The sequence below is a fragment of the Salmo salar genome, chromosome ssa12 (genome assembly GCF_905237065.1).
Source record: "Salmo salar chromosome ssa12, Ssal_v3.1, whole genome shotgun sequence".
Lineage (NCBI taxonomy): Eukaryota > Metazoa > Chordata > Actinopteri > Salmoniformes > Salmonidae > Salmo > Salmo salar.
In genome coordinates this window covers 54,874,477-55,018,655 of record NC_059453.1, presented here as the reverse complement: position 1 = coordinate 55,018,655, position 144,179 = coordinate 54,874,477, and the positions used below count along the sequence as shown (strand labels likewise).

Here is a 144,179-nt window from a genome sequence, read left to right as displayed (position 1 = left end):
TCATTCTGCTCTTGCACTATATATACAAAGTATGTGGACACCCCTTCAAATTGGTGGATTTGGCTATTTCAGCCACACCAGCTGCTGACAGATGTATAAAATCGAGCACACCTCCATGCAATCTCCATAGACAAACATTGGCAGTAGAATGGCCTTACTGAAGAGCTCAGTGACTTTCAACGGGACACCGTCCTAGAGGAGGCTGGAGAGCGTAGATTTAGGAGGACAGGCTTATCATAATGGCTGGACTGGAATGGATGGAAAGATACTCAAGACAATCATTACACCATTTAATTTATTCCATCCCAGTCATTACAATGACCCTGTTCTCCTTTATCTCCGACCCACCAGCCACCACTGACATAAACACATGTAAACCCCTAATCACCCGGTCATGTACAGACATGAAGATACTTACAAGCATACCTATACACACTCACATGTCACGGATACACACACAGACAAAACAAACTGTATCTGTTTGTGATGCAACCGTAGCCACGATCGAGGAGACCACGTGGACTCAATGAGAGAGAGGTGTGTGGGTATGCATCTATGATAAACCAGGTCAGCAGTAGTGAGTGGTAGAGCATGTTAATAGTTGACCAGGTGATTGTGAACTTGCCTCCTATCTAGCAAGGTTCAAGGTTTCCTTTGCCTTTGCTATACCTGCTCTGGCCTTCATATCAGCAGATATCATGGTAGAGAGTCTGTGTCCCCAGTGTAACGTTATATAGGGTACTACTTTTGATCACCACCCATAGGGAATAGGGGGGGAAGTTTGAATGGCCGTTCAAAGGGCTGATCACATTTTTATTTTGTAGACACTCTTATCCAGAGCAACTTACAGTAGAGTGCATACATTTTCATACCGGTCCCTCTTGGAAATTGAACCCATAACCCAGGCATTGCCATTGCGATGCACTACCAACTGTTTTTTGGTCGGGACACGGTTCTGGTTCTGGATCCAGACCCCCAGTCTGCCTGCTGTGTACGGCTGGACTAGGTCATCTGTATGGAGATCTTACAGTAATAAAGTGACCAATCAATGGCTAGTGGCCAGTCAATGGCATTTACTGAGTACCAATGGGCTTCAGTAACAAGAATCATTGATCCATTGGTCTTTCCTGGAGATCCATTGTGACCATCCCCTGTGAGACTGACTAGTGATGTTACTGAGGGTGATAAGATAGTTATTCTCCCTGACCTCTTGTTTTTGTGGCTGGGTTCAAAGGTCAAGGGAAGGACTCCTGCCTGACTGAACCTGCTGTGAACCTACGCACAACACGGAGGCACAGACGTGCCCAGACACACTCACACCAGTCGCGGTCTGTGCCGTTTAAGATGAGGGAGGATGGTTATTTTTGTTTCTATTACAGCATGTTGGATGACTGCCATTCATATTCCATTCACCCAGTTCAATGTAACATCAATAGGTTTAGGCTACTACATGATACTAGAATTTTCCCTGTACCCATCATGAGGTTGCTGCAACCTAGCCAATGAATTAAGTTTACAACGTAGGTGCACAGGTCGAGAACATTTTGAGTAATCAAAGTGACAGACTGTGACGTGTTCAATACCACCTTGCGCACTCTTGCCTGCATATAGCTGATCTAGGGTGTAATCATTAGTCCAACAGTTGTAAACAAGCATTTCTATTGGACAAATTCAGGTACGTTTATTCCATTTAAGAAATGTTTTTCAACAGAATCGGCGCAATGAATACACCCCTGATCACACGCAAACACAGTTCACTTTCATAGCAGCCACATGTAAACAGCTCATTGTATATATAATTCCTTCTTACATCTATTTACGCGCTCTCCTCCTCTCACCCTTTCCCTTCGCTTGTGGACTTCAGTGCACAACACATCAGTTGTCTGTGACCAGGAAAAAAAAATGTATTCAAGCCAAACCTTCATATCATGAACGCTAACCGCTACACACAGCCTACATTGTTGGCACGTCATAGTAAACCCACTACATACATATAGTAGTATAGTATGCTTACTTACTTACTTTATTGTGTACTTCATATTTCCTATTCTATTTCTAGTGTTTTTTATAGTAATACATTGTTATTGATTATTACATTGTTTGGTTTTGAGTTTGCAAGAAAAGCATTTCACTGTACTTGTGCATAGTCAGTGTATAGTCAGTGTATAGTCAGCAGCAAGCAGTTTAACAGTTACACTGGCCGGCCCCAGTGGCAATAAATTACTAAAACCAAAAGCCTACCTTGACTTGGAGGAGTTACAGTGTTGGATAGCCATAGCCAGCTAGATAACATAGTATACCTCTTTGTTTGAGCCAGGTGTTTGAGTAGGCTAGTAAGTGAAGAAATATATACTACGAAATATAGCTCTCTCTCTCTCTCTCTCTCTCTCTCTCTCTCTCTCTCTCTCTCTCTCTCTCTTCCATTTTAGAAGAAATTAATTTGTTCAAAAGTGTTCACCTATTTTCTAAGTACTAGATTCATTCTCTGATCCTTTGATTGGGTGGACAACATGTCAGTTCATGCTGCAAGAGCTCAGATAGGTTGGAGGACATCCTTCGGAAGTTGCCATAATTACTGTGTAAGTCTATGGAAGGGGGTGAGAACCATGAGCCTTCTAGGTTTTGTATTGAAGTCAATGTAACCAGAGGAGGACAGAAGCTAGCTGTCCTCCGGCTACACCATGGTGCTACTCCACAGAGTGCTCCTGAGGCTACTATAGACCTTCATTTCAAAACAGTGAATATGCACTATGGAGGGTGAGAGTGTTTTAGAAGAGTTGGTGAGAGGAGAGGATAAGGGCTCTAGGGGAGGGTTGAGATGGGAAGCTGGGTTGTCAGAGATGAGGGAGGGAGTCTCTCTTCCACCAGGACGTTTTCTTGGCAAACAGAGAGAGGAGACTGGCCTGTTTTTCCTGGAGGAATTCCTCTAGTTCAAACAGAGAGAGAGAAAGAGCAGGAGAGAGGGAGGGAGGGAGAGGGAGAGAAGTAAGGGAAGCGTGTGATAAAGATAAAGCTTAGACTCAGTTCACCCACAATAAAGTTCAAGAAGAGGAAAGGGTGACAGACTTTTGACTTCCCCAAGTGAAACCAGGAATTCATTTTAATTCAGCTCTATTTGCACTATGCCTCAAGTCATGTATCACTCTATGCCTAACAAAGGGCCCATGCCTGTTCCCTTGAGGCTAAACACAACAATGGTATAGTACAAAACATATAGGCTGAGAACTGTGAGAAACATAGAAAAGGACCAGATTCTATAGGTGGAACCCATCCTTCTCTCAACCAGTCCAGGACAAGTATGGTGTTTGATTCTCTACCTTCCTTCTCCTCTATGGGTCAGTGCTCTGCCTGGGACTGTTTGAATGATTTGTTGACAGGTGAACAGGTGAGCAGGAAGCTGTCACATGATCAGGTGTCACTTCCTGTTCAAATCTCACCTGAGGGTTCAGAGAGGACATTCACCTGAGCAAGTGGAAGACCACACACACACACACACACACACACACACACACACACACACACACACACACACACACACACACACACACACACACACACACACACACACACACACACACACACACACACACACACACACACACACACACACCTCTGTCTCTCTACAGTAGTATGTAGTCTGTGTATGTGCCGTGTGGGGCCTCTCCCTGGCGTTGTACCTCAGTATTCTCGTCTGTGGAGTTAACGAGAGCCTGAGTGTGCCGGTGGAGAAAGAGAGTGGAGGCAGAGTCAGGGATAGAGAGACGGATGGGGGATTTTATGGCCTGGAATGTTCCGGCATGGTCCCTCTGCAGCTGGAATGTGCCGGCAACGCCCCTTCATAGCTGGAATGTGTACTTAACGGGAATCTTCCCTCTGCAAAACCGGGAATGGGATCAAAATAATCCAGCTCTTTGAGCGTTTTGGGACTATAAGGTTCTATCTGCAAAATGAGGATTCTGAAATAATTGGTTTTAAAGTTCCAAACCCTCATTGGTTTGAATGGCACCAGCAATTGTTATATTGTATTCTTTTGAACTTAACAACATGAATCGGGGTATCTAGAGTAATATGTCAATAACTCAATCATTTTGATATAAATGCAGCATAACCTTATAGTGCCAGGCTCTCTCTTCTTCTGGCAGGATTTATTAGCTTCCAAGAGTGCATGCTAGAACTTGATTTTGATCGTAGTAAGAACTTCAGTGAGACTGTATGTTATTCTGATGTCGTAGATAGCATTGGCCTCAGTCAATGCTGGTATGCTGTTGTGAAACGGTATGCTGTTGAGTCCCTCCTGGAGGTCTGGGACTGGGGTTGGGAGAGGACGTGTTATGCACTGAGCTCACTGTGGGACTGCGGGAGGTCAAACAAGGAGCCAGAAAACTTGACGGCTGAAGAGTAGGCTTTCGCTTTGAGTGTATTGCTGATATCCCAATATGTACATTACTATATGATTAGAAAGGTAATCTCTCCATGTGCATTGAAGTCCCTGTGTAGCATTAGAAGCTTGCTATGAGCATTTATTTACTTAAGCCACTGGGGTTCCCCTTGAATGAGGTTTCCACTGTGAGTTGCCACTCATTCAGACTCCAGTGCCAGAGGAAAGTCACAAATGCTCACACGCGCGTACGCACGAGCGCACACACCATCACGCACCCACACACAATCGTGCATACACACACACACACACACACACACACACACACACACACACACACACACACACACACACACACGTGGGTCACGTTTGTTTAAGAGCCTCGCCACCGTGACCAAGCTGATTAGCTAGTGTGGTTGTGTCGGCGCTAGTAGCTAAGCTGGGCTGGATAAGCTTCTAATTGTAAAATGAACAGCAGGGGAATTCCTAAGAGACCCGCAAAATCACTCCTTTGTTTTAGTGCTCACTGAAACGCATTGGGTCAGGAGGTTTACAAATTTAGATGATGGAGGGGCCAATTTCCTCCAGTTCTATGTGAATGTAATCAGGGAAAGATGCTTCGCGCTAGTTAGCCAGGCATTCAGCTCTGGAACATTGGCCAAAAAAAGGAACCTCTGACTGAGGTTATTCACAACAACCTGAGTTCAACTCTGACTCAAAGCAGCTCTATTATAGACTCCCATGCAACATCCAAATATCAAAGCCATTAATGGCTCCGGGAATAGTCTTTGTACCAGAGTGGTTTGTGTAACGAGCACAGTGGAGACATCCTGATGTGAATGTTACCGTTGACCGGTTTCTCTGTATTCATGCTATTTTTTTAATCCCTCATCCTCATTCTCATTCCTGGGTTGTTAGCAATGAGTTGAGTGTTCCACATGTTATCAGTGTGTTTGTTCTCTGTGTATCAGTGGCAGTGCAGCAGGTGGATGTTTTATGTTAGCGGTTAGCTTCTAGTGCTAACAGGGACGTTGTGCACTAATTAGCCTGACTGAATGCATATCTGCCTGTCTTTAACTAAAGGCCAGGGCCAGGGGCCAGCCTCTCCTCCGGGTCCCCCTATCCTCTCCTCCGCTTCTCCTCCGTTTCCCCCTCTTTTATCCGAGATGGAAGATGCCTGACTCCTCACTCTAGCTGCTGTTTAATCAGATCTGTTTCTTTCTCTCTTTCTCGCTCTCATCTCCATGTTGACACAGGGCTATAATTGGAAATGGGAGAGATTGAAGGGAGTCGGATATCCTCGTCACCGAGAGGAAGAGGGAGGGGAGCTAAAGAGGAGGCAGATTATATGCAATGTTCCTTTGCAGCCTTCTGATTTAATGTCATGTGGTGCTTAGAGGATGGAGGGATCAAATGGTTTAGGTTTGACGGACAACGAACAGAACCGATGACTTGTTGTTGTACGTTCTATTCAGATCCAGTGTCACAGAGCCAGATACATTTTATAGATTAAAAGCATGTTTAAAACCTCTTAAACGTTAAGTCCCTTATTTTGGGGGCTTTGAGCGGTTCTGGACCAATTCCGACCGACATTTTGGTGTACGGAGATCTCTGTGAATGGCGCGACATCATTTGCTGTGCACTCCATGAACGCGCTGGTTGTCCCGCTTCGCTCGTTGTTCTCTGCTCTCATCTGAGATGCAGAATGTGAAACCTGACACCTCATTTGCATAGGGAACACCACATCACATTTTCTGGCCTATCCAGACAAAGGATCGAATTCCACTGCCTGTGAACCTCGCAGCTACCGTTACAATACGGCATATGAAACGGGAGACCCTAGAGATTGCAGCAAAAGCAGTCTCGCTGTGATGTTCTCAGAACCTGAAAAAATACGAAATAATTTAGTGGAATTTAAACAGGACCACGTTCTGCTTAAAGCTGAAGTTGTAACGAGCCAGCAGACATTTGAATGCCATCTTTGCGTCGCCCAGAGGACAGTGGGCAGAAAATACTTTGTCGTCAGTTATATTAAATGGTGTCAATTTTGTACTATCACTAAGTATGATCATATTTATTTTACAGTTATAAGAAATATGAAATATTATAGTAAGTCATTTATTATTTGATTGTTACTATATTTAGAAAGAATTTCAATAATTTCAAGCCCTGTTCCCCCAATTTTGTTGAATAGGATTTTTTTTTCTTCATCATATTTGTACTGTGTTCTTGAGCTTGTGTCTTCAAAAGTGGCTACACCTCAGCAATTTATAACAATTTTTTACCAAAAAGGTGAGATCTTAATCTTTATGATAGTATAAGCATGACTAGGTATTGTTCATGGCCCTCTAATTACTTTTTGGGGTGTCTATTTAGGTGGAAATCTACATTTTTAAAACAACTCCCCTCCCTTTGAATCCAGGAGTACAGTTAATCTGTGAAACTATAGAGTAGACCTTAGCCTTTCACACAGAAAAGTAGACAGACAAATAATCCTTCCCTTATCACTGCTTTGGATTACGTCTCGTTGATAGCCAACACGGTCCCAGCGTTATATGAGCCCTTTCTCATTTTCTCTGGCGGTGTGAGTTAGCAGGATGAATTGGATGTGTTAAAACATTAAATGTTCATTCCTTCATGGTTCTGTTTTGTCATGATGCTTTCCTCCTCCTCAGCCTCCCTGTGATCTTATCTTGGACTGCCTTGTTAGCTCTGTGAGGAGGTTGACAAACTCCAGCTGCGTTGGTCCAAGGAGTGATTTGTCTAAAACATTCCCAGGCCTGACCCTTCTCTCTCTCTTAATCCATCTCTGCTTGTCAGAGATTAGCTAGTCTCTTTGTCTCGGTGGTATGCTGCCTTCCCGCCCCACTAACTAACTGGCCTCTAGATTTAGAGGAGGATGAACTTGATCATTGTTAGCACATTTCTGTGCCTAAATCAAATGGCAAAGTTGTGTTTGAGGATACTGAATCACTGCTAAACAAGGCAGAAAGCCGTATGTTAGCCAAAACAAGAATGGGTTTCAGCAATGGGTTTCTGGCTGGTGTGTGTGTGTGTGTGTGTGTGTGTGTGCGTGTGTGTGTGTGTGTGTGACTGGCATGACCCTGTCAGGATGTTAGAGGAGGATTCCACTAGATGCTAAGTGAGGTCATTCGACAGACATGATCTGGAAGAGGTGACATACTGTATATAATATAACAGACTGTACATTTGGACTGCTAAACTGATGAATGTCTTTGAATTACAGTGTATTGACAGAACATGATATTTAGTATGCTTTAATAGACTGACATCACAAACAAAGTTACCTTCTAATCTAATCTTCTCCATTCTATTTGGCATCAAGAAAATAGTCTTCAAATTGTCTGTTTCTCATTTAAGGTTGCTACCTCTCTCTATTCGAAAAATAATAATTATCTGTGATTATCTTTGCTCCTATCGCTCATTATCTGACATAATTCAGTCAATACTACACATGCGGCATTAATACACTTAATAAAGGATATTGTCTGGTAAACCTGACTGCTTTTTGGATACATCTATAGAGACTGGTGTTTGAAGTCCACCTAAACCATGATAGATTGCTGACTCCTGTACTGTACTGAAATCCAGCCAGTCCACACTTGTGTTGATGCAGCTTTGCATGCTGCTGGGCCTGCAGTTTAGGAACTCTACCCTCAATTACACACACACATGATTTAGTTACTCCTTGTAATTAGAAAAGTGTGTGTGTGTGCGTGTGTGTTTGTGTGTGTCTCTCTCTCTCTCTCTCTCTCTCTCTCTCTCTCTCTCTCTCACACACACATTCTCTCACACATTCTTGTAGAGAACTGCTTTCACTGAGTTTGTGAATGCACTGAGTGACACATTAGTCTATGAACTTAATCTAGCTGCCTCCAGAAACACATTAACTGCTGGGAGGATTTGTATTGATGTTAACATGACTGATCAATAAAGTTAATTTAGATTAAGGTTTGGTGCGCCAGAGGTTCGTCTCCTTAGGTCATCAGTAAATGACAATGTTGACAGCATGTTTGCAGTAGTTTGTTGCTTGTAGGCTACATTTTACAATGTTGGTTAACTCTTTTGAAGGCAGTGTGTGGTCCAAAAAAAATTGCTTTAGTACAGGGCTGTTCACTTCCGGTCTTGGAGGGCCCGAAACACATCTGTTTTTTTGTTTCTACCTGGTAGTTCATTCCACTCACCTCGTGTACCAGGTCTGAATCAGTCCCTGATCAGAAGGAGAGGATGAAAACCAGAGGTTTGAGCTGTGAATGACAATCAACCACACACTCCAGGATCCTATTCATTCATAATCCCCACTCATTGTTGTCGGACCTAGATGGCTCTCAGCTTTCACAGTCATATCATGACGGTAGCAGTCGCAGTATCGGATCCCTTTCCTCTCAGCGTCCCGTTAAAAACACTCTGTACGACTCACAACAATGAGATGACACGGATACGTTGCTCTGCTCTGGACATCTACAGCTGATACTCTCTCTGAGACAATGGGACAGGAGCCTATTCTCTCTCTCTCTCTCTCTCTCTCTCTCTCTCTCTCTCTCTCTCTCTCTCTCTCTCTTCCTCCATGGTCTTTAAGTAGAGCTGGGTTCTGTTTCAGTAGTGCTGCAGTGGGTGTGGGGGGACAGCGAAGTGGGGCTGATTCAACACTAGAGGGGGCTAGTCTGCTCTAGAATGAGACTGTTCCTCTCACTTGTTTTAACGCGCCAGTGTTAATATCAAAACCATCGGAAGATGTGAATCATTCCAAAATATGTAACAGTTGACACATAGAAAATAGTCTGCAACATCTCATCAGCAAGACGATGCAGAGTTCGACTTGAACATAGTAGTGTAGTTGCAAATGCCATCTCCTCTAGCTAGAACAGTGTGTTCACTACTCTTCTCTCCTGTCCTAGTGTGTAAGTGGATACTAACCAGTCTGCAGTGCATACTCACTCACCAGCGATGTCAACATCGACGCAAATCCTCCCAGCAGTTAACGTGTTTCTGTTTCCTTTAAAAAGGATTTCAAACACTACATAGGGTATAGGGTGCCATTTGGGACTCTGTTGTCACCTTTAGATCTTCATATCCTCCTGCTATCAGATACAATATTGTGTTGTCTCAGACTTGGCACTCGGCACTCAGCTGCTGCCTTTATAACTGTTGGCAAGCAGGCTGTGGTCATGTGAATCTTATTTAAATCTCAATGATCTTATCTGCCTGTGTGTGTGTGTGTGTGTGTGTGTGTGTGTGTGTGTGTGTGTGTGTGTGTGTGTGTGTGTGTGTGTGTGTGTGTGTGTGTGTGTGTGTGTGTGTGTGTGTGTGTGTGTGTGTGTGTGTGTGTGTGTGTGTGTGTGTTTGTAGGCTACACCCACGTGTAGGCTACACACACAAAAAAAATAAAAAATAAATGAGAAAATAAAATGTATGAAATGTATGCATTCACTACTGTAAGTCGCTCTGGATAAGAGCGTCTGCTAAATGACTAAAATGTAAACGTAAATACCTGCCTGTTTGTGAGATACTCTTGATGTTAACGTGTGACAAACCCAGAAACAGACTAGCCTAGTTCCCCTCCAGCCATAATGAAGTCCCATACGATGAAGTGTTTTGGAATAGATGATATGTTAGAGTAATTCATATGGTCATATTTATGTCAGCAGTACCACAATCCCATTAAAGAATCATGCAATTACCGTTACTGTATTACAGGCTTGTGTTTGACCTTGTCTACCGAGGGCGGTAATGTCCGACCCAGCTTACTACAGTAGAATACGTTTGGTACACAGCTGTAATATTTCTGTAGGCCAAGTGTCACTTAGAATAATGTTGCAGTATATGCTATGAAAGCAAACACATCATCATGTCAGAGCTGGGTAACTGGCTATCTGTTTGTGCTGATGGAAATGATGTCTTTATTATTCTGTCGTGCGGCCAATGGCCAGGCAAAATAAAACCTCCAATAGGGGATTGTTTGTGCACTGGCTTTTCATACATTCATCTGTCATTGAGGGTGAGACTGAAGGTCAAATCCTCAACCTCCACAGAGAAAGCCTTCTGTAGAGTGACAAGGGAAATAGTAGGATCTCAGAAAGTGATACTGACAGGCAGAAATGTGGTGGCAGACAGTCACTCTTTCTCTTTCTCTCTCTTTCTCTCGATTGCTCTGTCTCTCTCCGTATCTCCCTTTCTCTCTCTGAGGAGCGATACACATGTTTGCTATTAGACATTTCATTTCTCTGACAGTAGAACTCCATTCAGACCTCCGAGGCTATCTGTCATCAGCTTGATTAAGACTCCAACCATGTTATAATAACACACAAACCTGGCCTACACGGACAGGTCTCATTCCCTCTAGTCCTCCTCCTCCAACGAATGAAAGGTAGAAAAATAAAATAAAGGGAGAGAGAGAGAGAGAGAGAGAGAGAAAGAGAGAGAGAGAGAGAGAGAAAGGGAGAGAAGAAAGATCTCTAGACCTGGCACTGAGCCCCCATCCATCTCCCTGGGGATATGATGTCATCAGGGTGCGTCTGATAGATTTACAGCCCTCTGGGCACACGATAATGACCTGTACAGAAAACGCTACATCCATAACCGATACATTACATCCAGATCTGCCGGATCGTGTTTCATGACGCAGTTACGCAAACCTGCAACCTGTTTACCGAGATTAGGGACCGGTTAAAAGCCTGTGATTGGTTGGCTTTCTGTGGATTTCTGTTTATTGTTTCACATTGTGGCTGGGGCAAGGGGCTGTAAAAACTCGGAGACCAATAAATACCTTGTCACAATGTTTCTCAAGGGATTTTTCAAGGGGATCAGTTTTCTAGGGCAAGTCAGCATGCTATCATCTACAAAAGTAGCATTATCTTGTGCTTGTTATCTGGTAGTGTGTTAGTACTGTAAACAATGCTTAGCTGTATTCTGTTAGTGTATCTTGGTGAGATGCAGTGTGTACATTTATATGTGTTTTTTGAGGCATTTGTTGTACTGTGATCTGTGCCATGTTGTGATGCTACTGTATATCACATTACTGTGCTGCCCTGCATTGTGTTGTGTTAATGTGTGATTGGTAATTGTGGGGGTTGTTCCGTGGAAGGTCCAGTAAGGCCCAGTCAGCAGTCTCTGCCCAGGCTTCATTGATCTGTTTGCGGGGAGACTGAGGCCAGAGATCAATACCCTCAACAGCCTGTTGTCATACATTAGACATGGATACATTCAATACACAATACAACTAAACCCAACACTCCTCCCATCTTTCTCTCTCTCGCTCTCTCTCTTGCTCTCGCTCTCTCTCTCTTGCTCTATCTCTCCCTCACACAGTTAAATGGTGGCTTAGTGCAGGACTGCCCAAATCTGGTTCTGGTTTTCATCCTCTCCTTCTAATCAGGGACTGATTCAGACCTGGTACACAAGGTGAGTGCAATACATTTTAGATTTCTTTTTCAATTTAACCTTTATTTAACTAGGCAAGTCAGTTAAGAACAAATTCTTATTTATAATGACGGCCTACCCCGGCCAAACCCGGATGACGCAGGGCCGATTGTGCGCCGCCCTATGCGGAATTAACTACCAAGTAGAAACAAAAACCAGAAGTGTTTGTGGTTCAGTCAGCTCCGTGTATCTAATTAAGTAATTGGAGGCCTTGAGGAATATGAGAGGGAATCAGGAAGCCTTTTCATGCTGGACTGTACTCTCTTCCTCTTACACAACCAACCTAATAGGGTATTTTTCATATGTGTGTGCGCGTGCTGGTGGACTTATATGTCTGTGGAATATTTCCGGAGAGGACCCCTGTAGTGTCCCACTAGCTTGCCTACATCCCCTGAGATTTACAGATTTGTACACAGAGATTGCGGTTGTGCCCATGTTGTAATGGATTTAGTCTTATCTCTGGGTAATGTACTGTCTGTTATTCGAGAACGGACTGACAAATTGATTTTTGCTGCTTCTCTCAAAATTGTATTTTTATGAATCTTATGCTAGTTACAATGTTTCGATATGGGTCTTTGCCAGGTTCTGGGAAATAACATCTATTGGGTACTCATTACCAAACTTCCTCCTCCTCCTCCTCCTCCTCCTGTCCTCTTCTCTTCTAGTCCCTGGCCCTTCCTGTGTGATGTGGTTAGGGCCGTGGCCATATTATGAAGGCAGAGTAGATGTTACATCACTCTGCGACAGAGTTTTTACTGGAAATCTTTGTTTACTGAAGTGTTTATATGATTCATCATTTGCCTACCGTATCATTAGCACCAGAGCACACAACTCGTAGTTATGTTGTAGGAGTGAGAAGGGAGTTATGCCGTTTCAGGGCTTACATGTTTGATAGTCAGAAGGCTAGCTCTGCTCAGTTGTTATCAGAGACTCACTGGCAGATAGAGAGTCTAATGAAGGAGTTTGAGGTTTGGGAAACCGACCGAGTCGCTGCGCCCCTGTGCTGAACGTTTGCCAGCTAACTACCTGCCAACAGGTAGGAGCGGTCACAGAATGATCCCAAGACAACTCAACCGCACGTCCAAACTCTTCCCTCTGGTTCCCTATCAGAGAGCTAGTCTGCCAAGTGACCTGACGCTGTATTAAAACAGACAGCTATGCATGACTTAAAAATAGGTCTTTATAACAGAGTATTGCAGTAGTAGTGAAATAACCCTATGTTAGTTATTGGAACGGGCTTGTAGGTACATGCATTGATCCTGCACTTAGGCATACTTCTTTTGTTGTACACGTTTTAGTGTTAACTTGGATTAAAGTAATTAGCAGTGGTAAGGACTATGAAACTCCCTGTACTTACATACAGGTACCTGGTACAATATGATTAAGCCAGATTTTGCCTACAGTACGTGAGGTAAAGCGTTTCCATTGAGGCTTACACAGTAATGTGTTTTTAATAGATTGCGCATGAGTACGGTGAATGACAGAGGCTGATATTCATCAGAAACTCCAAATGAGCAATTTAACATTTTTGATGAGGAATACTAAATTCTTAATGAGCAATTCCAAATTCTAAATGAGTAATTCCAAATTACAAGACCCATTACCTGTTGTAGAATTTCTCCTCTAGCTACGCTTTATATCCAGAGCCACCCACCCAGCTCTGACATTCTAATCTGAGGTGCAGTCTAGCTCTAGTTTCTCTACTTCTGTCTACATCTCTGTAGGTTCGATAAGGATTACAATACCCAAAGACCATTCTCCTGCTATATATAAAATGGAGTGATCAAAAATGCATGGAGAAAATCTCTTATAGGCCATTAACTATTCATGAGACTGAATATTCATCAATTCACACTGAGCGAGGAGACATTATTCAAGAAAGCCATTTGACAAAGTAAAGCATTAATGCTCATATGAATAATTCAATTAGGACATTGAAGACGAATAGAAAATAAGGGGGAAGCCTTCGTCTCTTTCTCACGCACAAAGAAAATGTGAGATATTTCTGGGTACAACTCAGCATCGACTTGCTTGTAAACATTTAACATTTGAGAGAGGCTTTGAGAAAGGTATTCAAAGAGTTTGTGAATGGTTGTGAGGTTGACAACAGTATAACTGAAACACAATTATCTATATGAAGAATTGGATAGGAGTAAGAGGAATTATTGCATTTTGAGTTAGAAAGCCAATCCGCCCACACACACACACAAACTCTGACTCAAATTGTACTCTAGGCCTACTGTATACTCTCTCTCTCTCTCTCTCTCTCTCTCTCTCTCTCTCTCTCTCTCTCTCTCTCTCTCTCTCCTCACCCACTCGCTCCTTGTGTTTGTCTCTGAGTGATAATAGAACTCTTCCTCCTCCTAAGGCTGCTGTTAACACACTGACCCTCTGGCTGGCCCTGACACGTATGTGTGTGTGTGTGTGTGTGTGTGTGTGTGTGTGTGTGTGTGTGTGTGTGTGTGTGTGTGTGTGTGTGTGTGTGTGTGTGTGTGTGTGTGTGTGTGTGTGTGTGTGTGTGTGTGTGTGTGATTGGAGATACTCAAACATAGTAGAGAAAATACATCCATACAGTGTCCACGCAGTGATTTTTGTGGCACTAACGTTATTTAACTAGCTCTTAAGGTACGGGATTATCCTCTACATTCGAACACTGTACATGATAGAAGAACAACTGACACACGTACCCTGCTCCACCCACCCAGCATTGCTACTATATCCTTTGGGTTTACGCCAGACATATCGTTTTGCGTTCAGGCCAAAAAGTTCAATTATGGTCTCATCTGGCCACAGCACCTTTTGCCACTTGGCCTCAAAATATACAATGTGCTTTTTGGCAAAGCTCAAACGAGACTTGATGTGGCTTTTTTTGAGGAGTGTTTTTTTTCTTGCCACCCTCCCATAGACGCCAGATTTGTGGAGCGCTTGTGATATTGTGGTCACACGCACACATTGACCAGTCTTTGCCATAAAGGCCTGAAGCTCCTTCAAATTCGCCATTGGCTTCTTGGTAGCCTCTCTGACCAGTCTCCTCCTTGCCCGGTCAACCAGTTTGGAGGGACGGCCTGATCTATGCAGGGTCTGGGTGGTGCCATACGCCTTCCACTTCTTAATAATGGTCTTAACTGTGCTCCGAGGGATAGACAAAGCCTTTGAAATCTTTTTATATCCATCCACTGACTTGTGCCTTTCCACAACTTTATCTCGTCGATCTTTTGAAAGTACCTTTCCACCCATAGTGGATTCGTTGCTTTGAATTGCACTACTAAGCAGTGGAGTCCTCCATGAACAACTCCTTTTATTATGAACTAATCAAAGTCACTACAATTGATCACAGATGGAAGCCAATTAGCTTGATTTGTGATCTGGAAGGTGGTCGGTTATACCTCAGCAAGTTTGCAATTGCAATTCTAAGGGGGGTATTCACTTATCCAAATAGGGTATTTTACTGTTTTAATTGTAAATAATCTTCAGAGGTTTCTTTGTTTTTTTTCACTTTTCACTTGGATATTGTGGGTTTCTGTGCGTACATAAAGCCAGAAAATGTCACATTTTATGTGTTTTCATCTTAGGCTGTAAGGTAACAAAAGGTGAACATTTTGAAAGTGGGTGGTGACTTTCTATACCCACTGTATATGGAAAAATCTATGTAATTGAAATAAAAGTATAATATATATCTCAGCCTGGCTTTCTGCATCAATCCCCAATACATCTCTTGTTTCATCTGTGTTGTCACACACACGCCAACACGCACACACACATTAAATACAACCTAGGCAAAGCAGACCGATACATCAGCAACCCAGTCACTTAACTATCTCAGGTTAAGTGTGTGTGTTGCGTAATACAGAGACTTCCTGATAGTAGAACACCTTCAATCCATCAGATTATAAATGTCCAAGCCTCTGCAACCTTAGGGAAAAACTGCCATTAGGAACGGATGGTGGACATGAAAAAATAAATGTCTTACACGGCAAATGGTGACATTCACTGCGTGAAAAGGCACATTTATGGGGTCGAACACTCCAGTGCACAAGTCCGAAAACGTACCGTTTCTGGAAACGTGTCCAGCAGTGTTTGGCCCTGCACACGTCCCGTAAATCTCTAGTAAAGAACCACTTTTGTGCACAGACGTATATATGCCCCGAAACGGTTCCGTAAACCACCAGAAACGACCACACAAGTCTACCCACTTACTAGGATACATCTTGAAATTCCAGTACACGTCTTTGACACTTACATTTTAGTAATTTAGCAGTTGCTCTTATGCAATACATCTCTGTCCATGTCTGCCCACATCCCTCCCATAAATGGCAGTAAATACTAATGCTAGTCATTGCTAGCTTGCCTTAGTGGCTGGTATGTTAAAAACATAATTAATTATAAAATGAATGAATGAATTTCATTGAATTAGGAATTCATGAACGTCACAGAAGATCCCACCACAAAAAGACCAAGCAGCGTGGTCCGGAGCAATGGACCTGGGAAGACATCCTGGACGGCAAGGGATCCTGGACATGGGAGGAGATCCAGGCCGGATGGAATCGCCTCCCATGGGAAAAGGTGGAGGCAGCGAGAGCAGAGCAGCGACGAGATGAGGAACTAGCACGTCAACGACGGAAGCACGAGAGGCAGCCCCCAATTTTTTTGGGGGGGGGCACACGGGTAGATTGGCAGAGTCAGGGTGGAGACCTGAGCCAACTCCCCATGCTTACCGTGGGGAGCGAGTGACTGAGCAAGCTCCGTGTTATGTGGTGATGCGCACTGTGTCGCCAGTGCGCATTCACAGCCCGGTGCGCTCTGTGCAAGCGCCCTGCATTTGCCGGGCTGGAGTTAGCATTCAGCCAGGAAGGGTGGTGCCAGCTCAGTGCTCCTGGTCTGCAGTATGCCTCCTCGGTCCAGGATATCCTGCGCCGGCTCCGCGCACTGTGTCACCAGTGCGCATTCACAGCCCAGTGCGTCCTGTGCCAGTGCCCCACATTTGCCGGGCGAAAGTAAGCATCCAGCAAGGACGGGTTGTGCCAGCTCTACGCTCGAGACCTCCAGTGCGCCTCCACGGCCCAGTATATCCTGTGCCTGCCCCACACACCCGGCCTCCAGTGAGTCTCTCCAGCCTGGTACGCCCTGTGGCAGCTCCACGCACCAGGCTGTCAGTACGTCTCTTCAGTCCAGTGAGACCCGTTCCGGCTCCACATACGAAGCCTCCAGTGATGATCCATGGTCCGACACCTCCAGTGATGATCCATGGCACGAAGCCTCCAGTGATGATCCATGGCACGAAGCCTCCAGTGATGATCCATGGCACGGAGCCTCCAGTGATGATCCATGGCCCGGAGCCTGTAGTGATGATCCATGGCACAAAGCCTCCAGTGATAATCCATGGCCCGGAGCCTCCAGTGATAATCCATGGCAAGAAGCCTGTAGGGATGATCCATGGCCCGGAGCCTGTAGGGATGATCCATGGCACGGAGCCTGCAGTGATGGTCCCCAATCTGGAACCTCCTGAGACGGCCCACAGTCCGGAACCTCCAGCGACGTTCCCCAGTCCGGAGCCTCCAGCGACGTTACGCAGTCCAGAGTCTTCAGCGGCGGTCTGCAGTCCAGAGTCTTCGGCGGCGGTCTGCAGTCCAGAGTCTCCGGCGGTCTGCAGTCCAGAGTCTCCGGCGGCGGTCTGCAGTCCAGAGTCTCCGGCGGCGGTCTGCAGTCCAGAGTCTCCGGCGGCGGTCTGCAGTCCAGAGTCTCCGGCGGCGGTCTGCAGTCCAGAGCCTCCGGCGGCGGTCTGCAGTCCAGAGCCTCCAGCGGCGGTCTGCAGTACAGAGTCTCCTGCGATGATCCACGATCCAGTTCCGACGACGACAATCCACAGTCCGGTGGTACAAAAGCGGAGGGATCAGCGGGTGGAGCGGGGGCTACGCCCCGAACCGGAGCCGCCACCATGGGTAGATGCCCGCCCGGACCGTCCCCTATAGGTTCAGGTTTGCGGCCGGGAGTCCGCACCTTTGGGGGGGGTACTGTCACGCCCTGACATGAGAGAGACGTTTTATTTCCTCTAGTTTGGTTATGTCAGGGTGTGATGTGGGGTGGGCAATCTAGTTGTTGTATTTCTTTGTGTTTGGCCGAGTATGGTTCCTAATCAGAGGCAGCTGTCTATCGTTGTCTCTGATTGGGAATCATACTTAGGCAGCCCTTTTTCCCTCCTTCAGTTGTGGGATCTTGTTTTTGTACAGCTCAGTGAAAGCATGCTGAACGTGATGTTCGTTTTCCTTTGTTTGTTATTTTGTTTAGTTTTCTGAGTTAAATAAAAAGTAAACATGAGCACTTACCACACTGCACCTTGGTCTCCTTTCTACGATGAACGTTACAATTAGCATGCAACCGTTAGATACACATTTCATAAAAAGTACACTTCTAAAATACATCAATCAAATTCAATCAAATGTATTGATAAAGCCCTTCTTAAATCAGCTGATGTCACAAAGTCCTGTACAGAAACCCAGCCTAAAATGTCAAACGGCAAGCAATGCAGGTGTAGAAGCACGGTGGCTAAGAAAAACTCCCTAGAAAGGCCGGAACCTAGGAAGAAACCTAGAGAGGAACCAGGCTATGAGGGGTGGCCAGTCCTCTTCTGGCTGTGCCAGGTGGAGATTATAACAGAACATGGCCAAGATGTTCAAATGTTCATAGATGACCAGCAGGGTCAAATAATAATCACTGTGGTTGTAGAGGGTGCAATGGGCCAGCACCTCAGGAGTAAATGTCAGTTGGCTTTTCATAGCCGGTCATTCAGAGTATCTCTACCGCTCCTGCTGTCTCTAGAGAGTTGAAAACAGCATTTCTGGGAAAAGGTAGCACGTCCAGTGAACAGGTCAGTGTTCCATAGCTGCAGGCAGAACAGTTGAAACTGGAGCAGCAACATGACCAGGTGGACTGGGGACAGCAAGGAGTCACCAGGCCAGGTAGTCCTGAGGCATGGTCCTAGGGCTCAGGTCCTCCTAGAGAGAGAGAGAAAAAAAGAGAGAAAGAGAGAGACAGAGAGAGAGAGAAATTCACACAGGACACTGGATAAGACCGGAGAAATGCTCCAGATATAACAGACTGACCCTAGCCCCTACATTTTATGATTACTTAAAAACCTCTCCGCTAGCGGGACAACTTTCGGTAGAACTGGAGGGCGCGCAATTCAAATAAATAATCATAAAATGTATGGATATTAAACATACAAGTGTCTTATATCAGCTAAAAGCTTAAATTCTTGTTAACCTCTCTAGGGTATGTGGGACGAAATCGTCCCACCTACTCAACAGCCAGTGGAATCCCGTGGCGCGATATTCAAATACCTTAGAAATGCTATTACTTCAATTTCTCAAACATATGACTATTTTACACCATTTTAAAGACAAGTCTCTCGTTAATCTAACCACACTGTCCGATTTCAAAAAGGCTTTACAACGAAAGCAAAACATTAGATTATGTCAGCAGAGTACACACCCATTTTTCAAGCTAGCATATAATGTCACATAAACCCAAACCACAGCTAAATGCATCACTAACCTTTGATGATCTTCATCAGATGACACTCCTAGGACATTATGTTATACAATACATGCATGTTTTGTTCAATCAAGTTCATATTTATATCAAAAACCAGCTTTTTACATTAACATGTGACGTTCAGAACTAGCATACCCACCGCAAACTTCCGGTGAATTTACTAAATTACTCACGATAAACGTTCACAAAAAACATAACAATTATTTTAAGAATTATAGATACAGAACTCCTTTATGCACTCGCTATGTCCGATTTTAAGATAGCTTTTCGGCAAAAGCACATTTTGCAATATTCTGAGTAGATAGCTCGCCATCACGGGCTAGCTATTTTGACACCCACCAAGTTTGGCCCTCACCAAACTCAGATTTACTATAAGAAAAATTGGATTACCTTTGCAGTTCTTCGTCAGAATGCACTCCCAGGACTTCTACTTCAATAACAAATGTTGGTTTGGTTCAAAATAATCCATAGTTATGTTCAAATATCCTCTGTTTTGTTTGTGCGTTCAAGTCACTATCCGAAGGGTGACGAAGGGTGACGCGCCTGGCGCGTTTCGTGACAAAAAAAAATCTAAATATTCCATTACCGTACTTCGAAGCATGTCAAACGCTGTTTAACATCAATTTTTATGCGATTTTTCTCGTAAAAAAGCGATAATATTCCGACCGGGATACCCTGTTTTCGTTCAAAGACTAAAAATCTAAAATAGACTCTTCTCGTGCACACGCGCGCCAGTCTCATTGTTCTCTGATCGACCACTTACCAAATGCGCTACTGTTTTTCAGCCATGGCCTGCAAAGTCATCATTCAACGTTCTGCCGCCTTCTGAGAGCCTATGGGAGCCGTCGGAAGTGTCACGTTACAGCAGAGATCCTCAGTTTTCAATAAAGAGAGTGTAGAATGCCAAGAAATGGTCAGAGAGGGCACTTCCTGTAAGGAATCTTCTCAGGTTTTTGCCTGCCATATGAGTTCTGTTATACTCACAGACACCATTCAAACAGTTTTAGAAACTTTAGGGTGTTTTCTATCCAAATCAAACAATTATATGCATATTCTAGTTTCTGGGCAGTAGTAATAACCAGATTAAATCGGGTACGTTTTTTATCCGGCCGTGCAAATACTGCCCCCTACCCTAGAGCGGTTAATCTAACTGCACTGTCCGAATTACAATAGGCGTTTAACATTGTTTCCACCAGCACAGGTTTCATAAATTCACAAATAGCAATTAAATATTCACTTACTTTTTTGAAAATCTTCCGCTGATTTGTCATCCAAAGGGTCACTGCTACAACATGTAGTGTCGTTTTGTTAGATAAAATCCTTCATATCCCAAAATGACAGTTTAGTTGGCGCCATCGATTCGAGTAATCCACTCGTTCAACATGCAGAGAAAGGAATCCAAAAAGCTAGCTCTAAACTAAAGTCAAAATTCATTTCTTAATCCTCAGGTACCCTAAAATGTAATTAAACTATAATATTTAATACGGAAAGAAGTATGTTCAATAGGAAAACGATAATAGCAGGCTTCGCGTCCTCTTCGTCGCGTGCGCATGGACTGATTTCCAAGTCTGTATCCCAATACTAAAACTCATCCTCGTTTGTGAAGAAACAAGTCTGAAACCTTGAACAAAGACTACTGACATCCAGTGGAAGCCATAGGAATTGCATTCTGGGAGCAGGTTTGAATTTTTTTCCCTATATGTTCTAATGGAAGAGCATGGGCTTTCAAAAAAAACAATTTCTGGTTGGTTTTTCTTTTTAGATGTCATCTCTAGACTTTGAAAAGAAACCAAACGTATAAATGCTACAAACCTGAAAACAGGATAAATAAGGAGACACAGAGAGTTGGCTTCTTTTCACTGGGCTTCTCTTCCAACAGCCTGTGAGAGTTGAGAATTTACGTAATGTGCACAGTCCGGATTATTTGAGGTACATATGTGCATATCACTAGAAATAAATAAACAGTAGCAGCAGCTTATGTGATGAGTCCAAAAAGTTAGTGCAACAAGGGTCAATGCAGATAGTCTATGTAGCTATTTGGTTAACTATTTATTTAACTATTTAGCAGTCTTATGGCTTGGGGTAGAACCTGTTCAGGGTCCTGTTGGTTCCAGACTTGGTGCATCGGTACCGCTTGCCGTGCGGTAGCCGAGAGAACAATCTATGACTTGGGTGGCTGAAGTCTGACAGTTTTACATTTTTTTTTAATTTTTTTTAGGGCCTTCCTCTGACACCACCTGGTATAGAGGTCCTGCATGGCAGGGGGCTTGGCCACAGTTATGTAATGGACTGTATGCTCTACCCTCTGTAGCACCTTGCGATCGGATGCCAAGCAGTGTCCATACCAAGCGGTGATGCAGCCAGTCAAGATGCTCTCAGTGGTGCCGCTGTAGAACTTTGAAGCTTGAAGCTCTCAACCTGCTCCACTATAGCCCCATTGATGTGAATGGGGGCGTGCTCGGCCCACCATTTCCTGTAGTAGTCTATGATCAGTTCCTTTGTCTTGCTGACGTTGAGGGAGACAAAGGATCTGATCGTATTAATGCATATTTGGGAAGTTACTATCCCAGAAATTCCCTTATCACGCAAGTGTTCCGGGATGCACAAAAGTCTACAGGAGTCCGCACACTCACATTGGGAAATTCCCACCCATGACCGTGTATCTTAAATTTCACAGGAATAGGCCAGATCTGATTTCACACAGAAACGCTGCTTTTCATGCAGTGATTGTGAACTTTTAATATGGCCGCCCCTCCCGGGGCCCTTGGCTCTGTGCTTTAATGCTGAGCTTGTCTCTTTGTGAAATATGGATCTAATTATGACACTATGAGTGACAGAGAAGCTACATCTCTCTATTAGGGGGAGGGAAGGAAAGGAGTGGAGGAGAGGGGGAGAAGGGAGAAGAGGAGAGGGTGGGGAAGGGAGGGAGTGGCACTGATGTGCTGGCTGTTATACCTGAATGGCAGACGACATACGTCCTTTGTTTATCCTCCACTCACTACCCCTCCAGCCGCTGCATCCCCCTCTGCTGTTCCCTGTGGAACAATGCTCATGACTCTCCCTGCCAGACCTACACCAATGCTGGGGATCATTCAGACCTCAATCTGGGGCCCGGCAGGACGCCACATGGGTCTCTGTTATACCCTCTCCCCACTGGGAGAAAACAATAGCGAGGGAGAAGGATGGAAAGATAAAGAGAGAGTGAGGGAGAGATAAAGAGAGGGAGAGAGAGAATGAGCGCGAGATAGACAGCCAGATCCTGGGACTGAATAAGCTGAGCCTTGCAGTTCTGTTAGGCAAGGGAGCATGAGAGAGAGAGAGAGAGCAAGAGAGAGAGGAGGGAGATGCAATGGACAGTGATAGAGAGTGGGTGAGTGTGTGAGAGAGAGAGGAGAGAGAGAGAGGCTGGTTACAGCATGCGTTCTCAAGGAGAGAAAGGAGGACAGCAATTACTATATCCAACACCCCTACAGCGACAGCAATAAAGCGGCTTTCTCCTGGCAGTGTGTTAGCTAGCCAGCTGCTCCCCTCTCTTTTACTCTCTCTTTCTACCTCTCTCTCATCTCTCTTTCTATCCCTCTCTCCCTCTCTCTCTTTGTCTGTCTCATCTGTTATATGATTGATCCGGTGAAGGATGCTGAAGTTCCGCGCGGACCGGAGGGTGAGGTAGGTAAGGGGACAGCGAAGTAGCCGAGTCTGGGGGAGGTGGACTTCGCTGGGGCTGGCTGGCAGTGTGTTGGTGGGAGAGAGAACCAGAAGCTGGAGGTCAGAGAGGACTGCAATGCAGTGCTGCTGGAGAGAAAGAACAGGGAATCTATTTTATGGCTTTTATTTGGCAGTTGTGTGAGGCAGGGACTGATACAGGAGATAGGATATGTGTATAGGAGTGTGTGTGTGTGTGTGTGTGTGTGTGTGTGTGTGTGTGTGTGTGTGTGTGTGTGTGTGTGTGTGTGTGTGTGTGTGTGTGTGTGTGTGTGTGTGTGTGTGTGTGTGTGTGTGTGTGTGTGTGTGTGTTGGGGCTATGGCTTGACTTTCATGCTAGTGTGAGTAGCCTAGCAGTTATGGCTAAACATTGCTACCATATGTTTACCCTATATAACGTGAGGGCAGTGATTGGAACTGGTCCATTGTTTTTCTGGTCATTTTGTAGTCTAGTTTGTGGTTATATTAAGGACACTGATGTTACCGTATGCTGTTTAGCCATTTGTTTTTCCATAAGCAGAAGCAGGCAGCGACGTAGTCTCTCTCTATATAGGTTTGTAGGTTACGCATGAACAGGCATGCTCAGTCGCCGGACCCTCTGAGACCAAGTCACACATACACGCACACACACGTTTGGACCCCAGGAAGAGTAGTGGAAGACTACAAAAATAAAACACACACACACAAACACACACACACAGGTCAGCAGCAGTTGTCCCAGTGCCCAGGCAGGCTGTAGGTGGTTTGTCAGTGGTTTGTTGGAGGTTTGTTATGGTTAGCTGCACACAGGCAGAGGGGTGTGTGTTTTGTCCCTTTGGTGTCAGGAGGTGCATGCCTTCTGCCTGACTGTGCTCTTGGCTGGCCACCATCATCCTCTCTACCTATCACTGTGTGTGTGAGTTTGTTTGTGTATGTGTGTGTGTCAAGTGTGTGTGTGTGTATACGTGTGAGTGCCCAGTGTGTGTCCAGTGTGTGTGTGTGTGTGTGTGTGTCTGTGTGTGCAAATGAGTATGGTTGTGTGTGTGTGTGAGAAGGAGGATACACAGCCTCTCTGCATGGCAGAGTCTGGGCTAGATGCCACACACATATTATTATCCAGTAGTGCGTAGACCCAGAGCCAGAGAGAGAGAGAGCCAGGCTGTGGGGGTGGAGGTGTTCGGCCCTGCCTTACATAGAGCGTTGTTCTTCAACCCTGGTTCTGGAGACCCCCAGGGTAGTCAGGCTTTTGTTCCAACCCAGCACCAAAACATCTGATTCAATGAATAAACGAATCATCAAGTCGTTGACTAGCTGAATCAGATGTTTTCAGTGCTGGAACAAAAGCCTGCACAAGCTCTGGCCCTAGGAACAGTGCCTTAGTGTAATGTACGGCAAAAGACTACCATACAGTATGCTGTCTGTCCTCGTTAAAGGGTCAAGGCCCTATTTAGTGATTTCTAAAAACCTGAAACTTGGACCTGCTATCTACAACCTAAAATGGTTCTTTGGCTGTCCCCATAGGAGGACCCTTTGAAGAATCCTTTGTGGTTCCAGGTAGAACCCATTTGGGGTACATGTAAAACCCTTTCCACAGAGGGTCCAACGTGGAACCCAAAATAGTTCTACTTAGAACCAAAAAGTGTTCTCCTATTGGGACACCTGAAGAACCTTTTTGGAACCCTTTTTTCTCAGAGTGTCGGTGGATCCCTGGGGCTATACCATGGACCATCATTGATCCCCACAGTCTTCCTATGTCCTTTCTCTGTGTCTTGGGCCTAGAATATGTGTCCTCTTAGGCTGTAAAACTACTAGGCTGGCTTCCCTAAGCCTTGGATGAGTAAAGAGAGAAGCTTTCAGATCATGGACTAGTACAACACTCTGGTGCAATCTAGAACCAAAAAGGGTTCTTCAGCTGTCCTCATAGGAGAACTCTTTGAAGAACCCTTTTTGGTTCCAGGTAGAACCCTTTAGGTTGCAGGTGTAACCCTTTTGGGTACCATGTAGAACCATTTCCACAGAGGGATCTACATGGAACCCAAAAGAGTTATACCTGGAACCAAAAAGGGTTATCCTATGAGGACTGCCTCAGAACCCTTTTGGAACCCTTTTCTCCCAAGAGTATAGTATATCTATAGTTAAGAAGGGTGTGTTCCTATAAACATCTTTCTGACTTCAGGCCTTTCCTCCTGTCCTAACAATCTTACCATCCCCTCCTTTGATAAGGCCCTCATGTCTGTAGTCTTTCTTTCAGACTTGCAGCAGGGGAATTCCACAGTCAGCTTTGAGCACACTCCTGTATGTTTTGTAAATTCGCTTAAGAAACAGTCCCTGAGATCAAAAGTTATTCACTGTTATCTTTCACTATACAAAGCATTGTCAGTTTAACTCCCGTAATTGTACATCTATGTGTACAAGATGTGTGTGTGAGCATGTATGTTTTGTCTGTGTATGCATGTGTGATGTGAGTGTGCATAGGTATGCATGTAAGTATCTTCATGACTGTACATGACCGGGAGATAAAGGAGAACAGGCTCATTGTAATGGCTGGGATGGAATAAATGAAATTGTGCAATAATTGTCTTGAGTATCTTTCCATCCATTCCAGTCCCACCATTACGATGAGCCTGTCCTCCTAAATCTACGCCCTCTAGCCTCCTCTGGTTTGTGTTAATGTCAGCGAACCAGGTTGTGTTTGTAATGAATCCAGTCTACAGTGGGATTGATCAGATGGAATATTGAATAGAGTCTAGTATAGCTCTGGTGAGGAGAAGGGGAGGCAGGGTACCACACTGCACCACTCCACCTATAAAACCACAGCTATTTACGACTGGTTAGATTACACGGTGCAGCAGAAACAGGAAAGACGTGCACACACCAGCCCTTGCCTCAGCCCACAGCGGGTGTAAAATCAATAGCAGGGAAGGGACACCAACACACCGACACACAGATCACAGAAACACTTGTACATCCAGACAAACAGAGAAAGCCACACCACACCACTCCAGGCATGGACTTATTCCCTATATAGTCTGTCTAACTGAGTGCAGACATAATGTTTTAGCGTGCTGTCTGATGGACAGAGGAGCTGAGGGAGAACTCATATTGTGGTGTTGTTTCTTGATCTTGACCATCATATTGAGGGAGGTGGTTGAATACGACCCTGATTGACCACGATGTCATGTTGACACACTGATTCTGGATCAGTAACTAATCACCTCTGTTGATAATGAAACTGTTCTGGTTGCTGAGGTGCTGTGTTGCTGCTGTGATGTCAGGGATCAACAGATCAGCCATCGATCAGCTGCGCTCATCATGTCTGACAGCTTGACAGCATGGATCTTCACCAAAATGCCCTTCTCTCTTTCTTTTTCTCCTCTCCTCCTCTCCAGCCAAAATGACCCGAGCGGACCAGCTGGACATCCAGTGATCCAGATCCAGCTGAAAGAGACCGGACCGATTCACACCTACATAACGTGAGTGCAACATTAATCTTACTTTAATACAACCTTACCCTAAGTAAACCTGGACCACTACATGATTACCTGACGTGAGTACAAGCCAATTAAAATCGTATTATAAACTAATCTTAACCTTAAAGGGATAGTTTGAGATTTTGGTAATTCTACTTACCCCGAGTCAGATGAACTCATGGATACCATTTTTATAGCTCTGCGTGTAGTTTGAAGGACATTGAAGGTCGTTTCCGGAGCAATTGCTAACTAGTGTTAGCGCAATGAATGGAAGTCTATGGGATCAGCTAGCATTAGGGCAATAAGAGTAGAAAAAGTAGAAATAAGGGCTTACTGTCCAAATCTCGGACTATCCCTTTAAACAAACATAACCCTAATCGGACAGATACACAAATATTTAACAAGAGTACAATCCAAACTCAACCTTAATCCAACTTTACCCTAACCTAAACCGAACCGATACACACATACCGGAGTCCTGACGTGACTACCCCCCAATCGTAACCTTAATACAACCATTTTTTGTGTTGCTGTATTCAGAAGAATGAACAAAACATCCCTTTCACTCAGCTTTACAGCCGACCTGACACTATAGCCTGGCACCAGACAAGAGAACACTTGAGACACATCATTGTGTCATGCACACAGACGAATGGGCTGTGATATAGGAGAGGAAGAGACAGTGTGTGTGTGAGAGAGGGTACACTCTTAGAAGAAATGGTTCCAAAAGGGTTCTCCGGCTTTCACAATAGAAGAACCCTTTTTGTTTCCAGGTAGAATCCTTTTTGGTTTAAGGGAAAACTCTTTTGGGTTGGTTCTACCTGGAAACAAAATGGGTTTTTCAAAGGATTCTCCTATTGGGATTGCCTTTTAGGTTCTAGATAGCACCTTTTGTAGAGAGATGGAATATAGCAGCAGGTTTTCACTGAGTCCCTTTGATCACACCTGTCACTATGAGGTTTGTCACACGGTCCCTACACGGGAATGCACAGTGGTGGAAAAAGTACCCAAATGTCATACTTGAGTAAAAGTAAAGATATCTTATTAATAGAAAATTACTCAAGTAAAAGTGAAAGTCACCCAGTAAAATACTACTTGAGTAAATGTCTAAATGTACTTGGTTTTAAATATACTTAAGTATCTCAAGTAAATCTAATTGCTAATGAACTCAGCCCAAAAAAATAAACGTCCTCTCACTGTCAAGTGTGTTTATTTTCAGCAAACTTAATATGTGTAAATATTTGTATGAACATAACAAGATTCAACAACTGAGACATAAAATGAACAAGTTCCACAGACATGTGACTAACAGAAATTGAATAATGTGTCCCTGAACAAAGGGGAGGTCAAAATCAAAAGTAACAGTAACAGTCAGTATCTGGTGTGGCCACCAGCTGCATTAAGTACTGCAGTGCATCTCCTCCTCATGGACTCCACCAGATATGCCATTTCTTTCTGTGAGATGTTACCCCACTCTTCCACCAAAGCACCTGCAAGTTTCTGGACATTTCTGGGGGGAATGGCCCTAGCCCTCACCCTCCGATGAAACAGGTCCCAGACGTGCTCAATGGGTTTGAGATCCGAGCTCTTCGCTGGCCATGGCAGAACACTGACATTCCTGTCTTGCAGGAAATCACACACAGAATGAGCAGTAAGGCTGGTGGCATTGTCATGCTGGAGGGTCATGTCAGGATGAGCCTGCAGGAAGGGTATCACATGAGGGAGGAGGATGTATTCCCTGTAATGCACAGCGTTGAGATTGCCTGCAATGACAACAAGCTCAGTCCGATGATGCTGTGACACACCGCCCCAGACCATGACAGACCCTCCACCTCCAAATCGATCCCGTTCCAGAGTACAGGCCTCGGTGTAACACTCGGTGTAACGCTCATGAGACAAAACCGCAACCTTTCACTGAAGAGCACTGTTTGCCAGTCCTGTCTGGTCCAGCAACGGTGGGTTTGTGCCCATAGGCGACGTTGTTGCCGGTGATGTCTGGTGAGGACCTGCCTTACAACAGGCCTACAAGCCCTCAGTCCAGCCTCTCTCAGCCTATTGCGGACAGTCTGAGCACTGATGGAGGGATTGTGCGTTCCCGGTGTAACTTGGGCAGTTGTTGTTGCCATCCTGTACCTGTCCCGCAGGTGTGATGTTCGGATGTACCAATCCTGTGCAGGTGTTGTTACACGTGGTCTGCCACTGCAAGGACAATCAGCTGTCCGTCCTGTCTCCCTGTAGCTCTGTCTTAGGCGTCTCACAGTACGGACATTGCAATTTATTTCACTGGCCACATCTGCAGTCCTCATGTCTCCTTGCAGCATGCCTAAGGCACGTTCACGCAGATGAGCAGGGACCCTGGGCATCTTTCTTTTGGTGTTTTTCAGAGTCAGTAGAAAGGCCTCTTTAGTGACCTGAGTTTTCATAACTGTGACCTGAATTGCCTACCGTATGCAAGCTGTTAGTGTCTTAACGACCGTTCCACAGGTGCATGTTCATTAATTGTTTATGGTTCATTGAACAAGCATGGGCAACAGTGTTTAAACCCTTTACAATGAAGATCTGTGAAGTTATTTGTATTTTTACGAATTGTCTTTGAAAGACAGGGTCCTGAAAAAGGGACATTGCTTTTTTTGCTGAGTTTATATACTTAAGTATATAGGGATGACCAGGGATGTTCTCTTGACAAGTGCATGAATTTGACAATTTTCCTGTCCTGCTAGCCATTCAAAATGTAATGAGTACTTTTGTGTGTCAGGGAAAATGTATGGAGTAAAAAGTACATTATTTTCTTTTGGAATGTGGTGAAGTAAAAGTTAAAGTTGTCAAAAATATAAATAGTAAAGTACAGATATCCCAAAAAAATTACTTAAGTAGTACTTTAAAGTATTTTTACTTAAGTACTTTACACCACTGGGAATACACAGTGCAATTGTTACAGGAAAGCACTTGAGCTGATGTGGCCCAGCAATCTACTCATATGCAGAGAACTGGGGTCTGCTTACTGTCAAACTGTGTGTGTGCGTTCGGGTTACCCGGGCTTATCCAAAAAGCTGGCACAAGAAAAGACATTAAGGACCATGACATTGAGACCTACACCCCCCATCCCCCTGCTCATTCCCCCCACACACACTCACAAAACACATAACACACTTCATACACTCACACATTGCAACACTGTTTTGCTGCTAGCATATGGCATCCAGGCTCCTGGATTTTGAGGGTGGTATTATAACATTTGTACCAATAATTACACATTCCTGTCAGGAAGATAAATGCCGTGGTGGTGTTAAGACAATACTCCCACCCCCTTCATTATCTGTTTCTCCACCACAATCAATTCTGTATTGAGCTGATGATGCATTGGACATTAATAAGATATGATGGTGCCAGTAAAGAGGCAGGGTTTTACAGTAAGTTATTGTTCAAAGCTACAATATAAAATACTGTGGCTAAACGTTACAATGGGGATATTTACAATATTCAGTATTTACCTTCAATTTGATAGGGGAGTTGATGGCACTCTTTTACAGCAAAAACCTGGGGAATAGCTGAAGTGGAAGGGAAATGGTTAAATGATCGAACTGGAAGTAGTTTAAGGAGTTAGGTTGGAAACGTAGTCAGGACACTGCAGTGTGAACACCTCTACTCTCATGTTAATTGTCTTGGAATCTGGGTGAGGAGGGGTGCTGGGGATTATTTAAAATACTCTCACTTGGCGAAAAGGGTCAATATCAGGGGATATCTTTATCTCTATATATCTGGATATGTGACATTTTATTAGATAAAAGGAGTAGACATGCTCTAGATACACATGTTATCACGTTTCAGGTAAGACCCAAATGCAGACTGTGTTGAAGTAACAATGTTTAGTAGAGCAACAGGGGCAGGCAAACAACAGGTTAAGTCAGGCAGTTGTTGATAATCCAGAGTAGTGGGGCAAAGGTACAGGACGGACGGCAGGCAGGCTCAGGGTCAGGTCAGCCAGAGGTCGGTAATCTAACTGAGAGAAAACACTGGTTGACTTGACAAACAAGACGAACTGGCCACAGACAAACAAAGAACACAGGTATAAGTACCCAAGGGATAATGGGGAAGATGGGCGACACCTGGAGAGGGGTGGAGACAAGCACAAGGACAGGTGAAACAGATCAGGGCATGACAGTACCCCCCCCCCCCCACCCCCTCTAGGGACGCCATCTGCCGTCCTACTTGGACGCATACCTGGTTGAGCGGGGTGTCAGCATTGGAATTCAGAGATGAGGCCTGGGTCCAGGATGTCCCTCGCTGAGACCCAGCACCTCTCCTCCGGGCCATAACCCTCCCAGCCAACCAGGTACTGGAATCCCCTGCCCCGAGGTCGAACATTCAGGAGAGGTCTCACCTTGTACTCCGGTTGGCCATTGATGAGACGGGAGAGAGGGGTGGACCTGGAAACAGGATACAAAGGGCTGTGAGACATGGGTTTATATCTAGACACATGAAAAGTAGGAAGTATATGGAGGGTACGGGGCAACAGAGGATGAACAGCAGAGGGGCTAATGTTTTTGGAGCAGGGGGGAAAGGTCTCGGCTTCCAGGAGTGTAGCCGCGGGGCTATAGTGGCGTGCCAGTGCATCCAGCTTAACATCCTTGGGTACCGGTCGGTGTTATGGAAGCGAAGTTGCCCAGGCCTTACTGAAAACCTCCCGGGGGTCCTGGTATTCCGCGGGAATGGCGGAGAGGTTCGGGGCAATATACAAGCACCCAGGAAGACGTCCCGGGGCAGGCAGAGCTGATTTCAGGCAATTAGCGTGGCAGAACGGGCTCCAGCCCACGATGGCACCAGTAGACCAGTCAATCGAGGGATTGTGTCGCTAGAGCCAAGAGAATCCCAATACCACTTAACACTTATTGACCGGTAGCACCACAATACAGGCAACTCTGGGTGTGAAGTCTGCGTACGCATTCGGCTGGAGACAGCCTAGCCCTGCCGAGCTGCATCGGCTCAGGGAAGAGGTAAATCGGCAGACTTCGGAGGCTCTTGGAGGAACTCTGGTAAGCTCGGATCCTCTCGGAGGCGTAGACACTGGCGACTACCGAAGTTCATCAGATGCAAGGTGGGAACCTTGAGTGAGCAATTGGAACCGCAAATCAGACCTCTTCTCCCTCCTACGCTCCCGTGGCCGTCCATCGATCCAGATGGTCAAAGCGATGAGTGCGTCAAGATCCGTCGGCAGTTACCGGGCTGCAAGCTAGTCCTTCCTCTGATAATCCGTGCAGGAATGTGTTGAACAGCACCCTCCGCTGCTAGCGTGCGGAAATCCACCGCATAGTCTGCCACACTGAGGGAGTCCTGCGGAAGCTGGAGTAACTTCCGGGTAGCCTCTCTCCCGGACACCTGAGCCTCAAAAACCTTTCTCACCTCCGCCATGAATACCTCCAGACTGAGGCAGACGGCGGATTGTTGCTCCCATACCGCCGTGGCCCAGGCGAGTGCCCTCCTGGACATCAGCATAATAATGTATGCTATCCTCGAGCAGTCCGAGGGGAACAAAGAAGGCTGCAGCTTGAAAATGAGGGAGCACTGGGAGAGAAAGGCCCGGCAGGTTCTGGAATCTCCATCGGAGTGCTCCGGGTGAGGTAAATGGGATTCCCGGAGAACCAGGGTGACGGCGCTGCTACCAGCCGGGTTACTGAGGGGCTGGGAGGTTATCGTCGTGGTAGGGTGCCTTGTAGGCAACCCACGGAATTGGGTGCGTCCAACGCTAGGTTGTGACGTTCGGCCACAGCCTGGAACCATTCCATCAGACCGTGAAGCAACTCCTCGTGCTTACCAATGGTGGCTCCTTGGGAGGAGATGGCATTGCGGAGCTGGTCCAAATCTGCTGGGTCAGTCATGGCCAGTTCGTACTATCATGTTTCAGGTAAGACCCAAATGCAGACTGTGTTGAAGTAACAATGTTTATTACAGCAACAAGGGCAGGCAAACGACCGGTCAAGGCAGGCAGGGGTCGATAACCCAGAGTAGGGTCGAAGGTACAGGACGGCAGGCAGCCTCAGGGGCAGGCAGAGTGGTCAGGCAGGCGGGCTCAGAGTCAGGACAGGCAAGGGTGAGAAAAAGAGAGACTGGGGAAAAGCAGGAGCTAAGACAAAATGCTGGCCACAGACATAAGTACCCAATGGGGAAGATGAGCAACACCTGGAGTGGGGTGGAGACAAGCAAAACAGATTATGGCATGACCTTCATTTAACTAGGCAAGTCAGTTAAGAACAAATTCTTATTTTCAATTACAGCCTAGGAACAATTGGTTAACTGCCTTGTTCAGGGGCAGAATGACAGATTTGTACCTTGTCAGCTCGGGGATTTGAACTTGCAACCTTTCGGTTGCTAGTCCACCACTCTAACCACTAGGCTACCTTGCCACCCCAATTTTATATTTTGAGGTAGAATATTCTCCGTAATGGGACAGTTTCTACATACATACATCTAATCCGGACCTCAGAAATCTCCCTGCTGCCGTATGAGTCCAGGGAGATATCTGGGGTGAGATCCCTTCAAGACGCCCCTGATGCGCATGCACCCGCTTATATATTTTTTTACTATTTTAACTCCGGAAAAGGTATGTGTCAACATGCTGACATATCCAAGCCTTTATACTAAGGCATGAACATATCCATGTATTTTAAGAAATGTACAATTTCTGTAGTCATTACCTGATCTTTTATGGATACGTGTAAAAAAAGAATAATCATAATTTCAATAGATATACTTACGTGATATATAATATTCATCCTCGTATGTCTGATCGAAAATTGGCTAAATCCAACGACTGATCAATGTCCAGCGGCCAAATTATTTGACCTGTTCAGGAGACGAAAATCGTTGTGCTTCTTCACATGAAGGTGACATAACTGAGCATACATTTGCACCATATTCAGTAGTAGGCTACAAAGCACGGAAAAGTAAACATTGTCATATTTAATCCAAAGCACATCTCTGTTATGTCTGTTTAAAAAATGCAGCATAGCAAATCCAGAGCTACACTCAGAACACGTTTTCTGTAAAGATGCAAACGTAGGCCAATCTTTGCTAAAAAATGCATTTGATTTATTTACAGGAAAATAACAGTTGCACACTCTCAATACCCCTGCCTGCCCTGTTTGTTATGGATGATGGATGTGATCGAAATCTAATCTAATCAAATCAAATTTTATTGGTCACGTACACATGGTTAACAGATGTTATTGCGAGTGTAGCAAAATGCTTGTGCTTCTTGTTGCGACAGTGCAGCAATATCAACATGCAATCTAACAATTTCACAAAAGCTACCTAATACATGCAAATCTAACTAAAGGGATGGAATAAGAATATGTACATATAGATATATGGATGAGCAATGAGCGAGCAGCATAGGCAAGATGCAATAGATGGTATAAAATACAGTAAATACATATCGGATGAGTAATGCAAGATATGTAAACATCATTATTAAAGTGGCATTAATAAAGTGACTAGAGATCAATTTGTTAGAGTGACCAATGATTTCAAGTCTGTATGTAGGCAGCAGCCTCTCTGTGTTAGTGATGGCTGTTCAACAGTCTGATGGCCTTGAGATAGAAGCTATTTTTCAGTCTCTCGGTCCCAGTTTTGTGACCAACCACCTCTTTTCAATCTTATGTTGCAAAATTTGAAATTGTGCTTTTTACGTTGGATAAAAGTACAGACTCAGAGCTACAAAATGATATATCATACACGGCAGTTGAAAAGTAATTCTGCTTTGAGAAAATGGCCCTTGAATATTTTGGTACACCTACTGGAGAACTATTTTATGTCTATACCCATTCAGCATCATTCCTACACTCTTAAGCCTTTGCCCCCCCCCCATCTCTTTAATGATTTACATGTATAGCCATGTGCTAAACAGAGTGAGGTAGCGTAGTTCACATTTTCATGAAGTACAATAGATGACCGTAATCACCCCCAGACACATCTGGATAACTTGATCGGTCATGTAATCATCTGGCAAAGTGGAATCATTTATTTTGTAGTTAGCAAGGTAAACAATGAACCATAATCCCAAACCATACTACTAGCAATACAAAACTGATTGTCATAGCTTGCCACCATGCATGAAATGCTTTAGTATGAATCTGCATAAATCTAGCTAGCTAACATTAGGCTATAACTAGCAATGCAAATGGGTTTCTGAGATACAAATAATATTACTACACAAATCAAACACTTAGCATTAGCTAGAGAGCCATCCAGCTAAGGTTACATAGCTAGCTAACAGTATGCTTTAACTTGCAATGAAAATGACTTTCTGACAAAATTAGAAATGTATAATATCTGAAAATATAGCTAGAGTCTTACCCATATAAATGGATGAACGCTTCACGGCAGACTGGAATCCCTTTAAGTAAGACGTCCTGTGTCGTTTCCGTTTTGTTTGAACAGCTTGCTTTGCCCATTGTGTAAAGTCACTCCGGTTCACATTGACCATGTGCAATGTCATAAGAATCATCATCTTTCTTCCTCTCTGTCAGATATGCAATCAAACGTCAGAATGTTCTCCTTCTCATACTCTGCTTCCACCAGGCATTACACTGATTTCAAAACTCAGTCAACTTTTTCAGTGACAACAACACTGTTGGCCACCGTTTCTTCTGCATCACTGTTGTCAGAAGACTCTACAATGTCTGGTTCAATGAACATGCTTTTACGTAAGTCAGGGATTTCCTCATCATCTGATTAACTTTCAGAGTCAGAGAGAGTCCTCCAGAAAGTAGTCCATCACAACCTTTTCCCACTGATCTTTGTCAATAGCACCTGATAAATTCAGGGCAGGAATGTTGTTGAAAGCAATAGCAACACTTTTGCAGTTCTTCATGTCTACTATACAGTATCTTTCAAAAAGGCTGCAGTAGCAAGGATTATCTACACATGTTATAGACGGAAGCATGCTACATGGCAGACCAATCAGAACTCATCTCTCGGGAAATGTCCAGCCCATCCCGTATCTCAACCAATCATGGCTAGTGAGATGGTTCCTGTCTTTTCCTGTGGCTTGGGGTGGCAGGTAGCCTAGTGGTTAGAGCGTTGGACTTGTAACCGAAAGTTTGCAAGATCAAATCCTCGAGCTGGCAAGGTAAAAATCTATCGTTCTCCCCCTGAACAAGGCAGTTAACCCACTGTTCCTAGGCTGTCATTGAAAATAATAATTTGTTCTTAGCTGACTTGCCTAGTTAAATAAAGGTAAAATAAAAACCAACTAGGCTCGTAATTTAACAATTGTATTCATTTTTACAGATGGCACACACATTTGTTATTAAGGCACATGAAAGTTCACATGTTCCAGAAGGCATTTCCCCCCCAAAAAAGACATACAGTACAAATTAAATTAAGTAAATAAACGTTCAAATGCCTCTCCTGTGAAGTAGTGACGTGCGACATATGCCTAGCTTCCTATTTTTACATCTGATCAACACTGCTGCCCTCAATGGCCACACAGTTCATCGCCAACTAACAAGTGAGATGATTACTGCACAAGTTTGTTTTAAATTGCACATGCAGTTCACGTACAAATCACGTACATTATGCAATTATATTGACAATATATCACCCAACTCCCCACTCCCTCATCATCCTCTCCACTTCTTCATCCTCCCTACTCCCTCTCCAAACAGTATGTTGCGAAATATGTCTTGTTCCGTTATTATATTGGCAAGGTATGTTCAATACAACATTACAAGTAACATAATAACTGAAGCGCTCCACAACGAATCCACAAGGGGGCAGAGCTATGCAGGACAAATTAATACACAGGCCAATGCAATGGTCATGATAAGGCCAAGGCAGCTGGTCATGGCTAGAAGGAATCCAGCTTTAGTCAAATTAACATCAGATTTGACTTTCCGTAGCAGGTTAGGAGAACTTACGCAGCATGTTAGGAGAATGAACGTAGCAGGTTAGGATAATGAGGTTAAGGTTAGGAATAGGGTTAGGGTTAACTTAAATGCAAATTCTACTTTGACGTTAATTTGACAAAGCTGCATTCCTTCGAGCCATGACAAGGGCAACTTCAAAGGATACATAAACTAATATTTCTTTGACACCATTAGCATTAGCATTGTTTTACAGAACTAATGGAAAAATGTAACACCATAAGCACAATTGAGTATAACACCATAAATATTATGAAATCAGTACCTCAAGGAATACACACAGAATACAATATGCTCCATACATAAATATGGTGTGCTACAGTATAAATACACTACATGACCAAAATGATGTGGACACCTGCTCGTCGAAAATCTCATTGCAAGATCATGGGCATTAATACAGAGTTGGTCCCTCCTTTGCTGCTATAACAGCCTCCACTCTTCTGGGAAGGCTTTCCAGTAAATGCTGGAACATTGCTGCGAGGACTTGCTTCCATTTATCCACAAGAGCATTAGTGAGGTCGGGCACTGATGTTGGGCAATTAGGCCTGGCTTGCAGTCAGGGTTCCAATTCATCCCAAAGGTGTTCGATGGGGTTGATATCAGGGCTCTGTGCAGGCTTGTCAAGTTCTTCCACACTGATCTTGACAAACCATTTCTGTATGGACCCCGCTTTGTGCACGGGGACATTGTCATGCTGAAACAGGAAAGGGCCTTCCTCAAACTGTTGACACAAAGATGGAAGCACAGAATCATCTAAAATGTCATTGTATGCTGTAGCGTTAAGATTTCCCTTCACTGGAACTAAGGGGCCTAGCCTGAACCATGAAAAACAGCCCCAGATCATTATAACTCCTCCACCAAACTTTACAGTTGGCACTATGCATTGGGGCAGGTAGCGTTCTCCTGGCATCTGCCAAACCCAGATTCATCTGTCGGACTGCCAAATGGTGAAGCTTGATTCATCACTCCAGAGAACATGTTTCCACTGCTCCAGAGTCCAATGGCAACGAGCTTTACACCACTCCAGCCGACGCTTGGCATTGCGCATGGTGATCTTAGGCTTGTGTACAGCTGTTCGGCCATGGAAACCCATTTAATGAATCTCCCAACGAACAGTTCTTGTGCTGACGTTGCTTCCAGAGGCAGTTTTGAACTCAGTAGTGATTGTTGCATCCGAGTGCAAATGATTTGTACGCGCTTCAGCACTCGGCGGTCCCGTTCTGTGAGCTTGTGTGGCCTACCACTTAATTGAAGGCAGAAGTCGGGAGGTTGAAGTCGCCAAGTACAAAAAGTGATGAGCCATCATCAGCAAATTATCTGATCAAGGTATCAAGCTCATTGAGAAACTCTCTAAGGGCAGCTGGTGGGCGATATATGACAACAACATTAAGCTTGAGTGGACAAGTGACAGTGACCGCATGGAATTCAAATGAGGAGATGGACGGGTGAATGAGGGAGAAAAAGGAAATCTCCACTTAGGATAAATGAGCAGCGCTGTGCCATCATCAATATGACCGGATGCTCTACAACTATAAGGGAATACTTAGTCAGATTAAGAGAGAGCAGCTGGAGTATATGATTTCTGTATATGTTTTTGTTTTTGTGACTTTTTCTGTGCATCAGAGCTTCCAGTTTGTTTGTGTCTGCATCATGTGCATGGGCATATTTATGTCCGGATGCTATTAAAAATGAATCCCACATTAGCTTTGCTAACCTTGCTTATGCAAATAATCATGCTCTGCTCCCAATTACTGTACTTCCAAAGCCTACTGGACCAGAGAAAATGACGGGAGGGGGAGAATGTGAGATATAGGAAAAGAGAAAGATGGAGGGAGTAAGAGAATGTGATTGAGGAAGAAAGAGGTCAAGATCATGCGCAATAGAGATAGAAAGAGAGATGGGGCTATATAGAGAGATAGAGACAGAGGGGGAAGCTGGAGGAAGGAAAATAAACCGAGAGGAACAGAGGGCAGGATTAGAGGTGAGTAAAATAGATAGATAGAAAGAGAGAGAAAAGGGGAGGAGATAGTACAATTCATCCCTCCTGCTTGTCAGTGGATCAATATCTAGCAGGGTGGGCAGAGCAGAGCAGGACTTGGCGAGGCAGGGAGAGGCAGAGCATGCCTTTATAGAGACATCAATAACTGGATCACTGAACACACAACACAGGGCTCAGCAGGAGCAGAGAAGGAGCAGAGGAAAGGAGAGAAGTCTTAGTCATTCTCCCTCTTTTCCTCCTCCCCTCTCTCTCTCTCTCTTTCTCTCTTTATTCCCTCTCCTCTTCACTCTAAAAGCATTTGAGTATCAAGGGTCATTTTTGACACTCCAACCTCAACCAGGCGGTCTCAAAGATAATGTGTTTACATGTGTTATTAACGTTGAGTGTATAAGTCACTGAATCTATCTCTCTGTGTCTGTCTCTCTGTGTAGGTGCTGTGATTTGGAGATGAATGGGAATGTAGGAGGTGGAGGACCTGTGAGTTCACCCAGCGACATTAACTGCAACTCCAACAGCACCACCATGGTATCAGACCTATCCTCCCCAGAGTCTCAGACCCAGTCCCAGCCCTTCACACCACGGGTCAGTACACACACACACACGTACACGCAAGCATGCACGCAGGCAAGCACACCCTCACACACATACACACACCTCACGACACCGTTACACCTCACTACACCATACACCACACCACATCATGGTTTTATGACAGATTCAGTGATGCAGAGAGGTCCATTTTGTTCTCTCATCTTCCCTCTCCCCCTCTCTCCTTCCCTCGTTTCTTCTCCAGGCATCTCGTACTCCAAAGAAAGCTGCTATGTTTGGGAAGCGTTCTAACTCCATGAGGAGGAACCCTAAAGCTGTAGTAGCTAAGCAGGGCTGGCTATACAAACAGGTAATTCAGCTCTATACACTATTCTGCATCAGCATGATGCACTTTCCTTTATGCCTAGTGGTTTTAAGGGTTTTAGGCTCGGTTTCTGTATAAGAACTTTGTGGTCAACTGCTGATGTAAAAAGGGCTCTATAAATAAATGTGAGTCAAATGCCCCATAATACCCCAGAAATATCTCATAACTAGGACCAGATATACTCTTCTTCCAGTATTGCCATTCTTCTATACATTTTTCAGTTCAAAATGTCCTCGTCTCTCCCATTTGTTTTGATCCAGTATGTCTCAGACACTTACTTTGTTTTGGTCCAGTGTTGCTTTCCCTTTTCTCTTCCTTTTTCAGTTCAATATTCCTCGTCTCTCCCATTTGTTTTGATCCAGTATGTCTCAGACGGTTACTTTGTTTTGGTCCAGTGTTGCTTTCCCTCTCACGTTGTTTAGGTCTCATTGAATTTGTCTTCCTATCTACTACATAGCGCGGTATTTCTCACACTGTTTAAGTCCAGTTTTTGTGTCCCCCCTGAAGTTATTTGGTCCAGTCTAAACGGTTGTGTCTACTCTCTGGAGTCCCAACCATTTCACTGTGTGTTTTTAGTCCCCTTGTCAGTGTCTCCCTTTAGGCCAATCAAACCCATCTCAATATGTGTTATTCTCTCTGTCTCCCTGTAGGCCAGCAGTGGAGTGAAACAGTGGAACAAGAGATGGTTTGTCCTGACTGACCGATGCCTGTTCTACTACAAAGGTAGGTTACTGTCATGGTATTGCCTTCTTTCTTTAAGTTCTCTTTTCTTTTTTTGATAACTCATCGCCACCCTTCATTGGAGGACATCTTTATAATTCCGCTTTATTCTACTGCATTTCATTGAATGCTTTAATCAGAAAGGGTTTACCTTCATTCTTGACACACTGTTTCTCTTCTCTTGTCTTCTCTTGTGTTTGTGTGGTAGTGTGCTCTGTTGTTTTGTCAGCAGGTAGAATTCACAGTAACTGACAGATCCGGTTGTTCAACCATATGTTGGCTACGTCCCAATATACTCCATCTTGTTTTCAGACAGACAGTTTTTTTTGTGTGGACGAGATTGGTCAACCTTGTCCAACAATATCTGCTATGCAGATAGGCATCCACATATACAGTTGAAGTCAGAAGTTTACATACACCTTAGCCAAATAAATTTAAACTCAGTTTTTCACAATTCCTGACATTTATTCCTAGTAAAAATTCCCTATCATAGGTCAGTTAGGATCACCACTTTATTTTAAGAATGTGAACTGTCAGAATAATAGTAGAGAGAATGATTTATTTCAGCTTTATTTCTTTCATCACATTCCCAGTGGGTCAGAAGTTTACATACAGTAAAATAGTTTTCGGTAGTATTGCCTCTAAATTGTTTAACTTGGGTCAAATGTTTCGGGTAGCCTTCCACAAGCTTCCCACAATAAGTTTTGGCCCATTCCTCCTAACAGAGCTGGTGTAACTGAGTCAGGTTTGTAGGGCTCCTTGCTCGCACACGCTTTTTCAGTTCTGCCCACACATTTTCTATAGGATTGAGTTCAGGGCTTTGTGATGGCCACTATAGTACCTTGACTTTGTTGTCCTTAAGACATTTTGCCACAACTTTGAAAGTGTGCTTGGTGTCATTGTCCATTTGGAAGACCCATTTGCGACCAAGCTTTAACTTCCTGACTGATGTCTTGAGATGTTGCTTCAATATATCCACATAATTTTCCTGCCTCATGATGCCTATTATTTTGTGAAGTGCACCAAGTCCCTCCTGCAGCAAAGCACCCCCACAACATGATGCTGCCACCCCCGTGCTTCATGGTTGGGATGGTGTTCTTCGGCTTGCAAGCCTCCCCCTTTTTCCTCCAAACATAACGATGGTCATTATGGCCAAACAGTTCTATTTTTGTTTCATCAGACCAGAGGACATTTCTCCAAAAAGTACAATCTTTGTCCCCATGTGCAGTTGCAAACCGTAGTCTGGCATTTTTATGGTGGTTTTGGAGCAGTGGCTTCTTCCTTGCTGAGCGGCCTTTCAGGTTATGTCGATATAGGACTCGTTTAACTGTGGATATAGATACTTTGGTACCTGTTTCCTCCAGCATCTTCACAAGGTCCTTTGCTAGTGTTCTGGGATTGATTTGCACTTTTTGCACCAAAGTAAGTTCATCTCTAGGAGACAGAACGCGTCTCCTTCCTGAGCGGTATGATGGCTGCGTGGTCCCATGCTGTTTACACTTGCGTATTATTGATTGTTCGATGAACGTGGTACCTTCAGTCGTTTGGAAATTGCTCCCAAGGATGAACCAGACTTGTAGAGGTCTACAATTTCTTTTCTGAGGTCTTGGCTGATTTCTTTTGATTTTACCATGATGTCATGCAAAGAGGCACTGAGTTTGAAGGTAGGCCTTGAAATACATCCACAGGTACACCTCCAAATGGCTCAATTGATGTAAATTAGCCTATCAGAAGCTTCTAAAGCCATGACATCATTTTCTGGAATTTTCAAAGCTGTTTATAGGCACAGTCATCTTAGTGTATGTAAACTTCTGACCCACTGGAATTGTGACACAGTGAATTATAAGTGAAATAATCTGTCTGTAAACAATTGTTGGAAAAATTACTTGTGTCATGCACAAAGTAGATGTCCTAACTGACTTACCAAAACGATAACAAGAAATTTGTGGAGTGGTTGAAAAACGAGTTTTAATGACTCCAACCTAAGTGTATTTAAACTTCCAACTTCAACTCTACATACATGGGGTTGTCTTAACAAAATATTTACAGTCATATTTTACAGTATGTATACATTTTCTATGTAACCTTTTTTTGATCCAGGAAGTTCCACAGAGCCATGGGTAGCGTCTCAGCTGGCATTATATTCCCTATATAGAGCCCCTTTTAAACAGAGCCCTTCGTGGGTAGAATCTGTTTTTCATTGGAAACCTGGCTAAGACACCTCACTACACCTGCTACCTCTGTCTCTCTCTCAGAGTCCTTCTCTGGGGATTTGTTTGGTTGTATCTGCTTTGGAAACTGGAAAGCTTTGTTCCCTCCTTGGCTTGATTGTACTGTCATAGGCTGTTGTCACATTTAAAACGGTGACATTGTTTGTGTTTTTTTAGCTACAGTACATGATGTCATGTCAGTGTGTTCTGTTGGCAGAGTGGAGGGCTGTGGGTCTGGTGCACGTCACCACTATGCCAGGAGGACTGTTGACTTGGTCAAGGTGCTTTAATTAATACCACACAGTGTCTCTACTCTCCTCCATGCCAAGTCCCCGAGTCTTTGTGGTCTTCATCTGTCATCCTCTGAGCCACAGCCAGGAGTGGAGAATAAACAATGTGGCATTTGAATATGTCACATGGCTTGAGGTATCTTCTTAGAGTTTGATGTACGAGCTACAGTAAGTGTGTGTGGGTTTATGTGTGGCTCTGTGTACATATAGAAGTGTGAGAGGGTCATTGTGGTATGTGGTGAGAAATGTTTTACAAAAGACTTGAGTAAGTCGGGCTATGTCAACAGTCTACAGAGATTGATATTCGACACACGCACACACACACGCACACACGCACATACGTGTGCATACATGCACGTGCACCCATACACACACACACACGCACACACTCCTTATACAGCACAGTCTCTCCATCAGGGCAGCGTTGAAGGTGACTCACATTGACTGCACACTACTCTAGAAGACGGAATTCTGAGAGTGTCGAGGTTGTCTCTGCCTCTTAATGTGACAGATGTTCAGTCTGTCATTCCCGCTGGTCCACCTGCAGCCCTCTGCTACCCATACAACCCACGGCCAGGGAGAATGATGACTTACAAGATGAGGAAGGAAGAAGAAGATAATTGTCTTTCCCCCCCTTCCCCTCTCTTTCTCTCTCTCTACTCTCTGTCCCTGACCTTCAGGTCCTGTCTGCCATGTATGAAGGGAAAGGGGATACCTAGTCAGTTGCACAACCGAACGCATGGAATTGAAATGTGTCTTCAGTATTTAACCCAACCCATCTGATAGCAGAATAGACAACAGTAATTCTCCAGTACCAAAAAGTGTCATGACATTCAGTGACATTCACTCTTGTAGCCTGAATTAACAGATGCAGCTTGCTGACAAATGGAACTTTTTTGTCAAAAGAAAAGTTGGGACACCTGAAAAGGGGCTGAAATATGGAACGCAAATACAGCGGTGTCTGTCCTGAGCTCATCGAGCTATTTCAAGTTCGGTAGCGGGATGGACCCAGTTGATAATGTTGCAAGTTCACTAGCGGGCTGGATCCAGTCAATACAATGTTGCAAATTTGCTGGCGAAAGATCAAGACAGACAGATAGAAAGGCAGACTGGCAGAGTAGAGAGATTAACGCGATTGAAAGACCCTGAACTAACTGTCACTGGTTTAAACCTTGAGAGGCGGGGGTGCTTGTTTAATTTGGAATAAGCTTTTATTTTAATATTTACCACTGTAGAAGTACAAAATAGCATTTTAAACAAATTAATGGTTAATTAGAGACCCCCCCCCCAAAGTTTGACTTTTGTTGCATTTGTCTCATTTGGGGGGGAGGGGGGCTAATGAAAAATCAGCTGTGTGTGTGTGTGTGTGTGTGTGTGTGTGTGTGTGTGTGTGTGTGTGTGTGTGTGTGTGTGTGTGTTACCCTTGTTTCTAGGAAATCATGCACACAATGTATAATTTGACCAAATATTTAGGAACAGGTCATCATTTCATGGAGTATATGAAGGAAGAAACCACATAGAAAAAGTGATAAGCAAGTTAGGTAAAAATAAAACGATTTTCACCGAGTCAAATGAATTTATTGAGATAGAGGTTTTATGATGCTTGTATCTAAACCGAAGTTGATCATTTTAAGATTGTTTTGTACTTGTACACCAATTGGGGTCTCTATAAGCTTCAGTATGAGGTCCTAAACCAAGCATGAAAGTGCATCCTTATAGCTGTGTGGGCTAATATAGTCAAAATGTGTTTGCCTTGGGGTAAGTTGAGCACATCGTTGAGCCAATGGCAAGTTGAGCAAATTGAAGTGTTTTCTTCCCATTCGTAATGCAAGGCATTATCGCTAGCATATGAGGTAACAACAGGGTCTGGCCTATTTTATAAGTATTAAGAAAAGTACAAATTGTTTGTTAGGTGTTAAGCCTGTGTTAAAAGATGCTTAAAATGCTTAAAAGACAGAAAGCGATTGTGATTGTGTTTTAAAAAGGTAGTGGTATTATTTCATTCAGTACAAAAATTTGTGAGCAGCTTAACTTACCCTGTCCCGTGGCTCAGCTTACCCCACACCTGGGGTAAACTGTGCCAAGAGACCACTTTTTTTGGACAAGCTATGTTTTCAAAACTGTAATGTTTACATGAATTCTGATTATTTCCAGGGATACACAACATCCTGAAATATACACTAAGTGTACAAAACATTAGGAACAGCTTCCTAATATTGAGTTGTTTCCCCTTTTGCCCTCAGAACAGCCTCAATATGCCGGGGTATGGACTACAAGGTGTCTAAAGCATTCCACAGGGATGTTGGCCCATGTTGACTCCAACGCTTTCCACAGTTGTGTCAAGTTGGCTGGATGTCCTTTGGGTGATGGACCATTCTTGATACACACCTGTGTCAAGATCTGCAGAATTGCAGTTCTTGACACACTCAAATCGTTGCGTCTGGCACCTACTACCATACCCCGTTCAAAGGCACTTAAATATTTTGTCTTGAATTGCACAAGTACACAATCCATGTCTCAATTTTCTCAATGCTTAAAAGATCTTCTTTAACCTGTTTCCTCCACTTCATCTACACTGATTGAAGGTAACATCAATAAGGGCTCATAGCTTTATCCTGGATTCACCGGGTCAGTCTGTCATGGAAAGAACAGGTGTTCCTAATGTTTTGTATACTCAGTGTATGTACGTATCTTTGTTAGAAATAATATTATATTTCCCTTAACGGAGTGATGCTGAATGTAAAAAATGGCTCAACTTACCCTACTCTACCCTATTGAAACCACTCAAACACACATCTTCCTAGTCCTGAGAGAGAGTGAACTCCAGGTTCTTTGGGTTAAAAGTGATTTTGTTGGTGAATCTACCAGTATTCTGTGAGCTACAGGATGCAACTAGGGGTTTTGCAACTATTGCTCCTTTTATAAAACACTCCACTCCATTCCCTATCCCGTATACAGAGATGCAAATCCAACCTGAATAAGGACGTATTCAAAGCAAAGCAGAGAAATGAAATGATAAGAATAGAACCGAACAATCAGAAAACGCCCCCACGGGAATTGGAGCTTAGCAGCTTCTAAGAATCTTTCATATTGAAATGTTCTGGTTGTTCTGTGATTCAATAGCTCAGTGTGAAGTGACGGCCAAATTCACGTTGAGCAATATTCACAAACTGGCCCCAGAGCCCCGCTTGCTTTTCTATAATTTCTTCATTTCCTTTTCTTTCCTTTTCTTCCCCATTTCTCTCCTTCTGGTCACAGTGATCCCTCTCTCTGGATTTCACACACGTCTGATGGGATGTTTTCGTCTCCCTCCCTTTTCTCCCAGCTGTGTCGTGGAAAAAAGAGAGGGAGGAAGGGAGCATGTCTGACTGTGCGATTTACTGCCACGATCACCATGCCAGCAAGGAGAGAGGGGCAAAAAGATGCTAAGATCTTTTGTTGTTGGGACTTGGGGGTGACATTGTCAAAGCATGTCAGCTGTCCTGGCCAGGGGAGGTGGAGTAGTTGCTCTATACAAGGAGATTAGGAGTGTGTATAGAAGTCCCCAGTCCTCAGCCAGGGATTCGAACAAGCAACTTTGCAGCTACAGTTCTGCAGCTCTAACTTCTAGCCTACATACCACCCCCATCTCCAAAGGATCATAAAACATCCCAAATATCCAATTCCCAACAGAGCAAAATACCTGACTGCCTAATGCTGTATGTACATTCAGGGACTTGATGTCACAAGTTACCAATGTCCTAGCTGACCCTGAGTGTACAGTAAATATAGAGGAATTCTTAGCTAAATAGAGTGTTTGTGCGTTACTTCACTAATTGGCATCTTCAGAAGCGTTGAGATGCTGTTGTTTTGGGATGCTAATATATAGCTGTTAGGGAGCTGATTAACTCTGATCCTGTGTCTTAACACTCCCACACACCCACCCACCTACCCACCCCCCCACCTACCCACCCCCACACACGCATACGCACACACACACACACACACACACACACACCAACCGCCACACACGCGAGCGCACGCACGCACACACACACACACACACACACACACACACACACACACACACACACACACACACACACACACACACACACACACACACACACACACACACACACACACACACACACAAAGGTGAGGGAGTCTGTGTGGTGTCAAACAAGAGTCAGACTGCACTAAAATGAGTCAGAATGAGGTGACATTTCACAGTCATTGTAGGCAACTTGCTTCGTCAAAAGTGTTTGTGCTAGCAGGTGTGTCTTCAGAAGTGTGTGTTTTCAGAGGTGTGTTTGCTGTGTGTTTTGCCTCTCCTAGCGTCTCTGTGTCTCTGGATGGGCACGGTGTTTGTTGGTGAACACTGAGAAGCTCTGCCACAGGTTTCACAATCACAACTCTGTTTCTTCTCACCAGTCTTCTCCTTAGGAATATCTTGAGACGACTTTGAAAGGCTGTTTGGCAACAAATCACATTGTTTCTTATTACATCCGTTATTAATGTGTGACTATGTTTGTATGATGCAGTATATTTAATACAACTTGATAGCCTATATATGATATTTCAGTTGTAGGGTAGAACTGTTTGAGAATGAACAGATTTTTGCAATGAAATACAGAACTTGTGAGGTCAAGTTTGAATTTGTTTGAGAGAAAGAGGAGTGGCTATTTACCTGTCTGTGAGTTGCAGAAAACCCTGCTCTCTGATTGGTGGAGAGAGGGCAGGTACAGTTAGCTGAAGGCCAGTATTCAGGATTCCAGCAACACTGAGTCACATGGGCTGATTGCTATCACTCACACACACACACACACACACACACACACACACACACACACACACACACACACACACACACACACACACACACACACACACACACACACACACAGCAAATAGTACTGTATGATTGCACAAACACAGCTCCCCCTCCCCCATCCCTCCTCCCTCTCTTTCTCTATTTCGCTCTCTCTCAAACACACGTGTGCTCCGCAACAGAGGAAGGCTCTTACATCTACGCAGTACAGCTCTGCTTAGAGAGATAGAGTGAGAGAGGGATCAGCCGAGAGAGAGAGAGAACGAGAGAGGGATCAGCCGAGAGAGAGAGAGCAAGAGAGCCAGGCAGAGCGAGAGAGAGGGAGCGAGAGAGAGGGAGCGAGAGAGAGAGGGAACGAGGGAGAGAGAGATAAGGAGGGCAGCAGCTACTACTGTGGACTCCCTGTCAGCCTCATCGCCAGTCCTCGAAATTGTCATCATCTGCTCCATTATTTAATCAGCACAAGTACCGCTCTCGCACTCCTCTTTCTTCCCCAGCGCTCCGCTCATTTAAAAAAAAAAATATCTGACCGCCGTTGGATTTTACGCGAGTGTGTGTGTGTGTGTGTGAGAGTGTGTCACTTATCACTGGACTTCTGGACCAAAATTGATATTTCCCCTACAGTGAGACGTGGGTGTTGTTCCAGGGATGTTCAATGGTAGTGCTCACTAAGCCAGCTACAGCTGCAGCTACCACTAGAGGAGTTTGCAAACTGCGACACCAGACTGTGCGTTTACTATTCACCCCTCTTTACTTACTGTAGGTGTGGACTCTTTCTGTTATAATAGATCTCTCTCGCGTTTTTTCAAAGATTTTTTTGTTGATTTTGATCCCAATCTTTATTCTTTCTCTCTTTTTTTCCCTCTTCCTCCTACCCAGACGAGAAGGAGGAAGGAGTGTTGGGAAGTCTTCCTCTGCTCAGCTTTCGGATCGGAGAAGTGCAGGTGTTGGATAACATCAGCCGCAAGCACGCCTTTAAGGTCAGTACCCTCTAGGGCTAAGTATGATGATGATGACGATGATGATGATGACAATGATGGTGACTATGATGACAATGACGATGAAGCAATGTTATGATGATGAAGCAATATTTTTTGGGGACTTCTAGAGTTTCCAAGAGGTGGGGGATAACATTTGGGGCAGGTGGTCAGTGAGGCGAGAGGGAGAATGACCTTTAGGAAAGTGAATATTGGGTGGTTTGAGAGGATACAGTAGCTAAACAAGTACAATGAGTACTGAGTGTACAAAACATTAGGAACACGACATAGCTTATTAATGTCACCTGTTAAATCCACTCCACTCAGTTTAGATAAAAGTGAAGAAAACATGTTGAAGAAGGATTTTTTTTGCCTTGAGACAGTTGAGACATTGATTGTGTACGTATGCCATTCAGAGGGTGAATGGGCAAGACAACATATCTAAGTGCCTTTGAACGGGGTATGGTAGTAGGTGCCAGGCGCACCGGTTTGAGTGTGTCAAGAACTGCAATGTTGCTGGGTTTTTTACGCTCAACATTTTCCCGTGTTTATCAAGAATGGTCCACCACCCAAAGGACATCCAGCCAACTTGACACAACTGTGGGAAGCATTGGAGTCAACATGGGCCAGCATCCCTGTGGAAAGCTTTTGACACCATGTAGAGTCCATGCCCCGAAGAATTGAGGCTGTTCTGAGGGCAAAAGGGATGCTACTCAATATTAGGAAGCTGTTCCTAACATTATGTACACTCAGTCTATATGATGGTCACCCTGGACAAGAGAGCAGAAGTGATATTGGGGCCATTGAAATACTCTATCATGGATTCGGGGTGATGTTTTTCGGGGGGGGGGGGTTAGATGCTGGGGGGGGACATGTGATCGCCACTCATACAACCCAGTGACAAGCAGTGACATTAGGGGACAATGGGGATAGTGGGGAATAAGCAGAGATGTCTGGCAGCTTGTCAAAACCAAACGCCTATATTTACTGTGTGTTTGTGTGTGTGCACGCCCGTGTGTACATGCACATGCGTGTGTGTGTGATTAGAGAGAGAGTGTGACTGTGTGTTTGCTCACACTGTACTTTGCACCGAAGTGCTCATGAATAAACAGAATGGTGAAAGAGAGGGAGACAAACACAAACAGCATGAGAGAGAGAGAGAGAGAGAGAGGGAGACAGAGTGAAGGAGAGAAGGAGAGAAAGAGAAAGGGAAGGAGAGAGAGTGTCCTGTCACAGTGTATTCCTCTCTGGTCTTCCAGGCAGTAGCTGAGGGATGGTCAGGAGAGAACAGTCTTACATAAACCCCTACCTAGCACCACGTCACAATATCAGCATGATATATAATATCAAGTTCATTCATATGATTTATTTAACACATCCAATGCATATTAATCACCATCTCAGAATTTGGCGCTGCAGTACCAGCTAAAGCTATTTCCCAACATAGTCCCTGTCAGTATGTCACAAATCAACAAATCCTCTCTAGTACCATAAACGAAAAGGATTCCAGATTTATCGCCATAAAAGCGCAATCACCGTCAAGCTAGAACGCATCTTCGGATTTACAAACAAACTGTCTGTTTCAGAAAAGGTGATGCAATACCGTTTTGCAATATTCCACAATTAGTCAAATCTCTTCTTGAAATATTTGGATTACCTGGTCTCATTTGTGTTTGGTGGTTAAGACAATGTATGGGTTGTACAGTACGTGTATTGCAGTGTTTCCTTGTTGATAGCATTGCTGTATGCCATTGGTTGTTGCCCCAGCGTCTCTGTGTTTCGGTGTTGATACGAGACCTGTTGTGACAGCCGCGGTGACATGGCATTTGCCTGACAGTTCTACGAAGCAGTAGACTATGTACTGTATACCAGCAGCTAGAGGGTTCAGCCCGTTACACTAGCTCCTCTGTAGACTTTCATATGTCTATGTGCATGGTTTTAAAGGCAAATAGAGTAGAAGAAGAAACAGGCAAAACAAAGAAATGTACCTTTTCACAAGTGATTTCCAAATATCTCTAACGGTCGCCCCAGCATGAGTTGCTTTATGCACGTGATGTCAGAATGCACCCACTGTTCCTAAATGGGGTTGTTACGCAACAGAAAAAGTTAAACACCAGTAAATGTTTCTATGACATGTGTCCAAAAGCCGTTCAGAGACAGTACAGGGGAAACATAATGTTCTTACTTACTGACACAGTATTCTAGGTAGCCTATTCAGCTGTGTTGTTATGGTAGTGGTGGTGGTGGTGCTGGCCAGTAAAAGGTCATTAGTCTCCTCCCCTCCGTGCTGTTATCCTGCTGCCTGGTGTTGATTGTACAGGGAGGAGGTGTGAGCCTGAGACAGTATGAGTCATGAGGATGGAGCAGAGCAGCCAGAGGTTTCCAGAGACCTTTAGTCTTCCAGGTATTTACGGTGTGGACTGGAACTGGAAGTGATGCGTAGGTCTACAAAATGCTGTTTGTGGTTATGGTGTTATCACACTGAAGTTTCAGGATCTGGCGATCCCGGTTGAAACAATGGCAACCAAGTACATGTTTTTTTTTTTTTTGATGTTGAAGACCTTCTTGTGCTTTATTGTTTCGTTGTGGTTCGCATTGTAATGTTTCAGGGAAGTGACTCTCATTATTAGCTAGGTATTCAGGGTTAGATAGTAGACAGTACGGGGGGTTATTAATATACTGTATGGCACAATGTTTTAGTATAGGAGAGTGTGAGGCCAGGTATGCAGGTCTAAGTGTTGTGTAGGAGACAGACAGACAGTACAGGTATGTCATGGTGTTTGCGTGTTCTCAGTACTAATACAGGGTGGTGATCTGGTCTGATTTTGTTCTGGCTGTTGTTAGCGGAGGGAGGCGAGATTTTGTTTCTGGGCCGGCCCCTCTCGTCTTGTCTGGTGGGGCCCCTCTGGGCTGAGGAGGGGAGGAGACGGGACAGGATGGAAGTCGAGTTTGAGCACGCTCCTGGAGCCTCGGGCTGGGATTCCTGTAGAATTCCTTATTTATGACACCTGTCATTTCAAAAAGAGATCAATGAGAGAGAGGTAGGGTGCGGGGGAGAGGGGGGAGGGGAGTGGAGACTCTAAACTACATTTTCAGCTTTGATTATAAGATTACGTTTCAGAGGTGGACTGCTTTGACTTTACTTTTCACTACCGACACACTTTCTTTTTCATGAAGGCATGAATGCTTCATTAAATGCTTAATGGAAATTGTGTAAGCTCTAACACTTTGGATATGAGCCAGGACTGCCAGGACTGTTGTTTTGCTGTGAGCCCCAAACCGAGAGAGCAGCCTGGGTCTGTTGTTCCAACTTGACCGTACCTGCAGGTTCACTAAGTACAAGCTGAGGTAACAGAAACAGAGGTGTAGTTGGAACCTGGAATAGACCTTATTTATGATCGGAGTCACCCAGCCATTACAATACTATCTACAGTATCTTGGTTCATCCCTATCTGACCACACTTGGTTCAACCCTGCATGGTTTAGACTTGTAAAAGGCTATCATGTCTAACAGACACCTCTCAGCTCACAGCATTTTTCAAAGCAGCCTTTTCCCTCCCATGAATTGAAGTAAATTATTAAACGAGAACACTTGGCCGGGGTGTCGTGTGGTGCGGTGTGTGTGTACGGTGTGTATGACTGGTTAACTAGTGTCTTAAGACTGAGTTACAGCTAGATGTGTATTTGTGTGTGCGTGTGTGTGGTTTTTCTTGAGCTTCTTATGTGAAGGTTGTATAATATACAGTACTTGCTCTATCTTGTTGCCACCAGTGAGGCTGCATTGCGTTCTCGTGTGTGTGGTGAGTGTGTGTGTGTATGGGAGTGTGTGTGTGTGTGTGTGTGTGTGTGAGACCATACGTGCACACCCCCACTAGTTATTCAACGCCATGGTGAGAGTAAATCTCATGGTCCATACCACCTTCACTCAGAGGGGTGTCACCTGAGTGTGAGATATTCCCATGTCAAATATTCTCACAGATGATGCATTCTGCCGTGAAAGTGCTTACGTGTCTATGTGTTATGGGAGGGAGAGAGAGAGACACAATCTCTCAGTCAATCTCTTATAATATTTACAATGCCTTCAGAAAGTATTTACATCTTTTTAACATTTCCACATTTTGTTGTGTTACAGCCTGAATTTAAAATGGATTAAATTGCGTTTTTGTGTCACTGATCTACACAGAATATCCCATAATGTCTTAGTGGAATTTTGTTGGTTGAATTTTTTACAAATTAATACAAAAATGTCAAGCTGAAATGTCTTGATGTCAATAAGTATTCAACCCCTTTGTTATGGCAAGCCTAAATAAGTTCGTAAGTAAAAATGTGCTGATCAATTCACATAATAAGTTGCATAGACTCATTAAGTATTCAATAATAGTGGTTAGCATGATTTTTGACTGACTACCCCATCTCTGTACCCCACACGTTTGGGGTAAATCCAATACAACACATCACTGAATACCACTCTTCATATTTTCAAGCATGGAGGTGGCTGCATCATATTATGGGTATGCTTGTCATCGGCAAGGACTAGGGAGTTTCTTAGGATACAAAGAAACGGAATACAGCTATACGCAAAGGCACAATTTTAGAGGAAAACCTGGTTCAGTCTGCTTTCCAACAGATACTGGGAAACAAATTCACCTTTCAGCAGGACAATAGCCTAAAACACAAGGCAAACTCTACACTGGAGTTCCTTACCAAGATGACATTAAATGCTCCTTAGTGGCCAAGTCACCGTTTTGACTTAAATTGGCTTGAGAATCAATGGCAAGACTTGAAAATGGCTGTCTAGCAATGATCAACAATCAACTTGACAGAGCTTGTAGAATTTTGAAAAGAATAATGGGGAAAAATTGTACAATCCAGGTTTGCAAAGCACTTAGAGACTTACCCAGAAATACTCACAGCTGTAATAGCTGCCAAAGGTGCGTCTACAAAGTATTGACTCAGGGGTATGAATACTTATGTAAATGAGATATTTCTGTATTTAATTTTTAATAAATTATATGTATATTCCCCTTTCTCTAATCACTATTATTTATTTGTGACTTTTATTGTTGATTTTGTTATCTCAGTGGCCTTGTCATTTTACTAAAGCTAGAGAGAGAGAGAGAGAGAGAGAGAGAGAGAGAGAGAGAGAGAGAGAGAGAGAGAGAGAGAGAGAGAGAGAGAGAGAGAGAGAGAGAGAGAGAGAGAGAGAGAGAGAGAGAGAGAGAGAGAGAGAGAGAGAGAGAGAGAGAGAGAGAGAGAGAGAGAGATGTGTCGAAGTGAGGTCTATTATGCTTACCTTGTCAAAGTGATCAGATCAAGATACAGTAGAGGCTATCTGGTGTAGCTGTATCAGCTGCTGTCATGTGCAACATCCCTATTGTATTAGCTGCTGTTTCATTGGGTTCAGTCAGCCATGGCCATGGAATGAGAACACTGATAGAATATTGATGAAGGGGTCTTACATAAGCTTAGTGCAGCAGCACTGTATCAGTCTGATGGTTCTCTCTCTGCTACTCTGTTAAAACTACCCCGCCTCTGAGATACAGACCATAATCAAACCAGGGAGAACAACGTGTTTGTTTGTGTGTGTGTGTCTGTAGTGTGCCCAGATCCATATACGTACACAAACAACTAGGTGTCGTGTCTTTGGCTATGCCGCATTAAGTGATATGACATGCTAATTTATAAAATGATTTCTCTGTAATTAATATTACCTGATTAAGCTAATCATGTAAATGTAATTAACTAGAAAGTCGGGGCACCACGGAAGAATGTTTATAGAGCCGTTATCTTCCGAATAAACTCTTAAAATACTTTGTAATATTTTACATCGATAGCAGTCAATATTAACCCTTTTTTTATTTTCAGTCCCATAATGAAAGTTGTAAATTCTTGGTTATCTTCACGAACCCTGGCTAAAAAGTTGAATCAGCAATACAAAATTGGGTTTAATTATTTATTTACTAAATACCTAACTAATCACACAGAATTACAAATACACAGAATACAATGATGTCATACAGAAAACGTCCTGGTGGACGGAACCTGTATGAAAGCTGGTTACACAAAGGAAAGGGGGTTGGGCTTGAATGAAAGAGCGGGAAGATTTAGGAACACAGAAACAGCAGCTATGCTATCGTAAATACATTATCTTATGCATTCTAAATTACCGCCCATTTGGAAAAGGAAAATGCAATAAATATTTACTCTGAGCTGCGCTTCGGTAGATTGGTCGTAGATGCTGGCCGGGTTGGCCAACAGACCTGCCTGTCCTCGCAAGAATGTCTCTGGTGGTAAATTGGATACGTGGTGGTATCTTCGTCCGTCTGTTAGACTGGATCCGTCGTCCATCCTTTCCTAGCCCACGTTACAGCGGCCGCTGCTAACTCAACGGCTAGGAAGTAGCACTTCTGTAGTGAATAAGCTCAAAGTTCATACCAGTTCATACCAGAGCTCACGCCGAGGTTGGCTTAGTTCTGTACTTGACATGTGTGTCCTTCTAACGTAGAGGCTGCAGACCTCCCGTCCTTTTCGTCAAAGGCTTATATAGTGGAGAGGGGGAGGGAGGTGTTTCATCATTTATAACCCCTGTCTCTTCACAGGGTTGGGCCACTGATCAAGCAGGCCACTTTCCTTATGAAAACCCAATTCTCTCATTTGGAAGCTAAAATTACATTTAATCTCCTAACAAACTATTTCAATATCAAACATTTCAATTGCATAACAATTCCATGTTACTCTGATAACTAGAGGGCGTATACTTTCTCAGGTACAGTTTATGTCGTCCTGTCATCAATCATAATGTCTCAGATGACAACTGAAATGAAATCCATACTCATTACGTTATCAAGCATATTTCCAACTGGTTTTATTAACAAAATATGGTTCCTTTCCCCATTTGTTTGATGTTCCCAGACTCTCTATATTTAACACAGGCTATTCAAGTCCTTCAGTAGATTCAGAGAGGGTAAGGGAGAAAGGTATTTATGGGCCAACGTCATGACATAGGGTTGCAAAAAGCCCTCAAATAATCACTATATTATCAGTATACAGCCCTCAACCAGGCAGATTGCTCAAGATTGACTTCTTAATTGGACGTCTGCCCTTGTCTTGAGGACATCGGGAAATGCCTACAAATCCGGCCACTAGGGGCAACAGTGAGCGCTATTACCATCAAGTAGGCTTGGGTTTTTCTGGGTCGTTGTGCACGGGGGTGGCGGATGTGCATAATCCCATCACTCCGGATCAGAAGGTCGCCTGTTAAATCCCAGTGTTCGTAATCCCAGTGTGTGTAATCCCATCACTCCGGATAAGAAGGTTGCGTGTCCAATCCAGTGGTAGACACTTGTTTATTTTTATTTAGTTTTAACCCTATCCCAAACCTTAACCTTTACCTTTACCTTTAACTTAACCATTCAGAATGAATGCCTAAATTCAACGTTTTAACCCTATCCAAAACCTTAACATGATAGCACAAACCGATAGAACTCCAGTCCAGGCACTAATGCTAGTTAGCATTGGCTTTCAAAACTACCTCTAACCTCTATGGGCTAGGTGGGACGCAGGCGTCCCACCCGTGGTGCACTCCATCAACAGCAGGTGCATTTCAAGAGCGGCAAATTTGAATCCAAATAAATGTCAAAATTCAAATTTTTCAAACATACAACTATTTTACACCCTTTGAAAGATAAACATCTCCTTAATCTAACCACGTTTTACGATTTCAAAAAGGTTTTACGGCGAAAGCATAAATTTAGAGTATGTTAGGACAGTACATTTACAAGAGTTGTGTGTAATGTTTTGTCAATTCAAAGACAGGGTCACCAAAACCATAAAACCAGCTAAAATGATGCACTAACCTTTTACAATCTCCATCAGATGACACTCCTAGGACATTATGTTAGACAATGCATGCATTTTTAGTTCTATCAAGTTCATATTTATATCCAAAAACAGCGTTTTACTATGGCATTGATGTTGAGGAAATCGTTTCCCTCCAATAACCGGCAGTCAAGTCAGCATCACAAATTAAATAATTAAAATTAGAAAACATTGGTAAAATATTATATTGTCATTTAAAGAATTATAGATTTACATCTCTTGAACGCAATCAACTTGCCAGATTTAAAAATAACCTTACTGGGAAATCACACTTTGCAATAATCTGAGCACTGCGCCCAGAAAAATACACGTTGCGATACAGACTAGTCGTCATGTTGGGGAGATCTAAAATCGAAAATACTATGTAAATGATCCATTACCTTTGATTCTCTTCATCAGATGTCACTTCCAGGTATCACAGGTCCATAACGAATGTAGTTTTGTTCAAAAAAGCTCATCATTTATGTCCAAAAATCTCCGTCTTGTTAGCACATGATCTAAGCCAGCCGGACTTCACTTCATGAACGAGGGGAAAAAATATATTTACGTTCGTTCAAACATGTCAAACGTTGTATAGCATAAATCATTAGGGCCTTTTTTAACCAGAACATGAATAATATTCAAGGTGGACGAATGCATACTCTTTTATAACGTATTGGAACGAGGGTACCCAACATGAACTCGCGCCAGGTGTCTAATGGGCCATCATCGTTCCATGGCTCTTGTTCGGTCAGATCTCCCTCCAGAAGACTCAAAACACTTTGTAAAGGCTGGGGACATCTAGTGGAAGCAATAGGAAGTGCCAAAATATTCCTCAGCCCCTGTGTTTTTCAATGGCATAGGTTTAAAGGTAATACAACACATCAGGTATCCACTTCCTGTCAGAAAATGTCTCAGGGTTTTGCCTGCCAAATGAGTTCTGTTATACTCACAGACACCATTCAAACAGTTTTAGAAACTTTAGAGTGTTTTCTATCCATATATAATAAGTATATGCATATTGTAGTTACTGGGTAGGATTAGTAACCAGATTAAATCGGGTACATTTTTTTTATCCAGCCGTGCAAATACTGCCCCCTAGCCCTAACAGGCTAACTTCCTTCATACTGGACACAGAGGCGTACAAATGGTATCCATGAGATGTGATGCTGAGGAAGTAGACTTTGCCAAAATCCTGAAATATCCCTTTAACTTCAAAATGTGATGTTCAGAGCAACTTCTACATGTGACATTTGGAGAAAGTTTGGAGAAATGTGCAAAAACGTCTAATTCTGCTGTGAGAATGTGAGAGTCACACACACACACACACACACACACACACACACACACACACACACACACACACACACACACACACACACACACACACACACACACACACACACACACACACACACACACACACACACACACTCTCCCACCAGCACAGAACAGATATTGTGCTTCCACAGTGAGACTGTGTCAGTGTTAAGGTATCCAGTGGGATGGTGGTGTGCTGTTGTCATCAGCAGGTTTAGATAGGTTTATGTAGTCTTTTTATGAGGAAAACGTTCCGTGTTCTCTGGGGTGAGAGGGGTCATTCCCAGCCCAGGACATACTCTAGATACGCCAGACATACACTACCCGTTCAAAAGTTTGGGGTCACTTAGAAATGTCCTTGTTTTTGAAAGAAAAGCACATTTTTTGTCCATTAAAATAACATCAAATTGATCAGAAATACACTGTAGACATTGTTAATGTTGTAAAGGACTATTGTAGCTGGAAACGGCAGATTTTTAATGGAATGTCTACATAGGCGTACAGAGGCCCATTATCAGCAACCATCACTCCTGTGTTCCAATGGCACGTTGTGTTAGCTAATCCAAGTTTATCATTTTAAAAGGCTAATTGACCATTAGAAAACCCTTTTGCAATTATGGTAGCACAGCTGAAAACTGTTGTTCTGATTAAAGAAGCAATAAAACTGGCCTTCTTTGGACTAGTTGAGCATCTGGAGCATCAGCTTTGTGGGTTCGATTACAGGCTCAAAATGGCCAGAAACAAAGTACTTTCTTCTGAAACTTGTCAGTCTATTCTAGTTCTGACAAATGAAGGCTATTCCATGTGAGAAATTGCCAAGAAACTGAAGATCTCGTACAAAGCTATGTTCTACTCCCTTCACTGAACAGCGCAAACTGTCTCTAACCAGAATAGAAAGAGGAGTGGGAGGCCCCGGTGCACAATTGAGCAAGAGGACAAGTACATTAGAGTGTCTAGTTTGAGAAACAGACACCTCACAAGTCCTCAACTGGCAGCTTCATTAAATAGTACACGCAAAACACCAGTCTCAACGTCAACAGTGAAGAGATGATTCCGGGATGCTGGCTTTCTAGGCAGAGTTGCAAAGAAAAGCCATACAGTATCTCAGACTGGCCAATAAATAGAACATATTAAGATGTGCAAAGGAACACAGACACTGGACAGAGGAACTCTGCCTAGAAGGCCAGCATCCCGGAGCCGCCTCTTCACTGTTGACATTGAGACTGCTCAGTTGTGCACCACGGCCTCCCACTCCTTTTTCTACTCTGTTTAGAGACACAAAAATCTGCCGTTTCCAGCTGCAATAGCCATTTACAACATTAACAATGTCTACACTGTATTTCTGATCAATTTGATGCTATTTTAATGGACAAAAAAAATTGCATTTCTTTCAAAAATGGACATTTCTAAACCCCAAACTTTTGAACGGTAGTGTAGGTATGCAGGGTATGAATATGGTGAACATTCATTCATATAGAGATATGCAGGGCATTCATATGGTGCGTCCAGTGTTGCAGCAGGCAGGGGTGTAGACATCCAGAGTGTTTTGTATTACAGCGGGACATAGACGCAAGGAATATATGTTGTAGAGAGAGCCCATGTTGTATAAATCTAGAGAGCTGTGCATTGTAGCGGGCCTTCGATATAGATATGTAGGATCATGTGTTGTAGTCCCTTACGTAAAAAACACATGGATTTCACGTGATCACATATGAAGTGTTCCAAAAACACATGTTTTCATGTGATCTCATGTGAAGTTAATGTGATAACGTGACAACATGTAAAGCAACATGTGATAACATGAAACTACACATGTGAAAACGTGATCACGTGAAATTTCTACTCATTTGAAATATTGTGATTTTCCACGTGAAATCCTGTGGTTTTTCTGTAAGGGATATGCTTGGCCTGGCTCTCTCTTTTTCTACCTCCCTTGTTGCAGTCCCATACTCCCTTTCCCACCAGCCTGCCAAACCTTTGATTGTATGTGTTTGTAAAGTACGTTTGAATGGTTGTCTTTTTTGTGTGTCTTTCCTCCCTTCGAGTCCCACACTCCCCTTATCACCATTCTTCCTCTCTCTCTCCCTCTCCCCATGCCACGCTCTCACTCTCTCTCTATTTCTCTCTCTCTCTGTCTCCGCCTCCCTTCATCATCTGCCCTCTTCCCAGCTTGGTGTGGTTTCTCAGGGTCAGGGTTGTAGGGTTGTTTATTGCGTTACCTTGTACTCAGCCTGGGAGCAACACGTGTGTTCTGTCTGTCTGTCTGTCTGTCTGTCTGTCTGTCTGTCTGTCTGTCTGTCTGTCTGTCTGTCTGTCTGTCTGTCTGTCTGTCTGTCTGTCTGTCTGTCTGTCTGTCTGTCTGTCTGTCTGTCTGTCTGTCTGTCTGTCTGTCTGTCTGTCTGTCTGTCTGTCTGTCTGTCTGTCTGTCTCGTCTGTCTGTCTGTCTGTCTGTCTGTCTGTCTGTCTGTCTCTGCTCGTCTGTCTGTCTGTCTGTCTGTCTGTCTGTCTGTCTGTCTGTCTGTCTGTCTGTCTGTCTGTCTGTCTGTCTGTCTGTCTGTCTGTCTGTCTGTCTGTCTGTCTGTCTGTCTGTCTGTCTGTCTGTCTGTCTGTCTGTCTGTCTGTCTGTCTGTCTGTCTGTCTGTCTGTCTGTCTGTCTGTCTGTCTGTCTGTCTGTCTGTCTGTCTGTCTGTCTGTCTGTCTGTCTGTCTGTCTGTCTGTCTGTCTGTCTGTCTGTCTGTCTGTCTGTCTGTCTGTCTGTCTGTCTGTCTGTCTGTCTCGTCTGTCTGTCTGTCTGTCTGTCTGTCTGTCTGTCTGTCTGTCTGTCTGTCTGTCTGTCTGTCTGTCTGTCTGTCTGTCTGTCTGTCTGTCTGTCTGTCTGTCTGTCTGTCTGTCTGTCATGGATGCTGTCCAAGACACACACACACAGGGACATACGCATGTGCACACACACACACGCACACACCTACATGCACACACACAGGAACACGAACACACACACACACACACACACACACACACACACACACACAAGCACACTTCCATACACTTTGGTACGGTGCAGTGTACAAGTTACACTATTACAAATCATCCCAGCTCATGTCTTGTTAATGACAGCCATTAGCTATACTGTCTGAGTGGTGGGATGACTGTCTGTGACTCGTCTACTGCTTGCCATAGCCACGGCAAGTAGGGGTGCTGAGGGTGCTGCACTGCCCCCTGAAATTTATTTAACAATAATAAAAATACAAAAATCACAAAAGTAGTGCACTTGGTATTTACTACTATTAGCGGAATAAATTAAAGGTTTGTTGTGCAGGCAAAATGTATTTTTCAGCATCTCTCCTTTGGCAAAAAAGATAATTGTATAATTAAGAACAGCATCTCGCAGGGTTCAATAGTTGGAATTGTAAGAGTTGTTGCCCTGTCCCTTTCTCTGTGATTGTCATTCTAATGGAATCTAGAAAGAACAACACCCTTTCCTCAAGCATTTACATCAAAAAGTGCAAAGTTATGGGCAAAGACCCTAAACATCCACATAAAATAAAATATTTTTCTTAATAAAATAACATGGAATGCAACCACTGTTTGTGTAGTATTAATTTACGATCCTTACAAACCACTTAATGTAAATGTACATTACTGTATTGTACATAGGCTGGTCATCTAGGTTTGTACCTGTAGACTTTCCATCACCATGAAGAAGAACAATGGACAATACAGTAATTGAGTACATGGAGGCATCAAGTGGTTTGTGATGATGTGATATGATGCTGTGGCTCAGTTGGTAGAGCATGGCACTTGCAATGCTAGGTTTGTGGGTTTGATTCCCACTTGGCACCAGTACAAAAACATATGAAAATGATTGCTCTGGATAAGAGCATTTACTAAAATGGAAAAATAGTGAATATACCATTTCAGCTTTGTTACATTTGCAAAGTATTTCAAGAAACTAGACAACATATATGTGTCCCTAACAGTGTTAACCTGTTAGGGACAGATGTTCCGCTAGCGGAATGCCTCACCAATATCCAATGGTATCGCACAGCGCGAAATACAAATACCTAAAAAATGCAAAAACTTCAATTTCTCAAACATATGACTATTTTACACCATTTTAAAGACAAGACTCTTCTTTATCTAACCACATTGTCCAATTTCAAAAAGGCTTTACAACGAAAGCAAAACATTAGATTATGTCAGGAGAGTACCCTCCCAAAAATAATCACACAGCCATTTTCAAAGCAAGCATATATGTCACAAAAACCAAAACCACAGCTAAATGCAGCACTAACCTTTGATGATCTTCATCAGATGACACTCCTAGGACATTATGTTATACAATACATGCATGTTTTGTTCAATCAAGTTCATATTTATATCAAAAACCAGCTTTTTACGTTAGCATGTGATGTTCAGAACTAGCATACCCACCGCAAACTTCCGGTGAATTTACTACATTACTCACGATAAACTTTGACAAAAAACATAACAATTATTTTAAGAATTATAAATACAAAACTCCTTTATGCAATCGCGGTGTCAGATTTGAAAATAGCTTTTCGGTGAAAGCACATTTTGCAATATTCTGAGTACATAGCCTGGCCATTGACACCCACCAAGTTTGGCCCTCACCAAACTCAGATTTACTTTAAGAAAAATTGGATTACCTTTGCTGTTCTTCGTCAGAATGCACTCCCAGGACTTCTACTTCAACAACAAATGTTGTTTTGGTTCGAAATAATCCATAGTTATATCCAAATAGCTCCGTTTTGTTCATGCATTCAAGTCACTATCCGAAGGGTGACGCGTCGGCGCATTTCGTGACAAAAAATTAGAAAATATTCCATTACCGTACTTCGAGGCATGTCAAACGCTGTTTAAAATAAATGTTTATGCTATTTTTCTCGTAAAATAGAGATAATATTCCAACCGGGCGACGTTGTATTCGTTCAAACACTGAAAGAAAAAAATCGAGTCGTCTCGTGCACACGCGCTCCAGTGTCATTGTTCTCAGCAGGACCACTCACAAAAACTCCTGCTGTTTTTCGCCCAGAGACTGGAGAGCCCTCATTCCACTTTCTGGCGCCTTCTGAGAGCCAATGAAAGCCTTAGAAAATGTCACGTTACAGCAGAGATGCTGTATTTTTGATAGAGATGCCCTAGAAGGAGAACAAATTGTCAGACAGGGCACTTCCTGTATAGAATCTTCTCAGGTTTTGGCCTGCCATATGAGTTCTGTTATACTCACAGACACCATTCAAACAGTTTTAGAAACTTTAGAGTGTTTTCTATCCAAATCGACTAATTATATGCATATTCTAGTTTCTAGGCAGGAGTAGTAACCAGATTAAATCGGGTATGTTTTTTATCCGGCCGTGAAAATACTGCCCCCTATCCCAAACAGGATCAGTGTGGCAGACGTGTTGTTGCCTACTCTTACCACCTGGGGGCAGCCCGTCAGGAAGTTCAGGATCCAGTTGCAGAGGGAGGTGTTTAGTCCCAGGGTCCTTAGCTTAGTGATGAGCTTCTTGGGCACTATGGTGTTGAATGCTGAGCTGTAGTCAATGAACAGCATTCTCACATAGGTGTTCCTTTTGTCCAAGTGTGAAAGGGCATTATGGAGTGTGATTGAGATTGAGTCATCTGTGGATCTGTTTGGGTGGTATGCGAATTGGAGTGGGTCTAGGGTGTCAGGGAGGATGCTGTTGATGTGAGTCATGACCAGCCATTTAAAGCACTTCATGGCTACCGACGTGAGTGCCACGGTTACCTTCGCTTCCTTGGCACAGGGACTATGGTGGTCTGCTTGAAACATTTTGGTGTTACAGACTCTGTCAGGGAGAGGTTGAAAATGTTAGTGAAGACACTTGACAGTTGGTCCGCGCATGCTTTGAGTACATGTCCAGATAATCCGTCTGGCCCAGCGGCTTTGTGAATGTTGACCTGTTTAAAGGTTTTGTTCACATCGGTTACCGAGAGCGTTATCACACAGTCATCCAGAACAGCCGGTGCTCTCGTGCATGCTTCAATGTTGCTTGCCTCGCAGCGAGCATAAAAGGCATTTATCTCATCTGGTAGGCTCGCGTCACTGGGCAGCTCGCGTCTGGGTTTCCCTTTGTAGTCCGTAACAGTTTTCAAGCCCTGCCACATCCAACGAGCGTCAGAGCCGGTGTGGTATGATTCAATCTTAATCCTGTATTGACGCTTTGCTTGTTTGATGGTTCGTCTAAGGGCATAGCGGGATTTCTTAGAAGCGTCCAGATTAGTCTCTCGCTCCTTGAAAGTGGTATTTCTAGCCTTTAGCTCGATGCGGATGTTGCTTGTAATCCATGGCTTCTGGTTGGGATATGTACATACAGTCACTGTGGGGACATTGTTGATGCACTTATTGATGAAGCTGATGACTGAGGTGATGTACTCCTCAATGCCATTGGATGAATCCCGGAATATATTACAGTCTGTGCTAGCAAAACAGTCCTGTAGTGTAGAATCCACGTCATTTGACCACTTCTGTATTGAGCGAGTGACTGGTACTTGCTGCTTTAGTTTTTGCTTGTAAGCAGGAATCAGGAGGATAGAATTCTGGTCAGATTTTCCAAATGGAGCGCGGGGGAGAGCTTTGTATGCATCTCTGTGTGTGGAGTAAAGGTGGTCTAGGATTTTTTCCCCTGTGACATGGTGGTAAAAATTTGGTAAAACTGATTTAAGTTTGCCTGCATTAAAGTCCCCGGCCACTAGGAGCACCGCTTCTGGGTGAGCATTTTCTTCTTTGCTTATGGCCTTATAGAGTTGGTTGAGAGTGGTCTTAGGGCCAGCTTCGTTCTGTGGTGGTAAATAGATGGCTACGAATAATATAGATGAGAACTCTCTTGGTAGATAGTGTGGTCTACAGCTTATCAATACCTCGAGACTTCTTTAATATTAGACATCGCACACCAGCTGTTATTGACAAATAGACACACACCCCCACCCCTTGTCTTACCAGAGGTAGCATCTCTGTTTTGCCGGTACATGGAAAATCCCGCTAGCTCTATATTTTCTGTGTCATCGTTCAGCCACGTCTCGGTGAAACAACATAAGATGTCCGTTGGTAGGATCATTTTAATTGTAGGTCATCAACTTTATTTTCCAATGATTGCACGTTAGCAAGAAGAACGGATAGCAGTGGGAGTTTACTCGCTTGCCTACGGATTCTCAGAAGGCTGCCTGATCTGTGGCCCCTTTTCTGCATCTTTTCTTCATGCAAAAGGCGTGGATCTGGGCCTGTTCCAGTGAACGCAGGATATCCTTTTCGTCAGACTCGTTAAAGGAAAAAGTTTCTTCCATTCCGCGGTGAGTAATCATTATTCTGATGTCCAGAAGTTATTTTCGGTTATAAGAGACGGTAGCAGCAACATTATGTACACAATAAGTAAAAAAATAAGTTACACAAAATACAAAAAAATAACAAAATAGCACAATTGTTTGGGAGAATGTAAAACGTCAGCCATGTCTTCGGCGCTATTATGTTCATGCTTTGTTGAAGAAAAAATATATACTTTTGACAAAATTTGGCATGATGGAAATTCCCCCCCAACACAAATTGATGGAAAGCAGTGTTGGGGGTGGGGGGCCTATGACATTATAAAATTGGCAACAAACACACGGATTTCTTTCCTCAGAACCATGCGGTGAGAAAGGGATGCAGCTTGAGCCCCACCCTCTTCAACATTTATATCAATGAATTGGCAAGGGCAGTAGAACATTCAGCAGCACCCGGCCTCACCCTACTGGACTCAGAAATCAAATGTCTACTGTTTGCAGATGATCTGGTGCTTCTGTCCCCAACCAAGGAGGGCCTACAGCAGCATCTAGATATTAGGCACAGATTATGTCAGACTTGGGCCCTGACAGTGAAACTAAATTAGACAAAAATAATGGTGTTCCAGAAAAGGTCCAGTAGACAGGACAACAAATACAAATTTCATCTAGACACTGTTGCCCTAGAGCACACAAAGAAACATCAACACCTCAGCTGGAGCGGCAGGTAGCCTTGGGCCAGTAACCGAAAGGTTGCTAGATTAAATCCTAGAGTTGACACAATCTGTTGTTCTGGCCCTGAACAAGGCTGTTAACCCACTGTTCCTAGGTAGTCATTGTAAATAAGAATTTGTTCTTAACTTACTTGCCTAGTTAAAGATTTAAAAAAAAGAACTTCCACATGGCTGTGAAGGATCTGAGAGACAAGTCAAGAAGGGCCTTCTACTCTTTCAAAAGGAACATACAACTTGACATCCCAATTAAAATCTTGCTAAAAAAATACTTCAATCAGTTATAGAACCCATTGCCCTCCATGGTTGTGAGGTCTGGGGTCCACTCACTAATCAAGAATTTACAAAATGGGACAATCCCAATTGAGACTGTGCATGCAGAATTCTGTAAAAAATATACTTTGTGTACCAAACACCAAACACCGAATTAGGACTATACCTGCTAGTTAACAAAATCCAGAAAATAGCTGTTAACTTCCTTTTAGGTGGTTGTAGAATTTATGCCTACACATTCCATCACAAAGACTTCGTCTACAGAGAGATTAACCTAGAGAAGATTCCCCTCAGCCAGCTGGTTCTGAGGCTCACTGCCCACAAAATGAGGTGGAAACTGAGCTGCACTTCTTAACCGTCTGCCAAATATATGAACACCTTAGAGATACATATTTCCCACAGATCACACAAACCCACAAAGAATTTGAAAACAAATCAAAGATTAATAAACTCCCATATCTGTTAGGCAAAATACCACAGTGTGCAATCACAGAGCAGAGACTCAGTGACATAGAGAGTGAAGTGTCGCCAATGTGCCCCAGGGCATGTTTGACTAGTCAAGCACACTGTGTACTGTATCCCTACATCCGTGGCCCACACACGCATACATACACTTACGAACTTATGGATGCACACACACACACAGACAGATTAGATCAGAAAGCATCAGAATCACAGGAAGCTTGTGGGAGGGGAGGTGGGAGGGGGGGGTGTGGGGGAGGAGAGGGAGATGGGGGGATGGGGGGGATGAAGGGGAGGAAGGGGGGACAGGACAGTAGAAGAGAAAGGTTCAAAGAAATGGGATGGAAATAATGAGGGGAGGGAGGAAAGGAGAGAGGGGGCATGTTTGCCGTTTTAACGGTTGAGAACATCTGCACTCGTCTGGCACATCTGCCCGTTCCCTGTTCGTCATTCCCGTTGCCTCCTGCACAGTGTTCAATGGAACGAGGGAGAGAGGAGTATTTCGTGAACACCAGTTACACCCCTCACCAGTGTCTATTACACTGTAATCCTTATACACCCCACTCCCCTCTCCTCCCTCTCTCTCTCTATTCATCGCTCAGCTCTCCTCACTCCAGATCCCCCTCCATGCGGAGCACAGGGACAGCAGATAATCATACATCTTCAATCCAGACTTATGTTACCAATGACCTGCATCGCTTATAACAGCTAGAATAAAAGATATAGAGAGATCTCTTAAGTAAAAGCATCGTACGACCGATCATATTGACACCCTACACACCCTGATTGATAAACATGTCCACCAAAACCAGACATTTATGCTTGCTTTATCAACTTCCAAAAAGCAGTTGATTCTATTTGGCATACAGGACTGTTCTAAAAAGTTATTGCAAGTGGTGTAGGGGTTAAAGCATATGACATAATTAAATGAATGTATACTGGCAATACATGCAGCATCAAAATTGGGAAGAAAATAATATAATTCTTTAACCGGGGGTGGGGCTTTCGCTAGGTTTGCAATATGAGCCCAGCGCTCTTCAATATTTACATCAACGATATGGCCACTCTTCTAGAAAAATCCTCAGCCCCTGGTGTTAGCCTCCACAATTCAGTGGTTAAATGCCTGCTTTCCGCAGATGACCTGCGCCTCCCTGTCACCCACAGCATGTGGCCTACAGCAGAGCCTGGACCTGCTGGAGCAGTACTGCCAGACCTGGGCCCTGGCAGTAAACCCCCCCAAAATTATGATTTTCCAAAGAAGATCCAGATCTCAGGGAATTAGACCAAAGTTCTCAATTGGTACAAAATATATAGAGTACTGCACACACTACAATTACTTTTAAAAATTGTCTGGCTAAAACTAATTGAATGTGTCATTGAACCAATTGCACTTTACGGCAGCGAGGTGTGAGGTCCACTTGCAAAATAAGATTTCACCCCATTGAAAAACCTGCATGCAGAGTTCTGTAAGTTTCTCCTACATGTCCAGAGGAAAACTACAGCAGAGTTAGTCCAATATCCACTAATAATAAAAACTCCAAAAGGAGCAATTAAGTTTGGGAAACATCTAAAATACAGTGACTCCCTCTCATATCACTACTAAGCTCTGCAATGCCAAGGGCTGGGAATAGAAAAGAGTCCCCTCATCCAGCTGGTCCTGGGGCTGAGTTCACAAACCTGTTACACTTACACACTGAAGCCTCAGCACCAGAACATCAAATCAACGAAAATAAATCAAATTATTACACAGTCAAAACAAAACTACATTACCTATTGGGAAACACAAGCACAAGGAAACTAGGACACAAAATGCAGTGCTATCTGGCCCTAAATCGACAGTACCCCAAGGCAAACTAGCTTTGAAGACCTTGACAAAATATAAGCTCGGTGAGCACAGCCTTGCCATTGAGAAGGGTAGACATTGGAAAACCTGGCTGCCTGTAGAGGAAAGGCTGTGCAACCGGTGCACCACAGCAGAACCCAAGAACCCAAGACAGAGCTGCATTTCCTGACAAAATGTAAAAAATATAAAAATTTGAGAGACAGGGGGAAGAGAGAGATGAGGCTATTAAGAAGGGTAAGAGGGCATGATTTTATATACATTTACAGCATTATCTTAATATTCAACCCATCAAACTGTAATAATGTATGTCCCTTTGCCCTCAGAACAGCCTCAATTAGTCTGGGCATGTTGACTCCAATGCTTTCCACAGTAGTGTCAAGTTGGCTGGATGTCCTTTGGGTGGTGGACCATTCTTCATACATACGGGCAACAGTTGAGCGTCAAAAACCCAACAGCGGTGCAATTCTGGACACAAACCTTTGGACACATCCTGGACACATCCTTCTTTGACCTGTCTCCTCTCCTTCATCTACACTGATTGAAGTGGATTTAACAAGTGACTTCAATAAGGGATCATAGCATTCATCTGTATTCACCTGGTCAGTCTGTCATTGAATGAGCAGGTGTTATTAATGTTTTGTATACTCAGGTGTGAATACAGTATACCCTACTGGTACTGACGCTACTGTTACTATGGTATTGCCATGGCTTGCATCAGCATCCTCTCTTCAGTGGGAGGTCCCCTAGCACTCGCCAACATGCACTCTCCACCCTGGCACGCAAAGACGTCGATGGCATCAAGTTTGCTACCTAGAAACGATAAGGACACACATAAACATATGCACGTGCGCAAGCACATCCACATACCAAACGATGTCTGGATTGCCTATCTCTTCTCACCAGGCACTGATGCCTGTTGTCTAGGTCCAGGTTATAATTAACCACCCTAGGATAAATATAGAACTTCAGAAACAACAACCTGACAGAAACACTCACATCACAGACACACACACACACACACACACACACACACACACACACACACACACACACACACACACACACACACACACACACACACACACACACACACACACACACACACAAGCATGCACGCACACTGAGAAGAGAGGATGAGAAGAAGGAGAAAAGAAAGATAAGGGAGGATGGCTTGGATACAGGCATTGGTCATCATGGCTATGTAATTGGCCTCCATGAATCACTAGGCCTGGGAGAGACACTGGTCTTGCGGTTGTCTTTGACAAGCGTGACTCACAGCTGGGTACTGATTTATATCAGTCGACTAGGGATGGGCAACTTTGATGGGGATGGGGGCCACAAAAAAATCTGAACTCATGAGGGGCCGCAGTGGCTCGCAGGTCTGTGTACCCCCATCCATAACCACAAATGCTGTCAGAGCTGTCCCTAGCCTTTTAGGGGCCCTAAGTAACATTTTGTTAGTGGGCCCTCTAGCCCACCAACAATAGTCAGAAGGTCAGCATCCCGGAGTCGCCTCTTCACTGTTAACGTTGCGACTGGTGTTTTGCGGGTAGTATTTAATGAAGCTGCCAGTTGAGGACTTGTGAGGCGTCTGTTTCTCAAACTAGACACTAATGTACTTGTCCTCTTGTTCAGTTGTGCACCGGGGCCTCCCACTCCTCTTTCTATTCTGGTTAGAGACAGTTTACGCTGTTCTGTGAAGGGAGTAATACACAGCGTTGTACAAGATCTTCAGTTTCTTAGCAATTTCTCAATTTCTCTGAGAAATGAAGGCTATTCCACATAGCCTTCATTTCTCAGAACAAAAATAGGCTGACAAGTTTCAGAAGAAAGTAATTTGTTTCTGGGGGACCTCTGCAGCATGAGGTCCACGGGCTACAAGTTGCCCATTCCTGCATTAGACATTTTTTTGACTAGTATTACTGTTGTATTTTTTTTTTACCTCTTTGATATTTAATTGCAGTGTTGAGAGGTAGCAATTAAGCAGTTCATTGCACAGTTTACACCCCTCTGGGTCCTGTGTATATGATGAATAAACGTTGATTCGATTGGAATTTTTGTACAAATATTGAATATGATTATTTTGAATATCATGCCTGTTATACTATCTAATTGACTAGCTACTGTTTCTATAATAAAGGGTATTTTGCTGCAGTTCCTAGCCCAAACTGTTTAATATATAAATCATGCAAACCAACAACTGCCAAGTGGCGCCCTGTCGACTTCAATCTAAGTAATGGCTGTTGCTAGCTAGTATGAGCTGCCGTGCCATGGCCCTTGTAGTGAATGAGTCACAACACAACACAGGAGGGAGTGTTATTCTCCTCAACACTGACTCTGGGGTGAGATCTGCCTCAGGTGTGTAGTGGATCCTGGTGAACATGCACACACACGCACGCACACACACACGCACACCCGCACGGCTTATTGTCTCACCTGTGTGAGTGTGTGCAGGACCGGTTTTGCCACTGCACCAGGGGGGTGTGTGAGTTGAGCAACAGTTTGAGATCACATACACCTGAACTTTGGCCTGGTGAGGCAGTTAACGTGATGAATTAAAGGACTAGAGAGATGACTTTATCTAGCCAGGTCGTCCATTTGAGATTAAAATCTCTTTTATTTTTTTCCTGTTGTTGTTTTGACCTTGATGATGTACAATAACAATTCAGACAAGATTTTATAGATAAAATAGCAGAGAAACCAGCTCTGAAACAATCAGTCAGGCTGTCAAGCTATAACAGCCAGTAGTGTTCTATGTCCTGGGATTAGAATTGCGTTGTTGTCCTTTGGTCTGTGTTTTTAATAGCTCTTTTAAAGATTGTGTTGGGTGTGTGTGTGCGACGTGTGTGTGTGTGTGTGTATGTGTGTATGTGTGTGTGTGTGTATGTATGTGTGTGTGTGTGTCTGTGTGTGTGTGTGTGGGCGTGGGCGTGCGCGTCTCAGCACTCCTCCATTCCCAGTCTTTCCTTCCGGCTGGTGTGGAGTTGCTGTGATCACAGGCAGACTGCTAATGCGCTGACAGAAGGACAGAGAGCTGAAAAGGTTGTTATAGCTCAGACACACACTGGCCTCAGAGACAACTTGGCCAACTTGGTTTTAGAGTTAGAATATTAATGTACGACATGTTGGCTCTCTGCTCCAAGACAGTTAGGCTACATTCTAGTTAGAATACAAATGAGAATGTTGTTGTCGTGATTGGTGTTTGGTGCAAGCATGGAAGCTAGTTTGGCAGCCACTGTCCTGTATACTGTCTCTATAGGCCTCCTGTGCTCTGTCGAACACTAGTTTGCTGAGGCCACTGCTCAATACTTCTGTCTCATACTGTATCTCCTTTTGTTCAGAGAGTAGTTCTCTGTATTGACCGTTGTTGACCGTTGTTGACTGTGTTCTCCCCACTGACTAACCGTCTACAGAGGTACAAGGTGTCCGCAGGTCTTTCCCTAGGAAGACTAATTACCTTTAAGTCAATGATTGAGCAAATCAACGCTTTAGGTTTGCTTTACCTTCTACTGATACGGATGTATGCTGTGTTCCACCGTGTGTGTTCTCACACTACTCCCTACTTACGGTGCCTCGTTAGGCACTCCCTGTCTCCCTACGTTGGACTGCTGCCAGCCAATACCATGTACTAAGACGCGGTATTACTCCCATGCGTGCCGAATACTTAGGGATTTCTAGTTGAGGAGTTTGTCAGGTGTGACTTGGGGAAAGATGGATGGGTTTCTCTCATGACTCTTCCTGATGAGGGTTATTCCTCGTTGTCTTGGATTGCTGTCTTTGGGGGCTTTGGGTTGCATGGTTTAAACCTCCACAGTAGTCAGGTACAATGGACCTTTGACATAGTGCTTTATCTATTAACATGTTCCTGTGTGTTACATTGTCTAATCTGTACTGTGTCGAAGATGACTGGGGTCATGGAGGATCAGTGAACACCTGTCCAATGTCTATATGTAGCTGGCAGAATGTGTACTACTAGCCGCCACGTTTTGGACAAAGTGCATCGAAATAGATCGTTTGATGGCTCAACTTACTTGCACCCCTTTTAGTGCACATCACACTTGTTTCTGCACACCTGTGCCCTCTTGGCTCAGTAACAGATCATCGTTGTCTCAATCCTCTTCGTTGACTAGTGACGCAACATGCTTGTGCACAATGAAGTTTTTACTCTTCTCTGAAGCTGATATGCCTCTACTGCCCTCATGTGGCAGATGAGAGAAATGACGGTGTTAACTCCGTTACCTTTACATGCTGCTGTGTAGATTAGAATGACCTGTGAGCTAGCTGACCAAGCACAGTGGCACCAGGGAAGAGAAAGGACATGAATGTATTTTCTCATTATTAACCAGTATTTCTTTCAGGATACCAGTGCTTGCCGGATATTTGTGGGTCTTTGAGTTTCACAGAAATATAAGACATACACTGTAGGTCTCACTGCACCCTTACCTCTCTCTAGGATCCTCACCCATCCCCTTGCCTACCTTTACCCTCTGGGTACCCCACCAATCAATGTGCTCTGACCTCTGAACTTTGACCTTTATAACCTCTGACCCTTACCATCTCTCCTCTTCTCCCTCTCAACCCAACCTGTGAGGACCCCTGAGCATAGCTGTCCTCCATTGTGCCTGTGTAGAGTTCCTCAGATGATCTTGTTTCATGTAGGTAGTATTCACCCTTTCTCTTCACCTCCTCCCAACTGCATGGTTCCTCGGCTCACTGCATGGCGTTGGTGACTAACTGTTACAGAGTGACAAACTGGATTCACCTTGTTGGTTTTACTCTCAAGCGTCTGTAGACGGAGTGACTGTTTTTAAACTGCGTGTCAACGGGCTTATTTCGACATTGCAGCCAGCATTGTAGGCAAGGCGCGATTGACCGATCTACAAATCGCCTCGCATCATGAATAACAGCTTATTGTTACTTGTAGATCAGTCAGTCACAATTTACACACAATGCATTACGGATTTGATCATTCGAACACAGCCATTGACTGAGTTCTAAATGGCTTCATTGATATGACCATCCTTGACTGCTGCGGTGCCATTCTAAAGGCTGGATATTCACCACTAACCTGAGCTATTTTCTGACTGCTCGAAACTGGCCGTGGTTTGCATGCTCTAACTACTCACCAATGTATCTGTCAATGAAACAGTTTGTGCAGTATTTGCTGATAATTGAAACTAAATACAGCTGTTTCATCATACTCCAATATACTAGTAATACTGTGTATGAAAGGTTCGTTGGCCATTGACAATTATTCAAGGCAACATTAAAATGCATGCGTTTGAGACCTGTGTGTGTGATTTTGCTTAAAATGCATGAAAGTGTGTGATGATGCTGCTGGCGATGGTGATGTTTCACGTGAGGAAGGCTCTGTCTAACGCTGTATCTTCTCTCTGTCTGTTCCAGGTTTGGTACGAGGAAGAGGAGGAAGGTGAGATTAAGGGCACCGTTGTGTTTTGCCTGCAGGCTGAACACGCAGGAACACGCACGTACTACTTCAGCGCTGAGACTGCCGAGGAACAGGAGGAGTGGATCGACGCTATGAACGAGGCTGCACATGTCCAGATACAGCCTGCACAGAGGTCCACACAAGCACACACACACACATGCATGTACGCACACACACACACACACACACACACACGCACTCACGCAAGCACGCACGTACACACACTTTCTAACTCTGTCCCTTCCCCACAGGACCACCAACTCCGAGGCCACCACACCCACAGCGGAACTCCATGGTAACACCTTGGTAACCAAAGGACCTGAACGACACACCCAGACACACACACACATTGAGGACAACGGCCAGACGACTGACCTCCTAGACCCAGAGCGCGGATCACGAGAACCCGCACATCACAAAGTCAACGGGGTCGACGCCATGGAAACGCCCCCTCCCTCCACCAGCCACTCAGAAAAGGAGGGGAGGATGGGGGGAGAGAGAGGGGAGAGGGGGGAGAGAGGAGTGCTTGGACCTGGGGGTGCACCCCATCACCAGCCCAATGGGTGGGGCCACTACGGCCCCCCAAACCATGGAAACGGACCACCCCAGGGTAACGGGAGGCCACCCCAGGCACCTCCAGTGGGAGGGATGAGAGAGGGGAGGGAGGTGAGGGAGCAGCCTGAGAACGTGGTGCTGAGACGGGGTTTCGTGCCACGGACAAACCCTGAGAGACAGGCCCAGAGGAAGAGCTCCATGACTCAGCTACAGCAGTGGGTCAACCAGCGCAGAGTCATAGCTGTACAGGAGGACTTGAACAGGTGAGAGAGACAGAGGTAGAGAGAGACAAAGAGGGGGGTATGGGAGAGAGAGAGGGCTGGAGAGAGAGAGAGAGAGAGAGAGAGAGAGAGAGAGAGAGGAGGGGAGAGAGAGGGAGAGAGGATGAGTAAGAGAAAGTGAGTTTAAGGGAGTGGCAGAGCGAAAGTGAGAGGCGCAAAGACTTGTTTATATTTTTGTGTCTACAACTACATGTTTTCCCTTCAACCGTCTCTCTCTCGCTCTCTTCCCCCAGTCCATCTCATTACTACACAGTGAACCGTGGCGTACCAGCTGACTACTACAGCGTCTACAGTAGCGTGGGGGGCGGTCCGGGCTACGTGGAGGAGTACCCCCTCTACCCTCCAGGTGTACGCCCTGACAGCATCTGCTCCGTGTCAGCCGTGGGCTACGACCGTATGGGCCCCCCTCGCTGGACCAATGATGAGAAGAGACGCTCACTGCGGGACGGGCCCCTCTACGGACCCCCGCCCCCCCGAGACCCATACGGCCCCCCACCCAGCCCTGCCTATTACGGCCAGATGGATGCAGCCCAGACCGCCATGAGGCGTCTGTCCATCCAACCTAGGTCTAGGTCCGTTCCCAGGTCCCCCTCCTCGTCCACGGGTGGTCCCTACTCTCCCAGCCCCCATAGCTTTGCCTCGCCTATCTGCTCACCCTCGGCCCGGTTTGACAGAGGACCAGGCAGGCTACGGGAGGATGTGATCTACGCTGACCCCTCTGTGTATGGACTGAGGAGATCACTGAGCTCTCCCAAGGTGAGAGAGGGGAGAGGGTGTGTGTGTATTTGCGTGTGTGGTGGGGGAGAGGGTGTTGGTGTACAGTATGTGTGTGGGTAAGTGGTGGGGGAGAGGGTGTGTGTGTGTGTGTGTGTGTGTGTGTGTGTGTGTGTGTGTGTGTGTGTGTGTGTGTGTGTGTGTGTGTGTGTGTGTGTGTGTGTGTGTGTGCGCGTGTTTCAGTCAGGAGTCAGCTGTTAATGGGTGAAGATTTGTTTGTGTTGCTAGGCCAAAATCATAGTGATCCCAGAACATCCTGGTTATTTATCTTATTTCAGTATGATTACCCTGGAGACAGGAGGTCGCTAAGCCAAGGAATGTACCACTACAACTACCCTGCCTCCCCCTCTCTACACAGCAAAATGGTACGTCCTCCCACAGAATGTTACACTGTCAAGAGATACAGACCAATGAGTCCAATGTCAAGTTTGGGAGACACTTGGCTAGAGTACTCACACACACTTTCACACACCTACACACTCACTTGGCGGCGATAAGGTCCTCGGCAGCTACCTCTGCTTAAAATTTAACCAGCATCTAAAGGTATGCTATAGCTGTGCTTTCCTGTTGTATCTGGTTTGAGTTCTTATGTCTGTCCTCCCTGTCTCCACTATCTCGCTGTCTCTGTTTCTTTCATTCTTGGTCACTCTCTTTCTCCCTCTTTTTGTCTCTCTCTTTCTTTATTTCTGTCTGTTACTCTCTCTCTCTCCCTCTTACACTCTGTCTGTTTCTGCGTCTGCTGGTGCCACTGATGCTGCTGCTACTGGTTTCACTGGTGTCTCTGGTACTGGGTCTTGCACTGTCCTTGTCCTTTTCACTGTTGCTGCTTATGCTGCTCTATTAGGAGGACATTTTAGACCTGCAGCTCCAGAGGAACCTGGAGTACCTCGATCAACAGGTACGTACCGTAGGCATCTCTGGACACACCTCTACCCCTGCACAGGAACACTCACACGCCAAACAAAATCGGATCGTTTAATACATTCTACGTCACACATTTCGTTGATTCAGTCAGTTTGTGCCCAGTGGGAAAGCTTTGTAACTTACTGAGTACAGAGAAGAAGTCGTGAGAAATTAAGAGTTACATTCTGATCATCCGTAAACTGTTGGTTATATTAAACCCCATCACATAGTGTGGTTGACAGCATTTGTGTTGACAATGTTTGCCACATTGTTTAGATGTATTGTCATGTGGAAGATTGTCCACGTTGTCAACTCTGCCACCTGCTAAACACCTGTTTCTCACGAACACAGTCCACATTCACTCCCACTGTCTTACGTTCTTTCCCCTGTCTCACTGTCACTGACTGCTTACACCTCATAATAATGACCAGTTCATAGTGCTACAGTATACACACTATTTCAGATCACTGTACCACAATACTGGAACTCTTTATTGGACTCTTCCCTGTGGCTCAGTTGGTAGAGAATGGTGTTTGCGACGCCAGCATGGTGTGTGCAACGCCAGGGTTGTGGGTTCGATTCCCACGGGGGGCCAGTACAAAAAAAAAAAAAGGCATGAAATGGTGAAATGGATGCATTCACTACTGTAAGTCGCTCTGGATAAGAGCGTCTGCTAAATGACTAAAATGTAATTGTACACAAACAGAAATGTGTCTCTTCGATGTATCCAATTTCATTCTCAAATGTAAGAAAAATAAAAAAACACTAGTCAGGGATTGTTACTGCTAGACGTCAGGCTCCTGTCATTACTATGGCAACCAGGAGAATGATGGGCAGTGTGTTTTGCCCCAGGTGACCGGGAGAGATCACGTTATCGGCATGGTAACCAGAATGGTGGAGCGATCCTCCCCTAGAGCAAAGCTCTTCGCACAAGTAAGAGAGGAGAGAGTGTCCCAGAGAGACAGGCTTCAGCTAGACCCACAGCCCCCCAAAACAGTGGTTTTCCAAATTATTTTCCACCTAAAGCCTTTGAACTTTTCATATAAGTAACCAAGTAAAAAATGTTTCTAACCATGACCCAGTCATACGCCATAACCCAAAGGAAAGCAGTTCCAACCCACTATTTGTAAAACACAAAGACTCCCATACCCTCACACTATCCACCTCTTCAAAAACTAATAATAAGACACATGTATCTATGCAATAAGACCAGTAAATGCCTACTCTACACTTACTAACAGCTAACTAATGCTTTTCCAAGAAGCCTGGACCGTTATAGCACAGATTGATTTGCACATGCCTTGTAGCCACAGGCTTTCTGCTTTCAGAGTGTAACTAAGCTTGTGCAAGGTTTCTCTTTCCATAGAGGTCAGCTACTGCCCTCTTCAGGGCTTTTCTTGTCACCAGTGATTTAGGCTAGGAGGCTCTGCTGTTGTCTAGACATAATCAAGGTGAAGGATTCCCCCTTGACTCCACAGTCTCCCCCAAGGTCTATACAGCCAAGCCCAAGCCTGCCTCTCCCTCCTCTCTCCAGTACCCTACTCTAGCATGTGGATGTTAGACGCTAGGCTCTCTTTTAGCTTTCGGTTTCTTTGTCCAACCAATTCGATGGCGATTTTAGTTATCCATTTTGCTTCACTGTGCAGTGTTGTATGGGTCTTTGTTAAGTTCCTTTGTTTTTCCATCTGTGTTCTATGTTATATCCTGTCTTGTGCTGTAGCCTTATTGTGTCTTGTTGCTTCACAACAACCGCCCCTCTTCTGCGTGCCCCTCTGTCTTCACTGCGATGTCATATCCTCCTTCACATACTATCCAATCACAGTGCTCCATAAGGACATGGACAACCTGGATATGACCTTTGACCTTTTGACAGAGGGGTTTAGCATTCCAGCTCACCCTGTCGGCTCTTACTGCTCGATGCTGTAAACATCACAGTTTTATTTATGCTTTTTTAAAGTGATTGATTTGTTATTATTAGGATCTTATTTGTCTAGTATATCAGTATTAATATTGATTCAATATGTATTGTCCTATGTAGTAGTGATGTCATATGTACATTATGTACTACGCACACGGTATGGTACGGTGTTTTACACTTATTCTGTTTGGTTCTACGCTATTGATAAAGTGTTGTTTACAGCCACATGGATCTGGGCCATTCCAATTGCTCACTCTGGCTGCGAGTTGTTTTTCAAACCCTTGATCTGTGATGGATTTGTTTGAATAGGGTTCTGGTTGATATAATGTTAGTATTAAGAATGAGTCCTGCCTCTGTTTTCCCAGGTGCCTCCGTTCCATGACCCATACAGGGAGCTTCACCCCACACTGAAACTCAATGAGATTGAGACCAGCGTAAGGCCACATCCCTCCATCTCACCATCCTCTCTCCTCCTCTCTTAAACAATCAACCTTCAGAAACCATCCTCTCCCCTGCAAACACACTTCCTCCAATGTCTCTCTCTCTCTCTCTCTCTCTCTCTCTCTCTCTCTCTCTCTCTCTCTCTCTCTCTCTTCTGTTAGAAACTCTTGGGTCGTCTGTGTGAGCAAAATAGGATTCTAAAGGACCAGGAGGCAGTTGTTCACAGGCTGAGAATGGATAAGGTATTGTATGAAATACAAATGCTGCTAAAGAAAGTAAACATAAAAGACCACTCCGGCGTGAAGTTTCCCCTAGGTAAAGACCTAGCGTTCCTCTTCCCCTGTCCTAACCTTAACCATTATCAAGTGAGAATGCAAAACTGACCCACGGTCAGAATCTAAGGGCAACTTCACCCTACTCCCCAACCATTGCCTGACATGTCCCCTGTTACCTGCTGTTCCCAGGACAGCCTAGAGGGAGCGCTGGTGGCCACACATCAGGAGATGGAGCTGTACCGGGGTCAGCCGCTGGTTGCAGACAAACTACAGCTGAAGAAGGAGACACTGCAGAACCAGCTCATCAACATCAGAGGAGAACTCTCCCAGGCATCCAGCGTAAGACACATACGGGAGATTATAGCAATCTATGATAATCCATAGTGATCCATTATATATACTGTAATCTAAATTCGATGAGTAAATCAAGGAGATCCTTTCAAGGTATCCTGTGAAACAGACATGGAGCATAACCCATTTCTCTAAATCTAAAATATGATCAACTATTTGTAATCTATAACATCTGATCACCATCAGATGACAACTCTCCTACTCCAATGTGATAGATACTGTATAGTCAATGGATTCATAGTCAGGGTTTTTCATGCGTAGGAAAAAAATGCATGTGCCCACCACCTAAGCCCCTTTTCGATCTAGGAAAAACCTTCATAGTTCCAGGTCCTGAGTGTCTGCTCTATCCCCTGCTGTCCCCAGGCTCTGACCACCACCCGGATGGAGTTTGAAGCTCTGGAGGACGAGGTCAACGCTATCCATGGGGACCTGTGGGAGCAGCTCAACGCAGGCGGGCAGGTACACGGACACCCTCTCTTCATCAGGACCCCACACTGGTCATCTACTCTGTGATCCACCTAAATCTTCAGCGTTTTTCTTGTGGCGTGTTTTTAGCCAGTCACCAATTGAACACTGAATTTGAAGCCTAGAAATGAAATGACTAGAATGGAACTGATCCTATAATCTCACCTGCTCATAAACCCACCTGTATGGTTCCATTCTAGCTTCTAGGGCTTTTCTTTGGCTGTTTTCCAGTTACCACAGTGTTATCCTAGGTTGCTAATAGCTGAGCGGAAACCTTCCTTCTAATCAATAATTTAAAAAGCATATGAATCGTTCATCAATAACAAATGAACACAATTAAAATGTTCATCATGACCTATTTATCATTGTGTAGTCAACCTGCCCCATTAAACACCTGACTGTCCCTCCTTTCCATGGAATGTAACCTGGCTCATGGTGGTGAACTGTGAAGAGACTGTCTATAAGAGTGCAGTGTCTGTGACCCACTCACTAACACAGTCGTATTCACTAGGAACGAAATGGATGCAAACGGGCCGAAACTGGGAGAGAGTACCTGAACTTGTCCAATAAAAATGCATGTTTTCATTTTCTGTTGCAAAATGTTTTGCTACGTTTTGCTACAGTGTGCACTAATCAATGCAACCCTGTTGTTTTCTTAGAAAATAAGGTGTCACTCTCTCACACGACTCTGGTCTTATAACTCTGCCACCGACTGTAACTCCTGCATCACTAACTAACTTGTTTTCTAACAGAAGACTTTATAATAACAAAAACAAGTTATTAACAAGCTATTATTCAGTAGTATACTTAAAATGTTATTCTCTAACATTTTCCTCTCCTCTATCCTTCTCGCATCACCTTTCCTTCCCTCGTCTTCTCTCCACCCCCTACTCTCCTTGGTCAGAGTGAGATGGTCCATAGACACATTCAGAAGGAGTTCTGGAGAGTTCAGGAAGTGTGGGAGGGACTCCACAAGAGCAACCTTTCCAGAGGCACAGACACAGCCAAACACAGGGGTATGCATCACCTCACAACAACATAACATACCCTATAGTCTTACACACATCTCTGATGCTTTTTTTTTCTCAATCTGTCTGAAATGTACAAAACTTTTTTTCAAACCACTTTTAGACGCGGTAGATGATTTTCAAATAAATGAATAAATATGAGTATTTGGATGAACAGTATGCTATGCTACATGCATATCTAACTCCCTTCTCCCTTTTTTTTATCAATCTCTCCTCTCTTTTTTTGTTTACACAATTCTCTTTCTTATCCTTTCCTCTCCTCTTCTCTCATGTCCCCATCTCCCTTTTCCCTCTCTCCCACAGTGGCCAGTGGGGCATCAGGTTCCTTTAGCACCAATAGTCCTGCCAGTCCCCTGAGCTCAGTAAGCCTCACCAGTCCACTCAGCCCCTTCTCCCCAGTGCCCGGCTCCCAGGCTTCCCCCACCAAACAGCTGGGTCCGGAGGTAAGCACCAGCCCTTCCTACCACCCACGCAACCACCCAAACACCAACCTGGGTCTCCACCTGTGTCCTCAACCTAACACCCACCTGAGTCCTCAACCTAACACCCAGCCAGATCAAAGTGTTCAACTAGGTCCTGAATCCAACCCCCAACTAGGTGCTGATCCAAATAGACCAGTCTCTGAGCCAAAAACCCACCCGGATCCTCAACCTAACATCTACCTCGGTCCTGACCCAAACACAAAATACCCCCATATACACTCTTTACCTCACACCCAGTCCAGGCCTCTCAGTCCTGAAACACAGTACCAAATCCTGTACTTAGCCACCCAGTCCCGTCCTAAACTTAAATCCCTACTTAACACCCAACCAAGTTCTGAGCCAAGTAGGGACCCTGGTCTTGAAACAAATGTCCACCCTGGTCCTGAGCCAAACTCCCACCCATGCACTAACCAAGCCAACCAGCTTGCCCCTGTAGAGAGTACAGACACCCAGCGACATGGACAACCATACACCTCCCAAGCCAACCAGCATGACCTTAGAGACACCGAAGACACCCAACCAAACACCAGCCCCAACCCCAACCCCACCCACAGCACCAGCCAAGTCAATCAGCCTGCCAATATGGACAGTACACATCCAGAGCCATACAGCCACCGAGCCAGCTCTGGAGTTCCACTCCTCCAAGTAGACAGCCATAGTTTTACCCACTCACCCACCCACCCTGCCAAATTAACCAATCAGCAAGCACCTACTGGCAGTAACCCCAGCCACCAACACACCCAGCTAGCCAATGAGCTTTCCCCTCAGCCGAAACAGCAAGCCATTGGCTACAGGAAAGATGTTCTCCCAGACCCACCTTCCTACCGAGCTAGCTACCCCGCCTTCCTCAGATATCCACCTCAGCACACCCACCTGACTGTCCCCGAGACCCAGTACTCATCTCCCCGCCAAGACTCCTGTCTGGTTAGCCAACTAGCCTGTAGCCATACTCCAGATCCACATAAACACTCCCTACCACCTCACCCCAGGTCCAGAGTTCTCAGTACTGAAACACAGTACCGGGTCCTCTGCTTAGCCACTCAGACCCGAGAACAATCCCAAGGACGATCCCGCTCACATACCTGCACTCGCCCACTCACCTTCCCCAACAACCAGCTAGATGTTAGTGACGGTGCTTACACTACACCCCACACCCCGATACCACCACACACCCATCCAAACAACAGGCCTTAGGTCAGAGTGTACAGGAATACCCATATATAGACCTGGTGGGCTGTACGGTGCCACAACTGCAGCAGTTGTAGCCCACACCAGACAGACTTGACACAACAACAGTTAAAATGTGATGTTTTACTATGTTATGATGATGCAGCTTATATTACTGTGTATTGCCAATAGTAAAAAGCAAAGCTGGAGGTTTGAAACAGAATGTGTTATGCTTTCTGGAGAAAAGTTGAGGCTGAAGATGACTAATGGTCCTAGTCAGTAGTTAATAAAGTTAAAGTTCCGTGTCCAGCAGGCTCAGGGAATCCTCACTGAAGGAAATTCCCAGGAAAAAGGGAAGTCAGGAGTTTTCAACCTGCATAACACATAGTTAAATAATTATATAAAGTGCCATTTCAACATCAATGACTTCTTTCACTGCCAGAAAAAAAACTAGCTCTGAAGTTCGTGTAGCGCTGTTATTGACCAGGGCGCACGCACACATTTTCCTTTCATCTCAAATCTAAAGAGCATGACCTGGTTAGGACAGCCAGACTGCCGGCATGTGTGTCCACCAGGCAACAGAGAGCCTTCACATATCTGCTGATCCACTTTGCTAAGATTCAGTTAGAGGCAGTTAGGATGGCAGGTTATTTCAAGTGTTCCACGTAATCCCTGGCCAACTACACAGACACACATTATTTATAGAAACATAACTGGGGGGTGGAGCAGAAATGTGGCAATGTGGAAATGTTCTCCTGTTTCTTCACGGCGTCACTCACTATGTGTACACCTACACTGAGTGGTGTAGGTCTGTGGGATACACAAAGTGCCAGGCAGACCGTCCGTTCAGTTCCGCACCTCTGACCAATCAGGGAGTTTTGTTTTCATCCATCGTATCTGTGGTTGGATGGCCGTGTGATATAGTCCTGATCTACAGCATAATGTAGTAACAGCTTACAAAAGTTTAGCTTCGTATAGCTTCGCTGGGGCTCCCCCTCCCAACTCCAGTCCAGGGTCAAAGTGTCAGCTGTTCGTCTTTCCTCAATGGTGCTTAATCAATCAATAGATTCATTAATTGATATCAAGGAATATGATAGGACAAGAAATCACCTCAGCGGGTTTCCCAGGTCCATATCAGCTGATTGATTAAAAGTGAGGGATGTAGTTCAGACGATACTGAGGCGCTCTGGCACTGGGGACGGATCCTCCTGTTTTAGTATAAAACCCTGAAGCCTGTAGTGCTCTGCCTTCCTCTGGCTCTCAGCCAACTCTCTCTTTCTCTCTGTTGGGAATGGAGTCCATAATGCCGCTGAAATTTGAATTATAGTGCAGAAAGAGCAGAAAATAACAGTTGATTTTGTGAATCGTATAATCCTACGTATCATCTGTCGAAAATTGTGGTGCTACTTTCTATCTTGTTTTTCCAATTCAGCAGCAATCAGTGGTCTGTATCAGTACTACTAATATGATTAGAATGCATCAGTGTGTGCGTTCACGCTAGCTCTCAGTCCAGGCATCTCATTGGACATCTGTGACCCTTCACCCCTGAAGTTCTTGGGGTCGGGGCTCCATTCCTCAAATCGTCCCATGATCCTCTCTGCTCTGCACTCCGCCTGGCTTTAGTCACTCCCCCTGATGCACAGCACTCTCTCTTCCTCCTCCTCCCTTCCTCCTCCATCCTTCCTTCCCTCTCTTCCTCTCCTTCTCCTTCCCTCCTTCTCGTGGCTGTAGGACATTGGCCCGCCACGGCCACCACTTCCCAAATCCTACTGCCCCCTGGAATCGCCCCCCCTCCATCCCCCCTCTGCCGTTCAACAGCTCCGCCTGGCCACGCAGCCTGGGCCTGGAGGACGGTTACCTTGACGATGAAGAGTCCCACGGCAGAAAGGTATTTGGTGACGGGAGGGTGGGAGGGAGTTACCGTCCCTGCCATGCCCCCTGCCATGCCCCCCTGGTCACGCCCCCAAGCAGGTATATGTCCATAACCACTGATTCAGGGACAGATTTATTTTCATACCCCTACTGGGTAAAGTAAGCGGTAGAATAAACTGATCCTAGATCTGTGGTTAAGGCAACTTCTACCTCAAGCGCAGTTGTTACCTGTCCTTGAAGCCATCGCTGTCTTCCCCAAAATGCTCCCGAACTCCTAAAGCTTTTTCATTCCTCATCACCCAATCCCTCCACCATACACACTCTCACACCTCTCTGTCTGTTCTAGTGCTTCACTACTCAAGGCTCGTATTCCACCATCTCTTCCTTCTTTCTCTCGCTCTCCATCTCGGCCTGTATCAGCTCTCCAAAAGCACCAGCACTAGAAGTGATTGTTCTCCTCAGTGACACTGGTCTCACCTTAGTATGCTCTTACACAATGAACAACAGCTGTCAATCAGTTACCTTCTATGGTTGATACTGCAAACTCTTCATACATTTAACAGCATAATTGATTATTGTGTGGCCAACAATATATTCATCAGTTGACCAGTATTTAATCAAACAAGTTCTAAAGCAAAAATATCAAACAAAAACGAAAACACAATGCAGTATTTTACATATAATCTAACAATTCATTCTAGTGTACTGGGTGCTTCTGAATGCTACGGCTAAGCTAAGGGCGAGTTGCAGGTTCCCATAGGAATGCTAAGGTTGTGGTTTCTTTACCATGTTGTCTGTGTGTCAGTTGGTGTAGTGATGTGGTAGTAATGCTAGTCCCTGTGCTAGTGCTGTGTCTGTGCTGTAGTGTGTAGACCGTACGTTTCCGCTTATGCCGGATCTATTTCCAACCATTGAGCTCTGGAATCTGCCACTATATCTGTCAATAACCCCATCATTGCTATCCACACTAATGCATATTATGTAATGCATTCTGTGTTTGGGTAACCATATGGCTAACAGCTACCTCCGTAGCTGGGTATGATGCTATTGCCTGAATAGTGCCAACACTTTCCTGGTGTGTAAATCTCTTACTTTTGATTGGGTGGTGATTCATTAGCTCCTCCTCGTCTTCTGTGTTGCAGCAAAAGTATGGTTACCGACAGGATGTGTCGCCGGGAGAACGGACCAATAGCAACGAAGCTCAGGAGCTGGATCAGGATCGACAGGCCAACATGAATAAAGGTACAGGAAGCAATGGAGCCTGAGTAATGAAGTTCTGGTTTGTCAGTCTGCATAGGCAGCAATGATTCATACATTGTAGTCTACTGCTTGAGGCCTGTGTGGGTAAACGTGTAATGCTACCTTTTAAACTATTTAAACTAGCAGAGTTATACAGTCTCTATGGCGGCAAAAAAGGGAGTTCTAATCTCAGTTCACTAAACCTGTTCTGGAGCTACTGTGAGTTTCTTTATTGATATTAAATGCATTTCTGATCTAATCCCCAACTGTTAGATAATGCTAAACCTAAAAAAAAGAAGGCTCCCCTCAGACTCGGAATGAAATCCACTTCAAATGTCAAACCAAATCTAATAATAGATGAAATGACATCATAATCAAGTATATATTATTGCTAGCATAAAAATACAATTAGATTACTAATACGGTCCTCATGACTAGCTGTACCTTATAAAAGTCAATTGTTTACAGAATAATAGATTGGATTATAGCCCCCATGTCTCATCCTTTGTGTTGATGTGTCCCAAATGTCACCCTATTCCCTACATAGCGCACTACTTTTGACCAGAGACTATATAGGAAATAGGGTGCCATTTGGGACGCAACATGTCATCCTCTGACATGCTGTTTGTCTGTCCCCTGACCAGTGGGGATTGTTCCTCCCAGAACTAAGTCTCCCATGGATGACCAGGGCCACTCCTACGACCATGGAATCACCCGACGCAACGGCAAGGTGCCCAATGGAATCTCCAGGGTAGGCAGCATGCCGGAGAGGGCATTATGGAACTCAGGAAGCTTACATGCTATGTGGATGATGTGATATGATCCATAGACATGATGTATTGTAACTATATTATGATATTTTACTGATTGATGTTGCCTTTATGTTGTGGGCCTACGTCTGGTATATTGAAGGGTGCAATCAAATTGATCCTTTAAAGATCATGACATTTGATGTTTTATCGTATTCCCATGTCATTCCTTCCATCATATAATTCCCATGTCATTCCTGTTTCACAGGAGCGCCCGAAGAGTGCAGTGTTCCCTGCTGAGGTGAAGTCCAAGATGAGCATTGAGGAGCAGAACGAGCGTATCCGTAGGAACCAGAGCAGCTCTGTCAGGGACAAGAGACGCAGCCTGAACCTGGGTAGCCAGGCAGGCACCAACTACAGAGTGGTAGGCTCTCATAACTATTTACATATACATTGATAGCCAGCCACCAAGAATATGTACTGCACATTGAAATGTAACTTGAGGAGGATCCAATATATTGTTCTGGCTAGAGTTATTCTCAGGTCTAAAAAGTTGGACCCGGCCCCGGACAGATCTGAGGACAATTCAGACCCGGGCCTGAACTGACCCGGTATTTCATTTTAACGGGATCTGGACCCGAACGGACCCGAGAACCATCAAACCCGAACCCGAATGGACCCGACGACAACCAGACCTAGACCTGAGTGTCAAAAAAATTATGTTTATCAGCCAATTTGCTCCTCTGATTTATGAATAGGTCTTTATATGTTGGCTAGGCCTTCTAAATGTCAATAAATTCACCTTATTAGTGTAAAATAAATATGCAATAGGCCATGTCGAGCTGTGGTTGGGTACATTCAGTTCCACTCGGGTCTATCAGCTGTGGTTACATAGACCCGATACCCGATGAAAATCAAACAGGATCCGATCCGGACCAGAGGAAAAGTTAGAATTTTGGACCCCGACCTGCTCGGGTCCCGAGTCATATCTCGGATATTCGGGTTTGGGTGGACCCATGAAGACCTCTAGTTCTGGCCCCTTGGCTGTCTCTCCTGGCCATGTTGATTGGCTGAGCCTTTGGTACAGCCTCCCAGTCTCTTTCCTAATTGTTTATCTCTGTGCATGTCCAGGTGAAGCGGAGGCTAACAGCCCATGAGGTGGACATCAAGGACCTGGAGGCTGCAGTACGGGGCGGAGGGGTGCAGGAATCACCCCGGGAGGAGATTGCTCGCCTCAGACGGTTACAGATGGAACCTGACCACTACGACCTGGACATCGGCAAAGAGGTGAGACACACTCTGGAAACCAAAACGGTGAAATAAAATCCTCATGTGACTATGATCTAGTCGTGAAATGGTATCCCAGCAAATACGACCCCATTGGACCCATGTGGGTATTTGGTGGGGAAGGTAGTTAGGCCACACTAAGTAATCACCAAGCCCACACCAGCCCAACAAGGACTAGCCCACACCAAACCTAGCACAGACTAGCCCACACCAAGCCCAGCACGGGCTAGCCCACACCAGCCAAACACGGTCTAGCCCACATCAAGCCCAGCACGGGCTAGCCCACTACTTAATAATGTAGAGGTGGAGGATAATTTCAATATTCAAGGACATGGTTTGCAAATACCCCAACTCATGTTGTTTAGTAAAAGAAACATACAAGATAAAAATAGCTGACACTATTCAAAACAATCAGGGTTCATAATTTTAAAGCCAATTGTCTCGGAATCATATTTTTTTTCAGCTAGAACCTTATAGTTCCAAGGTGACTAACGTTATGTGAATGATCGGGAGACAGGCGCAGGAATGGGTAATAGGGGTTTTTATTGCCCCAAATTACATTGTGCCAGGTGAAGGCACGGGGACAAAGACCAAACAAACAATTATACAAAACACAGGGTTGAAACCCGAACAAAAGTGCGAGGAGTACCGCAAATAAATACACGGGGCGAGACCCGTAATACATACCCGGGACGAGACCCGAAAACACAAGAGCACAATGATACACCACGGGACGAGACCCATAATCATATATGCACAATTGACATGGCACGAAAGCTAAAACAACACAGCACAGGTACTCACAGGCACAACGGACATGGAAACAATAATCGACAGCCCAATGATAAAACAAAGGTCACATTTATACAAATACAATCAGTGAGGAATATGAACCAGGTGTGCTTAATGACACAGTTCAGTGCCTAGAGGCCAGTGACGTAGACCTACGAAACTAGTGACACAGCCTGGAATCAAACCTGGGTTTGTAGTGATACCTCAAGCACTGCGATGCAGTGCCTTAGACCACTGCGTCACTCAGGAGGCTACGTAATATTTTTTCATCTTGTATAATGCCAATGATGAAGTCTGTAAAAATATTTAAATAAGTACAGTTGACATATTAGAAATTTGAATTTTCTCTTGTAAAAATAATAACACACAGTGCCGGTCAAAAGTTTGGACACACCTACTCATTCCAGGGTTTTTCTTTATTTTTACTATTTTCAACAAAACTATGAAATAACACATATGGAATCATGTATTAACCAAAAAAGTGTGAAAGAAATCCTAATATATTTTATATTTGAGATTCTTCAAAGTAGCCACTCTTTTCCTTGAAAACAGCTTTGCACACTCTTGGTATCCTCTCAACCAGCTTCATGAGGTAGACACCTGGAATGCATTTCAATTCACCTCTTCACACGTACCAACAAACGCTCAAACCGGTTTGATAAGACTGCTTATTTAGAACATCCCGTTTCGATTGACGCAACAGTCAGCATTTGAGCTAGCCACACTGTTTTTTCACAGAAACATTTTGCACAAACACAGTCCTTACTAAGTTATGTGCTGAATGTGACGAGTTGATTTTTGGATGCAATGTTCAGACATTCACAAAAATAGCAACATCATACACAATAATTCAAACCGGACAATGTAAGCTACATTAGTCCTAGCGCTAACTGAGGAAATATTGACGTTACACAAGCGGTTATATTTAGATAAATCTCGGCTGACAGTAACCACAATATGAATTAGCTAACAGCAATTACTATTCATAATTAATCATATCACGGGTGAGCTCAACATTGATTGAAATAATTGAGTAAAATGCTTTCTAGAAATCGAAAAGTAATCCTATGATGGGTAGTTTGTGCGCACCGCCATGTTTGTTTTTCGCATCAACCAAAGATGATAAGAGGAGACAAGATAAGTTTGGTCTGTTTGCAGTATGCCTGTTGAAGGGGGTGTGTCATCTATGATCATTCACTTCCCTTCATTCACATTCCCAGAAGTTTACCCAAAAGATGAGTGAACCATTCCTTCACTTCATTATAACATCTTTGGTCTGACAGACATTTACGTGACATCCAGAATGCATTGTATAATGTCAACAAACATGGTGCCACACATAGCTGGCAAATAGCTTAGCATTAGCTCATTATAATCAGTACAACCTTCAAAAAAGTATTTTACACACATCATAGGTGTCCATTACAATATACGCAATAATCGGAAAGCATTATTTGTCACCAGTACTTGGAAACATGTGAATAAAACTGTAAATACATTTTCTCCATATATACATACGCTACAGTATATGCTACAGTAGAAGCGACAACACGATATATGAAAAATAAGGCACTTACTTTGATAGGTTGTCCAAAGTTATTTTGTGTAAAGAAAACAACAAGGCAGGCAATGCGAGCGCCAGCAAGACTGCGCAAAAAGACTCTGCATACTTGATCTGCGGAAACATTGGTGAAGTGTGAGGGTTCTCCTAGAAGAGAGAAATTTGTCCGGCTCAGTAAAGCCTGAAATATAAATTGTCTGATAAAGTTCATATTTATATATAAAAACAGCATTTTACATCGGTGCGTAACGTTGACTATTTTCCCTCAAATGCATCTGATGAAACAGAGCTACAATTTACTAAATTACTATTCGAAAACATTTTTAAAATGTAATATTGTCATTCTAAGATTTATAGATGAATATCTCTTGAAAGCACCTGTAATGCCAGATTTAAAATTAACTTTACTGGGTAATCATACTTTGCGATGAAAGGGGATGCGATACTCTGAAAAATAGGCTAACGTTACAGGTCAGCGCCATCTTGGAACAATCGCATATCACATCTAGTCTTGTATACTATTGTCAATAATCCCTTACCTTTCGTTGTCTTCATCAGAAAGCACTTCCAGGAATCCCAGGTCCACAACAAATTTATTTTTGTTCGAAAAAATTACTCCTTCATGTTCCAAGAGCTTGTTCTTGTTAGCGCGTCTGAAGGCTTATCCAAATGCATTTTTTTCCCATTTAGGTTCGTTCAAACATGTCAAACGTTGTATAACATAAATCTTCAGGGCGTTTTTCAACAAGAGAGCCAATAAGATTCGAGGGGGACGATTGCATTGTGTTTCAAAACGTTTCGAAAGGGGAGGGTAACCAGAGCGCCGGCGTCATAATGGTGATGGCCCTCTCCGTGTGATCACGTTCCACAGCGTCTCATTCATTCAGTTTTAACAGTAGAAGGCTCAAACCACTTTGTGAAGACTGGGGAAATCTAGTGGAAGCAATAGGAAGTGCTCAATGAACCATAGCTCACGGTGTGATTAATAGGCAACGTGATGAAGTTGAGTTCGCAATTCAGAATTCCACTTCCTGTTTCCATCTGTCTCGGCGTTTTGACTGCCATATGAGTTCTGTTATGCTCACAAATCAAATCAAATGAAATTTATTTATATAGCCCTTCGTACATCAGCTGATATCTCAAAGTGCTGTACAGAAACCCAGCCTAAAACCCCAAACAGCAAGCAATGCATGTGAAAGAAGCACGGTGGCTAGGAAAAACTCCCTAGGAAAAACTCCCTAGAAAGGCCAAAAACCTAGGAAGAAACCTAGAGAGGAACCAGGCTATGAGGGGTGGCCAGTCCTCTTCTGGCTGTGCAGGGTGGATATTATAACAGAACATGGTCAAGATGTTAAAATGTTCATAAATGACCAGCATGGTCAAATAATAATAATCATAGTAGTTGTCGAGGGTGCAACAAGCACGTCCGGTGAACAGGTCAGGGTTCCATAGCCGCAGGCAGAACAGTTGAAACTGGAGCAGCAGCACGGCCAGGTGGACTGGGGACAGCAAGGAGTCATCATACCAGGTAGTCCTGAGGCATGGTCCTAGGGCTCAGGTCCTCCGAGAGAAAGACAGAAAGAGAGAAAGAGAGAATTAGAGAGAGCATATTTAAATTCACACAGGACACCGGATAAGACAAGAGAAATACTCCAGATGTAACAGACTGACCCTAGCCCCGCGACACATAAACTACTGCAGCATAAATACTGGAGGCTGAGACAGGAGGGATCAGAAGACACTGTGGCCCCATCCGATGATACCCCCGGACAGGGCCAAACAGGCAGGATATAACCCCACCCACTTTGCCAAAGCACAGCCCCCACACCACTAGAGGGATGTCTCCAACCACCAACTTACCGTCCTAAGACAAGGCCGAGTATAGCCCACAACGATCTCCGCCATGGCACAACCTTAGGGGGGGCGCCAACCCAGACAGGAAGACCACATCAGTGACTCAACCCACTCAAGTGACGCACCCCTCCCATGGACGGCATGGAAGAACACCAGTAAGCCAGTGACTCAGCCCCTGTAAAAGGGTTAGAGGCAGAGAATCCCAGTGGAAAGAGGGGAACCGGCAAGGTAGAGACAGCAAGGGCGGTTCGTTGCTCCAGCCTTTCCGTTCACCTTCACACTCCTGGGCTTTATTCATAGGACCTACTGAAGAGATAAGTCTTCAGTAAAGACTTAACCTCTTACATCTAGACGTTCCGCTAGCGGAACACCTGCTCCAATATCCAATGATAGGCGTGGCGCGAATGACAAATTCCTCAAAAATACAAAAACTTCAATTTTTCAAACGTATGACTATTTCACAGCATTTTAAAGACAAGACTCTCCTTTATCTAACCACACTGTCCGATTTCAAAAAGGCTTTACAGCAAAAGCAAAACATTAGATTATGTCAGCAGAGTACCAAGCCAGAAATAATCAGAAACCCATTTTTCAAGCTAGCATATACTGTCACAAAAACAGCTAAATGCAGCACTAACCTTTGATGATCTTCATCAGATGACACACCTAGGACATTATGTTATACAATACATGCATTTTTTGTTCAATCAAGTTCATATTTATATCAAAAAACAGCTTTTTACATTAGCATGTGACGTTCAGAACTAGCAAACTTCCGGGGAATTTGCTAACAATTTACTAAATTACTCACGATAAACGTTCACAAAAAGCATAACAATTATTTTAAGAATTATAGATACAGAACTCCTCTATGCACTCGATATGTCCGATTTTAAAATAGCTTTTTGGTGAAAGCACATTTTGCAATATTCTAAGTACATAGCCCAGCCATCACAGGCTAGCTATTTAGACACCCGGCAAGTTTAGCACTCACCAATATCAGATTTACTATTATAAAAGTTTGATTACCTTTTGTTGTCTTCGTCAGAATGCACTCCCAGGACTGCTACTTCAATAACAAATGTTGGTTTGGTCCAAAATAATCCATCGTTATATCCGAATAGCGGCGTTTTGTTCGTGCGTCCCAGACACTATCCGAAATGGTAAATCAGGGTCGTGCGCATGGCGCAATTCGTGACAAAAAAATCTAAATATTCCATTACCGTACTTCGAAGCATGTCAACCGCTGTTTAAAATCCATTTTTATGCCATTTTTCTCGTAAAAAAGCGATAATATTCCGACGGGGAATGTCCATTTAGCTAAACAGAGGAAAGAAAACAAAGCTTTCGGTCGACGCGGGCACGAGCCTGAGTCTCACAGTACTGTAACCAGCCAGTACCCAAACGCGCTACTTTTTTTCAGCCAGAGCCTGCAAAGCCCCGATTCACCATTTTTGCCGCCTTCTGAGAGCCTATGGCAGCCGTAGGAAGTGTCACGGGACAGCTAAGATCCTCACTCTTCAATAAACAGAGACAAGAAGAACGACACCTTGTCAGACAGGCCACTTCCTGCATGAAATCTTCTCAGGTTTTTGCCTGCCATATGAGTTCTGTTATACTCACAGACACCATTCAAACAGTTTTAGAAACTTTAGGGTGTTTTCTATCCAAAACCAATAATTATATGCATATTCTAGTTACTGGGCAGGAGTAGTAACCAGATTAAATCGGGTACGTTTTTTATCCAGCCGTGAAAATACTGCCCCCTAGCCATAACAGGTTAAAGGTTGAGACTGAGTCTGCGTCTCTCACATTGGTAGGCAGACCATTCCATAAAAATTGAGCTCTATAGGAGAAAGCCCTACCTCCAGCCGTTTGCTTAGAAATTCTAGGGACAATTAGGAGGCCTGCGTCTTGTGACCGTAGCGTACGTGTAGGTATGTACGGCAGGACCAAATCGGAAAGATAGGTAGGAGCAAGCCCATGTAATGCTTTGTAGGTTAGCAGTAAAACCTTGAAATCAGCCCTTGCCTTAACAGGAAGCCAGTGTAGGGAGGCTAACACTGGAGTAATATGATCAAATTTTTTGGTTCTAGTCAGGATTCTAGCAGCCGTATTTAGCACTAACTGAAGTTTGTTTAGTGCTTTATCCGGGTAGCCGGAAAGTAGAGCATTGCAGTAGTCCAGCCTAGAAGTAACAAAAGCATGGATTAATTTTTCTGCGTCATTTTTGGACAGAAAGTTTCTGATTTTTGCAATGTTACGTAGATGGAAAAAAGCTGTCCTTGAAACAGTCTTGATATGTTCTTCAAAAGAGAGATCAGGGTCCAGAGTAACGCCGAGGTCCTTCACAGTTTTATTTGAGACGACTGTTCAACCATCCAGATTAATTGTCAGATTCAACAGAAGATCTCTTTGTTTCTTGGGACCTAGAACAAGCATCTCTGTTTTGTCTGAGTTTAAAAGTAGAAAGTTTGCAGCCATCCACTTCTTTATGTCTGAAACACAGGCTTCTAGCGAGGGCAATTTTGGGGCTTCACCATGTTTCATTGAAATGTACAGCTGTGTGTCGTCCGCATAGCAGTGAAATTTAACATTATGTTTTCGAATGACATCCCCAAGAGGTAAAATATATAGTGAAAACAATAGTGGTCCTAAAACGGAACCTTGAGGAACACCGAAATTTACAATTGATTTGTCAGAGGACAAACCATTCACAGAGACAAACTGATATCTTTCCGACAGATAAGATCTAAACCAGGCCAGAACTTGTCCATGTAGACCAATTTGGGTTTCCAATCTCTCCAAAAGAATGTGGTGATCGATGGTATCAAAAGCGGCACTAAGATCAAGGAGCACGAGGACAGATGCAGAGCCTCGGTCTGACGTCATTAAAAGGTCATTTACCACCTTCACAAGTGCAGTCTCAGTGCTATGATGGGGTCTAAAACCAGACTGAAGCGTTTCGTATACATTGTTTGTCTTCAGCTTTTTCAATTTTTTTTGAGAGGAATGGAAGATTCGATATAGGCCGATAGTTTTTTATAATTTCTGGGTCAAGATTCGGCTTTTTCAAGAGAGGCTTTATTACTGCCACTTTTAGTGAGCTTGGTACACATCCGGTGGATAGAGAGCCGTTTATTATGTTCAACATAGGAGGGCCAAGCACAGGAAGCAGCTCTTTCAGTAGTTTAGTTGGAATAGGGTCCAGTATGCAGCTTGAGGGTTTGGAGGCCATGATTATTTTCATCATTGTGTCAAGAGATATAGTACTAAAACACTTTAGTATCTCCCTTGATCCTAGGTCCTGGCAGAGTTGTGTAGACTCAGGACAATGGAGCTTTGGAGGAATACCCAGATATAAAGAGGAGTCCGTAATTTGCTTTCTAATGATCATGATCTTTTCCTCAAAGAAGTTCATAAATTTATTACTGCTGAAGTGAAAGCCATCCTCCATTTACGAAGGCTGCATTTTAGTTAGCTTTGCGACAGTATCAAAAAGAAATTTCGGATTGTTCTTATTTTCCTCAATTAAGTTGGAAAAATAGGATGATCGAGCAGCAGTAAGGGCTCTTCGATACTGCACGGTACTGTCTTTCAAAGCTAGTCGGAAGACTTCCAGTTTGGTGTGGCGCCATTTCCGTTCCAGTTTTCTGGAAGCTTGCTTCAGAGCTCGTGTATTTTCTGTATACCAGGGAGCTAGCTTCTTATGACAGATGTTTTTAATTTTTAGGGGTGCAACTGCATCTAGGGTATTGCGCAAGGTTAAATTGAGTTCCTCGGTTAGGTGGTTAACTGATTTTTGTCCTCTGACGTCCTTGGGTAGGCAGAGGGAGTCTGGAAGGGCATCAAGGAATCTTTGGGTTGTCTGAGAATTTATAGCACGACTTTTAATGCTCCTTGGTTGGGGTCTGAGCAGATTATTTGTTGCGATTGCAAACGCAATAAAATGGTGGTCCGATAATCCAGGATTATGAGGAAAAACATTAAGATCCACAACATTTATTCCATGGGACAAAACTAGGTCCAGAGTATGACTGTGGCAGTGAGTAGGTCCAGAGACATGTTGGACAAAACCCACTGAGTCGATGATGGCTCCGAAAGCCTTTTGGAGTGGGTCTGTGGACTTTTCCATGTGAATGTTAAAGTCACCAAAAATGTGAATATTATCTGCTATGACTACAAGATCCGATAGGAATTCAGGGAACTCAGTGAGGAACACTGCATATGGCCCAGGAGGCCTGTAAACAGTAGCTATAGAAAGTGAGTGAGTAGGCTGCATAGATTTCATGACTAGAAGCTCAAAAGACGAAAACGTCATTGTTTTTTTTTTTGTAAATTGAAATATGCTATCGTAAATGTTAGCAACACCTCCGCCTTTGCCGGATGCACGGGGGGTATGGTCACTAGTGTAACCAGGGGGCGAGGCCTCATTTAACACAGTAAATTCATCAGGCTTAAGCCATGTTTCAGTCAGGCCAATCACATCAAGATTATGATCAGTGATTAGTTCATTGACTATAACTGCCTTGGAAGTGAGGGATCTAACATTAAGTAACCCAATTTTGAGATGTGAGGTATCACAATCTCTTTCAATAATGGCAGGAATGGAGGAGGTCTTTATACTAGTGAGATTGCTAAAGCGAACACCGCCATTTTTAATTTTGCCCAACCTAGATCGAGGCACAGACACGGTCTCAATGGGGAAAGCTGAGCTGACTACGCTGACTGTGCTAGTGGCAGACTCCACTAAGCTGGCAGGCTGGCTCACAGACACCATTCACACAGTTTTAGAAACTTTAGGGTTTTTTCTATCCACAAGTATTAATTATATGCATATCCTAGCTTCTGAGTTTGAGTAGGAGGCTGTTTAAAATGGGCACCATTTTTTTTCAGAAATCGCTTTAGCGCCCCCTATCCTAGGGGAACGTCCAAATACCTCAGTTTTCTTTGTGCGTTCAGATCACTATCCAAAGGCATAACGCGTGAGCGCAGTACCAGAGACGAAAAGTCAAAATGTTCCATTACCGGTCGTAGAAACATGTCAAACGTTGTTTAAATCAATCCTTAGGGTATTTTTAACATAAAATGTTGATAATATTCCAGCCGGACAATAGCGTATTCATTCAAGAAGAAAAAGGAGGGGCGCACTGTCAGGCTCGCGCATCACCAAGCCCTTTGTCCTCAGGCAGTCCACTCATTGACTGAGCTACTATTCTCTGCCCAGTAACAGGATAATGATTGAAAAACTTTGTGAAGGCTGTTGACAGCCAATGGAAGCCTTAGGAAGTGCAACGTGACCCCATAGACACTGTAGTATTCTCAGATTTTTTGGGATTTTTCTCAGGTTTTTGCCTGCCATATGAGTTCTGTTATACTCACAGACATCATTCAAACAGTTTTAGAAACTTCAGAGTGTTTTCTATCCAAATCTACTAATAATATGCAAATATTTGACTCTGGGCCCGAGTATTAGGCAGTTTACTCTGGGCACGCTTTTCATCCAAAATCGAAAATACTGCCCCCTATACCCTAAAAAGCTAAAAGTTAATTTGTGGAATTTCTTTCCTTCTTAATGCATTTGAGCCAATCAGCTGTGTTGTGACAAGGTAGGGGTGGTATACAGAAAATATGCCAATTTGGTAAAAGACCAAGTCCATATTATGGCAAGAACAGCTCAAATAAGCAAAGAGAAATGACAATCCATCATTACTTTAAGACTTGAAGGTCAGTCAAACCGGAACATTTCAAGAACTTTTAAAGTTTCTTCAAGTTCAGTCACAAAAACCATCAAGCGTTATAATGAAACTGGCTCTCATGAGGACCGCCACAGGAAAGGAAGACCCAGAGTTTCCTCTGCTGCAGAGGATAAGTTCATTGGAGTTACCAGACTCAGAAATAGCAGCCCAATAAATGCTTCACAGAATTCAAGTAACAGACACATCTGAACATCAACTATTGAGTGGTCACTGCGTGAATCAGGTCTTCATAGTCGAATTGCTGCAAAGAAACCACTACCAAAAGACAGCGATAATAATAAGAGACTTGCTTGGGCCAAGAAACACGAACAATGGACATTAGACCAGTGGAAATCTGTCCTTTGGTCTGATGAGTCCAATTTAGCGATTTTTGGTTCCAGCTGCCGTGTCTTTGTGAGATGCAGAGCAGGTGAACGGATGATCTCTGCATGTGTAGTTCTCACCCTGAATCATGGAGGAAGAGGTGTGATGGTGTGGGGGTGTTTTGCTGGTGACACTGTCTGTGATTGTTTTTTTTATTCAAGGCATGCTTAACCAACATGGCCACCACAGCGTTCTGCAGTGATACACACCATCCCATCTGGTTTGCTCTTGTGGGACTATCATTTGTTTTTCAACAGGACAATGACCCAACACACCTCCAGGCTGTGTAAGGGCTATGTAAGGGTGGCTATGGAACCCTGACCTGTTCACCGGACGTGCTACCTGTCCCAGACCTGCTGTTTTCAACTCTCTAGAGACAGCAGGAGCGGTAGAGATACTCTGAATAATCAGCTATGAAAAGCCAACTGACATTTACTCATGAGGTGCTGACCTGTTGCACCCTTGCACAACCACTGTGATTATTATTATTTGACCCTGCTGGTCATCTATAAACATTTGAACATCTTGGCCATGTTCTGTTTTAATCTTCACCAGGCACAGCCAGAGGGCTGGCCACCCCTCATAGCCTGGTTCCTCTCTAGGTTTCTTCCTAAGTTCTGGCCTTTCTAGGGAGTTTTTCCTAGCCACCGTGCTTCTACACGTGCATTGCTTGCTGTTCGGGGTTTTAGGCTGGGTTTCTGTACAGAACTTTGATATATCAGCTGATGTAAGAAGGGCTTTATAAATACATTTGATTTAATTTGATATGATATTTCACCAAGAAGGAGAGTGATGGAGTGCTGCATCAGATTAACTGGCCTCCACAATCACCCGAGCTCAACCCAATTGAGATGGTTTGGGATGAGTTGGACTGCAGAGTTTAAAAAAAAGAAAAACATTTACAATAGCGACCAGGCCAAGATTAAGTAAAGCAGTGCGCAAAAACAACAACAGAGAGTTAGTTACACATGGGATAAACAAACGTAAAGTCAATAACACAATATAAAATCTGTATACAGTGTGTGCAAATGAAGTAAGGAGGTAAGGCAATAAATAGGCCATAGTGGCGAAGTAATTACAATTTATCAATGGAGTGATAGATGAGGATGTGCAAGTAGAAATACTGGTGTGCAAAAGAGCAGAAAAAAATAAAAAAAATATGGGGATGAGGCAGGTAATTGGTTAGATGGGCTATTTTTAGAGATGGGCTGTGTACAGCGGCAGCAATCGGTAAACTGCTCTGACAGCCGATGCTTGACGTTAGTGAGGGAGATATAAGTTTCCAGCTTCAGGGATTTTTGCAATTCATCCCAGTCATTGGCAGCAGAGAACAAGAAGGAAAGGCGTCCAAAGCAGGTGTTGGCTTTGAGGATGACCAGTGAAATATACCTGCTGGAGCACGTGCTACGGGTGGGTGTTGGTATGGTGACCAGTGAGCTGAGATAAGGCACATCTTTACCTAGCAAAGACTTATAGATGACCTGGAGCCAGTGGGTTTGGCGACGAATACGTAGCAAGGACCAGCCAACGAGAGCATACAGGTCGCAATGTTGGGTAGTATATGGGGCTTTGGTGACAAAACAGATGGCACTGTGATAGACTGCATCCAATTTGCTGAGTAGAGTGTTGAAGGCTATTTCGTAAAGGACATCGCCGAAGTCAAGGATCGGCAGTATAGTCAGTTTTACGAGGGTATGTTTGGCAGCATGAGTGAAGGAGGCTTTTTTGAGAAATAGGAATCTGATTCTAGATTTAATTTTGGATTGGAGATGCTTAATATGAGTCTGGAAGAGAGTTTACAGTCTAGCCAGACACGTAGGTATGGTTGTCCACATATTCTAAGTCTGAACTGTCCAGAGTAGTGATGCTAGGCGGGCGGGCGGGTGCGGGCAGCGATCGGTTGAAGAGCATGCATTTAGTTTTACTAGCGTTTAAGAGGAGTTGGACACCACGGAATGAGTGTTGTATGGCATTGAAGCTTGTTTGGAGGTTTGTTAGCACAGTGTCCAAAGAAGGGCTAGATGTATACAGAATGGTGTCATCTGCATAGAGGTGGGTCAAAGAATCAGCAAGAGCGACATCATTGATACAGTTGAATTTGGTAGTTTACAGACACTTAGGTTGTGGTCATTAAAACTCGTTTTTCAACCACACCACACATTTCTTGATAACAAACTATAGTTTTGGCAAGTCAGTTAGGACATCTACTTTGTGCTTGACACAAGTAATTTTTCCAACAATTGTTTACAGACAAATTATTTAACTTATAATTCACTGTATCACAATTCCAGTGGGTCAGAAGTTTACATACACTAAGTTGACTGTGCCTTTAAACAGCTTGGAAAATTCCAGAAAATATTGTCATGGCTTTAGAAGCTTCTGATAGGCTAATTGACATAATTTGAGTCAATTGGAGGTGTACCTGTGGATGTATTTCAAGGCCTACCTTCAAACTCAGTGCCTCTTTGCTTGACATCATGGGAAAATCAAAAGAAATCAGCCAAGACCTCAGAAAAATAATTGTAGACCTCCACAAATCTGGTTCATCCTTGGGAGCAATTTCTAAACGCCTGAAGGTACCATGTTCATCTGTACAAACAATAGTATGCAAGTATATACACCATGGGACCACGCAGCCGTCATACCGCTCAGAAAGGAGACGCGTTCTGTCTCCTAGAGACGAACGTGCTTGGCCAGGTCGATGAAGACGGCTGCGCAGTACTGTTTTTTATCGATGGTGGTTATGATATCATTTAGGACCTTGAGCGTGGCTGAGGTGCACCCGTGACCAGCTCGGAAACCGGATTGCATAGCAGAGAAGGTACGGTGGGATTTGAAATGGTCGGTGATCTGTTTGTTCACTTGGCTTTCGAAGACTTTAGAAAGGCAGGGCAGAATGAATATTGGTCTGTAACAGTTTGGGTCTAGAGTGTCTCCCCCTTTGAAGAGGGGGATGACCGCGGCGACTTTCCAATCTGGGCCAGTTGCTGTGGGGGATACAGAGCTGTTGGCCGGGGTTGGGGTAGCCAGGTGGGAAGCGTGGCCAGCCGTAGAGAAATGCTTCTTGAAATTCTCAATTATCGTGGATTTATCGGTGGTGACAGTGTTTCCTAGCCTCAGTGCAGTGGGCAGCTGAGAGGAGGTGCTCTTATTCTCCATGGACTTTACAGTGTACCACATTTTTGGGGAAATTAGTGCTGCAGGATGCAAATTTCTGTTTGAAAAAGCTAGCCTTTGCTTTCCTAACTGACTTTGTATAGTGGTTCCTGACTTCCCTGAAAAGTTGCATATCGCGGGGACTATTCGAAGCTAGTGCAGTGGGCCGCAGGATGTTTTTGTGCTGGTCAAGGGCAGTCAAGTCTGGAGTGAACCAAGGGCTATATCTGGTCTTAGTTCTAAAAAAAATGTGAAAGTTGCATGCTTATTTAAGATGGTGAGGAAGGCACCTTTGAAGAACAACCAGGCATCCTCTACTGATGGGATGAGGTCGATTTAGAAAGGCCTGCTCGCAGAAGTGTTTTAGGGAGCTTTTGACAGTGATGAGGGGTGGTCGACCGTGGACCCATAACGGACGCAGGCAAGGAGGCAGTGATCGCTGAGATCCTGGTTGAAAACAGCAGAGTTTTATTTAGAGGGCAAGTTGGTCAGGATGATATCTATGAGGGTGCCCATGTTTACGGATTTGGGGTTGTACCTGGTAGGTTCCTTGATCATTTTTGTGAGATTGTGGGCATCTGGTTTAGATTGTAGGACGGCCAGGGTGTTAAGCGAAGAGTGAAGGAAAAGCAGCCAACAAGTGCTCAGCATATGTGGAAACTCCTTCAAGACTTTTGGAAAAGCATTCCAGGTGAAGCTGGTTGAGAGAATGCCAAGAGTGTGCAAAGCTGTCATCAAGGCAAAGGGTGGCTACTTTGAAGAATCTAAAATCTATTTTGATTTGAATAACACTTTTTTGGTTACTACATGATTCCATGTATGTTATTTCATAGTTTTGATGTCTTCACTATTATTCTACAATGTCGAAAATAGTAAAGAATTAAGAAAAATCTTTGAATGAGTAGGTGTGTATCCAAACTCTTGACTGGTACTGTATATACAGTGCATTCGGAAAGTTTTCATACCCCTTGACTTTTCCACATTTTGTTACATTACAGCCTTTTTCTAAAATTGATTAAAAAAAAAAAATCTCATCAATCTACATACAATACCCAATAATGACAAAGCAAAAAAGTTTTTAGACTGAAATATCACATTTACATAAGTATTCAGACCTTTTACTCATTACTTTGTTGAAGCACTTTTGGTAGCGATTACAGGTTAAGTCTTCTTGGGTATGGCGCTACAAGCTTGGTGCACCTGTATTTGGGGAGTTTCTCCCATTCTTCTCTGCAGATTCTCTCAAGCTCTCTCAGGTTGGATGTGGAGTGTCTCTGCACAGCTATTTTCAGATCTCTTCAGCGATGTTCAATCGGGTTCAAGTCCGGACTCTGGCTGGGCCACTCAAGGACATTTAGAGACTTGTCCCGAAGCCACTCCTGCGTTGTCTTGGCTGTGTGAACTGAACAAAAATGTAAATCTAACATGTAAAGTAGCGGTCCCATTTTTCATGAGCTGAAATAAAAGATTTGTTTACATCATTGTTAGTGAGCATTTCTCCTTTGCCAAGCTAATCTATCCACGTGACAGTTGTGGCATATAAAGAAGCTGTTTAAACAGCATGATCCTTACACAGGTGCACCTTGTGCTGGGGACAATAAAAGGCCACTCTATAATGTGCAGTTTTGTCACACAACACAATTCCACAGATGTCTGAAGTTTTGAGGGAGCTTGCAATTGGCATGCTGACTGCAAGAATGTCCAACAGAGCTCTTGCCAGATAATTGAATGTTCATTTCTCTACCACAAGCCACCTCCAAAGTCATTTGCAGTCCATCCAACCGGCCTCACAACTGCAGACCACGTGTAACCACGTCAGTCCATGACCTGCACATCCTGCTTCTTAAGGATGGGCTTATTTCAGGCAAAGTGAGGGCTGCCCTTGGAGCAGCAAACTACCTTGGTGCCAATATGGAGCCGATGAGCAAAGGTGCATTGGCACAATGTGGGTAGTCTACATGGGTCCAATGTTTTAACCATAACTTGTTTGCTGGGAAAAGATTAGCTTATTTCATGCAAAGTGAAGGCTGCCCTCACAAGATATGGGCTGCCCACACTGGGACACACTTGGGCAATGCCTTCGGGGCCAATGTGGATTCGATGATGAAAGGCACATGGGCCCAATGTGGGCAGCCTACTTGAGGCCAATATTTTAGCCTGCATTGTGTTAATCTGGACATGTTTGCTGGGATAGTGCTTAATGCAAAGTTAATGAAACACTTTGATAACAGCCTGAAGCGATTTCAGTAACACTTCATTCTGTAGTGCTGTCTCAGATGGTAATTGTTTGGTTTTTCAAAATGACATGGTAATTGCTAGGTTTTATATGAACAATAAATTCTCTAGCAACTGCTTTAGTGGACATTCCTGCAGTCAGCATGCCAATTGAAAGCTTCCTCAAAACTTCAGACATTTGTGGCATTGGGTTGTGTGACAAAACAGCTCATTTTAGAGTGTCCTTTTGTTGTCCCCAGTGCAAGGTACATCTGTGTAATGATCATGCTGTTTAATGAGCTTGTTGATATGCCACACTTGTCAAGTGGATGGATTATCTTGGCAAAGGAGAAATGCTCACTAACAGGGATGTAAACAAATTCGTGCACAACATTTTAGAGAAATATGCTTTTTGTGTGTATGGAACATTTCTGGGATCTTTTATTTCAGCTCATGAAAAATGGAACCAACACTTTACATGTTGCGTTTATATTTTGTTCAGTATAAATGGCCCATAAAGTAAAAGGTTACAAAACCTCCTCTGATATGTGTGGTGTCCTCAGCTTTGTGCTCCAGACAAGGTTCTGATCCCGGAGCGCTACCTGGATGTGGAGCCCAACACTCCTCTCAGCCCAGAGGAGCAGAAGGAGAAACAGAAGAAAGTAGAGAGGATCAAGACTCTCATTGCCAAATCAAAGTAAGTACAGACACCACAAACTACTGTTCAACACGCCGCTCACTCACACATAGAGTGAGGGAAAAAAGTATTTGATCCCCTGCTGATTTTGTACGTTTGCCCACTGACAAAGAAATTAGCAGTCTATAATTTTAATGGTATGTTTATTTGAACAGTGAGAGACAGAATAACAACAAAAATATCCAGAAAAACTAATGTCAAAAATGTTATAAAATGATTTGCATTTTAATGAGGGAAATAAGTATTCTGGCTCCCAGGTGTCTTTTATACAGGTAATGAGCTGAGATTAGGAGCACACTCTTAAAGGGAGTGCTCCTAACCGCAGCTTGTTACCTGTAAAAAAGACACCTGTCCACAGAAGCAATCAATCAATCAGATTCCAAACTCTCCACCATGGCCAAGACCAAAGAGCTCTCCAAGGATGTCAGGGACAAGATTGTAGACCTACACAAGGCTGGAATGGGCTACAAGATCATCGTCAAGCAGCTTGGTGAGAAGGTGACAACAGTTGGTGCGATTATTCGCAAATGGAAGAAACACAAAAGACCTGTCAATCTCCCTCGGCCTGGGGCTCCATGCAAGATCTCACCTCGTGGAGTTGCAATGATCATGAGAACGGTGAGGAATCAGCCCAGAACTACACGGGAGGATCTTGTCAATGATCTCAAGGCAGCTGGGACCATAGTCACCAAGAAAACAATTGGTAACACACTACGCCGTGGACTGAAATCCTGCAGCACCCGCAAGGTCCCCCTGCTCAAGAAAGCACATATACATGCCCGTCTGAAGTTTGCCAATGAACATCTGAATGAGTCAGAGGACAACTGGGTGAAAGTGTCTTGGTCAGATGAGACCAAATGGAGCTCTTTGGCATCAACTCAACTCGCTGTGTTTGGAGGAGGAATGCTGCCTATGACCCCAAGAACACCATCCCCACCGTCAAACATGGAGGTGGAAACATTATGCTTTGGGGGTGTTTTTCTGCTAAGGGGACAGGACAACTTCACCGCATCAAAGGGACGATGGACGGGGCCATGTACCGTCAAATCTTGGGTGAGAACCTCCTTCCCTCTGCCAGGGCATTGAAAATGGGTCGTGGATGGGTATTCCAGCATGAGAGTGACCCAAAACACACTGCCAAGGCAACAAAGGAGTGGCTCAAGAAGAAGCACATTAAAGTCCTGGAGTGGCCTAGCCAGTCTCCAGACCTTAATCCCATAGAAAATCTGTGGAGGGAGCTGAAGGTTCGAGTTGCCAAACGTCAGCCTCAAAATCTTAATGACTTGGACAAGATCTGCAAAGAGGAGTGGGACAAAATCCCTCCTGAGATGTGTGCAAACCTGGTGGCCAACTACAAGAAACGTCTGACCTCTGTGATTGCCAACAAGGGTTTTGCCACCAAGTACTAAGTCATGTTTTGCAGAGGGGGTCAAATACGTATTTCCCTCATTAAAATGCAAATCATTTTATAACATTTTTGACATGCGGTTTTCTGGATTTATTTGTTCTTATTCTGTCTCTCACTGTTCAAATAAACCTACCATTAAAATGATAGACTGATAATTTCTTTGTCAGTGGGCAAACGTACAAAGTCAGCAGAGGATCAAATACTTTTTTCCCCTCACTGTATGTACAGTAGTGTATTTACTCAGATTTTGGCTAAACTTTCTCTCTGATCCATCTTCTGTTTCACATAAGTTTTATGAAATACCACATGTTCTGTATTAAAAGTTATAATTTAATCTCCTTTCTCTTGCTCTCTTTGTCACACTTTCTCCCTCCCCTTTCTCCCCTGCCACCTCTCCCTCTCCCTCCAGTCTCCAGAATGTGGTTCCCCTATTGGACGGTCCTACTGAGGGGGGCGGTCCTCATCACCAGGGCAACCCAGAGCAGAAGATCCAGGAGCAGGAGAAGAGGATCGAGATCTCCTGTGCTCTGGCCGCCGAGGCCTCGCGACGCTCCCGCCTGCTCTCCGGTGAGGACGCCTCAGCCGCCTGCCGCTCCACTGCCACCACCCCAACCACCCTGTCACCACGGTTACTGCCTTCACAGTTACCGTTGCCCACCCCGACCGTGGCCCTGTCGCCCCCCTGCCACTGAGGGGACCCCCAGCGATGACAGGCGATGTGTTGCTGCAACACCTCCCCCTTCCTCCAAAACCCCTTCCCTCCTCCCCTCTATGACACACATTTCCTCTACCAATCACTGAAATGTTCAATCCCTCTCCTGTTTGCAACACACTTAACACTCAACATCAATGATAGCTTTTTAGGGGTTAAATTGGAGGTGAACATAGTGGAACTGCCTTGTTCGAAAGAAAAATATTTTGATAAAATATATACAGTAATTAAAAAAAAAACATTTCTAAGGCCCAGTTTCATGAAGAATAAATTCCCAATATAACCCCTAGTTACATCTCACTGTCAAAAGTCTGCAAAATATCCGCTGCTTAAAACCAGCCAACCACAATCCTTCACTCCCTCATTGTCTGCTGTACTGCAATATACTCCACTATCCACTGTCCACTACTCAACCACTACCTAACCCAAGCCAACCACACCCTCAGTTCCTCACCGTGTGCAGTAGTGTACACCTGGGTGTTTTCACTAGAAACCAAAGGAAGCAAATGGGATGAAACGGGGAGGGACTTACCTGAATATGTCTAATAAGCAACTCTCGTTATCTTTGTGGTACATTTTCCATTACAAAACATTTTGGTAGAGCTTGCAACACAGTGCATTAATGAAGAAAAAAACTGGTCACAGTTACACTCATTGCTATTCAAGCATCTGTATTCACTCCTACAAAAAGGGTTCATAAACCTTGCCATTTCACAGGGCATGCCAAGACAATGCCACATGTTACCTGTCCCTGTCCCCAGAGCAATAGATTAGCAGAGATATGATCAGCTCAGATGAACCAAGATTTAGAATCTGTAATGTCGCCATGTTACCACCAAGCGTTCTAAGATGATCACGTTCCATTGAGAAATCCAAATAAGAATGGCATTGTTGTGGAACGTATGGTGCCAGCAGGGAAGATAGTTTACCAAACTGTTATCTCTAGCTCTGGCTGTCTCGCTGTCTGTTTCACTAGTCCACTTCTGTCCATGGGATGCATGTTTGACCACAATATTGTTTTGGACATTTGTTTTAGGACTCACACCCAACTGAGAATTCTTCTCAATGCATTCTCAATTGACACTGATGAAGATTTTATCTGAAGTGCATTACAGGGGCTTGGAAACACGAGGACGTATCAACATTTGGAAAATAATGAGTAGGACAACCTTTTATCATCATTGTGATGTTGCCAGATTGCCTTTAGATGCAGTTGCACAGCATCGGATTTCAGCTAGCTAACATTAGCATTGCTGCATTTGATGAACTTTGCTAGCTAATGGCAACATTTCCATTCTTTTAAAGTACATTTGACGACATCATAATGGTGATAAAGTTGTTTCCTACTATTTATTTGCCTACTTTAGCAATGTCATCATATTTCCAGGCCACTATAGTGTACTTTAGATGAAACAGTCGTTAGCCCCTCTTCAGAGTGACTGTACTCCAGGAGCGGTTTGCACCAGTTGTGCATAAAAAAGTTGGTCTTAAATGCTAGTTCGAGCGTAGATACGTCCGACTTTGGGAACAGTATTTACACTTGTTGCACCCCACCCCCCCCCCCAATTTTTTTTTTGTCGTAGCTAAATCCGGCATAAGCAATGAGCGTTCATTAGATGTGATGCTTCATAATGATGGTTGCTAGGCAGCGCCTGTTACTAGGCTGTTACCATTTTTGTGGCAGTTCGAAACTTTGCCAGGCATGTCCCATCACTTCGTAAAGCCCACCACTATGCATGCATGTTTTCTTAACGACAACTGGCTGGATGAATTAATAATTGCTGTGAAAATGAATATCACTGAATTACAAAAATATTGGAATAAAGTATGCTAATGCCATTGAAGGCATTTATCATATTGTAATGAAACAGGCAGGGAGCAGGCCTCAAACCCTCGACCTTCTAGCCCGAAATCCAGCACGCAATCGACTGTGCCCCAAAAGCATGTTCATGCGGCAGAGTCGATATCCGCGCTTATAAACCCAGACTCGTTACACTATTATTGCTTACTGAAATTAATTCAAACAACTGTTTTAAATACTTTAAAGCAATAGCCGTGTGTGGTCAACTATAATTTCAGCAACGTTATGATTGGGACAGTCTTATCACGCTGCACTGAGACAAGACTTGTATTGATAAATCAATAAATGTCATATTTTTGTTTTCACGGAATCTCCATTTCGATATTTGGTTACAATTAGACTTGGAAAATGTTTGCGAAATTGAGGTGAGTGTTTTCATGATGATAATCTTTAGTCTAGTTTGCTCGTCAAACAGTGTTATCAGAACATTTTGCTAGCATGTTATGTAGCCTATGACAGGCCAGTCTAACAGGTGGATTAATTTGCCAAGGCTACATCCCGACTAAAAGCCCTTGACTTGTCTGATAATCAATGTGATTTTGTTTCAAACAATCTCAGTCTATATAGTTGGTTATTTGATCTCTGGCTGGGCAAATTACTGGAGGTGGCAGCTTATCTATTATACTGAACAAAAATATAAACACAACATACAACAATTTTACTGAGTTACAGTTCATATATGGAAATCAGTCAATTGTAATAAATTAATTAGGCCCTAATGTATGGATTTCACATGACTGGGCAGGGGCACAGCCATGGGTGGACCTTGGCCCACCCACTTGAGAGCCAGATCAACCCACTGGGGAGCCTGCCCCAGCCAATCAGGATTATTTTTTTCCCACAAAAGGGCATAATTACAGACAGAAATACATTTTAGTGGCCTTTTATTGTCCCCAACCCATGGCGCACCTGTGTAAGGATCATGCTGTTTAATCAGCTTCTTTATATGGATTATCTTGACAAGCATAACATGCTCACTAACAGGGAAGTAAACAAATTTGTGCACAAAATGTATGCAAAATTAGCTTTTTGTGCATAATGGAAAATGTCTGGTATCTTTTATTTCAGCTCATTAAACATGGGATCAACACTTCACATGCTGCATTTATATTTTTGTTTAGTGTAGATTGACAATACCTGCTCAGATACATTTAGCATGATATAATGTAGCATAAATCAAGTGTATTATTTTGCTATTGACTCGCGTATAGGCATCTCTAAAAGCCTGCGGAGGTTCTATACCCAGGAGTAGCTCACAGAAGGACTTACGCCAAGGTGGTCCAACAGGTAGAATTTTTAGGTCCTGCATAGAGCACATTTTAATTCAGAGTTGCGACCCACTTAGGGAAAGGGGAATACCTAGTCAGTTGTACAACTGAATGCATTCAACTGAAATGTGTCTTTCGCATTTAACCCAACCCCTCTGAATCAAAGAGGTGCGGGGGGCTGCCATAACCGACATCCATGTCTTTGGCGCCCGGGGAACAGTGCCTTGCTCAGGGGCAGAACAACAGATTTACACCTTGTCAGCTCGGGGTTTCGATCCAGCAACCTTCGATTACTGGCCCAACTCTCTAACCACTAGGCTACCTACCACCCAACTGGAGCAATCGCCCCAGTAGCCCTTTGGGCACCAATATGGTGGAGGAATCTTAAGAACATTCATAACAATGGCATGACGTGACTGAGTGATGGAGGTGCAACCCATGAATAGTGAGATCGACAGAGTTTCCATTTGCTGAAAACTACAGCACAATTTCTCACTGCTTACTACATATCACTATCTCTGTCTCTACCCTACCCACAACCAACCACATATCACTTATGCATAGTCATCACAGATTATGATAATGGGAAATTGAACATAAACTTGTCAATGTAAAGTGATGAGCTGAAGGAAAACAAATCTGTTTTTTTTATGAAGTCTTATAGGACTATTAAGTATTCAATCATACTGTGTGCTGCCTGCTGTCAGTCGCGGTCATTACATGGTCATGAAACCATACCTTTGAGCATGCGTCACCCTAGACTGGACAGATACTGTTATTGTCCAGCTGCACAGAGTTCAGTACAAACCAAGTATCTGTTACGCTGCTGCTGCCAGATAGCAGACTTTATTTTATCTTTGCGTCCAGAAAAGCACTTTGCAAAATGTTCAACTATATTATCTTTTTAGTCATAATATCCTATCCACATATATTCTGCAAGTTTACCTAAATGGTGTTACTTACGTTCATGCTTTCTGTGTTTACAAGTATTTACTTTGTAAATTGAATCTAGGTAAACTGTTTAATTTACTAAAGTGTTCTGAATGAGTGTAGCCAAACTCCAGATCCAGGTGTAACAATTTTATCCTTGTTACATTCTCTTGCTTCCTCAGTACAAAGCTATACAGGCTTAGCACCATATCCCTACAGATGTATCCCCACAAGCATAACCATATCCTGTTATGCTTGTGGGGTGGAGTGAGTGCACAGTCCTCCCTGTCGTAGCTGCCTCAAACCTTTATTATTGCTTTACACCTTCATGTTTTGCTATTTGTTTTGCTCGTTCTCACCTCACACCCCCATTCCATTCCAGCCCAGTGCGCCCCCAGCCCCCCCGCCTCCCCGACCAACCTGGCCCCTCCCCCGTCCTCCACCGACTTCTCCGACTCCGTTCACATCATGAAGGTGTGAGTCTGTGAAGGTGAGTCCCCGCCCACCAACCACACCTGCCACCCCCTCCCTCCCTCCCTCCCTCCTCACCCCCTCTCTGGTCCCCTCCTCCTACCTCACACCCCCTCCTTCACCTCTCCTGGTTTGGGCAGGACTCTTAGTTTTTCACTCATGTGATGTCTTGACCAATGGCAGCAAGTGGAAATTGTATTGCTATCTGCTTTACTAAATTGTTTTATTAACTGGAAAATAGTTCAGAATGCTCTCAATGAACAGTGCTAACACAATATTTATGTTTACTATACCGAAATAACCGTATGACAATCGTATATTACTACCAGTCCTTGTCCACGTACTGTACACATTTCAAGGTACAGAAACGATTAATCAGTAAAATATCCCTTGAAGATTTGTGGAGGCCCCTGAAGTCGGGATTATCTGTCTCTCAGTTTGTGCTGATGTAGAAAACGGAGAGGAAGTGAGACTGAAGTGACTCTGTTAGAGAGAGTGAAGACAGCTGACTCAGATGTGAAGTTATCTACCCTGTACTTGTACACAGGGTTAAGTTAGTAGTGTTAAGCAGGGGCAATTCAGGATGGGGCCTTTGCCATGGACCAGTCAATTTAGAGCTATATTCTTTGAATGAAGCCAGGCTGCCACGTCCAACACATACTCAGAAATACATGCCAGTAATGATAAACTGCTGTTTCAGACTTTGTAGCGAACAGCCATCACATTAAACTAATAGGAGGATCACGCTTCCTGTCAGCACCATTTAGACAAGCAGGGGTCAAATATCAGATCATTTTTGTCATTTTTCATTAGTTTATGTGCTTGGTTATGACCATAATCCTTACTAAGAACACGGTCCTGTCATTCCTGGACAAAAACGTACACCTCACAAACGATCCTGATTTACTTCCCTGCATTGTGTTTGACAAAAACAACTTGAGATATTGGCAAAAACATCTTGAGATATCCGCCTTACTTTTAAACATTGGTAGGGTCACACATGGCCCTTCCCAAAACCCAGGTGCACAAATGGCACAACAATGCAATACCTTAAAAGAGCTGGAAGTCCTTGGGTAGTATCTTCAGTTCCAACCTATTGTCTTTCTGCTTGACTTACGGTGTTCAGGGTCTGTTGTCTGCATACTCACACCAAACATAGTTTTATTCTAAATGTATTATATAAAGCGACGGTCATACTTCAATGACTTTCTATTACCATTGTTGTTGTTTTCAAGCTGATGTTAGTTAATGAAATGAAATTCTATTGGTCACATACATATGGTTAGCAGATGTTAATGCGAGTGTAGCGAAATGCTTGTGCTTCTAGTTCCGACAGCAGTAATATCTAACAAGTAAAGTTGTATCTTGTGAAAAGCACCATTGTGGACTTGTACTCAAATTGCAACCATGCACAGGACGTTCAGTGGAAAATTACTCAAGTCGACGTTGCACTGCAGCTTTCTCAGCCTTGTTGTAACATCTTAAACATAACAGGGGCACATCCTGTACTCAACGACAGGATCCTCAGCAGTGATTGGTACAATCTGGCCTGGAGTGGTTTACCAAAATGAGGCAGCACAGAGAGTTGTCCTGTGGTCAAATAAGCATTTAGAGAGTCACACAAACAAATAGTAGAAAGGGAACTCATCTGAGTCTGGAAACATTTCCTTTCTCTGCTTTCAACTTTCATTGTGTCTTTGTTTGACGGTTTTGTAAAAGTGAGTTTTACTGGGATTAAAGTATGTTTTCTCTCTCTCATCTCTCTCTCTTTCATCTCTAGCTCAAGCTCTGGCTGCCGTCAAGTTTGACGGAGCGTCCTTCTGAGGATCCACTGGAATATAAAGAAAATGCCCAAAGAAACTGGTTATATTTAGAAACTGGTTAATCTCCCAGACCACCTGCCCGCCGGTGTATAAACCCAATGACCTCCATAACAACACAACAGGAAACATGAAGCTGTCACAGGAAGTTTGGGAAGTTGGCCAGCTGAGGACTTTTTCAAAGCAAACAGACTATGATGGAGGCCCACACCTCCCACCACAAGGGGGTCTATAACGGCACCCTCCACTCTCCCTCTATCATTCACCACACTTACACAATTCTTCTTAGTCTAGGCTTGGCAGAAAATAGCTTCTCTATAAGGGCAGGTAACACAAACAAAACAAATGCAAATAAAACACAATGCTGTAATTTTTCACTATTTTGGGGATGATGCGTTTAACACAGCATTTGATACTACTAAGCTAGCCAGAAACCAGGGGGTGTATATAGCACTCAAACATGCTCTCCTCCATGCTACACTGACAGTGAGACTGTTTCGACAGTTTTTCTCCGTTACTCAGCTCAGGAAAGGTGTATGCTATAGAGAGATTAGAAGGACCACAGAGACTAGAAGCCCAGGACAGTAGAGTTCTGTGACTGAACGGTTCAGGAGGGAACTTATCGTATGTGATGCACGGATCTCTGTAAAATGAAGAGGGATTAGGACTGCCGGAGCTGGACTTCAGGAAGAGGGACTGGGGAGTGAGAGCTTCTTATTGGTGCAGAGAGCAGTAGAACCAATCAGAGGCTGATTTTACAGTGTAACAGGAAATGGTCACAGAGGAGGAGGTGGACAGATGGTAGTTCAAGAGACATAAAAAGAGATAGGAGTGGGAACAGTAACATAACACAGGGTTTCCCAAACACGATCCTGGGGCCCCCCTGGGTGGACATTTTGGTTTTTGCCCTAGCACTACACAGCTGATTCAGGATCGAGTTTGGGGAAACCCTGACACAGCAGGAAATGCAGTTTTGTCTCTGATTGGCCCCCAGGTCATTGTTTCAAACTCAGTTAAACAGCTTTTGACCTTCGACTTCCTGGCATCGTCTTCAGAGGCCATTAGTGGGAGAGCTGTACTGTATGAAAGCACCCCCCCAATCCAGTGGTCGCAGGACATTGGTGTACAGCAGTGCTTGCATGAGTCTCCCTCGATTCCTTCCAACACCTCTCATACACCTATTGAACACCTAACCCACTGTGACGCCTGCCTCCCAACCCTTTCTCCAGGCTAGGCTACACCCCCTCTGTCCCCTTTCCGTCCTACACCCAGGGCTGGTTGGGACCTATATGCGTATGTGTGTGACTGTCTGCAGGAAAACCTATCCTGCCTCACTCTGAAACCACTGTTAGTTCTCTGGTAACTGTGTGTCTTGATGTGAGTACAGCCCACACACCATTGGCATTAAAGCCATTGGGCTCCTCTTAGTTCTCTCACTGCTATAAGACCTTACTTCAGTGGTACAGTATGTCAACAGATGTGTAGATAAAATCTCTCTATATCTACATTTTTATATATATATATATATATATATATATATATATATATATACAGTACAGTATATAGTATGTGGAAAGACGTCAGTAAAAAAAAAAAGAAGTGACCTTAGAATAAGTCTGCTAGTTGAAACACTTGTTTGTGTTAAGATGGGCCAGCAACTTGCATCACAGCCAACTTACAGTGTGTGCATATCAGAAAGCTAAATGCATCCTACATGTATCATATCCCTAATATTATACAGTGCTATGTTGAAGACTGAACCTTTTTAGCATATAGAGACGGTTTATTCTGATCAATACGTTTTTACCTCTCAAAATACATCTAATTATTTTTCTATGAACCATCACTTCTAACGTGATCAACCACTTTGGCTGAGACAGATAGACGCATAAATATATAGACATATTGCTGTCCTGGTCAGGGTTGGAGGAAGTCATATATTATACACATATATGACAAGTCACTCCACATTCTAAGTGGAGGATGTATCATGGTGCAGTTATGGGCAACATACTCGTCCTCCTCCTGTCCTCTAATATAAGTTGCTGACCCATCCTTTGCATTTTGGCTGTCTCTTAGTAAGGAACATTTGTTTGTCAGTCGATCACTGTTAGTGTCTCCAGATTTAACCTGTGGCCTCTGAAAGCGCAGCCCTTTTTATTTCTGTCTTCATTCCTCCCTCACAATCCACCCATCTCTCCCTCTCTGTCTTTTTCCCCCCATCCATTCGTTTCTCCCCCTTTTGTCATATTCGCTCAGAGGCAATGTTGTGTCTGTACAAGAAGATATCTTTCTTCAGACTCAAGCCACCATGTTTGAAGGCAAGTGAAACATTTGTGTACACAGCAGATTATTAAAAAAAAAAGTCTGAAGAAAATAGTTATATTTTTTTCTTGTTTGAGAAAGGGACAACTAAGGTCAAAAGATGCAGTACATATTTTTTTAGACTCATGGGTATTTGATGACTAAAATAAGGTTTCAGCCGACAGGTTACATTTTTAGCATGTAATCAGGAATGTTTTGCGTTTTTCACAATATTGGGGGAAAATGATTATTGCTAAAATATTTTTTTAAGTTGCTTTTAAGATTTGTCTTGAAGGCCCTGGTTTAAAGATGATTTTGAAAATATTGGTATTTTTGGAACAATTGGCCTCATGTGTTGAGAAACACAAAACAGCCAAATACGGGGTGTCCAATATTTGATAAAAAATGTAGCATTTATGGCTAATAATGATGTGGAAAGATTTAGCACATTGGTCTATGTACATATTTCCCATTTCAAGTACGTATATCTTAATAATAACATCAACTGTTGCTATTTTGGCGAAAATACACAAAATGCTTGAACTATGCAAATAAAAAAGTGAAAAATCATATGCTTGCTTTAGGAAAACCTTCTTGCAATAAAGTGAATGTATACAAATATATACAGTATGTGTTTCTCTTTAGATGTTTTCTGAATATTCCGCCGTACTTTCTAAGAAAAATTATAATCATAGATATTATTACCGTTATTGTTTTGATTATGTTATTGATGTTGAGTATCACTGCCAAAATAATTATAATACTGATCATCATACTTTCTGTCTGTTATATTAATAGACCTTTACTAACAATATCATAAGGACTCATATTATATCATAAGGACTCTTATATTATATCATATGGACTTTGTTATATTCTATTCTATGTGTATGTCTGGATAAATAAACCTGAATATATCATGTAGACTTTGAAGACTGGATGTGTGGAAAACACAGTATGAAATCAACTGTCATTTGACTTTCAGTATTCCTTTGAAAAAATGTATTCTGTGTCTCGTACAAATTTGACTGAAAGATGATCACAATGGAGACCCAAGTTCGGAGGTTAGAGGTCAAACCCATCATTGACATGGTGAAATTATGGGGCTCGCGTGGAGAACACTTTCTGGACTGTGCTATATGGTCAACGATACTGGACTTCATAGGTAACTCATTTACAACCTCCAATAAAGTATATTTGAAATATAAGGTAAAGCTATCATCTGTTTGTTCTTACTGGCATGGGTAGCCTAGTGGTAGCGTTTGGCAAACTCCAACTTTTAAACTTCTATTGAAAGATCACAATTTTATATCTAGCAACAACAACAACAAATTCCCCCCAAAAATGTTATTGTCAAAGAAATGTGTTGCAAACACATAGATTAGTATGCCAAACTCTGTTCAGTGGCAGTCCAAACACCAATACTAGCATCCTAAATTGTCTGCCATTTGAGTATTAGAAAAATAGTATGTGACATTTCAATGTCATAATCATTTTGGCTTCTCATGTAGTATGAATGCATTGTAAACTTTTCTGGAATTTCACACCCACAGTACATTCAAACCTGCTTTAGTAGGATTTGAAGTTAACTGAATATCTGATAAGCTTGCTGTTGTTGAGCAGCAAATTCATATTTAACCTAGCTAGCCAGTTATATATCCGAAGCCGTAGCGAAGTAGTACGCTACGGCCGTGGCATACTGCATACTTTTTACTAAACATTACGTAATAAATAGTACGTGACGATGAGTACATACTATGCAGTTTAAGTATGTAGTACGCTAGTATGGGAATTCGGATGCTGCTTGTGGCTCTGAGTATTGGGTGGTCTTTGGACGACTGGTAATGACCCAAGCCTTCCTCAAGAGGCCACTATATAAAAACATCACAATCACCTTGATTCAATCAGCAGTTCACACAGAGCTCTCTCTCCCACACTCTGTCTGTCTGTCTGTCTTCATGTGTCTGCATGTCTCTCACACAGAGAGAGAGAGAGTACTAAGTGAGCTTCCACACTGTGGACAAAGACAGCCCAGCTGCTTTGCCAATATTTGTCCTTTGTAGGGAGACCAGCTGTCTTTTGCCTGCTTCATTACTCAAAATCAGGTTGAGATGGGGTTAAACTTTCTGGGGTCTGTGTATGCTCCAATGTATGCTGGATATCTTGTTTTTTGTAAGACCCTGTGGTGCCTGTAGCCTCTTTGAAAATATTATAACCATGCCATAACAATCCCACAGAGTCTGTGAAAACAGTGAATTTATTGATCATGATAGAGAGAAGAGTCTCTCAGACAATCCAATCAGATGACAAGCCTTCAGAAAAAATTAAGGTTACTTGTGTAACCCCTGTTCTCTGATAATAAAAGTGAGACTTCTCACTAGTGGGATTCACCAGAATCTCTAAGCAGCTCAAATAACTAATCATGCACGTCTTTTCGGAGATAGACAGGGCAAGTGGAGAATGAGGGAGCCCCTCCCCTCATACTGAACAGCCACTCTGTCACGGCTGTCTGAAGAATGGGACCAAAGCGCAGCGTGTGTATCGTTCCACATTTTATTTTCACTGTGAAACTATGCAAGATATATACATCAACTAAAGAACAAAAACAACAAACCGTGACGAAGAGGTGCAACATACACTAACTCAAAAACAACCTCCCACAAAACCAGGTGGGAAAAACAACTACTTAAGTATGATCTCCAATTAGAGACAATGATGACCAGCTTCCTCTAATTGGAGGTCATCCCAAAAAACAACAACATAGAAATACAAAAACTAGACCATAACAACATAGAACATCTAAACTAGAAAAAAAACCTGTCACGCCCTGACCTACTCTACCATAGAAAATAACAGCTTTCTATGGTCAGGAGGTGACAGTACCCCGCCCCCCAAAGGTGCGGACTCCGAATGCAACCTAAAACAACAAAAAACAAAAAAAGGGAGGGTTAGGGTGGGTGACTAATGTCGGTGGCGGCTCTGGTGCAGGATGAAGAACCTTCTCATCCCGCGGATCCTCCAGCAGAGGAGGTGGCTCCGGTTCGGGGCGTAACCCCCGCTCCACCCCCTGATCCCTCCGCTTTTGTGTCACCGGACCCTGGATCGTCGGCGAAGGACCCGGACCGCGGATCATCACCGGAGGTTCCGGACCGCGGACCGCCGCCGGAGGTTCCGGACCGCGGACCGCCGCCGGAGGTTCCGGACCGCGGACCGCCGCCGGAGGTTCCGGACCGCGGGCCGTCGCCGGAGGCTCCGGACCGCGGGCCGTCGCCGGAGGCTCTGGACTGTGGGCCGTCTCAGAAGGTTCCGGACTGTAGGCCGTCTCAGGAGGTTCCGGACTGTAGGCCGTTTCAGGAGGTTCCGGACTGTAGGCCGTCTCAGGAGGTTCCGGACTGTAGGACGTCTCAGGACTGGTTCCGGACTGGGAACTGTCGCCGGAAGCTCTGGACTGGGAACTGTTGCCAGAAGATCTGGACTGGGAACTGTCGCCGGAAGCTCTGGACTGGGAACTGTCGCCGGAAGCTCTGGACTGGGAAATGTCGCCGGAAGCTCTGGACTGGGAATGTGCACTGGAGGCCTGATGCGTGGGGCTGGCACAGGTGGCGCAGACTGGTAACACGCACCTCAGGGCGAGTGCGGGGAGCAGGAACAGGACACCCCAGACTGGGAAGGCACACTGGAGGCCTGATGCGTGGGGCTGGCACAGGTGGCACTAGACTGGTATCGCGCACCTCAGGGCGAGTGCGGGGAGCAGGAACAGGACACCCCGGACTGGGCAGGCGCACTGGAGGCCTGATGCGTGGGGCTGGCACAGGTGGCGCCAGACTGGTAACACGCACCTCAGGGTGAGTGCGAGGAGCAGTAACAGGTCGTACTGGGCTGTGGAGGCACACTAGAGGTCTGCAGCGTAGGGCTGGTACAATCCGTCCTGGCTGGATGCTCACTTTAGCCCGACAAGTGCGGGGTGCTGGCACAGGACGCACTGGGCTGTGAATGCGCACTGGAGACACCGTGCGTATCACCACAAAACCTGGTGCCTGACAGATCACACGCTCCCCATGGTGAGTACGGAGAGTTGGCACAGGACATACTGGGCTGTGAATGCGCACTGGAGACATGGTGCGTATAGCCTGCCTCATTTGTACCGTAACTTTAACACATTTCTTGGGATGAGTTCGGGGAGCTGACTCAGGTGGCATCTGACGGCTAACATGCTCCTCAGGGAAAATGCCGTACATACTACGCCAAACCAACAGCTCTCTCTCATCACCCCCCTCCACAATCTCACAGTCCTCCTCGCTCAGTCTCTCCCAATATTCCTCTTTGCTCTCAGACTCACCCCTCGGCTTCGCCGACCAACCCGAGTGCCCCCCCAAAATGTTTTATTGGGGCTGCCTCTCGTGCTTCCGTCGTTGCCGTGCTAGTTCCTCGTATCGTCGCCGCTCTGCTCTCGCTGCTTTAATCTCCTCCTTCGGACGGCGATACTCCCCGACCTGCCTCCAGGGACCTTTCCCGTCCAGGATTTCCTCCCATGTCCATTTGTCCTGACCACGCTGCTTGGTCCTTTGGTGGTGGGAGATTCTGTCACGGCTGTCTGAAGAATGGGACCAAAGCGCAGCGTGTGTATCGTTCCACATTTTATTTTCACTGTGAAACTATGCAAGATATACAAATAAACTAAAGAACAAAAACAACAAACCGTGACGAAGAGGTGCAACATACACTAACTCAAAAACAATCTCCCACAAAACCAGGTGGGAAAAACAACTACTTAAGTATGATCTCCAATTAGAGACAATGATGACCAGCTGCCTCTAATTGGAGATCATCCCAAAAAAACAACAACATAGAAATACAAAAACTAGAACATAACAACATAGAAAATCAAAACTAGAAAAAAAAACTGTCACGCCCTGACCTACTCTACCATAGAAAATAACAGCGTTCTATGGTCAGGCCGTGACACACTCGCCTGCCCTCTGATCATTATCAAGCATAACAAACATCCTCACAGTCTTGCAAATTCGAGAATGTGTTGAGATGTCTCGCTCATAATATCTAAGAACTGGGGTTGAGCAAGTAAACTTCAGATCTCTTTCAATTATTTGTTTTGACATATCACTAGCTGGATATGGCCAACTCACGTATCGCAGATGCTCTCCAATAGTATGTACTCATCGTCGCATACTATTTATTATGTAACGTTTAGTAAAAAGTATGCAGACCTCAGGCCCTACAGAGGCTGTAATCCCTTGCTATTGTAGGCCAATAAACTGTAATAACTTCCACAATCCAATGTGACAACCGTTGATAAGAAAGGGGCCTCCCCTTGCAGGGAGGGACCCAGCACACAAAGCTCTCCCAAATGTTTTATTTGTATTTATTTTATTTAACCTTTATTTAACCAGGCAAGTCAGTTAAGAACAAATTCTTATTTACAATAACGGCCTACCCCGGCCAAACCCAGATGACGCTGGGCCAATTGTGCACCGCCCAATGAGACTCCCAATCACGGCCGGATGTGATACATGTAATTAAAGTACTGTGTATGCGCAACGTGAGTACTGGACACAAATGGTGTAGCCGCTCCTCTTCCATAGAAGGCAAAGGCGGCAGGAGGAAAGCCACACGCTCCAAGTTGAGACAATTGTAATTGTCGCTAACCTTAGGCATAAAGGCAGGGTTGGGCAAGAAGGTAACCTTGGAAAAATCCCAGGCAAACCAGTAAAGTGGTCTTAAAGGAGAGATACAGTATTTTATCTCTACGCTTTCCTTTGTTTTATAATATTTACAGTACCAGTCAAAAGTTTGGACACACCTACTCATTCAAGGGTTTTTCTTTTTTTTACTATTTTCTACATTGTAGAATAATAGTGAAGACATCAAAACTCTGAAATAACACATATGGAATCAAGTAGTAACCAAAAAAGTGTTAAACAAATCAAAATATATTTTAGATTTCAGATTCTTCAAAGTAGCTTGATGACAGCTTTGCACACACATGGCATTCTCTCAACCAGCTTCATGAGGAAGTCACCTGGAATGCATTTAAATGAACAGGTGTGCCTTGTTAAAAGTTATTTTGTGGAATTTCTTTCCTTCTTAATGCATTTGAGCCGATCAGTTGTGTTGTGACAAGGTAGGGTTTGTTTACAGAAGATAGCCCTGTTTGGTAAAAGACCAAGTCCATAATATGTCAAGAACAGCTCAAATAAGCAAAGAGAAATGACAGTCTATCATTACTTTAAGACATAAAGGTCAGTCAGTCTGGAAAATGTCAAGAACATTGAACATTTCTTCAAGTGCAGTGGCAAAAACAATAGAGCGCTATGATGCAACTGGCTCTAATGAGGACCACCACAGGAAAGGAAGACCCTGAGTCACCTCTGCTGCAGAGGATAAGTTCATTAGAGTTAACAGACTCAGAAATTGTGGAATAGATGGGACTATCATTTGTTTTTCAGCAGGAAAATGACCCAACACACCTCCAGGTTGTGTAAGGGCTATTTGACCAAGAAGGAGAGTGATGGAGTGCTGCATCAGATGACCTGACCTCCACAATCACCCGACCTCACCCCAATTGAGAGGGTTTGGGATGATTTGGACCGAGTGAAGGAAAAGCAGCCAACAAGTGCTCAGCATATGTGGGAACTCCTTCAAGACTGTTGGAAATGATTCCAGGTGAAGCTGGTTGAGAGAAAGCCAAGAGTGGGCAAACTGTCATCAAGGAAAAGGGTGGATCCTTTGAAGAATCTCTAATATTTTGGGGTTACTAAATTATTCCATATGTATTATTTCATAGTTTTGACGTCTTCACTATTATTCTACAATGTAGAAAATTGTAAAAATTAAGAAAAACCCTTGAATGAGAATGTGTGTCCAAACTTTTGACTGGTACTTTGTACAGTTGAAGTCGGAAGTTTACATACACTTAGGTTGGAGTCATTAAAACTCGTTTTTCAACCACTCCACAAATTACTACTTTGTGCATGACACAAGTAATTGTTCCAACAATTGTAAAATGCAGATTATTTCACTTATAATTCACTGTATCACAATTCCAGTGGGTCAGAAGTTTACATGCACTAAGTTGACTGTGCCTTTAAAACTTCTTCAAGCTAGCGTCCTTTTTTTCTGAATTTCCGCCTGACTGACGTGCCCAATGTGAACTGCCTGTTGCTCAGGCCCAGAAGCCAGGAAATGCATATAATTTGTAGCATTGGATAGAAAACACTTTGACGTTTGTAGAAATGTTTAAATAATGTATGAGACTATAACTCAATTGATATGGCAGGCGAAAATCCAAAGAAAAACCAACCAGATTTCTTTTTTTGGAGGTCCCAGGCTCTTTTAATGGAAAGCTATGAGTTTTTGTATAAAGACTCCCGGCAAAATATCAGTCTGTTGGTGCGTGATGAAGAGGATTCGCGCTTACTAATTTTACTTTTCTATTGAACATACATCTTTCCGAAATAAATATTATATTTTGATTACATTTTAGGGTATCTGAGGAGTAAATATAATCGTATTTTGACTTGTTGAAACAAAGTTTAGGGGTAGATTTTTGGATTCCTTTCTCTGCAAGTTGAACGAGTGGATTACTCAAATCGATGGCGCCAACTAAACTGACTTTTTGGGATATAAAAAAGGATTTTATCTAACAAAACGACACTACATGTTAAATCTGTGACCCTTTGGATGACAAATCAGAGGAAGATTTTCAAAAAGTAAGTGAATATTTAATTGTTATATGTGAATGTATGAAACCTGTGCTGGTGGAAAAATATTTTGATGTGGTGCGCCGTCCTCAAACAATTGCAGGCATGTTTTCGCTGTAACAGCTACTGTAAATCGGACAGTGCAGTTAGATTAACAAGAAGTTAAGCTTTCAGACAATATAAGACACTTATATCTACCTAAATGTTTAAAATCCATAATATTTATGATACTGTTATTTAGTTTTTGCTCCTTTGCTCCCCAGTATCTCTACTTGCACATTCATTTTCTGCACAACTATCACTCCAGTGTTTAATTGTTAAATTGTAATTATTTCGCCACTGTGGCCTATTTATTGCCTTACCTCCCTAATCTTACTACATTTACACACACTGTATATAGACTTTTCTATTGTGTTATTGACTGTGTTGTTTGTGTCGCACTGCTTTGCTCTATCTTGGCCAGGTCGCAGTTGTAAATGAGAACTTGTTCTCAACTGGCCTACCTGGTTAAAATAAAGGTGAAATACATTTAAAAAAATGAAAAAGGAGGTTAAATGCAAAATTGACCTTGGATCATTAACTGGCCAACTCTGGGACTACTACATCTCTATCTGTATTTCAATGTAAAGCATCTCTTAAATAATACTTCCTGTTGACCCGACCAAGTGACCTCTCACCTATGATCATGCTGTGCCCTCTGTGTCAGCCAGGTCAGGCGCGGTAGGGGTTCACCAACACAGCTGATATAACCTAGAGGATTTAGGGAGAAGGGGGAGAGGGATGAAGTGAAGGAGAGAGACTGTTATTGTATGTGTGTGGTCTTCACCTGGTGTCCACACTAAGTGGCTAAAGAGTACTTTATGCTGAAAAACAGACACATGAGGACAAACAATAGAAGATAATGTCATTATTAGACATAAATACCACTTAAAGCTTGATGATGACTTGACCACTTGAATCAGCTGTGTAGTGCTAAGGCAAAAACAAAAATGTGCACAGGTGTTTGGAGCATTCCGATATGCCATAGCTGGTGAGGTGTCAGGTTTGCCTCTGTACTTAAAGGGTGAATATTCCAACTCTCTGTGAAATGCTGCAGATCTGCCCGCAGACAAGGTAGGAACACATATACCACTCAGAAGAGGTGGATAGAATTCGACAGGTCAAGGTATCCTTCTTCCTCCAAACTGTGCATGTGAGACAGGTTCCATGTACAACAAGACAGGCAGAGAGGAAGAGAGAAAAAAAACACAGAACAGTTTAATTACCTCTGGTTATGGACACTTTCGGCAGCAATAAAGGTTCCTCGGGACAGTGAACATCTGGCAATATCTACATTTTTGACCACTTGATCAGCTCGCACTCTGAAAGTAAAGAAAATAGCTTCTTTTTTTTTGTAGATATGAAAACAATAACTGAGATATGACCGTTCAATCTAAAGCAGCAGATGTCATTTTCAGGATATGTCAATACAGCACAGAAAGCTTAACACCAGACTGGTATTGTGGTTGTTCATTAGGTGATGGGAAATATGCAACATGTATACAAAATAATATACTTACCTGTTGTGTCTTGAAAAAAAGCATTGGAATTAAAAGTGAAATGTTTAACCTATTAACCTGCTTCATTATTTATGTATTACCAGTTGATGAAGAACAACTCCAATTTCATACATCATTGAAAATGTGTCTATGAATAAGTAAGAATAAAAAAAGTAAAAATAACTTCTTAGCTTTGATGGAGACATTATACATCTTAGTACCTCATCAATTTATGATTTGTATCAATGTGGACGAGAGACAGTGGAGCAGGAACAGAGTATTTTTGCCAAGCAATGCAACGAAGCTGGATCATTCTGACAATTATACATGCACCATCTACACATTGCAAAGACTCCCTAACTCTTCGCCATTGTACTGTACACGATGGCCCATTGCTCTGAGACTTCCTTTGACCATCCTAAAGCCCACATGGGGCATCCTTGCCTTAATGACGCTGACTTTCTGGTCTAACTCTTCATCTGACATATCAGAATAGCATTCCCTGACAGACATATTGTGTTCTTTCATCCTTCTGTAAAAAAAGCTAACTGTTACACTGGCATGAAATATGATTATATATCTTTTTTATTATTTTTTTATTTTTTTATTTAACCAGGTAGGCCAGTTGAGAACAAGTTCTCATTTACAACTGCGACCTGGCCAAGATAGAGCAAAGCAGTGCGACAAAAACAACAACACAGAGTTACACAAACAAACGTACAGTCAATAACACAATAGAACAATCGATGTACAGTGTGCAAATGTAGTAAGAGTAGGGAGGTAAGGCAATAAATAAGCCATAGGGGCAAAATAATTACAATTATTCTGAATACTCCTAATGATTATGATGACTGACAGTGTTAGAATAAAAAAAAACAAGGCTTAATCATGCTCTCTCTCTATCCATCTGTCTCTCGTCTGCAGGTATGTTTTGATTTACAGAAGGATGAAAGAACACAATATGTCTGTCAGGGAATGCTATTCTGATATATCAGATGAAGAGTTAGACCTCACCCACTTTTAAGATAACCTTTGGGCCAACTGGGGGCCCAAGGCTGGTTAAGAGACATTGCTAGAGACACTGTAATTTTGATGAACTGAGAGAATATTAGAGTAGCACTGTAATTCATCAATCTTGTGCTGTCTGCCTCTGTTCTTACCTCTTTCCCTTTCTGTCTTCTACACCTCTCTCCCCACCTCGTCTTTCTTCCTCGTTTTATAATGCACACCATATGTGCATTGAAGTACAGATTAAACTTGTATTTATAATATAATATTACAATTATCATAATTATAATGCATGTATTATGTATTTATAACACCTGGATAATGAACTTCTTTCAATAAAGCATTTCACATTCTCCACTGGTTGAAATTAAGGATCTCATTGAAATACTATCCTGTGTTCTCAGATTAATGCAGATGAAGGGAGTTAGATATCCATAGGTTTTTTTTCTGTATATATGAATTACAAATCAGCCTTTACATAACTCGTGTTTCTAATCTATTGCAGGGTTGCAATGTGTAATCATTGATGTCTCAGGAGCAGGAGCAGTAAACACTGTTGAAGTGTATAATTGTAATACATACATGCAGACACAGCATCATTCAAAGAATGGAGTTTGATACACCTGGTATTGGATATGACTGAAAAAGAATGTCTCACAGAGATTCATACCTGAACCACACATTATTTGCCAAGGAGGGGTACATGATCAGTGTATATATTCAATGTACAGGCTACAATGTGATGATCTCATGCTTGGTAATAACTACAGTACAAGTATATAGGACTTGCATCCTTGGCACAGTAAAGTTATTATATTCTACTCAATCCATAGGCTTCATTAATGCCATTCAAACGTGAAGTTGATACAACAGCTATGATAGCTAAGGTTCATAGATTGCTAGCTAGCTACACATCCATAGGCATACAGTTATTTTTATCCTCCACTACACAATAAGCAAGTAAATAGTTAGCCAGCTATGTTACTTCAGCTGCATTGCACGGCAAGGCAAGCTTACACAATTGTACATTCAATTTGCAGTAAATGCTTTAGCTAGCTAGATTCTTTACATCCACTGTTTCCCAAGACGACAGCCTGGTTTGCTGGTTTTCTCAGGAGTCCCTAAAACATTAAACAACACAAATTACAATGTCATTCTCATGTCATTACACCAGCTAGCTAGCTGGCTAATGTGAGCTAGTCTGCTAACTTGCTAAATATCGATTTTCCTTGAATTAACTTTGCACATCGTTTGTCTCTACATTAACTAACATATTCCTCTCAATTGTACATTTTTTAGCTTGACTCATTATGACGTTATAACTACTTACATTTGCTTCCCAGTAATGTTTTGTCAGCCATCTTTGCTGAAGAAAGTCACCAGGGACGGAGGGCTCGTGTCAAATTTGTCAATGGAACCACTCGATATGATTGGTCATATAAAAACCTTGTGACCCAAATGCATAATGAGTGCTCTAGCTCCCCCTTGTGGTGTTCTGGAGCAATGAAGCCGTGACGCTGGGTACCTCTAAGTCCCGCGGTGTAAGCTCACAACTTTTAAAAGGAGGAACCACTATATATATGTGGTTGTGGTGGAGTAGGGGCCTGAGGGCACACAGTCTATGAATGTATTGTAATGTTTTTAAAATTGTATAAACTGCCTTAATTTTGCTGGACCCCAGGAAGAGTAAAACAAAACTTAGAGTCTTGGTTGTAAAATATTTGCAATTGAGTTGAAAATACTAACAGAAAGCTGAGACTTTCTTCTCTTTGACAGAGACAAGGGGACAACGCTTCTAAAGGTGTGTTTTTCCTGCAATTGCATTTTGAAATGTTATACGATTAGAATGCATTCTTCTGTTGAGCACATGGGGGAGGGGAGAGTGTCTCACTTGTCACACAGCAGCATGATCCATGATCTTGGCTGTCTAACTGATGATGGAGTTGGAGCAAGTATCTTTGCTGATGACGCGTTTGACTTTGAATGCGAGTTTGTATGACTTCAGGTTCGCCTATCAGAAAACAAGGCCCGCTCATCTAGAAAGATGGGCGGCCGTTGCCCACTGATCAGCCAGAGGCTCATTATAGATTAGTATAACATAATGACCAAACCGGTTCCGCGCATGCTCCATTGTGCGCATCTTGATTTTGTCAATCCCCATCAGATGCATTTATGAGAAGCAGGTTAAAATAACTTTGATGTAAAGTCCCCTGTTCAGGGGACCTGCATGCTTCTGATAATAGTTATTCACTTATAAATTGATCTGTGGACACCGTAGATCGAAATGGCTTTCAAGGAGCAGTAGCCCTGATTCTCACGGACACAGGAGTATTTCTCTTCTGCCTATGTGATGCAGGATGTGAAATCTGATGTGACTTGAAGCTGGTATGTCCTTCCTACCATTTCAATCGCTCTTCTGACTTCATCAACTCCTGGCTGAACCTCACATCACAGCCACTAACAACGTAAACTCAGCAAAAAAAGAAACGTCCTCTCACTGTCAACTGCGCTTATTTTCAGCAAACTTATCATGTGTAAATATTTGTATGAGCATAACAAGATTCAACAACTGAGACATAAACTGAACAAGTTCCAAAGACATGTGACTGGCAGAAATTGAATAATGTGTCCCTGAACAAAGGGCAGTTCAAAATCAAAAGTAACAGTCAGTATCTGGTGTGGCCACCAGCTGTATTAAGTACTGCAGTGCATCTCCTCCTCATGGACTGCACCAGATTTGCCAGTTCTTCCTGTGAGCTGTTACCCCACTCTTCCACCAAGGCACTTGCAAGTTCCCGTACGTTTCTGGGGGGGAATGGCCCTAGCCCTCAACCTCCGATCCAACAGGACCCAGACGTACTCAATGGGATTGAGATCAGGGCTCTTCGCTGGCCATGGCAGAACACTGACATTCCTGTCTTGCAGGAAATCACACACATAACGAGCAGTATGGCTGGTGGCATTGTCATGCTGGAGGGTGATGTCAGGATGAGCCAGGGAGGAGGATGTCTTCCCTGTAACGCACAGTGTTGAGATTGCCTACAATGACAACACACTCAGTCCGATGATGCTGTGACACACCGCCCCAGACCATGACGGACTCTCCACCTCCAAATCGTACCACATGAGGGAGGAGGATGTCTTCCCTGTAATGCACAGCGTTGAGATTGCCTGCAATGACAACAAGCTCAGTCCGATGATGCTGTGACACACCGCCCCAGACCATGACGGACTCTCCACCTCTAAATCGATCCCACTCTGGGGGACAGGCCTCGGTGTAACGCTCATTCCGTCGACGATAAAAGCGAATCTGACCATCACCCCCGGTGAGACAAAACCACGACTCGTCATTGAAGAGCACTTTCTGCCAGTCCTGTCTGGTCCAGCGACGGTGGGTTTGTGCCCATAGGCAACATTGTTGCCGGTGATGTCTGGTGAGGACCTGCCTTACAACAGGCCTACAAGCCCTCAGTCCACCCACTCAGCCTATTGCGGATAGTCTGAGCACTGATGGAGGGATTGTGCATTCCTGGTGTAACTCGGGCAGTTGTTGTTGCCTTCCTGTACCTGTCCCACAGGTGCGATGTTCGGATGTACCGATCCTATGCAAGTGTTGTTAAATGTGGTCTGTCACTGCGAGGACGATCAGCTGTCCGTCCTGTCTCCCTGTAGCGCTGTCTTAGGCGTCTCACCGTACGGACATTGCAATTTTTTGCCCTGGCAACATCTGCAGTCCTCATGCCTCCTTGCAGCATGCCTAAGCAATGTTCATGCAGATGAGCAGGGATCCTGGGGCATCTTTCTTTTGGTGTTTTTCAGAGTCAGTACATAGGCCTCTTTAGTGTACTAAGTTTTCATAACTGTGACCTTAATTGCCTACTGTCAGTGTCTTAACGACCGTTCCACAGGTGCATGTTCATTGATTGTTTATGGTTCATTGAACAAGCATGGGAAACAGTGTTTAAACCCATTACAATGAAGATCTGTGAAGTTATTTGGATTTTTACAAATTATCTTTGAAAGACAGGGCCCTGAAAAGGGACGTTTCTTTTTTTGCTGAGTTTATATGCCTGGAATCCTTGCATCATATCGCAGCAGGAGAGAGTGCTTTCACTGCTGTTGACAATAACCTAAGATGGACAAGGTTAATATGCGATGAAAGGTGAGTTCCTAGGGAGTTCAGGAAGCCATCGCTGTCATTCACAGCGATGGGGGCAGACGTTTTGATCAAAAGAGACCTTTGGACAATATGCACATTTTCTCTAACACTAAATATGCAAATATGTATTTTACAGTTGTAAGGATGGTGACATTTTATAGTTAGTCATTTTTTAATTAATTACACTATATTTACACAAAATAAGTATTTTCAAACCTTATTCATACAGTTTTGTTGAATAGGAAATACATCATATAAAATGTATCATATTTGTACAGTGTACTTGTGCTTGTGTCCTCAAAAGTGAGGACTATATTTACCAGAAAGGTGAGATTTGAACCTTCCTTGGAGTATGCAGCATTACTAGTTTTGTTTATGTCTCTGATGATTAATAATTACATTTGGAGATTACATAGATTACATTTTCGATGACATGTAGTTCAATTTCAGAGTTTAAAATACCAAAACCAACTCTTAACCTACTATATTAGTTTGGGAATGGGTCGAAACACACATTAAATATTCATGGACATTTAGCTAGATTGCTGTTTCTAGCTAATTTGACCTGGGAAATTTGGGTGGTTATTTTACCTAAAATGCATGTTATCCTTGTTTATGTGTATAATTTTGACCTATTTTCAGTCATACAAAATTGTGTGTTCTCTACTCTACGACAATTAATCCACAGATTACAGGGGGAAAACTAGTTTGTTTTTAGTTCATTTTCTTTTAATAATCTCTTGTTCATCAATCTCCTACTTCTGTGGATTTTATATGAAAGTTGGCAACCAACTTTAAGGTGCATTATCACCACCAACTGGACCTCGTTCATCTTTCAATCAACCACGTGGGTTAGTGTCACGTCTGCTCCTGTTCTTTCCCTCCGGCGTACGACGTCGCCAGAGTTCAAACCACCAGTCCTGGGAATCATCATTACGCACACCTGGCACTCATCATTATACGCACCTGTGAATCATTATGATTCACACCTAGACTCCAATACCTTCATCATTTCCTCCCCTTTATATGTCACTCTCCCATGTTCACTCACCAGTTGGTATTGTTCTTGTGTATCGGCATACTGCCTGATGTTAGTGGTGTGTTCTTGGTTTTGTTGTTTTATTAAAACGTTCCACCTGCTTCCGACTCACCACTCCATCATTACAGTTAGCATGATTGTAAAAATCAAAGAGTAGATGGGAGAGGTGGGACTTGCAGTGCATCCACCGTCTAAAATAGAACCAAGTTCTATTTTAGTGTCTGGCTATGCAGACCCAGTGGACACGCACAAGCAGTTCAGATTAAATGGTTGAATGACATGTACAGTACCTTCAAAAAGTAATCACACACCTTGACTTTTTCCACATGTTTTTGTGTTACAGGCAGAATTTTAAATGGATTAAATTAAGAGTTTTGGGGTCACTGACCTACACACAGTACCCCATAATGTCAAAGTGGAATTATATTTTGAGAAATGTTTACAAATATTTTGAGAAATGTTTACAAATACATTTCAAATGAAAAGCTGAAATGTCTTGAGTCAATATGTATTCAATCCCTTTATTATGGTCAACCTAAATAAGTTCAGGAGTAAAAATGTTCTTAACAAGTCACATAAGCTGCATAGACTCGCTCTGTGTGCAATAATAGTGTTAAACTAGAGATATCCGTTTTTTTTTACATTGGATGCTTCTCAATCCACTGCACCCGCCTATGTCGCCCTTCCGCATCTGCGGTTAAAGATGACAGAGTTAGAGCGTGTTTGTCAGACCATGAGACATCCCGAAAATTAGTCTTCTCACAAAATCGTCTGTACTGTCCAAAAGGTTTGGCCTACGTACCCATCTATGGAATCATGAGACTCTCATGAACATTTTGCTGTATGACCCCCACAAGCATCTTTGGGCTCGTCTAAAGTCGGTTTAGCCGATCTGTCAACTTCTGTCTGTAGTGTCCGAAAAGTTTGGGCTACACACTAATATGCCCCCTCTGTGTAACGGCGAGAATTTGACGCGTACATGTCAGTTTTTCTTTAGGACGCCCACCGGCCTCACAATACATAAATAAGGGGTTAAATACATCCTGATCTTTCTTATACTGTAGTTCTCAGATGTTGGACAGACACTTTAGAACCAACTTATTTTAGATGTTTTGGGGGGGACTATCTGTTGTTCCATGTAGTGAATATGTTATTCAATGTGTTAATGTGTATAATTGTGTGTATAATTGTGTATCATTTTTCATCTAACGTTTTTATTTTTTTTGTTAAACTTCAAGGGGTCTTAAAATTCCAAAACAAATCGCAAAATTATCTTTGGTATGACATTCTTAAAACAATTCCATGTAGCTTAGTAGAACCTAAGAACCCCCTCCCCCCCAGCTTTGACAGGGCTTAGACTCTTATGGGTTAACATGAGTTTTGAATGACTGCCTCATCTCTGTACCCCACACATACACATAATTGTAATGTCCCTCATGTCGAGCAGTGAATGTCAAACACAGATTCAACTACAAAGACCAGGGAGGTTTTCCAATGCCTCGTAAAGAAGGGCACCTGTTGGTAGTTGGTTTAAAAAATATATCTTTTAATATATTTTTGAGCATAGTGAAGTTATTAATTACAGTTTGGATGGTGTATCAAAACACCCAGTCACTACAAAGATACAGGCGTCCTTCCTAACTCAGTTGCCGGAGAGGAAGAAAACCGCTCAGGGATTTCACCATGAGGCCAATGGTGACTTTAAAACAGTTACAGAGTTTAATGGCTCTGATAAGAGAAAACGGAGGATGGATCAACAACATTGTAGTTACTCTACAATTACTAACCTCATTGACAGAGTAAAAAGAAGGAAGCCTATTTGCAACAAGCCACTAAGGTAATACTACAAAAAATGTGGCAAAGCAATTAACTTTTGGTCCTGAATACAAAGTGTTATGTTCGGGGCAAATCCAATATAAAACATTACAAACTCTCCATATTTTCAAGCATAGTGGTGGCTGCATTATCCTCTTGACGGGCTCGTCCCGTATGCGGGACGGACATCCAGCGAAAAATCCTATCGCCATTAGCATAACGAAATGTAACATATATATTTTTTCAAATATAGGACTATGTTATATCGTTTTATAGATACACCTCTCTTGAATCGAACCACGTTGTCCGATTTCAAAAAGGCTTTACAGCAAAAGCAAAACATTAGATTATGTTAGAGGAGTATATCGTAAAAGTAGCCACATAGCCATTTTCCGACCAACCACATGTATCACAAATAACCAAAAAACAGCTAAATGCAGCACTAACCTTTGACAATCTTCATCAGATGACACTCCTAGGACATCATGTTACACAATACATGCATTCTTTTGTTCGATAAAGTTCATATTTATATATAAAAACAGCATTTTACATCAGCGCGTGACGTTGACTAACTATTTTCCCTCAAATGCATCCGGTCTAACAGCGCTACAATTTACTAAATTACTATTCGAAAACATTTTTAAAATGTAATATTGTCATTCTAAGATTTATAGATGAATATCTCTTGAAAGCACCTGTAATGCCAGATTTAAAAATAACTTTACTGGGTAATCACACTTTGCGATAAAAGGGGATGCGATACTCAGAAAAATAGGCTACCGTTACAGGTCAGCGCCATCTTGGAACAATCGCATATCAAATCTACTCTTGTATACTATTGTCAATAATCCCTTACCTTTGATTATCTTCATCAGAAGGCACTTCCAGGAATCCCAGGTCCACAACAAATGTATTTTTGTTCGAAAAGGTTAATCCTTTATGTTTCAATAGCTTGTTCTTGTTAGTGCGTTCTGAAGGCTGCTCCAAAAGTCCCGTCGTGCGCGGGACTCCTCTTTCAACAAAATGCATTTTTTTTAAATTTAGATTCGTTCAAACATGTCAAACGTTGTATAACATAAATCTTTAGGGCCTTTTTCAACCAGAGCTCCAATAACATTCAAGGGGGACGATTGCATTGTCTTTCAAAACGTTTCGAAAGGGGAGGGTAGCCAGCGGCGCCGGCGTCATAATGGTGATGGCCCTCCTCATGTGACCACGTTCCACAGACTCTCATTGTGTCAGTTTTCACAGTAGAAGGCTCAAACCACTTTGTAAAGACTGGGGACATCTAGTGGAAGCAATAGGAAGTGCTCAATGAACCATTGCTCACGGTGTGATTTATAGGCAAAGTGATGAAGTTGAGTCCGCAATTCAGAATTCCACTTCCTGTTACGATCTGTCTTGGGGTTTTGACTGCCATATGAGTTCTGTTATACTCACAGACACCCTTCAAACAGTTTTAGAAACTTTAGGGTGTTTTCTATCCACAAGTATTAATTATATGCATATTCTAGCTTCTGAGTTTGAGTAGGAGGCCGTTTAAAATGGGCACAAGTTTTTTTCAAAAATCGCTGTAGCGCCCCCTATCCTAGGCGACCGTCAAGCGGTTTTTATGTTATAGGTTTGCTTGTAATCATTAAGGGACTAGGGAGTTTTTAAGGATAAAAATAAATGTAATGGAGAAAATCACAGGCAAAATCCTAGTGGAAAACCTGGTCGAGTGTGCTTTCCACTAGACACTGGGAGATTAATTCACCTTTCAGCAGGACAATGACCTAAAACACAAGGCCAAATCTACACTGGAGTGTCCAAGTTACAGTTTGACTTAAATCTGCTTGAAAATCTTTGGCAATCCCTAAAAATGGTTTTCTAGCAATGATAAACAAACAATTTGACAGAGCTTGAATTTTTTAAAGAATGTCTAAATGTTGCACAATCCAAGTGTGGAAAGTTCTTAGAGACTTACCCAGAAAGACTCACTGCTTTAATCGCTGCCAAAGGTGCTTCTACAAAGTATTGACTAAGAGGTGTGAAGAGTTTTTCTTCAATGAGTCGGACAGGAGGGATATACTACTACAGACACCCGACCAGGCCCAAATCCTTGTGATTCGCTGGAAAAGGAAACGTAGGATTCGCGGAAAGAGATCAGGATGCCTTGTGAGGCTCAAGTGATGAGTGGCTAATCTGCCCTTGCCTTCCATCCTACTAGCTAACCTTCAATCGCTGGAAAATAAATGGGACGAACTGAAAGCACGTATATCCTACCAACAGGACATTAAAAACTGTAATATCCTATGTTTCACAGAGTTGTGGCTGATGACGACATTAAGAACATACAACTGGCGGGTTATACACTATCAGCAGGACAGAACAGCAGCCTCTGGTAAGACACGGGGCGGGGACCAATGCATATTTGGAAACAATAGCCGGTGCACGATATCTAAGGAAATCTCAAGGTTTTGCTCGCCTGAGGTAGAGTATCTCATGATAAACTGTAGACCACACTATCTACCAAGAGAGTTTATCTGTATTTTTCGTATATGTCTACATACCACCACAGACCTAGGCTGGCACTAAAACCGCAGTCAATGAGCTGTATTCCGCCATAAGCAAACAGCAAAACGCTCATCCAGAGGCGGCGTTCCTAGTGCCAGGGGACTTTAATGCAGGGAAACCTAAATCAGTTTTACCTCATTTCTAGCACCCAGACCAAAAAAAATTCTAGACCACCTTTACTCCACACACAGAGTACACACAGTACAAAGCTCTCCTTTGCCCTCCATTTGGCAAATCTGACCATAACTCTATCAATCTGATTACTGCTTACAAGCAACAATTAAAGCAGGAAGCACCAGTGACTCTGTCTATAAAAAAGTGATCAGATGAAGCAAATGCTAAACTACAAGACTGTTTTGGTAGCACAGACTGGAATATGTTCCGGGATTCTTCCGATGGCATTGAGGAGTACACCTCATCAGTCACTGGCTTTATCAATAAGTGCATAATAAGTGCATTGAGGACATCATCCCCACAGTGACTGTACGTACATACCCCAACCAGAAGCCATGGATTACAGGCAACATTCACACTAAAGCTAAAGCTTCAAGGAGCGGGACTCTAACCCGGAGACTTATAAGAAATCTCCCTATGCCCTCCGACGAACCATCAAACAGAAAAGCGTCAATACAGGACTAAGATCGAATTGTACTACACTGGCTCCAACACTTGTCGAATGTGGCAGGGCTTGGGAGTGTAGACACGAGCCTACCAGACTAGCTCAGGAGTGCGTGCTCAGTACCCTCCAGTACCCTCAGGCACGACTCCAACATCATCATTAAGTTTGCTGATGACACAACAGTGGCAGGCCTGATCATCGACAACGATGAGACAGCCTATAGGGAGGAGGTCAGAGACCTGACCGTGTGGTGCAAGGACAAAAACCTTTCCCTCAATGTGATCAAGACAAAAGAGATGATTGTGGACTACAGGAAAAGAAGGACCGAGCTCACCCCCATTCTCATCATCGGGGCTGTAGTTTAGCAGGTTGAGAGCGTCAAGTTCCTTGGCGACCACATCACCAACAAACAAACATTGTCCAAGCACACCAAGACAGTCGTGAAGAGGGCATGACAAAACCTATTCCCCCTCAAGAGACTGTAAAGATTTGGCATGGGTCCTCAGATCCTCAAAAGGTTCTACAGCTGCACCATCGAGAGCATCCTGACGGGTTGCATCACTGCCTGGTATGGCAACTGCTCGGCCTCTGACTGCAAGGCACTACAGAGGGTAGTGCGTATGGCCCAGTACATCACCGGGGCCAAGCTTTCTGCCATCCAGGACCTCTTTACCAGGCGGTGTCAGAGGAAGGCCTTAAAAATGGTCAAAGACTCCAGCCACCTAGTCACAGACTGTTGTCTCTGCTACAGCACGGCAAGTGGTACCGGAGCACCATGTCTAGGTCCAAGAGGCTTCTAAACAGCTTCTACCCCCAACTCAAGCCATAAGACTCCTGAGCAGCTAATCAAGTGGCTACACAGACTTTATGCATTGCGCCCACCCCCCCTTCTATGCTGCTGCTACTCTCTGTTATTATCTATGCATAGTCACTTTAATAACTCTACCTACATGTACAGATTACCTCAATTACCTTGACACCAGTGCCCCCGTACATTTACTATGTACCGGTACCCCTTGTATATAGCCCCGCTATTGTTATTTACTGCTGCTCTTTAATTATTTATTATTCTTATCTCTTACATTTTTAGGTGTTTTCTTAAAGCTGCATTGTTGGTTAAGGGCATTTAAGTAAGCATTTCGCTGTAAGGTCTACAGCTGTTGTATTCGACGCATGTGACAAATACAATTTGATTTGATTTGAATACTTATGTAGATGAGATATTTCTGTACTTCATCTTCAATAAATTGCCAAACATTTCTAAAAGCATGTTTTCACTTCGTCATTATGGGGTATTATGTATAGATTGTTCATGCTCCCAAGAAAGCTAAGGTTACTGAACTAAATGACTATCGCCCAGTTGTTTTCACTTCTGTCATCATGAAGTGCTTTGAGAGACTAGTCAAGGATCATATCACCTCCGCCCTACCTGTCACCCTAGACCCACTCCAATTTGCTTACCACCCCAATATGTCCACAGACGATACAATCGCCATCACACTGCACACTGCCCTATCCCATCTGGATAAGAGGAATACCAATGTAAGAATGCTGTTCATTGACTACAGCTCAGCATTCAACACCGTAGTACCCTCCAAACTCATAATTTAAGCTTGAGACCCTGGGTCTCGACCCCGTCTTGTGGAACTGGGTCTTGGACTTCCTGACGGGCCGCCCCCAGGTGGTGAAGGTAGGAAACAACATCTCCACTCCGCTGATGCTCAACACTGGGGCCCCACAAGGGTGCATTCTCAGCCCTCTCCTGTACTCCCTGTTGACCCACGACTGCATGACCATGCACGCCTCCAACTCAATCATCACGTTTGCAGACAACACTACAGTGGTAGGCTTGAATACCAACAATGACGAGACAGCCTACAGGGAGGAAGTGAGGGCCCTCATAGTGTGGTGTCAGGGAAATAACCTCTCAGTCAATGTCAGCAAAACAAAAGAGATTGTGGACTTCAGGAAACAGCAAAGGGAGCATCGACAGGACAGCAGTGGAGAAGGTGGAAAGGTTTAAGTTCCTCGGTGTACATGTCACCGATATAAACTAAATGGTCCACCAACACAGACATCGTGGTGAAGAAGGCGCAACAGCGCCTCTTCAACATCAGGAGACTGACAAAATGTGGATTGTCACCAAAAACTCTCACTAACTTTTACAGGTGCACAATTGAGAAGATCCTGTCAGGCTGTATCACTGCCTGGTACGGCAACTGTACCACCCACAACCACAGGGCCCTCCAGAGGGTGGTGCGGTCTGCACAACGCATCACCGGGGGCAAACTACCTGCCCTCCAGGACACCTACAACACCCGATGTCACAAGAAGGCAAAAAGATAATAGAGGACAATAACCACCCGAGCCACTACCTGTTCACCCCGTTTCCATCCAGAAGGCAAGGTCAGTAAAAGTGCATCAAAGCTGGGACAGAGAGATTGAAAAACATTTTCTATCTCAAAGCCATCAGATTGTTAAACAGCCACAACTAGCACAGAGAGGCGGCTGCTACCTACAGATCTGATATCATTGGCCACTTTAATAAATGGAACACTAGTCACTTTAATAATGCCACTTTAAGAATGTTTACATATCTCGCATTACTCATCTCATTAGTACAGTTGAAGTCAGAATTTTAAATACACTGAGGTTGGAGTCATCAAAACTCGTTTTTCAGCCATTCCACAAATTTCTTGTTAACAAACTATAATTTTGGCAAGTCGGTTCGGACATCTACTTTGTGCATAACACCAAGTAATTTTTCCAACAATTGTTCACTTATAAGTCACTGTATCACAATTCTAGTGGGTCAAAAGTTTGCATACACTAAGTTGACTGTGCCTTTAAACAGCTTGGAAAATTATGTCATGGCTTTAGAAGCTTCTGATAGGATAATTGCCATAATTTGAGTCAATTGGAGGTGTACCTGTGGATGTATTTCAAGGCCTACTTTCAAACTCAGTGCCTCTTTGCTTGACATCATGGGGAAATCAAAATAAATCAGCCAACACCTCAGAACAAAAATTGTAGACCACTACAAGTCTGGTTCATCCTTGGGAGCAATTTCCAAATGCCTGAAGGTACCACGTTCATCTGTACAAACAATAGTACGCAAGTATAAACACCATGGGACCATGCAGCCGTCATACCGCTCAGGAAGGAGACGCGTTCTGTCTCCTAGAGATAAAGGTACTTTGGTGCAAAAAGTGCAAATCAATCCCAGGACAACAGCAAAGGACCTTATGAAGATGCTGGAGGAAACAAGTACAAAAGTATCTGTATCCACAGTAAAATGAGTCTTATATCGACATAACCTGAAAGGACGCTCAACAAGGAAAAAGCCACTGCTCCAAAACCGTCATATAAAAGCCAGAGAATGGTTTGCAACTGCACATGGGGACAAAGATTGTACTTTTTGGAGAAATGTCCTCTGGTCTGATGAAAAAAAATAAAAGTGTTTGGCCATAATGACCATCGTTATGTTTGGAGGATAAAGGGGGAGGCTTGCAAGCCGAAGAACACCATCCCAACCGTGAAGCACGGGGGTGGCAGCATAATGTTGTGGGGGAGCTTTGCTGCAGGAGGGACTGGTGCACTTCACAAAATAGTTGGCATCATGAGGAAGAAAGAGTATGTGGATATATTGAAGCAACATCTCAAGACATCAGTCAGGAAGTTAAAGCTTGGTCGCAAATGGGTCTTCCAAATGGACAATGACCCCAAGCATACTTCCAAAGTTGTGGCAAAATGGCTTAAGGACAACAAAGTCAAGGTAATGTAGTGGCCATCACAAAGACCTGACCTCAATCCTATAGAAAACTTGTGGGCAGAACTGAAAAAGCGTGTGCGAGCAAGGAGGCCTACAAACCTGACTCAGTTACACCAGCTCTGTCAGGAGGAATGGGCCTAAATCCACCCAACTTATTGTGGGAAGCTTGTGGAAGGCTACCCGAAGCATTTGACCCAAGTTTAACAATTTAAAGGCAATGCTACCAAATACCAATTGAGTGTATGTAAACTTCTGACCCAATGGAAATGTGATGAAAGAAATAAAATCTGAAATTTACATTTTACATTTAAGTCATTAAGCAGACGCTCTTATCCAGAGCGAATTACAAATTAATAAATCACTCTACTATTATTCTGACAGTTCATTTCAATTCCTGACATTTTACTGGGATTAAATGTCAGGAATTGTGAAAAACTGAGTTTAAGTGTATTTGGCTAAGGTGCATGTAAACTTCCGACTTCAACTGTATATACTGTATACTGTATCCTTCCGTATCTATTGCACCTTAGCCGCCTTGTCACTGCTCATCCATATATTTTATACTTATGTATTCTCATCCCATTCCTTTACTAGATTGTGTGTGTTTGGTTTTGTTGTGGAATTTGATATATAGTAAGTTTTGTTGTGGAATTGTCACATATTACCTGTTAGATACTGCTGCACTGTCAGATCTAGAAGCATAAGCATTTCGCTACACTCGCAATAACATCTGCTAACCATGTGACCAATAAAATTTGATTTGATTTGAGATGGTTGAGGTTAGGCTGTAACACAGCAAAATGTGTAATAAGTCAAGGGGTATGAATACTTTCTGAATGCACTGTATGTGTACATTTATTTTGTAACACTTGTGCACGCAGCGCGGCCAGTTTAGTCAGCATGTAACAGAGAAATTGCGCAAAATGTATAAAACTAAATCTTAACAGGCCATGTCAATTTCGACTAGCCCACCAAACAAAAAAATGACCCAGCCCACCTGGCATTTTCCAGAATTGCCAGATGGCCAATCCACCCCTGGCTAATTTCTTCAAACTAAGGGATTGATTCAAGCTTGGAAATCCCATTATGATAATCTGAGTCCTTTTCAAAGAGACACCTTTTCAGGGAAGGCAGCTCCTGTATAAATGAATGAATAAACAGATGCTATTGGCAATCCCAGTATTGATTGACAACTAAATTACTCATCGCTAAGGTCTGGTGACTTTTGGGGGTTCCCTCCATCTCCACCACCCCCCCAGTCTGGTGACAGCTCACTTCAAAGGTCACCACAGGAAGGAAGGAGCATAGATCTACACCGAACTCCCAAGGAGAAGGAGCGAGAGAGATACGCAACAGGGGGGAGTGAAGGAGAGAGAATTCAGGGGAGGACGAAAACATCATCATGGTTTCAATCACAGAGACTCAGAGTAAGTGGTTAATAACAGCTGTCCATACAATCACAATGTTTTTTTGTTTTTTTTTACCTTCAACTCTGAGACTTGCGATAAGCAACATGTACTTGGACTTGAGTGATGTCATTGTGTAGACTTTGAACTTTGAAGTGTGTCATGGTGAAAGCCTTTATGGATATGAATACTGTGAGTTTTACCTCTAGAGGTTGTCTAAATGTATGAACAGTCTGTAGGCTTATAGTTGGTTGAACTGCCCGGGCTGACTCTCACAAATGTTTGTGTGTGTGTGTGTTCCAGAGATTGGTGTTGGTCTCACAGGCTTCGGCCTCTTCTTTCTGCTCTTTGGCGTGCTTCTGTACTTTGACTCTGTCTTACTGGCATTTGGGAATGTGAGTAATAATCGCTACCACACACTGACACACTCACCACCATGCAACGTTCCTTCACCGCCTGGCTAGGGGAAGCAGGTAACAGGTCAACAGAGGACACTGATATAGCGTTAATTACATGATGTTACACACAACATGACTTATACTGTTTTCACATGGTACTCTAACTCTACAACCAATATTTTGGAATTAATACACACCTGCACTGTACTGTCTACATATTTTTTTCAACGGCAATTGGGTTGCTTGACAATAGTCACAGTAACAGGAAGTAATAGTGACAGTGACAATATTAGCTGCACAAACAGGAAGAATGTATTTTCTACGTTTTCAAACAAAGCTTGTCTCGTCCTTCTTTCCTTCAGGTTCTGTTTCTGGCTGGCCTGGCATTCATCATTGGCCTGAAAAGGACGGCAGGGTTCTTCTTCCAGAGACAGAAGCTCAGAGGCTCAACCTTCTTCCTGGGGGGCGTGGCCTTGGTGCTGTTCCGCTGGCCAATCATTGGCATGGCTGTGGAGAGCTACGGCTTCGTGCTCCTGTTCAGGTGTGTTAGAAAATAGAGCACCTCTAGGATAGTGAAAAAGAGGACATTTTACATTTTGGTAATTCAGCAGACACTTTCATCATTGAGTGCCTTAGACATCCAGAGCATCTTAGAAGACATGCGTTAATGGAAGCAAGTTGGGACAACAACTTAAAAACAGGATAGCTGGGAGAGGATTATGCTAGATGAGAGACATACAGTACCTTGGCGACAGCACCCTATTTTTAAACGCCTGCCTCGTTTCATCTCTTTCATACCGACTGATTGGAAAGTTCCAACCACATAAAAAACAGAGCAAAATTAATTGAAATCGATGGCAGCAATTATTTGGACTGAAGCAATAGAATATAAACTCAGACTTCGGAATGGAATGTTGCCCATTCACATATCATATGTGTCACGTCTGCTCCTGCTGCTCCTTACTGGCGCTCGAGGACGCCAGGATGCCCATCATTACGCACACCTGTCACCATCATTACATGCATCAGTGCTTGCTGGACTCATCTGGACTCCATTACCTTGTTGATTGCCCCTCCTATATCTGTCTGTTCCTTGGTTAGATCCCTGTGCTCTCTGAGATGTCGTTCTGTCCATCACTGTTTGCGGCCCACCTGTTAGCTTGCATGATTCTTTCGATTCTCCTTCGACCTCTCATCAAAGAGCTGTTTTTGCCCACAAGACTACTGCTGCCTGGATCTTTTTTGTTTGTCGCTCCATTCTTGGTTAACCCTAGACACTGTTGTGTGTGAAAAGCCCAGGAGCCCACACTTTTCTGAGATACTGGAACCAATGATCATACCATGCTCAAAGTTGCGTTGGCCACTCATTTTGCCCATTCTAACTTTCAGTCGAACAGTAACTGAACGCCTCAATGCCTGTCTGCCTGCTTTATAAAGCTTGTCTGTCAAAATGTTGGATATTAGGTTATTAAATGATTGCATCTGAGCTCCTAGAGTGTGCGGCTCTCCTTTCATTTTTCAAGTGTTCTGCTTTGCTATCCAGCACCTCGCCTAAATAGGTGTGTGTTTCTTTCGCCTCTAGTTTAATCTGCTTTATAAATCAAACCATGGCCACGTGACTGTCTGTAGGAGTGATCCATTTTCATGAACGGGGTGGTGTTCCTACTAAACTGGCCACAGAAGTTTATATAACTTTACTGACCAGATCCAAGGACCAGCCTTGAACCACTTTCTAAGACAAACATTTTACCGTGGCCAAAACATGTGAGAAAGCTTATATTTCAAAAATCATAAATGTCTGATACCTCCCTGTGGTTCTAAGAGAAAATAAGATTATATTCATATTTCCCGAATGGAAATTTGTCTTGGAAACCTGGGCAACATTAAAGACAGACTCACTCTGTGGTAGTTCTAAGCTGAACTGACAGTATTTGCTGGATCAGAATGTTCTCACATCATATTTATTTGTCTATCTCCCTCCAGGTCATTCTTCCCTGTGGCGTTTGGATAAATTTTATCGTTGGTTAATATCCCCTATCTCAATGTGGTGAGAGCAATAATCTTAATTCTTTTTCAACTGTGACAGTGACTATGCCAGGCTCATAACTTTGTATAAACATAATACGTTATGATTTAATTATAAGCATGATTTGTATAATTCTCCTATAAAAGTACATTTGTGAACCGTGGTTTGAGCTAAGAAAGCAATGGAAAAAAACGACAATGCATTAGCCCACTCCAAGACTGCTTGAGGTTTGGGTAGACACCCCCGATGTTTCAACAAAGAGAGGATTATTCCACATAACATTTTCACAAAGTGTGTAGTGGAAAGCTGTAGTCTCCCAATAGTCCTGCTTCATGAAGAGTGAAATCTCTCCCTCTCTTTCTTCTTTTTTTTCCTTCTCCCAGGGAAACAGCTCCTCTATGGTCTGAGAGAAGCGAAAGGTAGTGGAAGCTCTCTCTACATTTTTCTCTCTCACTATCACTATTCTTTCTCTTTCTTATCTCCGTTATACAACAACTTCCTAGGAAGTAGCCATTCTATGGTCTGAGGAAAGAGAATGAGAGTGGAAGAGTTGAATAGAGGCTGCAAAGAAGAGAGGAGGAATGAAAGTGATGGATTAAAAAAGGAAAAGCTTATGGGCTAAGACTGGCTACAACCTTTGACAGAGACTGACAGAGAAGTGGTGGAAACGAGGTAGCTAAGAGCCTTGTCCATCAACAAGTATTAAGCAATGGACTTGAACTATTCTTCTTAAAATGTTTACATAAAAATGATCTACCAGAGAAACCATGTGTGGCAATGAGTGTTTGCCATTCCACTAATGTATTTATAATAAAACCATGTTTTTGATCTACAGTTTATCATATCCTTTATTACACACTTTATTTTAAGGTAAACATGGAATCTATTACTTTGTAGATGACTGTGTACATTTTGAAAGCGTTGTGTGATGTCTGTATTTCATTTATAAATAGATATGCCTTCTATTATTCAGAATGTCTCATGAATACATTTTTTCACATATTTTTGAGCGAAGGGAAAAGGACTAGTGCTATTTTGTAACACCCTGACCCCCTTTTGTGCAGTTTAAATACAAGAACAAGGAATAATATCGGGGAAAACACTATGGTATGAGGGTACATGTTCATCAAACCACTTCTCCTTTGCAATGTTCCATTATTTAGTTTATTTTCCAGATAATCTTGATGTTCAACTCAAATACCCTGACTTGTGTGTTGGGCGGGTTGGAATAAAGTAAAGTAATACATCTAAAGAAGCCCAGTTTAATTGCTTCTTTAATCAGCTCAACAGTTTTCAGCTGTGCTAAGATAATTGCAAAAGGGTTTTCTAATGATCAATTATCCTTTTAAAATGATCAACTTGCATTAGCTAACACAACGTGCCATTGGAACACAGGAGTGATGATTACTGATAATGGGCCTCTGTACGCCTATGTAGATATTCCCCCAAAAAATCTGCAGTTTCCATTTACAACATTAACCATGTCTACAGTGTATTTCTGATCAATTTGATGTTTTTTAAGTACTATATGTATTTTCTGAAAGTATTACTATGTGAATTACTAAT

The 144,179-nt window shown here is 43.5% G+C and overlaps 2 protein-coding genes across 3 annotated transcripts; both read left to right on the top strand.

Moving 5' to 3' along the window:
- The first annotated feature begins 22,743 nt into the window (after positions 1–22,743).
- plekha6 (pleckstrin homology domain containing, family A member 6) lies at positions 22,744–115,179 on the top strand. The gene is given in 28 exon segments (XM_014131804.2): positions 22,744–23,035; positions 26,440–26,523; positions 38,877–39,027; positions 39,239–39,343; positions 40,009–40,081; positions 48,268–48,368; positions 73,557–73,732; positions 73,851–74,417; positions 74,669–75,191; positions 75,488–75,574; positions 76,054–76,107; positions 76,965–77,045; positions 78,396–78,464; positions 78,633–78,713; positions 78,936–79,085; positions 79,461–79,556; positions 80,467–80,578; positions 80,894–81,033; positions 83,971–84,024; positions 84,026–84,127; positions 85,254–85,353; positions 85,995–86,101; positions 86,368–86,523; positions 87,231–87,386; positions 103,649–103,782; positions 105,600–105,757; positions 110,344–110,451; positions 112,213–115,179. Coding segments are annotated over 27 exon segments (3,747 nt in total). The 5' UTR covers positions 22,744–23,003; the 3' UTR covers positions 110,442–110,451; positions 112,213–115,179.
- A 24,940-nt stretch (positions 115,180–140,119) lies between these two features.
- On the top strand, positions 140,120–143,444 carry LOC106565310 (vesicle transport protein GOT1A-like). 2 transcript variants are annotated; one of them, XM_014132256.2, is made up of 4 exons: positions 140,395–140,584; positions 140,950–141,128; positions 142,571–142,634; positions 142,997–143,444. In XM_014132256.2, exons 1-3 carry the CDS (start codon positions 140,468–140,470, stop codon positions 142,596–142,598), a joined length of 324 nt encoding a protein of 107 aa, XP_013987731.2. In that variant the 5' UTR covers positions 140,395–140,467; the 3' UTR covers positions 142,599–142,634; positions 142,997–143,444. The 2 variants fall into 2 exon arrangements, with proteins under 2 accessions (XP_045548050.1, XP_013987731.2); XM_045692094.1 differs by lacking the exons at positions 142,571–142,634; positions 142,997–143,444 and adding an exon at positions 140,120–140,210 and having other exon boundaries at positions 140,493–140,584; positions 140,950–142,073.
- Positions 143,445–144,179: the final 735 nt, after the last annotated feature.

Bases quoted from the DNA above. Each gene is read 5' to 3' on its own strand.
- LOC106565310 (XM_014132256.2), top strand. From the start codon at position 140,468: ATGTTTGTGTGTGTGTGTGTTCCAGAGATTGGTGTTGGTCTCACAGGC. The intron at 140,585-140,949 runs GTGAGTAATAAT...TCTTTCCTTCAG, and splicing joins TCTTACTGGCATTTGGGAAT to GTTCTGTTTCTGGCTGGCCT. The intron at 141,129-142,570 runs GTGTGTTAGAAA...ATCTCCCTCCAG, and splicing joins GGCTTCGTGCTCCTGTTCAG to GTCATTCTTCCCTGTGGCGT.